The sequence below is a fragment of the Lytechinus variegatus genome, chromosome 9 (genome assembly GCF_018143015.1).
Source record: "Lytechinus variegatus isolate NC3 chromosome 9, Lvar_3.0, whole genome shotgun sequence".
In the NCBI taxonomy this organism is placed as follows: domain Eukaryota; kingdom Metazoa; phylum Echinodermata; class Echinoidea; order Temnopleuroida; family Toxopneustidae; genus Lytechinus; species Lytechinus variegatus.
This window is the reverse complement of record NC_054748.1, coordinates 15981201-16125379: the sequence shown is the minus strand read 5'-3', so window position 1 is coordinate 16125379 and position 144179 is coordinate 15981201. Positions and strand designations below refer to the sequence as shown.

The 144179-nt window shown below is 36.6% G+C and overlaps 5 protein-coding genes across 6 annotated transcripts in view; 2 read left to right on the top strand and 3 right to left on the bottom strand.

Annotated features, from left to right (window-relative positions):
* The window catches only part of LOC121421322 (condensin-2 complex subunit H2-like), a 36009-nt gene extending 216 nt beyond the window's left edge, over positions 1-35793 (top strand). The window contains exons 2-16 of the mRNA XM_041616007.1: positions 8211-8329; positions 13911-14068; positions 18724-18805; positions 19323-19474; positions 21560-21720; positions 23339-23425; positions 23899-23966; positions 25663-25792; positions 27052-27174; positions 28202-28329; positions 29467-29647; positions 30946-31016; positions 31654-31755; positions 33350-33520; positions 35498-35793. Of these exons, the coding sequence (XP_041471941.1) occupies positions 8225-8329; positions 13911-14068; positions 18724-18805; positions 19323-19474; positions 21560-21720; positions 23339-23425; positions 23899-23966; positions 25663-25792; positions 27052-27174; positions 28202-28329; positions 29467-29647; positions 30946-31016; positions 31654-31755; positions 33350-33520; positions 35498-35644 (1866 nt within the window). The 5' untranslated portion in view covers positions 8211-8224 and the 3' untranslated portion in view covers positions 35645-35793. The remainder of the gene's footprint in view (positions 1-8210; positions 8330-13910; positions 14069-18723; positions 18806-19322; positions 19475-21559; positions 21721-23338; positions 23426-23898; positions 23967-25662; positions 25793-27051; positions 27175-28201; positions 28330-29466; positions 29648-30945; positions 31017-31653; positions 31756-33349; positions 33521-35497) is intronic.
* Positions 35794-45692: 9899 nt separating this feature from the next.
* LOC121421379 (transmembrane 7 superfamily member 3-like) lies at positions 45693-68552 on the top strand. Its single transcript, XM_041616076.1, has 10 exons — positions 45693-45887; positions 48618-48941; positions 52459-52745; positions 55678-55852; positions 56279-56365; positions 57560-57640; positions 58263-58415; positions 59888-59985; positions 65560-65722; positions 67210-68552. Exons 1-10 carry the CDS (start codon positions 45803-45805, stop codon positions 67473-67475), a joined length of 1719 nt encoding a protein of 572 aa, XP_041472010.1. The 5' UTR covers positions 45693-45802; the 3' UTR covers positions 67476-68552.
* Positions 68553-79446: 10894 nt separating this feature from the next.
* On the bottom strand, positions 79447-86485 carry LOC121421061 (FGFR1 oncogene partner 2 homolog). 2 transcript variants are annotated; one of them, XM_041615671.1, is made up of 4 exons: positions 86360-86485; positions 81764-81909; positions 80458-80721; positions 79447-80009 (listed from the first exon to the last, which is right to left on the bottom strand). In XM_041615671.1, the coding sequence occupies exons 2-4, from the start codon at positions 81899-81901 to the stop codon at positions 79659-79661; spliced, it is 753 nt and encodes a 250-aa protein (XP_041471605.1). In that variant the 5' UTR covers positions 81902-81909; positions 86360-86485; the 3' UTR covers positions 79447-79658. The 2 variants fall into 2 exon arrangements, with proteins under 2 accessions (XP_041471605.1, XP_041471606.1); XM_041615672.1 differs by having other exon boundaries at positions 86371-86475.
* Positions 86486-92573: 6088 nt separating this feature from the next.
* On the bottom strand, positions 92574-111372 carry LOC121421543 (tetraspanin-9-like). Its single transcript, XM_041616285.1, has 7 exons — positions 111299-111372; positions 107697-107782; positions 99316-99513; positions 95398-95583; positions 94488-94610; positions 93446-93529; positions 92574-92968 (listed from the first exon to the last, which is right to left on the bottom strand). The coding sequence occupies exons 2-7, from the start codon at positions 107757-107759 to the stop codon at positions 92864-92866; spliced, it is 759 nt and encodes a 252-aa protein (XP_041472219.1). The 5' UTR covers positions 107760-107782; positions 111299-111372; the 3' UTR covers positions 92574-92863.
* Positions 111373-116225: 4853 nt separating this feature from the next.
* LOC121422059 lies at positions 116226-139095 on the bottom strand. Its single transcript, XM_041616862.1, has 13 exons — positions 138928-139095; positions 135256-135448; positions 131051-131198; positions 129292-129425; positions 127746-127884; positions 127108-127203; positions 126008-126138; positions 124383-124468; positions 122885-123041; positions 121077-121175; positions 118817-118975; positions 117605-117700; positions 116226-116375 (listed from the first exon to the last, which is right to left on the bottom strand). The coding sequence occupies exons 1-13, from the start codon at positions 139002-139004 to the stop codon at positions 116295-116297; spliced, it is 1596 nt and encodes a 531-aa protein (XP_041472796.1). The 5' UTR covers positions 139005-139095; the 3' UTR covers positions 116226-116294.
* Positions 139096-144179: the final 5084 nt, after the last annotated feature.

Here is a 144179-nt window from a genome sequence, read left to right as displayed (position 1 = left end):
TAAAGCCAGGGGCAGGGCCGTACCGTCGCTGGTGGTAGTTGTACAGCCTTAACCCTGGCCTGGGAGCTCCGGGCCGCTTCTGGCCAGAGCTCCCTGAGCCGGGGTCGATCAGGTGTCCGGACACTTTATATTTTTGAAGCCTTCTGTTTTTGTCTATGCGTTACACTAAGAATATGAATTCAATATTTGTACTTGTAGGCCTAGTCATCTTCTATTTTGTTTATAATATTTCCTAACATTTTGTACTAAAAATTGCTTGTAAATTTTTCCATTTTTTAGGGGCCTAGTAATAGTAGAATAGATCTATGGGTAGGCCTATGACTTTCTAAAAATGTAAAATTGATTCTCCGGACACACAACAACTGGGTATACAGGCTGAGCTAATAGCGATCGCAATGGGTTCGCGTTTAACACATTTCCTATTCTGCCAACAGCCCAACACACAAAATGGGCAAAATTCATTGAGCCAGTGTATCAACATTTCAAATCCTTTTTTCATAAAATGTTACGATCTTTTTCTATTATATCTAAACTTCTTATTTCTAGTCAATTTACTCACATTTGCATCGCCAAAATGTTGTTTTTAAGGCCGTTTTCGAGAGCACCACCTGTCCGTCGTCACACGATGGAAGTCGCCATTTTGGAAAATATGACTCCAGAACCGGGTTAATCTTGCAAGTTACTTTTACTTTTACTTTTTTCATTACAAAAAGGAGTTTTTTGGACACTTAAGGTAAATCATGTTTCTATTTTCTTACTTCAAAGCCGTATAAACAGAAAATTTCCCAGGGAACAGTCAAATATCAGATATAAATTAATTCTTTGAAGTGTATTTGTATCAGAAAATCTAATTTTGATATATAAGAATGTGTCGCATAGCTGCGCAAGAGGCGAATGCAAGCCCATGTTGTGCCGCCTAGAGTGTGATTTTGGTGCCATGGCTGACCGTAAGGAGTGAGTGGGCGTGGGTGTGGTACTTGATGCATGTATGTTATTGTTAAACCCATTGAAATTAGTTGTAGGTGATAAGTTGTGCATTTGATTTCTGCATGAATTATGTGTATTGATGATAAATTAATGATAATTTCAACTTAATATTTCAAGAAAAAAAAACAGGCGGGAATTAAAGCATGTTTAATTCCAGTCTCATTTTTTTTACATGGTGTACAGGCGCAGACCATGCATTGACTGCTGCCTGGTACTGGTATTAAAATTAATTCTGTTGTTTTGTGTCATCATATCAATAAGCTGTCTCATCAATTCACATGATGTACACAATAATGGGTCCCTGTTTTATTATGTTTACTAGGAGGGAGATTATTTTGTAAATGTGATTTTAAATGTAGTAGAAATTCAGATAATGTCAGAGACTTGCTTTTTAACTTTATATATTCCAATATATTTAATGTTAATATATTCTATAATTCTAAGCAGTGGAGTACATTTCTAGCTACTGTTGCAGCTCCAGCTGTCTGATCTCGCATTCCCAGATCTGCAAACAAGTTTGAGACATCATGGTAATTATACAGAATACAGAGTGAACATGGACAAACAGAAAGAAAAAAAAAATTTACTTGCAAAACTTAATTTTCTACTTTTGAATGATATAAATCTTACAGATACCGGGAAGTATAGTGGGACATTCATTTTTTTTTCTGATTAAAGTCTGTTGAGGAATGAGACCCCCAAGAGTTGATTAATTTTTATTAACAACGCAAAGCGTCCCATGCACTTCTCTTGTCTTATTCTAATTTGTTATCTTTCTTCTTGTATACTATATTTTCACAAATAGAAGCTGTTTGAATAAGAAAAATATGAAGGTAACACAGCCATGCTCTACAAGATCACCTCTTGTGTTGCATTTTAGTCAAATTAACTTAGTAACCTACATGAAAAAAAAAGTATGGAAGTTTCTTAGATCTACAAGTACCTGTAGATCTGCCACCCAATGGGTACTTGTCTTGGGTGGCAGAAAAGTTCCGCGTATAGCGTCCCTTTAAGAGGCCATATCTTCAGTTATGGTGCTCCAATTGTAATTTGGTCTTCACCATTGAATTTGTCTTGAAAAAACCTTTCAAGTGATGTATAATTTGTCTGTATTTAAAAAAAAAAATCATGTAATATAGCTAGAGCTAAGCTGAGCCTGAGACGGTACTGAGCATGACGCCATGAGGTAGGCCTAAGCAGTAAGCTGGCCCCCGAAACTTAGGCCCAGGGCCAGGTGTTCTTCTACATCATGTATGTTGGCTGTGACGGCTTGACCTCGGCCTCGGGCTGCTCTGCTTACCCTAGACCAAAAGCTTCAGTCTCTGTATTTTGGTTGTTCCGCTGAACTACGTTGGCTCCACTCACCATACATAGACTGAAGAGGTTGGGGGTCCGTGGCTACAGACAACAAGGTATAGTGAACTAGCGTTTTATAGATCGCGATTTAAAACTGTTTTTTGAGCGAAATTTATACAAATAATTTAAGTAATTGCATACCTTGGACCGGAGTTATTGAAAAAAAATCCACTGGATGATTGAGAAAACGGTTTTTCTTGCAAGTTGCCATCTTGAATGACGTCATTATCGTTAATGTTGGTTGGTTAATATCTCGATATATCGCGATTATAACTATTATCGTTTGTCTTCGTGAGTGTATCGTATCGTGTTTTGCCTTGTAGGTGTGCTGGTGGAATGCAATATCGATATCACATTCGTATATTGTTGACGCCCTCTCAGTTCGTTTGTAAATATTTCATAGTTTGGCTGCCTTAATTGGATCGATTAGCTGTGCATTTCCCAACTAAACATCGGTAAAGTATAATTTTCATGCATTTTCATCTATATCGTTTAAAGTATTTTAAAATTGAATAATTAAATATTTTTAATTTGTAGTTTACATATCCTTAGATTGTAACCTCGATGTGTTATGTAACCCCAAACTTTGGACTCTGGTCGGACAAAAGTGCTGGTGTTATAACGAATGGGAGCCCACACGGACACTTTACCGTCGGTGAATGGGGATTACAGTAAAATGTCAGAAATTGTTGAATAAATCCCCAGAAACGACGGTTATTCCTGTCTATGCTTACTGCTGCCCCGCAAAATTATTTTTTGGCTGTTCCTGTCACATTAGTCAATGACAATGGCAAAATTTTTATTAGACAGGAATAACCATCGTTTCTGGGGATTTATTTAACAATTTCGGAATGAGTTTCATATGCACCCCTACCTCGCGCCTCAGGCGAAGTTCGTGCAGGCTCCACTTCACTACCGCTACACTACACTCCACCTACCTGAACTCCGGGGTGGGGGGTCACACCCGCGTCCAGAAAAAATGTAGAAAAGGGTCCCATTTCAGGCGCTCAGCCGTCGTCAATGTCTTTGGCAAAAAGGGTTGCATTTCTGCACCATTCGCTGGTAAATCTTGTTTAGGGTAGCCTTTTCTCTCTCTCTTCACGCCATTTAGGGTTGCTAATTTGGTTATGAAGATGATGCCATTGAGGGGTGCAAATATGAATAGATCTACGCCGTTTAGGGTTGCAAATTTGAGAAGATTCGGGAGCAGACCTAAGCCATAAACGCCATGAAGGCAGACCTTCATTTTTGAGGAGCGCGATCGCGCCGGTGCTCCTAAAAAAAAATTAGAGCAAAAAATCGCGCTCCTAAAAAAAAACCCCAAAAAACATGATTTTAATTTAAACTCGGTCAATATTGCAGTCCCATGTAGTCCGATATGTAGATTTCCATGGCAACACCATGGAAGTCTACATGTGGGACTACAATATTCACTGAGGTAAGTTCAAATCAGAGTCGGGAAAGAGGTGAATATTCTTCATTTTTCTTATAGTTTTCAACTAAAAGGAATTATGGAAAAAAGAAGGCCATTTAATGGATTTAAAGATGTAAAATGTGAAATTTTAGCAATTTTTTTTTCTTTTTTTTTAGCAGGAGCGCGTACCACATCTTGTAAACGAATTGACGTCACCCAGGCCTAGTTTCACCACAGATTAATTAATAGCTAACAGCGCTATTGCATATATACAATGTTAAGAAAAATCCACAATTTATCATAAATGTATTGTAATGAATTGATTTGAGCTCCTCACGGAGAGCAATTATGAGAAGCTCAATTGAGCTCAAAAAAATAAGGAGAGTGATTTATTGAAATTATAAACGTGAAGGACTGTGAAGGGTGTGACAGAGCTTCCAAGTCTCCCGGATCCTGTGGGAGAATACTGGATTTCGATCCAATCTCCCGTTCTCCCGACCCCATGCCAAAATCTCCCGGATAATCATGATTTTTAGCTGTTAAATTGTAAAATTCATACAAACGACTGTTATACGAGTCTAGCATGTTCAACTCCCTTTACACCCACGTGAAACCTCTGTATCACATTTTCATTTTACCCATTAACTTTTACCAGTTTTTGTATAATCGTACATTGATTTCCGAAATGTAAATGAAGATAATTTTACGGAACGACTGGTGAATTAGTCTACCAAGCAATTTCTTTCTGGTTCTGCAATGTGTGTGATGGAAACACTTCAGCGGCACTGCCTGGACTCCAGCAGACCGCGCCGCGGTAGGAGGCTATGCGAGGAGGGAAGTCCATGAGCACTGCAATGCATTTTTTGGAAACTTGTGCAGGGTTGGCATATTTCCCGCTTCGGAGGCTTACATGTATTTCCCGGACGCCGGGAAATAAGCGGTATTTACTGCTTTTCCGGTATTTACCACTTTTCACCGGGAAATACTGGGAAATATAATTTTCCACTCACTTTCCTACAGGGATTGTAAAATTTTGAACATAAAAACAAAGGTGGCGAGTATGGTTGCTCTGGTGTGTACCATTTGTGTGAGTGTATGTGTGTTTATGTTTGGGTGTTATCTATGTCTGTTAACATGAAATGCTGGAAAAAATGCAATAAAATCATAAAAAGATTCCAAATATACATCTAATTGCATTGACACCTACAGGCAACAATGCTCTGTTGTTGTTGCGTATTCCTGTTCCGTCGTCTTCCACAAAATCCCATTTGTTTAACCCGTGGTTTTTGTTAGCTCTGCCCTTGCTCCGTCCCTCATCCAAATTCATCCAAACTAGACATGTTGTCCAGCATCCCTAGTTGTGCCTGTCGTCTTCCATTTTCCAAATTGCAGTAGGTTGCTCTTATAAAAAGTCTTCTTGCCTTAAATTCAAATCCAAGATAGTCTATGTTCAAAATGTTCATATGTATTAAAATGCAAATTAGGAAAATCGTAAAATGGCCATAACTTTGTTTTTATTCATTTTTGTTTCACTGATGGTACAATGTATCATCCTTCACAATTCAATGAATTTTTACGCATCAGTGACTATAAAATTTACAAGCAGCACCCTCTATTGCAAAGTAAACATGTAAATTTTACCTTAAATAGTGCCCTCTATTTAAAAGTGCAAATAGCAATTATTTCCTTGTTTTCATTCATTTTGGTCTAATATTTTCAGGGTTTGCTAATGGAAACATCTTTCATGATTCACAGGTTTGTTACGCATCAGTGACCATTACCCCTAGAAATAGCGCCCTATATTGAAAAGTTGAAAATAGTAAATGGCCATAACTTCTTTGTTTTCAATCATTTTGGTCTCATATTTTCAGGGTTTGCCTCTAGTATCGTCCCTCATATTTCAAATGGTTCTTACACATCAGTGATCGTTACCTTAATAATAATAAATAAATAGCGCCCTCTATTGAAAAGTCTCAAAATGTAAAATTGTCTTTACTTCCTTGTTTTAATTTATTTTGGTCTTATGTTTTCAGGGTTTGCCAATTGTATCATTCCACATTATCCACCTATGTTTTACGCATCAGTGACAATTCCAACAAATAGCGCCCTCTAATATTTTGAAAATGTATATTATCTATTATAATAGTTTTCTATTTCCTTCTGTTTCTTGCCCTCTATTAAATCACAGGCGTCAATGCATGCACATCGTTCTGAAACGATTGCAGTTCTAGTTTAGATATGATGTTATTCATTGAAGTTATATTAACTATTCATGCGTTACGTTCGCATTATTGCACATCCGTAGGCGTGTTTCGTTCGCATTTTTGCACAACCACACATTTCCCATAGATGTCCCCTGTCCCATTGTTTTTCGAACAATTGCATGCCCCGGAGTGTGCCTAGCTACAATGTATAGCCTGACGCTTTTATATACCGTACAAGTGTACCGATCGATCGCGCGTGCGACATTACTTTAGTGTTCGACGGATTATCCGGGGGATTATCGCAGTTTACAAATTACAGAATCGTTGAGTTTTCCCAAAAAATCAATACATCCTGATCACAGCCAGGAAGTTCGCTGAAAAATGAGAGGATAAAATCAATAAACCCTCCTCACAAACAATACCATGGCCAAGTTTATTGTAAGGAGTCTGTGACTCATGGCACGAATGTGAATGAGACCCTAAAATAATGCAACACACAAGGGGTTTACAGGTGAACGCATGAAGAGTTAAAAGAATTCCAACATTAAAAATGGCATAATATAAGTTGTGTATTTTTTTAGGCTACAAAAAGATCTTTTTCTGTAAGCAATTTCAAAATTCAAAACCAGCAACCACTAGTACACACTGATACATGTACACACTAAAACTCCTTACATACAGTAGAATACTGAGCTGTATTCACACTTAAAAACAAAAATCATATTGTAATGAGATACAATGGCATGTAAAAAGTTAAACCCCGGGAGAAATATATGTTTACATGTTTTAATATAATTATTCAATTTTCAGGAACATAATTTGAGTTTGTGTACGTATGTGTGAACTTAAATCGTATTTGTGTTTGGGTATGTACATGTATGCAGTATGGATTTTATCTGTTTGTGTGTTGCTACTATGAGTTTTGTGATTCTAATTATTTCAGAACACTATTTTCATTTGTTGAGGTTGAAAACAACTAAAATTATTGAAAAAAAAAGAATTAGAAATCATATTTTCCGTTTTTTACATATTTACCGGAGGCCCATCTTATTTACCAGACGGTATTTACATGTACCACCGGTAACTACCGCCACCGGTATTTACCGCCCAACCCTGAGCTGTGTGCGCTGTATTCAAGCTGAAACTATGGATCAACGATGGGTTACTATGATAATTACACCCAGACTTTTAGGACTAATTTTATTGACAATCCTGAAGAACGGAAGCAAAGTGGAGATTTTTTTGCCTACTTTCACTTGGGTTGATCAGATTCGAACATTTTCTCTTCCGTGAGTGAGCTGGCCTGGCGCTAACGCAGCTCCCTGGCCCATCACGGACTGGAACTCCCTGGGTTAGCCTGGCGCTGGCTGGCTGTGCGTGCCTTGCTACAAAAAAGCACAGGAATCCCTCGGCCCTCAGAGACTTTTAACAGACCACATTTAAATCTTTAAAGGTCCAGGTTAGCTCTTCTAAAACTACTGCAGCCCCTTCCCCTCTGGTCAATAAAGGTACTTTCATGTTGAATGCATTCTTTTATGAATCATGTTATGTTCTACTGTATGAAGCTTGAAGTATATTTTAGTCAATGACAATTCATGAAATCTCTCTAATGTGCATTTAAATCTATGTGCCAAAAGTTTTAATGGCTTAGGCAGCTGTCAGATACTATCAAATGTTGTTTCTTAATTTGTTTTGCTACCCGAAACTCCCATCCGTGGGACATTTCGCAGCGCGCTCCCTCACAAAATCATACCTTTGCGAAATCTTCTGGATTCTATCATCCCAATGTTGGCAGCTCTGGTGTGATTTTAAGGGATACAAATTAAACCTCGCACATGCCGGCCAGCGCATCACTTATTAGAGAATACCCACCATTCAGTATAGTCTCTAGTCTTACACCCGGTTCTATACTATAGGCAGCACGCCAAGGGTTTAGGCCTTTAGTCTTAATACCATTTTGTTTGATTCATACCATCAAATTAGTGGAAGGGACATATGGAAGTCTTTCCTTTTTCATATTGTTGTCATTGTATTTTTAATTTGATCACGGAGACATGACCCTGCCTCACGTAGGCTGTGTGTCAAAGATGATAAACAAAGAGCCAAGATCATTTCGCTGAGGAAGACCGCAGTTTTAGCAGCCAGAATTTTTTATTTAGACCTAGGTCTAATTCAGATTTATTCTTTTTATTTAACGAAACCAATAGTTCAACTTTTCCGTGGTATCTCTTGACATTTTTCTATTATAGGATTGCCTGTCAAGATGGAATCTGACGCGAGGTTTGCTCACCTTCTTCAACCCATTAGGGATCTAGCGAAGAACTGGGAGGTTGACATTGCATCACATCTGGAGGATTATGTTGCTGAGGTATGACAAACTGGGGGCTGTTTCATAAAGCTGTTCGTATAAAGTTAAAGGTCAAGTCCACCTCAGAGAAATGTTGATTTGAATCAATAGAGAAAAATCAGACAAGCACAATGCTGAAGATTTCATCAAAATCGGATGTAAAATAAGAAAGTTATGACATTTCAAAGTTTCGCTTATTTTTAACGAAATAGTTATATGAACGAGCCAGTTGCATCCAAATGAGAGAGTTGATGATGTCACTCACTATTTCTTTTGTTTGTATTGTTTGAATTATACAATATTTCAATTTTTACGAATTCGACGATTAGGACCTCCTAGCCTCAAGCACAAAATGTTAAAATAATGGAATTCCACGTGTTCAGGGAGGAATTAAACTTCATTTCACATGACAATGACGAGCAAATCAAAATATTTCATATTTCAAACAAAAAACAAAAGAAATAGTGAGTGAATGACGTCATCGACTCTCATTTGGATGTAGCTGGCTCGTTCATATACATGTAACTGTTTTTGTGGAATGAAGCGAAACTTTGAAATTTCATAACTTTCTTATTTTACAACCGATTTTGATGAAATTTTCAGTGTTATACTTGTTGAAAATTTTCTCTTTTTATTCAAATCAAGTTTTTGTTGGGGTGGACTAGTCCTTTAAGAGCAACTTTAAGAACGACTTGTGATCCTTCCTTGTTGTAAGTGATCTTCACCATCAAATGGTCTTTGGTGATTATTCAGTACGTAAGAAAGGTTTACCAGTTCTTAAAGTCGCTCTTACGAACAACTTTATGAAACCCACCTGGTTTATATTATTTTGAAAGGGTATAGATTGTGGAGTACCGCATTGATGATGTTACAAGAAAAAAGTTGTTGCACTTCAGCATTTCTTATACCATTTCGGTAAGGTTCTAGGAAATTTGCTCCAGCTACAATCGCTCTGCTGTAATGCAAATTTCACACAATAATGAAATGACCGACTTCCACCCTGGATTTAACACTATATCCTAAGCCTAACATATAATGCTATTGCAACCCTCACCCTAATGCTATACATGTATCTTGGACGAAAGAAAGCCCGGAGCAAATGTCATGTCACCTTTGATAGGTACATGTAGAACGTGATGAAATGCCTCTAAAACCCCAAATTGGTGCTAATCGGTCCATGGGTGCCTAAGATATGACCTCATTCACATTATTAGCCCAAATGAAATCAGTGTATTATTTGTCTGGATTTGATTTCACTGAGGTAATATCTGTTGGCTGCCAGGATGGACAAATTCCCACCTAATGTAAATTGAGTTGTAGATATACTGACGTATATATGCATTTCATCATGCTCTACAAAATGATGCCTGTATTTCTGAAAGGCAGCTTGAGCTAAAGCTGTGGTAAAAATGATAAGAACAACGCGCCTCGGAATATAATATTTTTAGATAGATGGTGCTATATAAATGCATATTATTATTGTTATTATTATGTTGATCATTAGTGATAATTTGCTCTATATTTCTTAGTTTACTTATGAAAAAAAGATGTACATTCTCGATTTATATTCATACAGGGTGTTTCTAAAAAGGATAACCAAGGTTCAAAGGTCAACTACATGTATATCAAGACTACATTATATGTTCTTGTGATTTATTTTTTACATGACTGAGTAACTCATCAACTTCCATTTGACACCTTGCTTTAATATTAAAGTCACAATTGTCACGTTTTTTCTAATCGGTTAGAAGGGCAATGCAAGACGGTCAACGTCGAAAGGGGAGCTATTGGGCAATTCCACGATAACACTGTGACATTTTGGAACTCCTATTTACTCATTAAATGTGGAATACCAACAAACTATTTATCTTTTGAAAAAAATTGGATTATGTAACTATGACTCTAATCACAAGTAACCTACAACAACAACAAAAATCTTTAACTTCATGCTAATTAATGAATTATGCATAATTAATTACAACTGTAACACCGTGACTCAAAATGGACATGCATATTCTTGTACTTGATTCATTTAATAAACTCTGGAAGTTACTGAACATTTTAAAAAGAGATTATGTTTTTAAGATACAGTAGAGACTTGACAGTAATAACCAAGTAGTTTATAGAAAAATAATCAATAAACATGACAATGATGATACATATTATAAACAAATGCACTGTAACACCGTGACTGTAACACCGTGACTTCTGAACTGCATGTACAAAACGTATGTAGAATTTTCATATCATTCTTCCTTAACCTAATCTAAAAGGTATCATTGAGCAATCTTTTATCAATAAAATTTATGTCATACATCAGAGTACATGTAATTAATGAGGATGAAAAATCTAGTTAAAAATTTCACTAACAAAAACAACAAAAAATAAAACTATATACACTGTAACACTGTGACGGTTCTTGTAGGCCCCCATGTTTCATTCATAAGATACGGGAAAAGTTTTACTCAAAAAAGTTATGAACTCTCTCTAATGCAGAAAAACTTTTATGTAAATATGCAGATTAAAAGCTTAATAGAAACACTCAGCAAACTGATATATACTTTTAATTGCAACTTTATGGTAATTATGCATGTACATGTACGTATACAAAGATAAGTTGAGCCCATAACAATTACAGGAAGAAAAATTAACACACAGCATCTACAGACTTGCATGTAGATATTCGCTCAATTTCCAAGATGTTATAGAAATTTGTAAGATTTCTTGAAGTCCTTTTTAGTTTGCTTCCTGGATTGGCATTGCAAAGTGGTACCGCTCTCTGTTATCCATAACAGGTGCTGGCAACTTTCTCACTATTTGTTTTTCTTCAACCCAACCATACTTGTCAGTGACATCCTTTGCAACAAAATACTCTTATGATAGTGTATGACATGAAATTCACCGTCTTGGATATCAATCAATTGTGCCACATATTTGAGCGATTTCTGCCGAGCACCTTCATACTGCACCAAGATGCAGTCTCCGATCTTGATTGCATCCTCAGATGGTGGTGCATCAGTCATTCTTGTCGTTGATGTATCCAAACCCCGGGGAGGGGGGGCCACTTCCATTTACGAGTGGATACCATGCGCGACCATGGGGTCTCGAAAAGCACCCTAAACACGTAATTTCCATATTCTGAAAATGCACCCCTTAACAAGTATTGGCGTATGAAACCCTACCCTTAACAAGTATAGGAAACAAATCGATACTCTTGGCAAATATTCCTGAAATGAACCCCTAAACAAGTACAGGAATGTTTTATTGTTACGGGTCCTTCGGTCGTCGGCTTTACCTTATTTGGTTTAGTACGACCCCACCTTTTACACCTCGCGCAAAACGGACTCTAAACACGAAGTGTTGGGGCAAAAAGGACATCCTTTATAAAACATGTTAATTTTGTTTTATCATCCCCGCAAATTCGACCCTTAACACGTAATTTTCCTAGCGAAATAGATACCCTTTTTTCATAATTTTCGTGTTTTTGACACCCTTATCACGTTACGTACGTAACGTGCCCTATCGTGAAAAGGACATCCTTTTTACGTGTTTTTTTGGTCGCGCATGGTATCCACTCGTCAATGTAAGTGCCCCCCCCAATCCAAACCTGCAATAAAAGCATGGGTTTCATCTTCTTGTGGTTTTCTCCATGGTCTCTTACCGTGTTTACACATGACTCGGCTCGAGTGTTGAATCCTCAAGCAGGGTCGAACGCTGCAAAGAGAGCATGCTGTGATCGCGTTTATACGTACATATAAAAAGGCGAGTTCAACACGGCTCGCGGATCTCGAATGGAAGAAGAATTATGACGTCGCAAATTAAAGGCGGGAAATTCACCGCCGGAATCGAATCTTGTCCGTGCGAACAACAACAATGCCAAAAGTGAAAGCGCGCGCAGTGACCTAGGTCAAGAGGGTTTGACACGGCTTTCTGTTTACACACGAAAAAATTGCCGAGTCTGACTCGGCTCGCGGGTTGAAACCTACGATTTTGGCGGATCAAAAAAGCCGTGTTCGACACGGCTCGCGGATCACAGTGATCGCGTTTACACAGCATAAAATTGCCGTGTTCGACACGGCTCGCGTGTCGAACCCCCGAGCCGTGTCCCTGTGTAAACACGGTATGTGTTTATACCTTTCCTGGAAACAGCCAAGCCTCCATCCCAACTGACAGAAATCAGCTGGTCACTTCAACAAACATCATTTGGCAGGAACCTACTATGCTTTCTGTGCAATAGCAATGTAGGTCACGGTGTTATAGTCACGGTGTTACAGTTATTGTAACACCGTGACATGATTTAAGTAACTTTTAATTAATTAACAAACTGACTAATTAACTTGTAAGTACTTGTATATGATAGTTATATGTGAGAATGATTTGGGCACTAAAAGTTTTTTATATTGTTTGTGTAGTTTTCATAAAATTTTAAAAACATCAGTTTTTACTGTAACACCGTGACATTATTTATCATGAGAGTTTAAATGTTCGCTGAAGCATAACGCAAAGAAAATTTTGAACTTTGGTGAACCTGTTATGAAATTCAGCCCTAAAACTCAGAAAAACACATTTAGATTTTTATGAATCTTTCAATGGAACACTTGCTACACATATTTAATTTTAATGCATTTTTCACACATTTAAACAAAAATTAATTATGCTAATTTAATTTGCATATTTGGCATCTTAAGGACCAAATTTTTCGTTATTATGGACAGAATTGAAAAATTCAGTCTTTTAGCTTTAATATGATACCAAACTTGTTCAGGTTTGACCATTTCTAAAATTTGATGGTCATGTCCACTTTATCATGGAATTGCCCTATTGTACATGATGTACTGTGGAAACGTTGGAATATGTTGGTGCAAAAGGTTTGGATGAATAACTGATTCAACAGTGATTGAAGATAGGCAGTTGAAATGCCAATGCCAGTCACTCACAAAGGTGACCAGATGGGATAGCATTTCTCTATGAAGAGGGAAATTCTATGATGAAACCCAAACCCTACAACAAAGTTGGTTTTGTACATGTACATTAAAACTCAAAACTTGGAAAAAGTAGGTTTTTTACCCTTTGCCTTTGATGGACCATAACTCTGTGGCCCATGACAATTGGAACGTGAGCAAGGTGTCAAATAAAAGTTGATGAGTTACTTAATCATGTAAAAAAAAAGAATAAATCATATGGTCCTGATATAGAAAAAACAAAAAAAATCCATATTTTATTGTTCGAAATAGACTTGAAATGAAATACCCTGAAAATTTGCTTTGCCCAATCATGGGCCCGGCAGCCGCTGTGCAGCGCCAGATCGATGAGGCTCTATTCCTTTTAATCGTTGAACGCCAAACAGGTTAGCAGCAACTCCCGTCTTTTAACGTCTTCTGGTCTGACGCGGCCGGGGTTTGAACCCCCGACCTCTCGGATGTGAGACAGACGCTCTACCAACTGAGCCAACACTCCGGTTGGCCCAAATAGTTGACCTTCGAACTTTGGTTACCTGTTTTTAGAAACTTCCTGTATATGCAATGTCATTGTAATGTTTCTTTCTGTTACAATTAAACTAAGCACAAATTCAAATTTGAATCTTTTTGTCACTTTTGTTTAGATGGAAGCGATTGTAATCAGCTTTGATGGCGGTTCTACCACGATGAACTTTGCAGAGGCAGCGCTTCTAATTCAAGGTTCAGCCTGTATCTACAGCAAGAAAGTGGAATATCTCTATGCCCTGGTCTACCAAACATTAGATCTGCTTGCTAGTAAAAAGTAAGTTGATATGCAAGTTTCTACACCCTTAAATTTTAATATCTTACCGTGGCTACATGAATCTGGTCGACTTAAAGTGGGAGTTCACCCTGAAGAAAAGTTTGTTGTAAAAAAGCAGAAAAAAAATTTGGTGAAGCCATGGTTTGAGGAAAATCCATTAAAGATTAATAAAATAATTAGAATTTGAAGTTTTGGATTGGCATGTATGTCCAACAAGCATCCTCTTGGAATCCTGGTGCCTGTTGCATAAAACTTTTTACCTGAGAAAACTCTGGTGATGATAATAAGGGCTAAGGTTAGTCTGATTTCTGCCATCGACTTTAACACAGGGCAAAAACTCCAGTAAAAACAACCAGAGTTTTCTCAGGTAAAAAGTTATATGCAACTGACCCCTGGAGTGTATACCTTTAAAGGAGAAATTCACCCTGACAAAGAGTTTATTGTAAAAAATAGCACAAAAAAATAATAAAAAATACTGCAGAAGGTTTGGAAAAAAAAACCAAAGAATAACAAAAATGATTAGATTTGATACTTGATTTGTGATGTCACATGCGAGCGGCTTTCCTAATGGTAAAAATTCTGTTAAATGTCACTTTCTCTGAAAATTGAAAATGTTTTTTCCTATACCATCAGTATATCAGTAGACAAATCATTTCACACCTATTCCTTAAAAAGAAAAAAAAAATCATCATCAACCATTAAGAAATTGAAATTTAGGCATTTATATTACACAACATATGGCATAGCTGCCCGTTTATAACATCTCAAATCAAAAACTTAAAATTCTAACAACTGGTGCCCTATTCACCAGCGAATGTATGCCTTCAAGAGAAATCCAGTGGAAACATCTTTTTTCCATAATATTTTCTAAACGTTGCTTTGAATTCAGGCAATATTAAATTTTCTTGAAGATTGATCATAACTTACTTACTTACTTACTTACGCCTATCGCCCCTCCTGGGACATAGGCCGTCAACCAAGTTCCTCCAGGCAGAGCGGTCCTGAGCCAGCGTCTCCAGTTCTTTCCATGTGCGGCCCAGCCTCTTAACATCTGCCTCCATGTCTCTGCGCCATGAGTTACGAGGCCTTCCCCTCTTCCTTTTTCCTTGAGGATTCCAAGTCAATGCCTGTCTAGTAATATTAGGCATTGGTTTCCGTAGGGTGTGGCCAATCCACCGCCATCGTCTCTGCAAGAGCTCTGCCTCAATGGGTTGCTGGTGAGCAATCTCCAACAAGTCTTGATTACTAATTACCTCAGGCCAGAAAATTCTGAGGATACGCCTAAGACAAGTATTGATGAAGGTCTGTATTTTCCTAATAATGGCAACAGTAGTTCTCCATGTTTCTGCACCATATAGGAGGACCGGCTTGACAACTGTGTTGAAGATGCATATTTTAATGTTCCTTGGTAGTTTTGTAGATCGCCATATGTTATTTAGCTGATGGAATGCACTCCTTGCTTTCCCTATCCTTATTCTTACATCTGCATCTGTCCCACCTTGTTTATCCACGTTACTTCCCAGATATGTAAAGCTTTCAACCTCTTCCAGTGGTTTATCTTCCAACCTGATGGCAGATTGATTTGAGGAATTGATTCTTAAGATCTTGCTCTTTTTTTGGTTAACATTTAGTCCAAGGTGACCTGACTTATCTCTAATGATGTCAGTTTTATCTTGCATCTGCTTGTGAGTGTGTGAGAGCAAGGCGATGTCATCTGCAAAATCAAGATCATCCAGTTGCTGCCATAGAGTCCACTGGATTCCATTCCTCTTGTGAGTGGTGAGGACTTCATAATCCAGTCAATGGCCAATAAGAAGAGAAAGGGTGAGAGGAGACACCCTTGTCTTACTCCTGTCTTCACATTGAATGCATCTGTTAGCCCCCCTCCATGAATTACCCTGCATGACAATCCCTCGTATGAATTCCTTACAAGATTGGTAATTTTTTGTGGTATCCCATAATGTCTCATAAGCTTCCACAGTGTTGGTCGGTTAACGCTATCAAACGCCTTTTCATAATCAATGAAATTAACATAAAGGGAAGAGTTCCATTCCAGTGACTGCTCCAGGATTATGCGCAGAGTGGCAATTTGATCAGCACATGATCCACCTGATCGAAATCCTGCTGGCTCGTCTCTCAGGTGTGGGTCAACAGCGTCCTTCATCCTGTTGAGAAGTATTCTGTTGAAAACCTTCCCAGGCGTTGACAGTAAAGTTATTCCTCTGTAGTTTGAACACTGACTTAAGTCCCCCTTCTTAGGTAGCTTAACTAGATATCCCTCTTTCCAGTCTGACGGGATGCTTTCCTCCTTCCAAATACTCTCAAATAAAAGATATAGCATGTCCACACTGGCTACCAAGTTGGCCTTCAGTGCTTCCGCTGGAATGTCATCTGGTCCAGCAGATTTTCCATTTTTCAGCTGATTTATGGCCCTTCGAATCTCTCCTTTGGAAGGTACACTACAGTCAATGTCCAAATCATGGTTAGCTGGGTGTATGTCTGGTGGGTCATGTGGATCTGGCCTATTCAGTAGTTCCTTGAAATGTTCTGCCCATCTTTTCTTCTGACCCTCTCCGTCAAGGATAGGTTGTCCGTCCTTGTCTTTAATTGGTCTCTCTGACTTATTAAATTTCCCTGACATTTTTCTGATTAATGAATAAAGTTCTCTTAAGTTTCCTCTTTTAGATGCAGTTTCAGCTTCATCTGCAAGACCTTCAATGAACCTTACTTTGTCTTGTTTTATCCTCTGTCGCACAGACTTGTTAGCCTCCCTATACTCTGTCTGCGCTTTGGATTTTTGAGCTCTTGTGCGGCTATTGTTGATTGCTGCTTTCTTTTCCCTTCTTTCCTCCACTTTTTTCAGAGTATCCTTTGTGATCCACTCCTTGTGGTTTTGTTTTACAGGACCTAATACTTCCTTACACGTCTTTGTGTAGGTCTCTTTGATTCCTTTCCAAGTCCCTTCAACTGATTTCTCCTCTAATGTATCCTGGAGTACTTCAAATCTATTGGAAAGGTTGATCTTGAATTCTTTGAGTTTCACTGCCTCCTCTAACAAAGTAATATTGTATCTTTGGCGTTTTGCATTCTGTCCTGCATAGTCCCTCCTAAGTTTTAACCTTTTTTGTGATACCAGTAGATGATGGTCTGAAGCCACATCTCCTCCCTTCCTTGTTCGAACATCTTGCAAAGAACTACGGAACTTCTTGATTACACATACATGGTCTATTTGATTCTCAGTTGCCAAATCTGGTGAAACCCAAGTAGCTTTGTGTATGCGCTTGTGTTGGAAAAAGCTCCCTCCAATAACAAACTTGTTTGCAGCACAGAAATTTGCAAACCTTTCCCCATTGTCATTCATCTCTCCCAAACCTTGTTTGCCCATGACTTCTTCAAAACCGGTATTGTCACATCCAATCTTGGCATTGAAATCCCCCATCAGGATTGTAATGTTTCTTCTCTTTCTTTTCTGCACTATTGTGTGAAGTTGATTGTAGAAGCTTTGTCTTCATCTGTCCCATCATTCGTAGGAGCATAACATTGGATTACATCCATATTAATCCTCTGCTTATCCGTTCTGAAGGATGCCACAATGATCCTTGGACCATGGGCTTCCCAACCAATAAGTGCTCCCTGGGCTTGTCGCGACAACATTATTGCAACTCCCTGCGTATGTGTGGCTTCATCCTCCATGTGTCCCGAATACAAAAGTAGCTCTCCAGTAGATAATTTAAACTGACCAGCACCTAGCCATCTACATTCGCTTATCCCTAAGATAGACAGGTTGTATCTTCTCATTTCACTTGCAACTTGCAATGATTTCCCTGCTTCATACATGGTTCTTACATTCCATGTCCCTACATTTGTTGTGGTCCTGGTTGATACAACAGTTATCGGCCTTGTAGCTTCCAGAGACTGGCTTTCACTACACGGCGCCATGAACTCTCCAGTCTGAGATCCGTCTTTCCCCAGGTCCATTCTGTTTAAGTTTCTTGTTGACGTTTTCGTAGCATTCACATTTTTTTACAGGGTAGGGTCGCTAACCCGACGCCCAACCCTCCTCCTTTTCCGGGCTTGGGACCGGCATGGTGGTGTGTGCAAACCAAGGCGGAGTTGAAGATTGACTTACATGAACTTTAACCTGTTCCTATGAATCACTTTGAATGTATCAATTCATTATTAAATTTTATGTTTTTATTCTCTTTCTTTTTCTGTAACCCCCATCCCTCTCTCTCTCACATACACTACTGGTACTTATCATTTAATAACAATTTCTTCTTTTTAGTTTCTTCCTTTCCTTTTGCTTTTTAACTCTGTATAATGCTGTATGTTTACTGTCTTTTTAAAAAAATATGCTTTCATAATTCAGGAGCAGATCCAGGATTATCTAAGGAAAAATTTGACAAGCAAAAAAAAAAATGTGTGTTTACCAAAAATTCAGCAATTTCGTCCCACAAAAAACTTAACAAGCAAAAAAAAAGGTCTCCACTTTCAAACGGAGAGGGGGGGGGCAACACTTCTGTTTCAACTGCATTTTTACATTACAAATTTTAATTTTGCTTCTCCAAGGGGGGAAATGGGCCAGCTGTGCCCATCCCCTAGATCCTCCAGTGCTCATACATCCCTTTTCTCCTTCATTTGTTTTCTTTTCCTAGGAAAATGCAGCAGGCGTGTTCAGTTGATGCTGAAGGAAAAGATACAGATGCATCGTTTGCATTTAAAAAGAATGAAATCGAGGTGAGAAATGGGGACATGTGAACAGCCCCTATCGAAAAACTCAAACGAGTTGGTCAGAATGATTTCTGAAATTCATTTTTGATAACAGATCCCACACCTCAAACTGACAAAAAAATGGAATTGAATTTACAACAGCTGGACTCCATGTAGAAGTTACGGAGAGATAAAGAATAAGGTGAAATTGAGGTATGAAGTTTGATGAGCTCTCAAACATGATACATGTACATGTATCTCCATACAACGTACTTTGTTAGACTCTCTCTAACATGATATCTCTATACAACATACTTTGTTAGACTACATGTATCAGTGCTCAAGAAATGTAATTTTGGGGCAATGTTTGTACCTTTATTTTGGTTTTCACCATGCCTTAAATTTCAATATTGTAGGGCAAGTCGACTTATCAATAGAGCACATAATTATTATTATTAGTTGTTATTTTTATTGTGATTAATATTATCATTATTGTTGTGTTGTGGTCATCATCATCATTTTATTATTTTTTTTCAATGTTAAGTTTTTATCATTAGATGATCTTCCGGTAGCAAAGAACATTGACCTAAAGGAAGAAAATGACCGCAATCACAACTTGACTGGACATCTTTTAGCTCAAACACCCCTATCATTGCTCAAAGTGGAAGGAGCTGATCGAGGAATACCATTGACAAAGTAAGTGAGACTGCTGTATACTAATAGGAGTGAGCTGTACATGGGTCAAAAATACTTTTTTGGGGTCATTTTGATATGGCAAAAGTTTTTTTTTTAATGCTTGTAATCTCAACATGAAATGACAATATTCTTTGTCTCGGATCCGAGAAAAAAGTGTGCTGAGCCAAAATCCAAAATGGCCACCAAAACCCCCCAAAATCACAGTTTTGGCCACACTATTTCGTAGGCTTTTTCTCGGGTTTTTGGTGTCAATTCATATGCTTTGGGGGGCAGGCAATTTTTTCCCCCTAAAATTAGTACTTTTTAAACCATTTTTTGTGTAGAGTTAAATAGTGATTTTACCTAAATTTACCTATTTTTAGATCCTTATGTCAGCAAAAAAGGAGGTTTCATCATCTTCTGGTTATTGGATATTAGACTATACGAGTTCAGTTGAACAGTAACAAGCACATATAGATGTTGCTTTTATTCCTCTAATTTGGGGTATACGGATATTTGCGAAATATATCTTATTAAATAAGAAAATTCCATTTATACATGGGGCTTTACAGTATACAATGTATTGTACATACTGCACTGCATACATGAATGTCCATGCAGTGACCTCCATGACATAACAAGGTATGTTTATAAGCTATATACTATACATGAAGGGTCATGGAAGGTTAGATACAATTAGATGCCTCAGAAACTGAAGATATGTTTTGTCTCAGAAAATGAAGACATGTTTTGTCAAATAAATTCAGGGGGTTGGAGAGGGGCAAATGTTATTAATGAATGGATTACAGTCAACCCCACATGATGGCATTTACACTGTAGCTCCATGCATTCTTGGCCCAGTCACATAACAGTTACCATAGTGGTAACTTTGCCATCCATTGGTAACTTGCATGGAATCCTTGATTGTGATTGGCTGTCGATTAGTGTTGCCGTGGTAGGTACGTGCAAGCATAGCCCCTGGTTAGTCACCACAAACAGTTAAAAAAAACCTCCAAATTAAGAAGACTAATGGCTAAAAATGTGACGTACGTACATGATGTGAAGGTTATGTGTCATTTGGGTTACATCATGTACATCAGCTGACAAGCAAACAAATTCACAATTTACAAACTAATTCTAAACCTCAGGAGCTCACTTCAATGACACTATAGTTCACATACAGGCCTTGTTACATGTATGTCGTGGTGGTCAATGCATGGATTTATACAGTGTAGTATGTACAGTACATTGTATACCGTATGGCACATACAGATGAATGGATAAATTACTTTTTAATTTCAATGAGAAATATATCGCAAATATCCGTAAAACCCAATTTAGAGGAGTAAAAACAATATAGCTACATGAAGCTTCTTGCTACTGTTCAACTCGTATTGTCTGATATCCAAGAGCCACAAGACGATTAAACCTATTTTTCGACTGAAAAAGCGGTCTAAAAATTGGTAAATCACCTTTTAACTCTTCAAATAATGGTACTAATTTTAGGAAAAAACAAATTGCCTGCCCCCCAAAACATATGAATAGACACCAAAACTATTGAAAATGACCACCAAATAAAGAAGTTGTGGCTTAAAACCGTGATTTTTTTTTTTTTGGGGGGGGGGGATTGGCAGCCATTTGGACTTTGACCCAGCACACTTTTTTTCTTGGACCTGAGACAAAAATGTCATTTCATGTTATTAAAAAGGGACACAAAAATTTGTTGCCACAGTAAAACCAAAAATCACCCATTTATAGCCAACTCATAATACTGAATGTTAGAAGATGAATTGGCATTAGACCATTTGAAAATGAACCACTTGATCTTTTCATCTTTGCTTGTTGTGGTCTAGTGGTTCTGACTCTCGTCTTTCAAACAGAGGGTCGTGGGTTCAAATCCTAGCCATGGCATGTTATCCTTCAGCAAGAAATATATCCACACTGCTGCACTCGACCAAGGTGAGGTGAATGGGTACCCGGTAAGATTTTTTTCCTTGATGCTTTAGCGCTGATATGGTGGCTCAGCTACAGCAACACATATCAAAGCGCAGTTCAGTATATGCACATAGTAACAGTGCTATATAAATGGACTTATTATTATTTCAGCCGTAAGGGAGAGACCGTAGGCTACAAGGGAGACTTCCGTATCAACAGCTCGATGTTTCACTCATCCAGAGCGCTCCTCATCGACCCGTCCCATCTATCTCTATTAGAACAGTCTATGATGAGACATCCTGCCTCAACCCCAGCTAACTTCATCCTTAATGGTGAGATTCCTTTCATCTTCAAGGGCTACTCTGGGCTGAAAATATATATTTGTTTTAATAATATTTTATTTCCTTCCTCTTTCAAATCAATAAGTTTACAATTTATATAAATAAAGATTCTTTGCATGTATACAATGAATAAACAATAAAAAAATAAATATATCAATGAGATTGCAATTTATTTTTAAATGATTACAAATGATATTAAACTGCTAAATTTCTCTTCTATAACAATATGAAAGCAGAGGGGGGAAACCCATATCAATCGACAAAATCAAAAAAGTAATTTGTAAAAGATGACTTTTTCCATGAATAGAAAAGAAATAATCTCTTTTGCACATATTAATTGCACAAGAAATACAAAAAAGGATAGATTATTTCAAAGGTTAAGTATGGAGGAAGGTTATTATCATAAATTATATCCTATAATTATAATAGAGTGGAATCATTGATCTCCAAGATTGAATTATTGATCTCTAAGATTGAATCATTGATCTCTAAGATTGAATCATTGATCTCTAAGATTGAATTATTGATCTTTAAGATTGAATTATTGATCTCTAAGATTGAATTAAATGATCTCTAAGACTGAATTATTGATTTCTAAGATTAAATTATTGATATCTGTGATTGAATTATTGATCTCTAAGATTGAATTATTGATCTCTAAGATTGAATTATTGATCTCTAAGATTGAATCATTGATCTCTAAGATTGAATTATTGATCTTTAAGATTGAATTATTGATCTCTAAGATTGAATTATTCATATCTAAGATGGAGGTATTGGTTTCAGTTTCCAGCAATATCGCCAACAGGCTGTTAGAGTAATCACCACAAATGGACCAAAACTCAGCAAATCCTAAAAAAAAATCATGTTTCCCCTAAATTATCCTTTCTTAAAACCTGTTTATATGCTTGTGAGGTCATATGAAAGGGGGGGGGGGGAGTGAGGGGGCAGAAAATAGTATGATACATGTAATGTAGACAAGCAGACACTTTTACATTGAAATGGTTTTTTTTCTATAAATGTAGTTCATGACATTCTGTATTTTTTCATGAAATGCTTCAGTTTTGGTGCTAAAAGTTCACAATTGTAAAATAAATGCAATATTGCAAAATTTACGCAATATGGCAAATTTACTTTTGTCAGCAAATGGTATAAAAATATACTGTAGCAGAATCTTCTAAATCAATCTGATTTTGACTTTTTTTTGTGCCTTCTCTTTTTCTTTCTTGTAATATATATACGCACATGAATAAGTCAGCAATTTTTCTTTCTCATTTCCAAGGGGAACCACACTTACAAGCCATGCTTTTAGTGGACCCCCCCCCCCATTTCCATTTATGCTCAAGTTTATACTGTTTTTTTACGAAGTAAAGATGCTTGTCTGTAAAATTGTGTCTGATTTATATTACTTTGTATTATGTATTGAGTGGAAATGGAATAAAGAATTGAATTAAAGTGAATAAAATTTTGAACTTTGGGGACACCACATATATGCGGGGTCATATTGGAACTGTTCGAAAGGCATCTTGCGCATATAATGTGTACTATTGCTCTTACTGACGTGTAATATTGTATACTAATGAACCTTTTCTACCATTTTGCTCCCTAGCTCCATTCAGTCCTGTGAAGAATGATAACGTCATACCTGATATCCCAGATGACATAGCGGATGACATTCCTAAGCATGATATGAGTGGTAGGTCAAAGGTCAAGTTGAATATCCTTGTTTCCATGGCATTCTCTATAGCGACCATTGCTCTGATGGAAAATTTGCAAGTTAAGCCAAACATTAAACCTATTAACCTCCATAACTAAGTTCACCCTAATTCTTATCTTTAAAAAAAAACATGTTTCAAATATTTCAGATAATGATGAAGTAGATTTATCTTTTGAAGGTCTTTTTTTTTTGCAAAAGTGTAATAATACTCTATTCTAGGGAAAAGAGTCCACAGGGTGTCGGGCGATCTAACCCCCTAAGTTCTCAAAAGAGCCCTGGCCATTAAAAAAGGAAAATCTCACTTCACTGCAATGTTTAAGCTTATTCAATTTATCAGATTTTGGTGGAAGGTTATGAAAAGTAGCTCTCGAACATTTAAAAAAAAAAAACTACCTGCCGGCTGCCCTAATCTTAAAAAACAAAACCCATATTTTTCTTTTTTAACATTTCAGCTGATGATGTTGAGATGGGTCTGCCCTTCGATGATCTGATCGATGACGACGATCAACAACCAATGCAGGTTAGATTCTCACATTAATAGTAATAACAATAGTGTGTTTCATTTATCATAATTTGCAAAACCCAAGAAGAGGAGCAAAATTATTGGAAAGAGTAAAATGAAAAGAACAATTAAAATCAAGTTTCATATAAATGGGTTATGAAATATGCAAGTTATGGAAATTTAAAGTCTTGTATTTTCTATGGGGATCCTTAACCCTAATTCTCCGGGGGGGGGGTCCATAATGGCCCCCCCCCCTCGACAATTCGTGATATATCTGCTTCGTGAAATTTTTTTACCTTGCCGCTTACTTACTTTTTACTTTCAAGTCTCGCGCAAATTTTGAGACCAAATTTGTGATGCCCAGATACACGGTTACAACATTACGCAATATTATATAAGTGCATGTCAGACCCAAAATTGCTCATAAACGTGATTTCATGTATAAATCCAATGCAAATTGTGTATTTAGCCAAAATTTATAAATGCATCATTATTTCTACTTTTACTGATTAAACTTAATCAATATTGCCTTGTTTATGATCAGAATTAAGTCTGGAACGATTTCCATCGAGAAAATCAATAAAAAACAAGAAGTAAAAAAACAGACAAATACATAAGAAATTTTTAAAACAATAAAATACATAAGAAATTGATTTCCAAACCGAAGTTTTCTTAATTGTGATTGTTAAGAATACTACAAAGAATATTTTTACCCAAAATTAGCATTCTAGGAGTTTTATTTAGTGAATTAGAGCAAAAAGTATGATTTATGCATAAATTAGCATAATTCATATAAAATAAAATTTCATTAATTTGGAAAATTTTACCATACAGCCTTGTAGATTGCATCGCACACTACCAGCGTGCAAATTTTATCACCCCCCCCCGGAACGACAAGAATCAAAATACCCCGGGAGATTTAGGGTTAAATTGGCAAATGTACTTCAAAATGGCTGATTTCATGGACCACTCTTCATTTGTTTTGTACACAAATTTTCAGATTTTCCTCATTATCTTTCAAATTGCATCTTGCCTGCTTCTGAGCACAACATATGTCATGGGACACATTAATTTACACCATATATGTCAAGGTCAGGGGAAGATATTGTGAAATATGGAAAATAAAGGGGAAAATAAACTAACAGTTTCATGAAAAACTGGCCTAATATAATAATTTTAATAAATAATGCAGTACTTGTATAGCGCATATCACATTATGTCATAACGTCCCTAAGCACTTCCAAAGGACTTGGATGTTATTACCCTGGCTTTATCCTCGCAGCCGTTTACAGTGCGTGGCATTTCAAGGAATAAATTCCTGCCGGGTACCCAACGTGGCTGAGTTTCTTGCTGAAGGAAATTACGCCATGGCTGGGATTCAAACCCATGACCTTCCGTTTCAAAGTCAGAAGACTAATCCACTGGGCCACAACGCTCCACACGTCAGTATGATGTTGGTGATTAGTTCGAAGAAATTGTCAACTAGCTTGGCTAATCCGTTTGTTTTCATAAGTATATTTGAAGTGACATTCGTAATGACAGTTATAAGCTACCAAAATCCTTCAAATCTGATTGGCTGATGGTCAACTTGGTATAGAAATTGAGCATTTGTTAGTGTAACTTGTTTTCATGAAACGGGACCGTGGGCTGTATTGTGTGTACAGTGGCCCGATGAAACCAATACAACCATATATCTTTATTGCATTGTGTACAGGTGGAGGAGAGGAGGGCGTTGAGGGCAAGGGTCGTTGCCCCCATTAAACCAATCAAAGAGTTTGTTGACCCCTGGGAACCACTCGATCCTCATGACACCAAAGGAGCTGTATTAAAACCATTCAAGAAAGGTCAGTTCGTCTTCATCAGAGCTAGCACATTTTCTTACTCATTCTTATGTGGGATTTTTCTTGTTGATGAGCCGCGATGTAGTTGATCCGACTCTCGCCTTGTAATCAGTCCTTTGGTAAGGCGTCAATCAACACTTTGCTAAATGATCATCCTTTCTTTATAGGGGGGATCTACTTTTGCATCCCCCTTCTTCCCCAATACAAAAGATAATCTTCCGCATATACCGTGTTTACACATTGACTCGGCTCGCGTGTTGAATTCAGCGGTTTGCATGTAAACTAGAAAAATCTCCCTCCGTCCTCGGTAAACTATCACGAAAAGATGATTATGCGAAACAGCCTGCGAGCTGATTAAAGTTTTCTACTGTTGAATGAATGAATGAACGAATAAATAAATGAATAATTAATAAGTAAATAAATGAATAAATAAATAAAATATTAATTTAATAAATTAATGAGTGAATAAATAAATAAATAAATGAATGAATGAATGAATGAGTGAGTGAATGAATGAATTGAATGAATGGATGAATGAATAAATAGATAATTAAATAAATAAATAAACAGTACAGTTGGTAGCTCTGCATTCTATATAAAAATTAGATTCTGATATTGTAGGGCGATTCTGTATTAAAAATTAACCTTTTTTGTACATCTGACCCCCCATTTTTCTCAAGGTTTACTTCATAAAGCTGACCAAGTCATGGATATTTGATGGCATTACAGACTGTCAAAAGAACAAGAAATCAGTGACAGAAAATTTAATGAAGGTCCCACATACATGGGGTCAGACGTACATATTTTATGGAATCGGCCAGTTCGTAGTTCCATTCTGCGCATGATCAGAGGAAGGTCATTGGTACTAGGTGACATGGTTTAAAATTTAATGAGATATAAGCACCAACTTTGATGTCCTGATTATTCATATATTCTTGTGAATTGTGTTTTTCATTTATATCCACAAAAAGCAATACGTCCACCCAGACTGGTATTTCACAGTTTGCCTTGTACTTTGTACAGCACAATATAATATGTATTCAAAGTAGAAATGCAACAAATACCTTCATGGAGTATTCAATGGTTTGCTATTCCAGTCACCTGGTCTATTCACTTCATCCTCCTATGTAAGGCAAGCTTACGATATATCTTGCTTTGAAATATGCTTATCATAAGGAAATGAATGAAAGGTTATTTGACTGAAATTGTCTATGAAGTAACTACGAACTGGTCTATTGCCCTGTTTGTAAAAAATTATTTAGGAAAGAGTTTCAAGCTTCCATCAGCGATGTCCAAGAATGCTGGGAAGGGTCGGAAAAGGAAGAAGCAGCCAGTCCAAGAAAAGACAGAACTCTGTCCCCTTGTAGAATTCATCAACAGAGCTTGTAAGTTTCACTCTCTGTAATAATTGAATTGAATATTGATAATAAAGGATATGCCTTGTTTACACGAGGAACCTTAACTTTGAAGTTGAATTAGCAATGAGTGTGTCCGCAGGACATTCTGATTTCGAAGTTACAAGTCCTTGTCATGGATGCATTCACAAAATACCAGAAGCTTTCATGTGAGGGGTCAACATTTAACTATGACTGTTGTGTTTAAGTTAACTTCAGTGCTTGTTCTCACGAGTTGTTGTCTAACCACAAGAAATGTTTCGGTTATCTCTTGGTTTCAAAACTTAAAGCTATGTTGTATTTTGAAATGGCAATATTGTCTACTTTGTAGACATAAAGCTCAAAGTAGCTTTAGTTATTAATTTGACTTCAAAGTGTAGATAATTTGTAAGTTAAAGACCCTCATGGGAACTACTGAGTTGCCCCAAATACATGTATTTTGATCTAAATTCTAGATAATTCCAGACCTCGCACTCTGACGTCAGAGTGAAGGATAGTACTTTTTGTATGACGTCAGATTACAGGATAGGGCATTTTGGATGCAATCGTGCAATTCGCTGAATATCCTGTGATCCAGTTTGGACCAATCAGATTACAGAACATTCTTGGGAGTTGTATAGTTTGATCCAATCAATCTCAAATATATTGTAAATGGAAATCCATCAATGTCATAACTTTTTTCCAAAGGAAATTTGCACAATGTTCTTTTTAAACAAAGAGAAACTCACTAAACCTTCAAGTAAACAGTGAATGTATGAATTTACACAATATATCTCGGAAGTATTGTTCACAATACATGCATTTTAGATGTTCACGTTGCTGGCTTTCCATAGTTTCGGTTGATCAGAACAATCGCAATTCTTTGTAAGGCGGTACCCAGATGTCGCAGGGGAGACTATGCTACATGCTTGGATCAGTGAAACCTTAAGATTTCGTGTAGGAGATCGTTGAAAATTGGTTTTGATTAATTGAATTGAATGTCAATAATTTGTTTGTTTTTTAATTTTTTGTTTAATAGATTTCTCCCATGCATCGAAGCTTCCAAGCAACCCATTGAAGCTACCATACCATGAAGAGTTTGAATACCTCTACTACACTGAATATAAAAAACAACTGGACACGAGTAGGAGAGAGAAAAGAAGGCTGGTGAGTAGAGTTGTGGTCTAGAGGCCACCGCACACCTTACGACCCGAACGGTCGCGGACTGGCTTGCGACTGGGTGATGGGATATGAGTCGCAAGGCAGTCATAAGCATCGACACCGCACACCTTGCGATCCGATCTGCGACTCACGCATGCGCTTTTTGCTTTTTGGCATATCATCTGAGAAATTGCGCTTACTACTGCGTATGCGCGTTATTTATCATAATACGAGTTATGCAACTCTGCTGTCTGATTGGCTGACGGTTGGATTGAGCTTGCGATCCAGTCATTTTCCTTGCGACTTGTCTCTGACCGGTCTGCGACTGTGAAGCTGACAAGCGCTGTGACGTCACACTTCCCTCACCCAGTCGCAAGCCAGTCGGCAACCGGTCGGGTCATAAGGTGTGCGGTGGCCTTAAGACACCAAAACACAAAGGTGTTTGTGAATCACTGCGTAGAATTAGTGATAATTAATATTCCGCATTTATATAGCACTTTACACATCAGAACGACGTCTCTAAGCGCTATACAGATATATTATTACCCCGGTCATCGATCCTTGCATGCCCGCATACATCCTATGCACCTTCTCCACTCCCTGGGGAGCATTCCAACAAGAGTTCCAAGACTCAATTGCTAGGCATACTACATAGGCTTTTGCATCCTACTGGGTGCCCATTTAGCACCGGGGTGGAGAGTGGCAAATTGTGGATTGACGCCTTGTCAAAGGACGCTAGGCCATGGTGGGATTCGAACACACGACCCTCTGATTACAGGTGAGAGTCAGAACTGCTACACCACGGCACTTCCATTAGATGGGCTAACTTTTTTTTAAATTTCTTGGTAAATCAAGTTTTAAACCTAGGTTTAAATGTCAGAAAATCAGAAGTTTCGTTCCTGATGCGCTGTCTATAAGAATTCACAACTTGAAATTTCGACATGGAGAAGAATTACTCTTTCAGAAGAGCTTATATTCTGAATTTTGCCATTTGAAGACCAAATTACTGAAATTCTGGCTATTAATAGAGAGAGCCTTTCATGTTGACTAATAGTTGGTTTTTAGGGTGGTTGATCACATATGGTTGTAACCAGCTTTGTAAAAACACAACTGATTGTGTCTGCTTTTCATTTTTTTTTTCAGGCTCAACAAGGAAAGTTTGAAGAGCTTGCTAAGAGAGAGCAGGAAGAAGCAGAAGAGGATGATGATTACCATGGCAACGATGTAGTCAACGATGATGGAGGAGACAACTTTGGTTTCGATGGACCTGAGGATGTTTTTGAAGAGGACGTTGATCAAGAAGATAGGTTACAGCAACCCCTGGGTGAGTTCACATGACAAAGAGCTTGAGTCCTAAGAAGACGTCCATAGTTTTCCCTGATGTGGAAAACAGAAAAAATGTTATCAAATTTGTGAAGAACGTAGAATTCATAGAATCAAATTTCAGGGAAACATGATTTTCATGCCCAAATTTCTCAGTCTAGAAAAATGCAGTGAAAATCATGAAAATTAAAGGAAAATCCAAAAACACAATGTGCATTTAAGTGGGAATCCTTGAGATCAATCCTGCACTCCTCTTTCTCCATTTCTATGAGTAATGTAAAATACATATGTTATGCCTAACAGTTTTGCATGCTGGCAAGCAAACCACTGGAAGGACAATAAATACATGATTTTATTGTATCCAAAAGGTGACCTTCACGTGTAATTATGTCATGATTTGATTGGGATTTAAGAAACTCAATAATGTTAAAATATAGAGCATTACGGTTATCTGATTTTCGCACAAGAAAGGGTTTCCATTCATAGATACAGTTGTGCAAAACTTGCAAACATCTTTATGATATGGGCCCCCTCTGTACTATTGCACAAAGAAATTCAATTCGTTCAGAAACACAACTCGGAAAATCAAGAACAAGCCCAATACCAGCCTTTCTGTATGACTGATTTCTTGAGCGTTGTGGCCCAGTGGATTAGTCTCTGGACTTTGAAACAGAGGGTCGTGGGTTCAAATCCCAGCCATGGCGCAATTTCCTTCGGCTAGAAAATTATCCACATTGTGCTGCACTCGACCCAGGTAAGGTAAATGGGTACCCGGTAGGATTTATTCCTTGAACGCTTTAGCGCCTATGTAATATATGGCGGCTCAGCTACAGCCGGGGTAATAATATGATACGAAGTATCAAAGCGTAGTTGAGAATATGCACATAGTAACTGCGCTATGGAAATGGACATATCATTGGCATTTGATTGCAACATAACTCTATCTGTAACCGGGCTCCTGCAGTGGGATCATTGGCCCGAATTCACAAAGGTTTTGAAAACCATGGTTGAATCCATGATTTATGCAGATTTCCTGTATGAATTACGCTAAAATTTAGCGCGTATCGGGCGCGTGTATATAACATGTCCTACGCTGATGCGCATTTTTGTTACAGTGCGCCAAATTGCCGCCTGTTGCCATGGTTAGATACGCTATTTTATTCATGAGTCCACAGTTTGAAGAGTGAACTCATGACTAAAATAGCATGGATAACCACGGCAACAGGCGTAAATTTTGACCACTCAGCCACAGCACCTCCTAACCTTTTTCAATACTTTGTCGTTTGTCTTCCTCTATAGACAACGACCAGTTAGCGAGCAGTCAGGATGCGATGATAACCAGCTATGAGGAGCTCGTCAGAAAGCATGTGGTGAGTATGTGGTTAGGCCGAAAAATTGTGCAAATTATGAAGAAAGCATGAAACTTTCACAAGTATTAGTATATGCCATAAGATTTATTTTAAAGATAAATCATATTCTACAACATTTTTTTAATCAAAATTTTACTTTTCTGGGGAAAACCAGGCCGTTGCCATGGCAATGGAGCAATTGGAACTATCTTGGTGATCTTTAATATTTCTAAATTTCATATGTGTTCAATTGGGAGCCTGAAAATTAACTTATTGTTCATCTATATCATGGTTTATTTACCATTTACATGGGAATGTATGTTATTTTTGGAGAAATGAATCTGTTGCCATAGCAATGGCCGAACATGGCATTTATAAATATACCTCCCATCTTTAAAAAAAATTTTACGGCATACTTGTGAAAGTTTCATGCTTTAGTAAAAATTTGCACAATTGTTGTGATTTTTAGAACTTGTCCGCTCTTCTAAGGGTAGTGTTTTGAAAAAAGTTACTTCTGATTAATATCATGCATAGTTATTCCAAATGCGCAACTGTTAGTTCACACGTTTGATGGTCAATGGAATCAAATATCTGTGCTTATTAATACGTACAACCTATGTAATCTTTGACCTCTGACCTGACCTTTGACCCCATACAGGAAGCCTACCTCGCCAGTGCCTCGGAGTATGCCCAGATGACAGAATTATCAAAGAGAGTACAACAATGGGAAGATAGGATAACGCCCGTCTTGGCAAGAGAAGTAAGTTATTGAATACTCGATATTGTATAACGCCTACTTGGCTTGTTGTACGCTTGCAGATGGGAGACTTCATGTCAAACATTCGTACCATTGCAGACACAACGTACCATCCAAAATGCACCGTTGCACGGCTTCTGAAGGTGACGTCACAATACGATTCGGTTCATCGCGAGCACTAAAAAAATGAAGGTGCAATGTGCATGTTGCTTGTTAGCTAGCTGCGCACAACAGCTGCCCAAGATATAATGGGCTGTGCTGCTTCCCGATTTTTCCAAAGTCAATACCCAAATGCCCGCTTTTCATGGACAAGAAACGACTAAAGCCTTACTCTCCTTTCCCCCTTTTCTACTCTTCATGGAATTACAGTTCATAATGAACATTTATAATAAATGTTGAGACTTTGTGATTTATTGTTTTCTTGGCAACATTTTGCTGGTAATAATCCACTATCATTCAGGGTTCCCAGCCCATCAGGGAAAATTATTTTACATTTTTCCAGTCTGGGAAAAATCAGGGAATTTGATAAAAAAATACCTCAAATCAGGGAATAATTCCTCAAATGAGGAAAAAATCAGGGAACTTTGATTGGCTCGAAAGTCGAAAGCACGGTAGTCAGTCAGACTTAATATTTTGTTGCACATCAAAACAACATACATTGAATGACCGGTTGTGGTGGTTTTTTTTTGTGTGTTTACTTATTAGTTTTACATTATTGTTTTTATACTGTAGATACTTGTAATTCACTGCAACAACTATTCAGAAAACATGCCAAACTGGGAATGAGTTTAAATAATTATCAGGGAATTTTTTAACTTCCTCAGGGAAAAATCGAGAATTTTATTTTCTTGAAAAGCTTGGAACCCTGACATTGAAATCAAGCATCGACCAGTATAAGTAGGATTAGACCGTGCAGGATGAGACCAATCGAAAAGTAGATAAAGTGGATAGAGAAGAAGGGGCAATACTATCCTCAACTTCGGTACAGGGCCATGTCTTACAAAAAGTTATGATTGATCCAATCAATCGTAACTGTATGGAAATCCATCAGTGTCATAATTTTTTTTACAGGAAATTTGCAAAATGTCCTCTGTAAACAAAGGAATTCACAAAATTGTCAAGAAATCAATGAATTTATGGTTCTTCATTTATATCTAGAATATTTTTTTGGACAAACATGCATTTTATATGAAAACTTTGCTGGCTTTCCATAGTTGCGATCGATCAGATCAATAGCAACTCATTGTAAGACGGGCCCCAGATTTAATAATAATAATATAGGTATATTTACCCAGGGAAGCCACTTCAGTTCTGAAAACTGTTCTCCCAGCGGGCCCTGCTAGTATTATTACCCCGGCTTTGGCTGCCTAGGCGCTCAAGCATTCAAGGAATTTCTTCCTACTGGGTACCCATTCACCTCACCTGGGTTGAATGCAGCAGAATGGGGATAATTTTTTTGCTGATGGAAATTACGCCATGGCTGGGATTCGAACCCACGACCCTCTGTTTCAAAGTCAGGAGACTTATCCTCTGGGCCACAGCACTCCAATTTGGATTTAGATGTTATATTTTTATTTCTTATTTCTTTATTCCTCAGGAAAAGTTTGCGTACTTTGACATCAACGAATATGGCAAGTTTGTCCTGGAGAGATTAGACAATGTCCAGAAGGCATCGCAGAAGAAAGAAAAGGTCATGACCTTTGCGGAGGTCATGGAAGATCGTCAGATTCACGAAGTCAGCCGATACTTCCTCGCAACGCTTCAGTTGGTGAGTTGACGGAGAAAATGGGAGTCCTTCCCGTAATAGTTTGGGTCATTTAATCGGGTCAGGGCAATTTTGTGACATACCAAAATTAACAAAATTCAAACTCTGGTTTAAAGTTGTGGTTTAATTATGGAAAGCCAATTGTGACATGATTATCTAACAATAGATGTTCAGTGATGTAGGTTATGGGGAGGTAAAAAATGAATTTGAAGATAAATCCAATTGTAACAATATCAGAATGAGTTCATTCAGAATTCAATCAAATGACCACCCGACGAGTTGTCTGGACATGCGAATATATTCTACATGTATGTGCTAGAGGATTCTGGAAAAAAATTGTGAAACTGCAAATAAATTAGCAAAATAAGCAAAATTCATCAAAAAAGTAGCTGGTCGTTTTTCCAGTCTATAATACACTGTCTGACATCTGTATTGCGGTCTTCAGTGTGATCGCTTTTTAGCTTAGTTTTCATGACTTTACCATCTTCAGTGTAACCTTGGGTAGTTTGGGAATTCATATGGCCGGGATCTCGGCTGTTGACCGCACGATCGCACTAAAAATTGGCACGCAGGTTGTCTGGGACATAATCTACAAAATTGTATAGTATTTTTTTTCATGCAAACTGCTATTAAGTAACTATGCTAATTTATGCATAATTAGTATGCAAAATCACATTTTTTCCTCTAACTCCCTAAATAAAACTACAAATGTTCTGATTTTTGGTATAAACGCTTTGTGGTGTTCTTAACAAATTTATGTGAAAAAATTGTGATGTCAGATCGATTTCTCATGTATTATATTGTTGGTTTTTTTTGCAATTTCTCTGTGTATTTCTTAGTTTTTTTTAACCTTTCATTTTCATTGTTTTTTCATTGTTTTTTCAATGACATTTATTGGGGACTCTTTTGAGATCTTAAACAGCATTAACCCTATCTAGGCCGGGGTATTTTGGGAGTTCATATGGCCGGGGGGGGGCCTCCCAGGCCCCCCCCCCCTAAGATCTCGGCCGTCAACCGTGCGATCGCGCCGAAAATTGGCACGCGGCTTGCCTGGGACATAATCTACAAGATTGTATAGTAATTTATTTCATGCGAATCGCTCTTAAGTGATTATGCTAATTTATGCGTAATTAGTATGCAAAATCATACTTTTTCCTCTAACTCCCTAAATAAAGCTCCAAATGTACTAATTTTTGGTATAGAAACTCATTGTGGTGTTCTTAGCAAGTGTACATGAAAAAAATTGCGATACCAAATCATTTTCTTATGTATTTTATTGTTTTTTGCAATTTCTTATGTATTTCTTTGTTTTTTGACCTTTTGTTTTTCATTGTTTTTTCAATGAAATTTGTTAGGGACTCTTCTGTGATCATAAAAAGCATAAAATAAATACATTTAGACCAGCAAAACTAAAAATAATCATACATTTATGAATTTTGGTTGAAAACACAATTTGCATTGACTTTGTACACGAAATCACGTTTTTGAGCAATTTTCGGTCTGACATGCACTTACATAATGTTGCGTAATTTCGGAACCGCGTACCCGGGTGATTCAAAGTTGGTCTCAAAAGTTGCGCAAGACTTGAAAGTAAAAAGTCAGCGAGCGGCGCGGTCAAAAAATTTTGCACGGCGAAAATATTGCGCGATTCGTTGAGGGGGGGCCTCCGAGGCCCCCCCCCCCCCCCCGGCCTAGATAGGGTTAAACAAATCCATTTAGACCACCAGAACTAAAAATAATCATACAATTATGATTTTGGTTGAAAACACAATTTGCATTGACATTGTATATGAATTCACCTATGGATGATGCTAAGGACGTTTTTGCACACGTGCGAAGGTGTGGTGTTATGTCGTTCTTGCATTGACACAGACAATTTAAGCTGTAGGCCTAGTTTGACAATTGAACTTGCAAAGGTGTTTTTGGAAGAGCATGGTGTTTCAATATGAAATTTATTTCAATTTTTTTACTCCATCCCAGGCCAATAACTACAACGTTGAAGTGTCAAGTAAAGGTCCCGGCCAGGAAGGCATGGATACGATGGCCCTCAAACTGCTGAATATGAAGCAACATCACGAGAACATGGCCGAGTATAGGGCGCCCTCTGTAGACGACAACAAGCATTGATCATTGAATGAACATCAAAAGGGGATAGTACTACCAAATTTGTCTATATTGGTTTATCTGTGTGAAAAGCGTTCATCTAGGCCCCGTCTTACAAAGAGTTATGTTTAATCCAATCAACCACAACTATGGAAAGCCAGCAATGTCAACATCTTAAATACACATATGAGCAAAATATTTTCTAGATATGATGTATATTCGTATATTCATGGTTTTCTTGACAATTCAGTGCAGGCCTACTTTTTGTTTTCAAAGGACATTGTGCAAGTTTCCTGAAGAACAAAAACTATCTCATGGATGGATATTCATGTCCTGGAGGTTGATTGGATCAATCATAACTCTTGTAAGACGGGGTCCTGGGGCCCGTCTTACAAAGAGTTACGATTGATCCAATCAATAAACTCTATGGAAATCCATCAGTGTCATAATTTTTTCTACAGGAAATTTGCACAATGACCTTTGAAAACAAAGAGAAGCATACTGAACTGTCAAGAAAGCAGTGAATATATGAATTCAAAAATATATTAGCTCTTACAAAGAGTTACGATCGATCTGATCAATTGTAACTCTATAGAAATCCATCATTGTCATAATTTTTTCTAACAGGAAATTTACACAACGTTCTTTGTAAACAAAGAGAAGCACAGTGAATTTTCAAGAAAAAAACGAATGCATGAATATCCATCATAGAAAATATTTTGAACAAACATGCATAACAGATGTTGATGTTGCTGGCTTTCCATAGTTACGATTGATCGGATCAATTGGTTTATTTTCAATTGGTCTAATGCCAATTCGTCCAATTACCAACTTGGTTTACTATCAGTTCGTCCACTATCCACATGGTCTAATTGCCATTTTGTGTAATTATCATTTCCTCCAATTATCAGTTGGTCCAATAGCCGTCTAGTCCATATATCGTCACACGCACCACGAACCGTCCTCTCTGCGCACTTCAATGCGAAAGTTAATTTTGCAGAAAACGCATTTAAAGAAAAGCTTCTTTAAAACCAGCAATAAGTGCACCTACAAGGAGAGCAAATTATTTACCGGTGTCTTTGTTCGATAGTTCAGGTTCCAAAGTTTCATCCCGTATCTTTACATTTTCTTGAAGTGAATTATTTACGCCACAGTGGGCATCGTAACAGAGAGGACGGTTCGTGGTGAAATCGCGAGGCGCGATAGCGCACTGTATCTGCGCAGAGAGGATGGTTCGTGGTGCGTGCGACGATATGTACCATTTGGTATAATTTGACTAAGTGCTAATTTGGCAAATTGAAAGAAAATCAAATGGATGCGAGACCAACTGGTTATGAGACGAAACACTTATAGATGAATGGTGATTAGACGAAGTGATGATTGGACCAAATGATTGTTAGACGGAATGTTGATGGACGGAATGGTATTAGACTAAATGAGGGTAGACCATGTGGTGAGTGGACGAGTTGGCCATAGACGAATTGGCAGTTTATCGATCAATTCAGGACATGATGTGACTCTTGTGTTTCAGCACAACCAGGGCCCTGTATTACAAAGAGCTGTGATTGATCCAATCAACCTCACGTATATATGGAGATCCATTAATGTCATAATTTTTTTCCTCAGGAAAATTTGCACAATGTCCTTTGTAAACAAGGATAAGCACACTGAGTTTTTAAGAAAAGTATAAATTCATGATTGGACATCATGTCTAGAAAATAATTGAACAAACATGCCGTTTAGATGATGACTTATTGTTTGTCCGATATCGTTCAAACTTTCCCCTATAGAACTTGCCCGATTTTCCTTTTTTTTCTCTAAAAGCAAGTTTTTCTTTTGCTTGGATTCCCCTTTAAACAATTCTCCCTTTCAGCTCACGTTAACTCATAGTGGTACTGTGAAGGGGCACCTTTGTGAGTCTTTACTTTCCTAAACGCTATCAATTACATATGGATTATGAAAAAAAAATAAAACATTCCTATGCATTACCAATTGATGCCTTGTTTTCTGAATAAAATCCATTTAAAGATAAATGCAAGTTGTGGTAATAATCTCAAAATTTCTTTTTACAGAATCCAATATAATGACCACCCAAGTGCCTGTTTGAAGAAAAAATTATGTGCCAAAGGATTCTGGAAGAAATTATGTAATTGCTGATGAATTGGCAAAATAAGCGCGGATTCGGGCACTTCCGTCAGGTCTTTATTCCAGCAATGATAACATACACTGTCCCACGTGTGCTTATCCGTGTTGGCGATCTTCAATGTGATCGTTTTTCAGTTTAGATTTTATGATTTCACAAAGTTCAGTTTATGCAACTGTACCAGATCTAGATCGAGGATGATATAGTAATACTTAACCTTGGTTTTGAAGACTTTCTCATGAAATCAGTGTTTTCCTGCAAGTACTTTCATTTAGCATTAACATGAGCTAATCATTACATGCTCTTAATTGGCAACGCAGTGGAAATATTCATTTTTTGAATAGCTGTATAAAAATGCAAACTGTCAACACTGACTTTGATTTGATTAAAACCAACTTATTGTCAGGATGAACGTCCCTTTAACCATAATAGAGTCGGATTATTTGAACCAATGCCAGAGTCTTATATTAAGTCTTGTCCTTTGACGGCTCGTTTCAATTGGCTTGCGTGCCACCTAATAATTCAAGAATGTACATTGGCTATTTAATGATAAATATTTATTTAATTGTATGCTTTATTTGGAAATCTTGAATATGTCTCTAAATATCATGTACATGTACCAGGAAGTATATAAAACTTGTGCAACTACAAGTATTTTTAAATGAAAGTGTAATGTAAATACACACTTTGTTGTGTTATTGCAGGAAAGGCCGTTATCACCGTACTTTCGCGCATTGCATATGCGCAGAAACCCCCTTAGCGCACATAAACGTATTGCGCAAGGGCATTTCTGCACCGATAGGGTGCGTGGAAGTGTGATGCTAAGGGCGTTCTAGACCAAGAGCTTCGGTCTTTGTTATGTTTGTTGTTCAGCTGAACTCCGTTGGCTTCACTCGCTGAATACAGAGACCGAAGTTCTAGCGCAATCTGTACAGGGGACTCAAAGGCCATATGTTTATGTATTAAGATCGGGTAAAATGGGGAAGTGAATTTGCGCGACAGCCGAGGTAATTAAGTCACTGTTTTTTTGTTCCTTTTAACTTGATTTTTCTCTGTTTTTTGCCAATTAATGTCAAGAGGGAATATTACATATATTGATTAATATATTATTACAAATACATTAATTAATATATTATTACAAATACATTAATTAATATATTAATTTGCATTTTGGACGCGTTAATTTTCAAAATTTTTATTCATTAAATACAAAAATTGAAGATCCCCGACGGGGGGGGGGGATTTTGCATTGCAAGTCCCCTAATGGTGGCTGCACGATAGCGAGCCGTCTGTGTACGAGGAGAACAACAAAAATGTTTAAAAACTCCTCAAAACAGACGGCTGCCAGCTGTCTAAGGGCGTTCCTGCACCTACACAACGATTTGTAGAAAGTAACTCCTTGACTACTTAATTCTGTAATTGCCATAAGCATGGCACTTTAGCCAGTTGAAGGTTCTTTGCCAAACAATAGAATATCCCACATGTGTTAATATCTGTGTAACCAATCTCAGTGTCAGTGTAGAATTCATGATTCCACATACAAATTAATTTTGCTCTAATGGTGCCTTCTTGAACAAAGACTAATAGCTTCATGCTTCTTTTATTTCACATTACTAAATAGCACCTATCGGTGTATATACTCTAAAGGGTAATTACTTTCAGTTTCAAAAGGATGTTATTGTGCTTTGACGAAACAGGGAGTGATAAATGTTTCTTTTATTAGATTGCTTTCTAAACCTCCCTTCTTTGAAGCATTATAAATGTGATACCATTACACTTGAAGAATTTGGTGATTACATTTCAAGTTTTTATTTCTCTTTTGTCATTGATAATGAATGGTGAAAATACTTGTCCTATTTTCATTCCCAAAGTCATAATACTTTTTTTTGTCTAATGTATTATTGCACGAAGAGCCTTGTAGATATCACTAGCAATGAAGTACTTTCTTTATTGAATGTAGATTAATTACAAAGAGAGATTAAAGCCCGGTGGGGTCACTCAATATGACTTGGGGGCCGCATGACCGTTACCAAAATCGCGGGAAAAGGGGTCAATTTCACGGAACGTCCGCGGACAGAACACTCCTCGAAGTAGTGAAAATAGGGGTGCTCACCGTCCTCGATCTGATGGAAATAGGGGTCGGGAAAAAGGGGAGAACAATAGGGAAGTAAAATCCGTCGCCGAGTCACCAGCCGCAGAGAGCGCGCGCATCATGCTCTGTATCTTTAGGCCCTATATGGACAACTCTACATTTATTTTTACAAAGAATTCTACTTTTATTATTTTTCAAGAAAAATAAAGTTCTTTTGGATTATTGTATCAGTATGACATGGCTCTCGGTCATCTTTAAGGACTGAGCACTCTGACGCCTGTGTTGCAATTTCCTCTAATGAGGGAAGGGTGTAAATGCCATGTCCTTGAAATAGGGGTTAATTTGCAAAATGGGCAAAAGTGTCCTTACAATCTTATGATTAGGGGTGTTTCAAGGTACCATTTTACTGCAATTTTGTCCTTGTTTTGCGTGAAAATAGGGGGGTAAATTTCACAAAATGTCCTTGAAATTGACTGCAATAGGGGGTCACTTGCATTTGTGGTAACGGTCATACGTGTCCCCCTCTGCGACTGAGTGACCCCACCGGGCATTGAAGACCAAGGAGAAAATAAGATGTTGGAATAATAATAATATGTAATATTCATATAGTGTTTCTGAGTACTGCATACTATTACCCCGACAATAGCATAGCGACCCTGATCGGATGCTCGAACATTCAAGGAATTTCTTATGGTTACGGGTGGAGAGTGCCAAATATAGATAAAGTCCTTGCTAAATGACGTGAGGCTTGAACCCCAGGTTTTATGGTTCAAAATCCGGGTACTTATCCACTGAGCCACAATAGCTTTGAAATGTGAAAGTCCCTCAAATATGATATCTACATGTATGTACTCAAGGTCGTTGATAATTAACATGTCAGTAGTCCAGAAAAGTGGTCTTACCAATCTGTTTTTTAACCATTATGCACTAAATAAGACTCAAAATTTTGATAGAACAATATAGGGAAGGGTAGAGTTTAATACTCTTAGATAATCTATATGTGTTATGTATTCACTTGATATGTGGGAGAGCCGGGCCCTGTTGTACAAAGAGTTATAATTGATCTGGGGCCTGTTGCATAAAACTTTTTACCTGAGAAAACTCAGGTTGTTTTTACCAGAGTTTTTGCCCTGTGATAAAGCCAATGGCAGAAATCAGACTAACCTTAGTTTTCAGTTTTTATCAGAGTTTTCTCAGGTAAAAGTTTTATGCAATGGGCCCCTGATCAATCGCAACTATGGACGGCCAGCAACGTTAACATCTATTATGCATGTTTGTTCAAAATATTTTCTAGCTGTGATGTATATTCATGCATTCACTGTTTTCTTGAAAATTCACTGCGATTCTCTTTGCATTAAAAGGACATTGTGCAAATTTTTCGTACAAGAAATTATGACACTGATGGATTTCCATAGTTACGATTGATCCGATCAATCGTGACTCTTTGTACAACAGGGCCCTGGTCGTACACCATGTTACAAATTCAAATCTTGAAATATTCACAACTTATTCTTGTTGGCAAGCCAAATTGAATGTGTCCTTCTTGGGGAGTGCAGGGGGTGTTTTACAAAGAATTAATTCTGACTTAATCATTGAAGTGGATCTGTTTTGCCAAGGCACTTACTATTACAGTAAACCTCATTCCAGAGGCCAATGTGCTGTACATTTGTCTTGAATATTATTTTTGATTTAGATATAAAACCAAGATATGATTTCTTTTCGGGGTTTAAAATATGCCTCTTTGATTTCTCTCTTCTACTCAAATGAAAGTCTGACTTTAAGTCATGCGTAATTGCAGATATGCTCTTGTTATATAATGTACAATTCTATTGATCAATGTGCAGTACCGCACTTCCTCTTGGCATGCTTTGAACAACATGGTGGTGCCTTTTATACCGCACGCAAATGGGAATCTTAAGGCCTGTGTATAGCATTGGTAAAGGGTCAATAATGTGATTGATAATCTAATATCATCTAATATGACAGTCTTACTAAAGCGTAGAGACCGTTAGATATTTTTCCAACTGCACTTCTCTGAGAAAATTTCAAATATTCAAATCTTGGATATATAGCGCCCTCTCTCGGCGATGCTTGTTTTAAATTTAAAAAATGGGCATTCAAGCACTTATCTTACAAATTCAGTGATTAGATATCCAAAAGTTACAGACAAAGAACATATCTTAAAAGTTTCAGCCCTTTCCATGATTTGGAATAGGATTTAATTGAAAGACAAAAACACACAGATATTTTAATTTGATCGGGTGACCCGATCAAGTTAAATTTCCATGTAAATCGCAAAATTCATCCTGTAAAACACATTTTCATTTCATATCATCCACATCATAACTGTTATAGGGCATATCCATTCATATTAGCTAGCAATGAATTGGAATAGTGATAGGTGCATTTTGGTGGATTTACCAAAACTATACACAAGCTTTAAGTGCGACTCTGATGGGGCATTGCAAGAAACTTGTGATCAATTGCAAGCCTATTTTCATTCCCGAAATCAAGCATATGCGGTGCGATTAGTTTCAAGTTATCTGCTCCATGAAACAAGGAGTGTAATCTGATTTGATACAGTTAAAAGTAATCAGCTGTGAAATTGCAACAGAATATTTGCAATTGATTGCAAATATTTTCTTGCAACACCCGCTAAGTCACACTATTTGTGAAATCCCCCCTGGGTCTATCATAACAGTGATAACTTAGAAGAGTATTTTTGTAAACATGAAGATAGCATGTTATGTTTTGTATATACTTGTAAATAGATTATATATGATGTGAATAAGTAATGAATATATATGTGCTCAATACACACTGGTGTGGTAATGACAATTGAGTAATTCATTCCTGAAAGTAAAAATCTTTAAATAAAAACAGAGAATTTGAGACAACAGCATATGGAGCAAATTATGATTTAACTCCTATGCAGTCTGGATTGTATGGGCAACGTGTGTTAAAGCAAAATATGTCTCTACAAAGGGTTTATGAAAAGAGAAATAAGTTTAAGTTGGATCTTTCTGCCAGGCTACACAATATGACTCTAAACCTCATTCCATAGGCCAGTAATGTTCTGTACATTATTCTGATGAATATTGTTTTTCATAACCCCACCCCCCCCCCCCCCGATACACTGGTGAATCCAGGGCACATCTGATCCGTGCCACTCCCCCCCCCCCCTTGGAAAATCCTGGATCCACCCCTGCCAAGATATATTGAGTTTTCAGTGTTTAAAATATGCTTGTTTGACTGTTTTCTCTCTCTCATATCATTTTTTGTTGGAGTGGACTTTTCCATTTAAGTCTCATAGCATTCCTGTTTTACGAATATTACATGATTTGATGTGTGTATTCTTCCATTCAATTTTGAATGTCTAGGCCCACTCAGTATAAGCATGTATTTCATATAACATGTATGATCAAGAATAAATATCCATGTACACTGAATGTACTGTTTGTTCCATTTTTTTTTCGTTGGTTTTCCTTTATTGCTTAAAGGAGAATGACAGCTTTGGAACAAGATAGCTAGTGTAAAAACAGAAAAATCAAAGAAACAGATCAACGAAAGTTGAAAAAAAAAATTAGACAAATAATGAGAAAGTGATGAGCATTTGAATATTGCGATCACTAATGCTATGGAGATCCTCCCATTGGCAATGCGACAAAGATGTGTGACGTCACTTAAGAACAACTCTCCACATTACTTTAGTATATATTTCACTTAAACTGCCTATTTTATCACATCTATCTGTAGATCATGTGTTCTTTCTTTCGGAGAGCATGTAATACAGATTTTTAAAGAATACACCATAAGAAAAAGCAAAAAGAGACATTTGGGGGGTATTTCATAGTCACTAAAAGGGAAAGTTGTTCGCATGTGACATCACACACATCCTTGTCGCATTGCCAATGGGAGGATCTCCATAGCATTGGTGATTGCAATATTCAAATGCTCATAACTTTCTCATTATTTGTCTGGTTTTTCTCAAACTTTCGTTATTTTTTATTTTTCTGTTTCGACACTGGCTATAGCCAACTTGTTCCAAAGGTTTCATTTCTCTTTAAAGGGAGTCGAATCTTGGTTAATCAAATAAGTTATTTGAAAGGAGAAATAGAATGTTGCAAGATGAAATAAATCAGACAAGGAGTGGAAATTTAAGGCTGTTTGAAAATGAGATCACAAAATCACATCTCAAACTTACAATTCAGTGAGAAAATTTAGACAACTAAGGGATACATTTTGGCCTGTGTTATTTCATAAGGAATTTGTTGTTTAAAGAGTAAACAAGTTGAGGCAGTGGCAGATTCCGGGGGGCGGGGGTAGCACATCTGACTTGGTTCCACCCCCACCCCTTTGAGAGCGAAAATCAACATTTTTAATGTAAATATTTACTGTTCACACAAAAGTGTCCCCCCCTCTCCCTTTTGAAAGTGACACCAAACATTTTTTTATGGGAGTATGCTGTTCATAAACAAGTAAGAACCTTTAAATTGTTCTCTCTATTTTTTATTGGCTTGTGCAATTTTGGGGTGACGAAATGACCTTCAATTTCGGGTGAAACCCATTTTTCTTGCTTGTCAATATTTTCTCATGGAAAATGTGCCCCCCCCAACCCCTTTGAAAATCCTGGATCCGCCCCTGGGTTGAGGGCATATCAATGGCTTGTCCCCAACCTTAAGAAAATAATTCATTTTTTTGTATGTTTTATTGAAATAAATCGACATAATTACATATTTACAAGATTGGAATGATTCAAAATAAGAACATAATGTACAAGGTATAAGAAAAAAATGGTGTACAAGCTAGGGAGGATGATACATACGGTAACAAAACAATGAAAAGAGGGTACATTCATCACAAACAGTGTTTATACCCCGGGGGGGGGGGCACTTATTGACGAGTGGATACCATGCGCGACCAAAAAAACACGTTAAAGATGTCTTTTTCACGACAGGGCACGTTACGTACGTAACGTGAAAAGGGTGTCAAAAACACAAAAATAATGAAAAAGGGTATCTAATTCGCAAGGAAGATAACGTGTTTAGGGTCGAATTTGCGGGGATGATAAAACAAAATTAAATGTTTTATAAAGGATGTCCTTTTTGCCCCAACACTTCTTGTTTAGAGTCCGATTTGCGCGAGGTGTAGAAGGTGGGGTCGTACTAAACCAAATAAGGTAAAGCCGACGACCGAAGGACCCGTAACAATAAAACATTCCTGTACTTGTTTAGGGGTTCATTTCAGGGAATATTTGCCAAGAGTATCGTTTTGTTTCCAATACTTGTTAAGAGTAGGGTTTCACGCGCCAATACTTGTTAAGGGGTGCACTTTCAGAATATGGAAATTACGTGTTTAGGGTGCTTTTCGAGACCCCATGGTCGCGCATGGTATCCACTCGTGAATGGAAGTGCCCCCCCCCGGGTTTATAATATACCCCATATAATTGTTAGATGTCATACTTAGACGCGCCACAGGCAAGAAAGTTGAAAAAGGGAGAAATAAAGTAGGCCTACATGTTCTTTTCATGCATGCCAACTGCTTATATTTTTATTTATTCATTTTTCAATTCTGTATTCTGTTGCATTCTCCGAAAGTGATGCCCATTGCCTGTTCCCCCCCCCCCTCCCCTTCCATCTTTTCCCTCCCCGAGTCGACACACAAGTAAACTGCGTGTTATCACATCACCATGACTGATAGTGATGCGGGAAAAGGGGTCTTTGATTTTGGGTGGGTTGCATATTTTTTTATTAGGGGAATTCCCGTTCTAGCATAGTCACTTCACGTGACCCGCGCGCTGTGCATGTACTTCCAAAACTAAACACGGAACTCGGAAGAACGAACAGAAAGTTTAAGGGCAAGGGTACACTTTGCATGCGCTATGCATATTTAACGTTTTGAATACCCCCAAAAAACTGCCGTCCTTCTCGAAATATTTTCAGTTAAAATGAAGGCGATTTTGGTCACATTTTGGTTTCTTGCTATTCTTGGACCTGAGCTCTCGCTCCAAGACGACTGTTCGGACGCACAAGGTGAGAACTGACTGAGTGAATTTGAGAATGAGATTGAGAATGAGATGACATGACTGAGTTTTGTGAATGTTGACATTTTTTGTTGACAGCATTGTTGATCAGTGTTGGTATTGAACATGTCTTAGTAACGACTAACGTCGTTGATAGGTTTTTTCGTTAGCCTGCACTAGAATATGTAAATATATACCATATTAATGAAGCAAAGTGGTAATGCAGCATTGTACTTCGTTCCAACTGAGTTTATTTTTAACTTCAAATTTTTGATGTTTTAACATGTACGTCTTCTTCAGGGATCCATACAAGAAAGCTCGTAATGACAAGAACTGAAATAATAACATTCATGATTGTGGTTGTCATGGGACCATGCACAAAACAGCATCACCATCATAATAATATAAGAAAAGCATATTGCAGGCGCAGGCTGTCAAAATTAACATGTGAGAACATCATTGTTATGTAACAATCACTTATTATGACGCCATCACAGTCATGAAAGTGAAAGAATAGAATGGATAAAGGCTTTATATCAAGAAAATAAATCACTCCCAAATCACTCTATCTTGAAATCAACTGTTCATATTATGTATGGAGGAAAGTAGAGCAATAATAATAAACACTACAAGAAAAATCCTGAAATTATTCATAAAAATTGCATTTGTCCAGCCAAGACAGATCCTTGTTTAGGCCATACTGAAAACTTCGGCTTTGAATAATGGCTCGAAGTTCAGCGAGTTTCCTCTCTTCCGCGGATTTATAACCTCCGAAGAGAACTATTTTGAGATCACTTACATGTATACTAGAGTGATTTTCTCTGTTGAAGTGCTCAGCTACCGGGAACCATCGCGGTGTTGTCGGATCAGTAGACCTGTGTTTATTGAATCTTGTCCTAAATTTAGTACTGGTTTCTCCAATGTATACATCTGGGCATTTGCTACAGAGTAAGCAATACAGAATATTGCTTGAATCACAGTTGTGGTTGGGAGGTTTGATTGCATAACCAGTAGGGAGGTGTACTGTGCTGTCGGTTATGATGTGCGGATATATTTGACAATGGGCTTTTCCACAGGGTTGGTTACCCTTTGGTTGAGGGGGTCCCGGTAGCCGACTCTTCACGATCAATCTTTTAAGGCTGGGAGGCTGCCTCTGTGCATGCAACAGGGCCTTTGGCATGTCAGCTGTGATTTCACTCCACTCTTTCTTAAACGTCTGGGCAAGCTTTTTAGTTTGAGGGTGGAATGTGGAAACGAAGGGGATTCTACCTTTATACATGTAAACGATCATTCTCGGGGTCATACATATGCTATATCATGATGTGAAGAAACGTCAGGTATAGAGAGTAAGTTTAGCAGACATTTCTTATAGAGAGTAAGTTTAGCAGACATTTCTTATAGAGAGTAAGTTTAGCAGACATTTCTTATAGAGAGTAACTTTAGCAGACGTTTCTTCAATAAATCATATATAGAGAGTAACTTGACCCTGAGAATGAACGTTAACATGTAAATTATATCACTAAGTCAAGGATCAGGATTTGAATGTCAGTATTGTGATGCATTGACAACTTGACAGACTATCGATCTTTTTTAATTGATTTTTTAGTTTTAGTTTTAACAATAACATTCTGAATCAAGGTTCTACCTGGAAATAGGAATGGTTGTCTTTTCATATAACATCATTTTGGTCTTTTCCTTGTGTGTTTTTTTAATAGGAGGATCATTCAACATTAAGTGATTTTAAGTTAGCATTCAAATTCCAAATTTTTTCTTGTTTGTTCATTGTTCTCAAACAATGCTCATTTGTTCCAAGGGTTTTATTTCCCTGTAACTGCATCATCATGATCTGCATCGTGATTCAGCAAGACATCAAAAAGGGAAGTTATTCATGAAAGGACTTATTAGATGTCCTTCGGCCCTGTTTTCCAAATTAAATGATCTTTGGAAGGATGTTGCAAAGTTTTAAGCACTTTGTCTTTGAAATTGTATTCTGATTCATGAATACATGTGCATGTTCGGTACTGTAATTCCAAGCCGGTTCGTCGGTAATGCGATCACACACCACATGTGCTGCCGTGCTGGTACATTTTACTTTAAATCCACGATGCTGTACATGTAGGCTTGAGTTGAGTGCCTGTCCATCGATCTGCTATCTCCTCTGGTGGTATGGTAACATGGTATTACAGGCATGTAAATATTCTTACACACAACACAAGAAAGGACTGTCAGAAACGTGTATGCTAAAACCGAAGAAAAACAAATACAATATGGACAATACTGTCGACACCGGCTCATAGAGCAAGACGCAGTTCTTTGACCAGACCATGTGTTCTTTCTATAGGAGAGCATGTGATACAGATTTTTAAAGAATACATAAATAATAAATGAAATACATGTAATATAATCCTGATTTGTATAGCGCACTTATCTTGTTAGTGGCTCAAGGCACTCCTATATTACCCCAGCTAAGCTAGTCTACCGATTCTGGTGTGCACAGCTTTGTGAGGAATTACTGCCTGCCGGTACCCATTTACATCTCCACTCGGTCGAGTGCAGCACAGTGTGGATAAATTTCTTGCTGAAGGAAAACATGCCATGGCTAGCATTGATCATGTCAGGAAGACTATCCCACATATATCTTCAGCTCTGTTTAATACTGAAAAGAAAGTACTTCTTAATACCAAGCCGAGAACATTTTTTTATCCAACTGTCATCCTATGACCTCTTGTTTTCAATCCAGATCACTTACAGATCATAGCAGATGAATTCACGCTCTACAACGTGACAACGACGTTACCAAAGTTAACGTGCCTCAATCTCACCTTCCCTCACTTCCCGAACGTCACCTACACTTCAGTGTTGATACAGTACCATGTATGGAACTCTAATGTGACTGGCTCGCTCTACGCCACTCCACGACCTGCGTATGCAGTGATGGGTGATCATCTGGGCTTGGTTTGGCCCGCAAATCGTGTGGGCACCATGCAGAGTTACTTGAGCCTGACCAACGACAACGAGACTGCGACCGAAGCCCTGATTTTATATTCACCGTTCAACAGCTCGGGTAGGCTATAAAAATGTTTCATTCATTTATTCATATATATTCATTCATTTATGCATTCATTCGTTTATTTGTTCATTCGTTTATTAGCTCATCCGGCCCGGAGGGCAAGATGAGCTTGTGCCGTGGCGTGGCGTCCGTCGTCTGATTTCAATTCTGTTTGCTTATAGATGATAGCACTAGGTGGGGGATTCAAAACTTCTACACAGAATTTTGAAATTCATTAAATGTGCTAATTTTTTGCGCATTTTCAAAATTCACAAAAAATGCTTCTTATTAATTTGTTGACCGATTTTGAATTTTTTGCTTCCATCTGGTAGAGCTTCATGAGGTGCACCAAACTTCTACACAGAATTTTGACATTTTGACCAGAACAATTTTTATGCTAATATATGCGAAATTAACTTATGCACATTTTTCAAAATTCACATCTGGTAGAGCTGCATGAGGTTCACCAAACTTGTGCACAAAATTTAGAAATTTTGTCTGGAAAATAATTTATTCTAATTTATGCAAAATTTATTCATAAATCACAAAGAAATGATTTTTCTTCTTCAATTTCAATTGTGTTTGCTTTATATTGATAGCTCGAGGTGGTGATACAAAATTTCAACATAGAATTTTGAAACTCATTAAATGTGCTAATTTATTCATATATTTTGAGAAGTCACAAAAATCACTTATTTATTTGTTGATTGATTTTGAATATTTTTGTTCCATCTGAGAGCTACATTAGGTTCAACAAGGTTCTACAAAGAGTTAAGAAACTTTGACTAGATAATTTTTTATACTTAATTCATATGAAATTTATTCATAGATAGATCACAAAAATGCTTCTATGTCATTTCTTCATTAATTTCAATTCTATATCCTCAATTTATGTCACCAATATAATTCACTACAGTGTCGACTGGGCTGAAATTAAAATTGTGTTAAATTTGTTGCGAGATGCCTGATGAGCTCCACATCATTGATGTGCTAGTTCAGCCACATTCAATAATCATTCATCCATGATATCATTCATTCATTCACATCATCCACCGATTCATTCATCCATCCATTTCGTTCATTTATACATTCATTCATTTAGTTATTCATTCATTCATTTATTCAATCATACATTTTATAATCATTCATCCATGTCAGTCATTCCTTCCTTTATTCATTCCTGCTTTTATAATTCATTATTTCGTTCATTACTAATTCATTTGATCATTCATTCATTCTTTCAATTAGTAATTTTTCATTCATCACAAACGTATTCATTCGATCATTCACATTAAACACTTATTCAATCTTTCATTGTTTCATTCTTTTGTTCATTCATTATGTTATTGATTCAGTCATTCATTCATTCATTCAAATCAGTCATACAGCTGTACATTTATTCATTCATTCACTCATTTATTTGTTCATTCGTTCATTTGTTCATTCATTCAAATACACATTTATTTTCCTGCATCTATTATTTCATTATAAATTAATGTAATCATTTAGTATCCATTATATCACTATTCTCTTCTTTGCATGAATATTTCATAGAATTTAATTCAGTTGAGAAGTTAATGAAAACAGAAAAGGGGATTATTCACAATGAAAGGAATAGGTGTGCACAAGTGCGCACTATACCATAAAGAACTTGCAAATTTAGGATATTACTGCACACAATGAAAATGTTAAAGACAAAAAGGAATCAGTAGGACAGTGAAAAATTGAGAATACCGTACAACGTACTTGTACATGTATATAGGATAGAAGAAGAATCTTCTCATTCCGTGAAACGGTAGTGTGTTGTAGCAATGCATTAAAAATGCATATTTTGGTCTGCGTCAAAATGCCCGTTGAATATCAGAGCATATATTCATAGAAGGACAACAAATATCCCATAGGCTCCTGTACAAAATGTGAGATATGAAACTGTATTCAAGTCTGGTTGGGCATATGCTAATGCATGAAATATACAACACGTACAACAATGAATGTATTGCATGATGTGATGGGCAGCTTGCATGTAAAGCATAGTAATACTCACTGATGTCATAATAAACTCCATGTATTTGATCTTTAATTATGATGTGATGATGCCATATGTGCTATCATAGGTGACATGCCTATAGTCAAATTTCTCCCTCTTTTTGGGGAGTGGGTGGGGGGATAGATAATAAAAAATATATATGATGGCTTTATTTTCATTAAATACCAGAAATATTAAACTTATAAGGGTCAATATTCCACTCATCTGCGATTTTTTAAAATATTTTTCCCAGACTCTTGGAATATACAGTATCTGGTATTCCATTCTGAGCCATCTACATGTAGGCCTATATTTTCTACTTTCAACAACATGCAACATATACATTAGGTAGTGCTTTTACATACATATAGAATGATAATAATGATAATCCGCTATAGCACTTAAATACATCAGAACAATGTCTCTGTAAAGCGCGTCACAGATACATTATTACTCCGGTCCTCGGATCTCGGCATACCAGCACACAATGTATGCACTTCCTCCACTCCATGGGAGCATTCCAACAAGCGTTCCAAGATATTAATAATGCTTCTGAAAGACTGCATATAAAGCAATATTGTTTTAATAGTAATGATAATAATACATAACATTTATATGGTGCCTGCTACTGATGTTTCTAAGCGCATTGTGTTCTGTTTATGGTTTGTACTTGGGATTAAAAGAAAAGAAAGAAAGAAGGAAAAACATGTGGCAGGGGAAAATGACACAGCTAATTATGCAACTACACTAATAATCAAAAGTCAAAACTACCGTAATCTGCACCTCCAATTGACCGACCCACAACTGTGAATCATCTATTAAAACCCCCATTCCACAGAGATCAGGACCGCTGAAAGACCTTTGAAAGACCATGAATTTTGGTTGATCTTTCAGAGGTCTCTCAACGAACCTACAATGGTCTTTGAGGTCTTACACGAGTCCTGACTACATGTAGTCTTTCAGTGGTCTTCGTGGTCTTAATGGGCTCCAAAACTTGTTGAAACGGTTCAAAACAGTCTTACAGGAAAATGGTCTTTCAGTGGTCTTTCAGCGGTCATTCGATGAACTTTCAAAGGTCTTAATAGTCTTTCAATGGTCTTTTGGCAGTCTCTCAAGATTTTTTTGCGGAGATTACTGTAAGACTCATGAGAGATCAGGGAAAGATTATTCAAAGATCACTGAAAGACCAGGCAAATTCCATGGAAAAACCTCTAAAAGACAATTGAAAGATCTCTACAGGACTACTCTAAGACCAGTAAGACAAGAAATGTCTATCAGTCTTTTAGAATTTTTGAAAGGTCTTTCTGAGCCATTCCATAGAGATGACGAATCTTTAGGACTTCACAAATTTTAAGTCTTTCAGTGGTTTTCAACAGTCTCCGTTCTGTGGAATGGGGGCCTAAACAGGTAGGTTTTGACCTGATTCACCGACTTGGCATCTTATTATTTTTTTCCTTTGTTGATTCTGTAGCAGCTTTCGCAATTGTTTTTTTGTTTTCTTTTCAGTGCCTGTCCCCGGTGGATGTAACATGGAAGCTAACCTTCAGATCAATCCAAACCTCAAGATAGCATATCAAGTCGAGAACGTTCTCATCAACGTCACTTTCTCCATGGCGAATGTCGGTTACGACAAAGATCCTCCTGCCTGCGCGGGTTCCAATCCAAGAAAGAGCGTGCTCCGCTATGACTTTTATATCCTGTTCATCGACTGGAACAAGTATTCAAAGAACTCTCTGTTCAGCGACTTGAAGAAGATGATGACTGTTGAAGGCATTCTGAAACATGGTAGAAAGGTGAGCATACAGTCAAGGTTACCACAGTCATGGAAAATCCTGGAAAAGTTTGTGGTCATGGAAAGTCAGGAAATTTGGAAAATTCATGAAAAGTAATGGAAAAGTCATTGCATACATTTTTCTCTTCGCTATGGAGCTTTCCAGTTTGTCGTGTCTGGCAACTCTCATACTCTGTAATCATACTCTGCTATTGTTAATTGGTGTTCATGATTTCCTTTTTTCCCAGTTTTGTGACATCCAAAATTCTACATAACTCCTGGGACATCACGGGAAGTCATGGAAAGCAGCAATTTAGTCATGGAATTCTTCTTTTTTTCAAATTTCTGTGGGAACCCTGTTTAAAAATCGCTATAAGGGAGGGGGGGAGTAATGGGCTTGGGAGAGCAGCGAATGGGAGAGGAGAGGGATAGTGAGAGTTGGGTGGTGGTAAGGTTATGTTGATGAGGACAATGATTAACACTGTATATTTCTGTTTTATGTGCAAATGTATGTGCAATCCCAACCCAGATTACTGTATCATTTACAATATTCATACATGTTTTCCTCCTTCAGTTTCACCTAATAGCTTTATTTTTTTTTCTTTTCTACAAAGCAAGTAATTTCATACAATCCTCTCTTCAATCTACATGTATTGTTATTCATTCAAAATTGGTTAAATATATATTTATGTTAAAATGTGCATTATGTTAAAGGTATATAAATTTAGTCTACTCCTAACCTTTCCCCATTCCTGTATTTGACATTACTTCTCCCTCTCTATACTTTTCCTTTTGTATCCCCTTTCCAGTATTATACATTAGCATACTTTGTTATTTTTTTTACTGTTTCGCTTGTTTGTTTACTAAGATTTTACTATGTACAAATTCATGCAATTTAGCCTTTGGCTGCTATTTGAATTTTTATCACAATAAATACCATTTATCTATCTATCTAAAAGAAAGATAAAGACCTCAGGCACTATTAGTTGTCTTCAATAGAGAATATCATCTAATTCAATATCAGTATCATAATGGCATTGCAGGACTACAATCAATTATGACTTGAAACCAATTTGGCGCTTACTCCAAACTATTTCTTACTATGATATCATACAACAAGTACACACAGTTTGAAGGATGATAATGTTCTAGTCATTCTGTACTAATGTTGTAAGTTAGAGCCATTACGGGATCGGAGTTCGGTTCGGAAGTTTTGCTCCTAAAATCGGAATCGGTTCGGATATCGGATCGGAAGATATTCAAAAACAAAAAAATACATTAAACTTTGTATGTGGCCGGCGCGTCGACAAATGCGGCACGCTATTGTTTTGATCTCCGACAAAAGCGGAGGAAGAAGATGATGAGTTGTTTTGATCTCCGACATAATCGGAGGAAGGAAAATAAGATAATGACGTTCCAGCGCGCGACACTACCGCCGATCAACGATAGGCCTCTTCTCTACAACATCGTGGTGATGGCGGAGTCCGTCATGAACTTTTAGAGGCCGCATTACTTACCGAAAAAGACGCACTATTATCCAAAGTTGTTTACGATGATATTCACCTTCTCTACAATATCGTAGTGATGGCAGAGGTAATCGTAAACTCTTAGAGGTCGCATGACCTCCCGAAAAAGACGCATTATTATCCAAAGTTGTTTACCATGATATTCACCTTCTCTACAACATCGTAGTGATGGCGGAGGTAATCGTAATCTCATAAAGGTCGCATGACCTCCCGAAAAAGACGCATTATTATTAAGAGTTGTTTACCGTGATATTCACCTTCTCTACAACATCGTAGTGATGGCGGAGGTAATCATAAACTCTTAAAGGTCGCATGACCTCCCGAAAAAGACGCATTATTATCCAGAGTTGTTTACCATGATATTCACCTTCTCTACAACATCGTAGTGATGGCGGAGGTAATCGTAATCTCATAAAGGTCGCATGACCTCCCGAAAAAGACGCATTATTGTCCAGAATTGTTTACCATGATATTCACCTTCTCTACAACATCGTAGTGATGGCGGAGGTAATCGTAAACTCTTAAAGGTCGCTTGACCTCCCAAAAAAGACGCATTATTATCCAGAGTTGTTTACCATGATATTCACCTTCTCTACAACATCGTAGTGATAGCGGAGGTAATCGTAAACTCATAAAGGTCGCATGACCTCCCGAAAAAGACGCACTATTATCCAAAGTTGTTAGAGATGATTTTCACCTTCTCTACAACATCGTAGTGATAGCGGAGGTAATCGTAAACTCTTAGAGGACGTATAGTCAGATAGTCGTAAATATTACCGCGCATGTCAGCGTGTTCAACTAAATCTTATTTGCCTCCGCTTAAGATCAAAACATATCGTCTTTTCGTTGTTTTTCTTCCTCCATTTTTGTCGGAGATCAAAACAAATTATCATCATCATCATCGTTTTGTTCTTCCCCGATTATGTCGGAGATCAAAAAAAAATCATAATCTTCTTCTCCGCCTGCCTTTCCGCTAATATCGGAGATAAAAACAAATCATAATTTTCTTCCCCTTTATCTTCTTTTCCTTCCACCGCTTTTGTCTAAGATCAAAACAAACCAGCGCATTTCGACGGCAAACATGTCGCCACGTATTTTTTTGTTGTTGTCTTGTTATGTTTTGGTTTTTCCGATCCGATTTTTGACCAGTGGGGAAAAATCGGAGTTCGGAAAAATGTAGAAAAAAGGGGGAAATCGGATCGGATCGGGAATTGAAATAAAAATCGGTTACAGCACTATTCTGTACCCCGAACATTAAAATATATTTTGTTATATTTTTCTGAAGTAGGCATGATGCAACTGGTCCAGGCTCAGATCGTAGACTAGTCACAAGGTGAGCCGTAGTCTCAGTGCCCATTTAGTCCCACCATGCATACAGTACTGCATGTCTGAATGACACAGGATAAATGTTCTTCTCATTCAATGTAGATCCATACTTTTGGCAAAAATGACAAGCTGGAGCTGAGTTTGGCGATGTTCAACGGACGGGGCGTTATCCTGAATGCGATAGCGAGAGATTCAACGACCAACCAGATGGCACCCTACTCCCCGGCAGTCACCTACGCCTGCGGGAATAACCATGGGAGCCTGTGCTCTGGAAGGGGTAAGACTGGTTGGGATTTAGCCAGGGTTGGCCATTTCCCGCTTTAATAATTTATACATATCCTGCCCTGTCGTATATGAGGGGAAACTTTTGTTGGATAGCATGTGTGCTCTATTCATGACCACTCCCTATCATACAAGCTTTGCTTTTTAGTGGGATCCTCCATTTTTCACAAATTATAAATCACAAATCCTTTACACATGATTATTTTTTATATACATGTAACTCATGTCTTTTTCAAGTTGATTTAATGACCTTCGTATATTTTTTTTATGTTGACTCGTTTTGATTGTATCTATTTGATTTATATTTTGTTGAATGAAAGTGAAACAAATGAAATGAATGAATTCCTATTTTATACAAGGGATTATTAAGCTACAATTTATATAAAACAATTGTTTTTTTTTTCTCTTTCTCTTACTGCAGTTCAACCTTTATACGGTGTAGTGTTTGCTGTAGCAATGATCATTGGAGGGATAATCTGCTTCTCAGGACATCATTTCTTCCATGCAGGTACGTGTACATGTAAACATGTAACCATCTAACTTGATTCCTTCCAAAGTTATTGATCAGGAGTTGGCAATTGGGTATTTAACTTCTTTATCAGCTAGAATGAACAGTGATAGTGACTGTATATATATACTCGGCAAAAAAAGTTCTTTGACACTTTACAAGTTAAAATATTCCATATAGATTCGATTAAAGGCAAATTATTGTATGTCAACATGACCAGACAATATTCGTCTTCCAGTATGACATGACATTTTCATGTGAACAATCATGCATGGGTGGTTAAATGCTTTAAATACATTTGGATAGCTTTCCATCTTGGTATGAAAAAAATATTGGATGATTAAAGAGTATGAATCTTTGCACCACCTAGAAGATTTTCATTGGTGTCATGATCTTGCAGTTGTGCACTATTATGCGTCAAAATATCCCAGACCTTTGAAGGTTAACGCCTGTGATATTGTCTTTTTTTCCTTTTTACAGAGATTGTATTATATTTAAGATATCTTCTGTTTTGTCTCAAAAAGGGTATTGGATGATTAAAAGAGTATGAATGTTCGCACCAACCAGGGGACTATCTTTTGTGTCATGATCGTGAGATTGCACTCCATTGTGCATCAAAATATTCCAGATATATAAATAATGTTCAATGTAAACTTTGCACAATTAGTCTTCGGACTACAGCATTGTATTCTGTTTTATATCTAATAAACCGAATTGAATTGAATAGAATTGAATTGAATATTTTTAGGTTAATGCCCGTGACTTTGATTTTTTTTCTTTATACAGAGATTGTACATTGTGGATAGCTTTCCATTTTTGTATAAAAAATTAATGTACGATTAGGCAAAAGGGATGCTCTTCCAACTTCTTCCCTCGAACTAAAAAAGATTGGAATGAGTTAAACATGGACACAACATTGATAAACTCATTGGACTCTTTCAAATCCACAATCACTCAAAAACCATGTGTGCTGCTTACTTGGCGATCTCACACGCATCAATAAAGTTGGCGGAGTACAGCAAGTCTGCATGTGCCGACTTCACCCAAGACAAGATTAAAATAGTATTAATATTTACACAACGCAGAAGACTGTCTTTGGTGTCATTATCCTGCAATTGTGCACCATTAACTGTGCGTTAAAATATCTCAGAATTTGTAGGTGACATTGATTTTCTTTTTTCCTTCTTTATACAGAGATTGTATTCTTTGGATATCTTCCGTTCTGTCTCTTCTCGATCATGATTCTGTCTGCAAACACCGCCCTCACTCAAGATGGTAAAGCCAATCAATCTTTATCAACTTAGCATTAACGCATTTCATATGTTGTTTGTTTATGATAAGATATTTGCCCAACTTTGCCCACAGTGGTCATAACTCTAAATGATATCCTTTAACCTTCCCCTAAATATGAATTCTTTTTAACACACCTACATGTGTATTGTAATTTATGATAAGACGTGTATACAGAGTATGTGTATGAGCCCCACCTTAATGACCTTGTACATCCTAAATTAAATCCTAAAACCTTACCCTAGCTCTGGACCTTGACCTTTCCAACACAACTATTTCACTACATTTCCGTACATCATTGAATCAAACAGTTACAATGTATAATTTTCTATGATTTTTCATCAGTGCATGTCATTCTTGCATGTATGCTACTGGCTATAAACTCAATGGCCCAAATCCACAAAGGTGGTTTTGAAAACCCACGGTTGAATCCATGGTTTACGCAGATTTCCTGTACATACATAACGCTTAATTTAGCGCGTATCGGGCAGGTGTATAAACATGCGCAATGCTGATGCATGCTTTTGTCACAGTGAGACAGCTATACATGCATATCCCTAATCATTTTTATTACTATGATTAATGTTGTTATTATATTTTATTGCAGTAATCTTGTTGATTTCTCTGACCATGGGTATTCCTGGTGGCTGTATGTGGTTGGCCTTGTGGTGGCGCTTCGGTTACGTCCTTCCCATAATGATGTGGGTGTCGTTGAACCTTGGATTCCTCTTCTCTGCTATCATCTTCTTCACTCCCTTCGGTGAGTCACAGCCTCCTTTCAATAAGTCAAAACGTCTTACGTAATTACTAATTCTACTGGAATGGCGGTACTCTCGATGACTATATAATTTTTCTATATTTGTATGTCAACATTTGGAGCTAATTCACCTAGAAATATTGCTGAAATGAAGGTTACAGAGATAAAATAGCCCCCACCCTATTTTAAGTTTATTTTCTTCAAAGTAACATTTGCGCAAGCATGTCATCCACGTTGCCATTGTTAGATATGCAATATCTGCCAAGGCACTTCTCTGTTGCATATCATACGAAAATTGAAAATTTTCCTGAAAGATAAAATGCCATCTCACATTACTAATTTCAGTGTTGAAGATCAAAGGAAATGTTTGAAAGATAAAATTACCTCAGAATACCATCCCAGGGTATTGTGCCAACTGTTATGAAAGCAAAGGTCTCGTAATACCCCTGAAAGAAAAATATCCTCTAATTAGTAGGTATCTATCCAAATTGCAATCGTAGTCATAGTGTGTTTTAATTGCAGTAATGAAATTTATGATAATTCAAAATAAAATGCTATTACAGTTTGGAGGGGTTTTCCATCTCTCCTTTGATAGGAAATGTTATTGTTTGGTACAAGTCATTAGTATAATGATACGGCTTAATATGTGTGCAGAGATGTAGAGTCATGTTTAGTAAAACTGTTTTGATTTTTTTTCTCTCTCTCTCTCTTTCAGGAAATTTGATTGCTTGGTACAAGTCTTTAATATAATGATATTGCTTTATATATGTGCAGAGCTATTCATGTACATGTAGTTACAACTGTTTTTTCTCTCTTTCTCTCTTTATAGAAAATTTGATTGTTTGGTACAACTCATTAGTATAATGTTATTGCTTTTTTATGTGTTTGGAGATATTCGTGTACATGTAGTTACAACTGTTGCTCTCTCTCTATCTCTCTCTTCAAGTCATTAGTATATTGATGTGGCTTCATGAGATATACTTGTACAAGTAGTTACTGTTGTTTTTATTTTTTAGTCGTTTTTTCTTCTCTCTCTCTCTCTTTATAGGAAATTTGATTGTTTGGTATAACTCATTCGTATAATGTTATTGCTTTTTTTTAAAACATATTTGGAGATATTTGTGTACATGTAGTTACAACTGTTGCTCTCTATCTCTCTCTTCAAATCATTAGTATATTGATGTGGCTTCATGAAATATACTTGTACATGTAGTTACAATTGTTTTTATTTTTTGGTCGTTTTTTTTCTTCTCTCTGTTTATAGGAAATTTGATTGTTTGGTACAACTCATTCGTATAATGTTATTGCTTTTTCTATATGTTTGGAGATATTCGTGTACATGTAGTTACAACTGTCTCTCTCTATCTCTCTCTTCAAGTCATTAGTATATTGATGTGGCTTCATGAGATATACTTGTACATGTACAATTGTTTTTATTTTTTGGTTGTTTTTTTCTTCTCTCTCTCTGTTTATAGGAAATTTGATTGTTTGGTATAAGTCAGTAGCCTATGGTATGGCATACATGTGTGGGGTTATGATCATTCCAGTAATCCTCATCGCATTCTCAAAGTTTGTAAGTATAGACTTTTTTTTAAATTAAAGGGATGGTCAAGGCTGGAGATATTTATATCTCAATAAATAGAGTAAAATTCACAAAGCAAAGTGCTAAAAATTTGATAAAAATCGGATGATAAATAACAAAGTTATTGAATTTTAAAGATTTGCAATATTCCGGTGAAATGGTTCTAGGCATGTTGTTGTAAATATGTATTAGATGGGCTGATGATGTCATATCCCCACTTTTTCTTTTATATTTTATCATATGAAAATTAGGTTTATCTAAAGTTTTTCTACCAAGAACTAAAACAATTGGATTGAAAACTGATTAGGTGCAATTTGGGGGGTTATTTGCATGTACTGCCGCAACTTGATTTAATCATTATGGAGACACATCACTTGCGCATGAATGAAAAAATGAAACATTTATGATTTTATATAAAAAAATAAGAAAAGGGAAAGTGGAGATGTGACATCATCAGCCCACCTAATGGATTTTCATGACAATGTGCATATACATGTAACTATTTTCACAAAATATTGATAAACTTTAACATTCAACAACTTTTTATTTTTTATCCGATTTTGATGAAATTTTCAGCATTTTACTCTGTGAATTTTGCTCTATTTATTTAGATATAGATATTTGCAGCCCGGACCATCCCTTTAAGACTTCGGTCAAATCACTGTACGCTTTGTGAAGTAAAACCTGTATGTATGTAAAATGACTGCCCATGGAAAACATGGAATATTTATATGTCCACCTATACATGTAGGTGGTCATGATGATAAATAGATATATGTACCGTGTACAAGGAAACCGAAATACTGACTCAAATCTTTTGGGGTTTTTTCCTCTCGGATTTATCATGGATTTACACAAAAGAGAGAGTACCAGAAGCGATTCTGGATCTGAGCTTGAAAAGAGGATTCATTTCTTGTTCAGGAATTGGTTCTTTATATGACCATTTCAAATAAATTCATACCAGATGGCGAATATGAAATTATTACTTTTATGCCAAATTTATGACCTATGAGCTTCTGGATTACTATTTACTTTTAAAGGTTGGCAACTCTGTGTATATCTATTTTGCCCTATTCAAGCTATGTACATTATACAGTGCGTCCCAGAATAAACGAAACCGAGATTTAGCGATCATTTATCATAACTTAATCATAAATAGAATAGACAAATGACCTACCAATTTAAAGCTGAGAATCTCCTCTTTCATTTTCAATTATTGAAATTCAAGCCTTATTTTAAATGACCAGAACTTTGTTATTTCTTGACCATTTTCTCTAATTTAGGTATCAAATTAAAGAGGAGATATGGAACTTTTCAAAAATGTGGTTTTCTTTTTGAAACCCAGATACCCCCCGCCAAATGAGTTTTTGGTATCCTTTTTTCAAATTGTTTTTGCTCACTCATGCGTGATTGAGAAATAATCTAAGTAATATCAGATGAAAGAGGAGATTCTAAGCTTTAAATTGGTAGGTCATTTGTCTATTTTATTTATGATTAAGTAATGATAAATGATCGCTAAATCTCGGTTTGGTTTTTTCTGGGACGCACTGTATACATGTACTGTATATAAAGTAAATAATGGTCTGTTTGTCTTGGAAAGACTTCTATTAAAGAAACAAGAGAACTTGTAGGAAACGGCCCAAGATATCCTAGTTTAGACTTCCTGCATACAAGGAACTGTAGAAGTGAAAGTAGTACATCCTGTGTCTGCATCACAAATAGACTTAGATTAAAGGAGTACTTTACAAAAGAAAAATTGTTTCGATAAAAAAAATATATACATGTATATGAGCTTTGAAGAAAGAGCAAAGCTTGTCTCCCCGAAACGTCGAGAAAAGAGTTCTTTTCAGAACTACATGTACAACCAGAAAGATAAATAAACAGTCCTTTTCAGGACTAACCTAGACATAGTGTAACCGCAAAACTCTCTATCAAGAAATGTATATTTAATTTAGTAACATACAAGTGAGGATTTGGACTAAATTCATCCAATAGTATGAACAGAGCTATGCATTTTTATGGTATTGATTTTGTGACATGACATGCGAACATCCCTTTTATATGGTATGTGATAATTCTGTGAATTTCCTGTGTCATGGTATTTGAATATGATTTCATCTCTTTAAGGTAAATGCTAGTTTTGGTAACGAGATCAAAATGAGTTCGTACAGAATCCAATAAAATGACCACCAAAGTGTCTGTTTGTGTAAATAAAATGCATGTGCCAAAGGATTCTGGAAGAAATTGTGTAATTGCTGAGAAATCAGCAAATGAGCACAGGATTCGGGTAGAGTGTCGGGCCCGACGCTCTAAGCAATAATTATACATTGTCCCACGTGCGCTTATCTGTGTTGGGGATCTTCGGTGTGAACATTTTTCAGTGTAGATTTCAAGATCACAAAGTTCAGTTAACGTAACTGTACCAGATCTAGATCCTTGATGATATACTGACAATTAAGCCTTGTTTTGCAGACTTTCTCATGAAATCAGTTTTTACTGCAACTACTGGAATTTCTCTTTAATTGATACATTATTGGCCACATTTCAAACACTCTACAGTAATATACACTCATGTTAAGTAGTCAACAGGAAATACATGATTCTATTTTTAGGACTCGTTTGGTTAAATAAGCCTAGTACATGTAGGTTTGAGACAGAAGGAAACTTGGGGCTGTTTCACAAAGATTTTAGTATGACTTTCTAAAGAGTTGCACTTAAATGTCTAATTGCACGATATATAAAAGGCATGACAGCATTGGTAAGACCATATAAAGAGGACACGCACTACTGTGTATTGATCAATTAGATTGCGCGTTGTATTTCAGATATGCATCGGCATATAAGTGCGACCAAAGTCATAGTACTTAAATCTATGAGAAAGACTTCCCTGATGTAATATTTCATAAGCAAACATTAATGCTACATGTAAACTACACTATCTGCAGTGAGTAATGATTTCAAAATAAAACTTTTTTAATCAAGATTTATCATCTCAATCACTCATCCTTAATCTATATCTAGTAGGTTTTGCATGCTTTATCCAACAAAAGTGAGCACACCCTAATGTACACTGTACATTAAACATTACTGTATATTAACCCTTCACAATTATGAGCTTCACAGAAAATGAAGCACAGACATTGTTTTAGGAACCTTTTCTTAAACACACCTTTAAAAATGGGAGTGAACGGAAAAAGGCTATGTGTCGTTGTGTGTTAAGAAAAGTCTTAGAATATAAAAAAGTGGGATGACTACATGTATTATAATATATTAATCCTTCACAATTCTGAGCTTCACAGAAACTGTAGAACATTCATTGTTATCGGAACGTTTCCATAAACACACCTTCTTTGAAAGTGGGAGTGAACTGAACAAGGATGCATGTGGTCACTTATTGACTGTGTTATACGTGTAAATAACTAGTCTTAGGATATATTCATTTTGAGATACATTTAGCTATCATTGTTAATACAGAGAATAACTATTAGCCTATGATTTTGATTTTATTTGTATATAGAAACTAAAATATTTTGATAGATAGATAGATAGATTGATACTGTAGATAGATAGACACATGTACATGTAGATACTGTAAATAGATCTATAGATAGATAGATAGGTAGATAGATAGATAGATACATGTAGATAGATAGATAGATAGATGGTTTATTAATAAAACTCAAGATGCGGCTAAGGCCAAATTTCGATGCATTACAAGGTAGTAATGACAAAAATATATATTCTAACAGTAACATAGATAATTACAAAATAAATAATACAGATAAAGTATTGCTCCGAAACTAATTGTGTTGTTGAATTTTAGAAAAACCCTAAACCCTGAAGAGGTTTTTCAACAACTTCAGCAGCTATCCCGGGAATGAAAACATTCAGTCTGACTTGCCATGGTGAAGTAATTTGAAGTTTCACTTTAATACATACATTGAGAGGAAATGTACTTAATGATGTGCTATATATGATTATTGCAGCATTAATGCATCATTAAAGACCACTATTCTTGTCTCTCCTTTTGGTGGTCTTTAACGACGGGTCTCACTGTAGTAACCTGGTCATAAAGAATATTCATGTATCCTCTATTTTTTATGGTCTTTTATGACAGGCTTTGCTGTAGTAACCTCTTCATAAAGACCACTTGCTCTTTAAAGACCATTATTCTTGTCTCTCCTTTTGGTAGTCTTTATGTACAGTCCTCACTGCAGTAATGTTATATATTTGTACAGACTATGTGCTCATTAAAGACCACTCTTTTTGTCTTTCATTTTGGTAGTCTCTGTATTTATAGTTCTCACTGCAGTATAAATGTTTGTTTCTTCTTTTGGTGGTCTTTAAGTACCAGAGCTACCAAGTCTCACGCATTATGCGTGAGACTCAAGCATTTTGGACTCTTGTTCATCCCCTCAAATCTATGTCTCATGCAACTATCACAGCCTATCCCAATATACATTGTACACACTGTCTGTGATCTCACTCAGATTTACAGAAAATCTCACGCGTAGCTGGTCTTTGGACTTGGCATCTCTGAAGTACAGTCTCCTGTCTTACAGGAACTTGTTCATAAAGACCACTGACTCTTTAAAGGCCAGTAGTTTTGTTGGTCTTTCAGTGGTCTTTAACAACAGGTCTCACTGTATTACAGTAACCTGTTCACAAAGACCACCGGCTCTTTAAAGACCACTATTAGTATCTTATTTCTGGTTGCCTGTGTACATGGTTTTCATAAATCTGAACATAATCATATCCCACCATTGTATATTAAGGATGCAATGAATTAATGTAGCCATGAAGTTTCGGCCAAATTACTGACACCATTTTGAAGTTGAATGGATGAATACATATGGCTGTTATTATAGACAAAAAGATTAATTGATCCTAGAATTGGAGTTTCAGTTTCGTACTTCCGCAATTTAAATGATTGATGTTGCTATGACATCATAACTGAAAATAGTGTGTCACTCCACCTAATGGTTACATCGAGTTAGCCTAGTCTACAAGCAAAGACTCAACTCAGGCACTATTAAAATATACATTTATAGAAATGAGACTGTATACTCTAACCCCTGATATAATTTCCCAGTTGGGTGTGGTATGAAAGACATCACTGCATTGGTCAGAATCATGCTAAAAGGATGTGCACTACTGCATTTTTTTTATATAATTTGATTTGATTTGAGGGAGAGTGAAATTACTCTTATTTATTTCTTTCAATAATGTATGTCAAAAACATCCAAATATCATACATTATTTTGAACATAAATATACAAATATAATCATGAAACATTAAGATGAGATTTTTTTTTTAATAATGAAAGAAAATGGTATCCCAAAAAGCCTCAAAGGCTTGAAAAAAGGGAAATCAAGAGTAAAACATAGGAATGATTATAGAAAATGATTGACAAATAGAACAGAGTACCGGAATGTGTCCCCACTGTAACATTAATAAGATCATGTGCGTATTGATATTACGCTTACCGTACATGTAACTCGTTGTGAAACCCACCCCCTCCCCCGTCCTGAATAACGTTCTTATTTCTCTTTTGTTTTTTTCAGCTGAGCATGCTTGCGTGTGCAGTGTGGGGGAGCTATCTTGTCGTAGCCGGCATTAGCTACTATGGAGGCGGTGTTCTTCATTACATTGTGCTGAACATTATCCATAGATCTTACATAACAGGGTACAGTGAAGCCCATGTCATTGTACCGATGAACCCTTTAGGTAAGTCTTTAGGTGGTTTTCTTCATTAGATCGTAAATACCAGGGTACAGTGAAGCCTATGTCATTGTACCAATGAACCTTTATGGCCCCCCCCCTCAACAATTTTCGCGATATATCTGCTGCGCGAAATTTTTCACCTCGCAGCTCACTGACTTTTTACATTCAAGTCTCGCACAAATTTTGAGACCAAATTTGTGACGCCAGGGTACGCGGTTACGACATTACGCAACATTATGCAAGTGCATGTCAGAACCAAAATTGCTCATAAACGTGATTTCATGTACAAATCCAATGCAAATTGCGTATTTAGCCAAAATTCATAAATGTATCATTATTTCTACTTTTTCTGATTAAACTTAATTGATTTTGCCTTGTTTATGATCAGAATTACGTCTGGAACAATTTCCATTGAAAAAACAATAAAAACAAAAAGTAAAAAAACAGAGAAATACATAAGAAATTCATAAAACAATAAAATACATAAGAAATTTATTTCCAAACCAAAGTTTTTTTGAATTACGATTGTTAAGAATGCTACAAAGAAAATTTTTACCAACAATTAGCATTCTAGGAGTTTTATTTAGTGAATTAGAGCAAAAAGTATGATTTATGCATAAATTAGCATAATTAATTCATATAAAATAAAATCTCATTATTTTGGAAATTTTACCATACAGCCTTGTAGATTACATCGCACACTACCATCATGCAAATTTTTGCGCCGCTCGCGCGATCGGCGGCCGAGATCTTAAGATCCCCCCCCCCCCCGGGAATGACAAGAATCAAAATACCCCGGGAGATTTAGGGTTAAGTCTTTAGGTGGTGTTCTTCATTCGATCTTACATACCAGGGAACAGTGAAGCCTAGGTTATTTTACAGATGAACGTGGGGGGTGTTTCACAAAGATTGAAGTACGACTTAGTGTCGCACTTAAATACCGAGTTGCTTACGGTATGAAAGTCTTGACCGCATTGGTCAGATCATGTCATGAGGACGTGCACTAATGTGTATGTATCAATTAGATCGTGTGTTGCATATCATGTACGCATCAGCTTTTAAGTGTGACTTAAGTCATACTTAAATCTTTATGAAACACCCTCTAGGTCATGTAGCCTCATAGGAGGCAACTCCCCCCTCCCCACTACCCCCTGACAAAAATTCCAATAGGCGCTATAAAAATGTATTATTATTATTATCGATTGAAACTGAAACCACAGTTACAGAAGACATCAATGATATTGATGAATATGAAGTGTAATTGCGACATGAAGAATGAGGGATAAGAAATACTTCATGCTAATTCCAATTTACACTGTTCAATTTCATGGATACATGGTTTTGAAATTCAGTAGGGTGTGTATGCTGAAGTAAAAGAAATACCAAACTTTTTTAGATTGAATTGAATTGCTTGTATTTTATCGCGCTTGTCACTTGTTTGTCAAAGCAATGATTCAATTATTATGTTTTCTTCTTTTGAACATATCCAGACTATTTCCTGATAGGCTTATGGTTTGTACTGATCGTAGCCGGTGTTCTTGTTCAGCGTCGACTCACTAGAGGGCGACGTGACTTCCCACTCTGTCGTTACAAGGAGAACCTGCTGAAGCGTAACCACGAGAAGGCGATGAGGAATCGTAACCGCTACGAGGATCGAGAGCGCCAAGGCCAGCAACGCGTGTTGGAGGATCCTGCGGGAAACGTGAACGCGGGCGACGTGGGCGATGACGACAGGAATCCACTCATTGTAGATTAGTGAAAAAGAATGCTATGTGAGATAGTTTTATATTATATGGTCTACAACCAGTTGGTCTAATTCTCAGAGAGTCTAATATCAAATGGGCTAGAGCTATTTGGTCTACTTTCAACTCAATGTAAATTAGTGAAAGACCTTGTTATGTGAGGTTGGTAAATATTGTCTTGGTCTACACTATATCTCAGTCTAGTATCTCAAGGGCTAAATTCATTTGGTCTACTTTCAATAGTGAAAGATCTTGCTATGTAAGATTAGTGTATATTCCCTGGGTCTATGAGCAGTTGGTCTACTTCCCAGGTAGTCTAATATCGCATGGGCTAAATCCATTTTGTCTACTACATATCAATTAATTTTAGATTAGTGAAAGACCCAGATTGGTTGATATTGTCTTGATCTAGACTACTTCTCAGTCTAATAACTCATTGACTAATTCCATTTGGTCTACTATCAATAGTGAAAGATCTTGCTATGTGAGATTAGTCTACTAGTATATTCCCTTGTCTATGAGCAGTTGGTCTACTTCCCGGGTAGCCTAATACCACACTCCACCCCACCCCCACCCAAAAAAAAGAGGGAGAAATTTGCAGACCAAAATATGCATTTTTAATTTATTGCTATAACACTCTATGGGTATAGCCTAACTGGAAATTAGGCTTATAGGTTCATGTAACATTGTAACTGGGCTAAATGGAACTAAAGCAAACACTGATTAGACAAATAGGTTAGACCATGTGGGATGATACCAAATGGAAAATAGACAAAGCGGATGTAGACCATTTGGCAATTTACTTTTTACATCGCTGGAATACTTGATGAAAGTATTAGCTCATTTTCCTCAATTTGAGGTAAAACTATCTACACTTTATATGTAGTTCTTTAAACATTCCTTCCATTAATAATCATTTATCATCATTAGATGTTCTGAAAACTTAGGGTATGCCTTTAAAGTATGTCCCAGAAATCCAGAAATTGAGATTCCCATTTTTCTCCAAAATGAGCAAATAATATTTTTACATTTGATTTACAGCTTAATAAAACTCTGTTTATCTTTTATATTGATACCAACTCGGATAACTAATTTATTTTAGCACGCACCACATGTATGTGGTTTGGAGTAATAGTTCATGGATATTCATGTGATTTAGACTAAAATTGCATGAATGCTATCAAATCTACTTTGGAATAATTTATTAATATTCGGGTTACTGGGATTAATATTTTCCTTGAATATTCATGATTTTTTCCATTGGTTTATGAATATTCATGTGATTTAGAGAAGTACTGAATGAATAATTTATTTTTATTTGGACAACTCATGAATATTCATCTGATTTGGCCTAATATTCCATGAATGTTAAAATGTGATTTGAACGAATAGTTCATGAATATGCAAGGATTCTGACTAATAAGACATGAATGTTCATTTGATTAGCCCCAAGTAAAATATCTTCTGACTTGGAATCCTTGTTTAAGAATACAAAATAAATGAATGAATTAACTCTTCCTGAATATTCATCTTCCTATTTTATCTCATGAATGTAACGTGCATCTCAAAAAATATTTTATAATCCATGGAAAAAAATCATTATTAATCCACCTTGATATTGTAAACAATTGTTCATTATGATATTTAGAATGAAAATGAAATTAGTTACAATAAAAAGTATACACTGTACATACATGTACATGTATACACACATAAATATTGTTTTGTTTGTTTGTTTATGGTGTGCACTATAAACAAAAACTGTGATAGTATATAAACTGTATTATAAAACAGGTTCAAGGATGTAGCCAATGGTGAGTGCGTATTCAAGTCACGTGTTCATGCTTTAATTATGCGCAACCTTCCAGTCGTGCATTTTTCGTGCAGCACTGTGCAATTTTTGTGCAGCATTAGTCCCAATAGCATGTAAAAACTGATACGCGTTCAGTAAAAGAGACTGGCTAGGATTTTGATGCGCTTACTTAGGCGCGTAGTAGATACGCCTGTGATGTCATAATTGACAGTCTTGTGATCTCTTCGTCTGTGTGATCGTACACAAGTTGGAGGGATTTGAACAAGATTTCCATGAAAAATTCATTTTGCCGACCCGTTTTATAAAACAATGCACATTTTAAGATTCGTGATGTTAGTGACGATGCGAGCAACTCTCGGGCATTCACAATATTATGCAAAAGCACTCGGCACAAGCGCCTCTTGCTTTCGCATAATTGTAAATACCCTCGAGTGTGCTGCATCGTCATAACACACTCATAAATGTGCATTAATTGTATAGTAAAGAATGAAGTATTTTAATCATTATAATGCAACAATTCTGGTAGGCCCAGCTCTCTTTTCCATTCAGGGTGATGGATTATATGATGATTACACAAGTCATGTATATTATGCCTTATTTGATCAGTGTTTACTCTTCAAATTGGCCACCTTAACATCTAAGTTCTGTATTTGCATTGGGGAAATCATGATTTTTGGATTTATGATGCATTGCCAATCAAAGGATTAAGTGATTACTTGAATTCAAGCATTGCTCAGAATTAAAATGGAATATACTTGTGTAGGGTAAATATGTACACAGTACTTGTAGATTTGTAGAGTAATTTTTCTTTATGTAATTTGTTACATATGGTAATAACAAATTTGCAATAACAGTTTTAACTACTGAAATCCTATGATCTAACTGGTTGATTTGTACATTTGTTTTGGAAATTGTGTATTTGTTATGAAACAATGCTGAAAAGTTCTTGCTCCAAAACGACAGAATATAATGTTTTCACACAGGTTTTTAAGTTGCATTTATAACATGATGAATATCATACTCGTGACTTATCATGCTATATACAGTGTGTCCCAGAAAAAAAGGAAAATGGGATTCCCGTGTCTTTTTAATTCAAAGGCAAATGAATTATGATATTTCATTTTACATAATCATATAATTCAATTATTCCTCTTTATTTTGATATCTGATAAGAGAGAAACACTTCACGCATTAATGAGCCAGACAGATATGACATTTTAACGTCAAAACCAGGTTGCATAGAAAAATTGGACAAGATTGGTTTGTAATACGACGATCGTATGGCCAAATCGAAGATTGGCTAATTAGCATTGCTTTTGTATTCTTTGCTAAGCTTATTTCACTGATCCCTGATATGAGAATGGATTCGGATTCACTCGTAAGTTTCTGCGCAAATCGTTTCTGATATGCCTCAATGTTTTTTTCTAATCTGCCATGCATGAACGATTTGCTGCAAAGCTGTTGTTATTCAAATGAGAGATGAGATTTCACTCTTGCCATGAGCATCAAATATATAGTAAAATCATATTTAGTAATTGTGAAATCTTTCTCTGAAAAAGGGGTTTCCATTTTTGTGGGACGCACTGTACATATACATCGACCACGTTAGAGACTTAGCCAGCATATACATGTACGAGGACTGGATTCTATGAAAAACATTTGTTTTGCAAAATCAGTCAGTCCCAAAAGGCTTAGAACATGAAAATAGTGTAAGATTATAAAATTCCATGTGTATATGCTCTTCTGTGCACCATTAACCTGTATTTCATTGTTATTGTGTATTACAAAAGGCCATCGCGCACCTTACGATTGGTCTGCGGACCGATTTTCGAATAAAACGTAGTAGAATTTGATGCTTATATCAAGACATGGAATATCGTACTGTGAAAAGTTATAAATCATATGAATACTAATACGCAAATCCTTGACTATGCTATTATCCTTATCAGAATGAAAGCAAATTTGATATCTAGTCGTAATGATGTCATAGCAATCGTAGGATCTCTCTATTGGTCTTTACTCGAAAAAAAGCCTCAATGTAAGGTGTGTGGTGGCCTGAATACACATACATGTACATGTAGTGTGCTAACACATATTTTTTCTAATATTTCAAGTAAGAGTTGACAGTTGACAAATACGCATTTTGAAAAATGTGAAAAATGCCAAGTACATGAAAAAAAAGTTTATCACAATGTCATTAATGATGCTGTTCACACAATGCATACATGTGCACTTGCAGATTGTAACTGAAAATTAAGTCTTTGAGAAATAATTTGTGTACTTTTTATAGAAAATGTGCCTTGAATTGATTATCATGTTTATATTGGACCATGTAATTATGTATGATCAGGTTCATGCAATATGCTTTAGTTCTTTTGTACATTGTATTTTAAATGCATACAAGTACTTTACATGTCCCTATTTCATACATAATTACATTTTCATGATATTTTGTGGCTATTGTTACTGTATATGAAGCTTTTCTATGAAAATTGATCATGTGAATTCATTTGGATATTTTAGTGACTTTAACAAAAAGTTTATTGTAAAAATAGCACATAAATAGTGAAAAAATATTGGCGAAAGTTTGAGGAAAATCCATGAAATAAAATTGTTATGATTTAATTTGTGAAGTGTAGATTCCACCGTGTGACAAATCTTACATATTACCTGTTGACCAACGGAAAATTTAAATTATAAAGCAATGTGTATAAATCAAAGATACAACAAGGGGAAGATCGGTGAGTACATAGAGCGTGCAATGAAACGCTCGGGAAGAGCGCCCTACACCGTAGAGTGACGACCTTCTTTGACCTTTGCGTAGTCAGTGTGAGATGGTTGTATACAAAACATAAGAGAGAATTGGTGCATGGGTAAAGGAATCGTCGATTTGTACATTTTAGAATTTTTTTATTCAAATTTGTTTTTCTTAAATAAAAGAGGAATGTATTCTGGGTAACAAAAGCGGGTATATTTCCTTGCGCCACCCTTATGCCCCCTCCCAAATCCCCTCTCATTATCCCCATATGTTTTATACACAGTAGCATGCTGATGTGCGATGGTTTACTTTATACTCAACGCTAGTGGGCGCCCATCCCCATGAGGATTGATTGAGCGTTTCAAAAAGTCGCCGAAGTGTCCGATCTTCCAAAATTAAGCTGTGTTTTCAATTTTTGTGTTACTAACCCCTATGTGTCGGTGCAAATAAACATCTGTTTAGAAGTCAGTTTGATCGTTAATCTTCTTCATAGGTTTATCATTTTTATTTTGTGAATTTGTAAAGTGCAATAGTTGGTTAGTCAGAATATAAACTTCTTTGTTGGCCCTTAAAGTGCATTGAGATTGAAAGCACTATTTTTCCTATTGAATACATTAGGTTTTGACATTTTTCATTATCTAAATGATTTTGTTCGTTTTTTGTTTTGTTTCAGGCCTAAACATTCAGGAAGCCATTTTTTTTTTTATAATTATTACAGTGTAGGGCCTATACATTACTGAAATGACTTGTACATGAATGTTATATTCGAATGAAGGGTTAGATTAATTTGAGATTTAGTACACTGTACGTTCCATGCATTTGTTAAACTTTGTATAAAGATGCACTCAGCTCGCTTCAAAAAGTAAATGCATTGACTGTAAATGTTTCTCCTAGGCAGTACACTAAGTGTATGCAAAATTCTTCCCATGGCATTTTAATTCATTTCTAAAAACTACTTTCATATTAAGGTGCTTCCTAACTCGTGTATTGTGATTGTAATTATGTAATCAAGTATTGTACAACGCCTACTTAGCTTGTTGTACGCGATCAAATGGGAGGCTGAATGTCACACATTCGTACCGTTGCACACTTAAGACGTACCATCCAAAATGTACCGTTGCACGGCTTTAGGAGGTGACGTCACAATGCGATTTCATTGAATAAGATGACAATGCGCGTACAACCCACTGGCTAAATGCGCATTGCTGTCCAAGATCATGTGCGCTTGTGGGCCCGGCTTGTGGGATTTTGCTTTTCGCTTTCAATATTTTTGCTCCTTTTTCATAGATTACTGGAGGGAAAAACTCTTCTTTTTTCATATTTTCGCTAGATTCCGAGGCGTTGTACAACACAAATAGCGAATATTCTTATTCGTGCAATGGTGCGAGATTTCGCATTCGGTGAAAGAAAGAAATGCTCTATTCAACTCGGCTAACGCCTCGTTGAATAGAGCATCTTTCTTTCACCTCATGCGAAATCTCGCACCATTGCACTCATGCCTATTCGCTATTTGTATACTGTACTGTTAAGCCCAGCGCATACTATGCGATGTGATTGCACCAAGATCAGGTAGCAACAATATCGCAGTGTGTGCCAAACAAATGCACTGCAGCTGCGACCCGCTTTGTAGCAGTAGGATCGCAGACCAGATCTTGGACATTTGACATGTCATATCTTTTTGCAGTGTTTCTGCGAATTTGCTTATGTCATGAGATGCGGCGTGCTGCAGGGCTGTTGCAATGTGTGCGCTGTCCTGCAATGCGATTGGCAACTTTAATCCTTGTGCCATTGCATCGCGTTGTGTGCGCTGGGCTTTATTTAAGCATTAAGCCTGTTCTCACCTCACACTATGCGATCCGGTGCGAAGCGATTTTTCAAGAAATCACATTTTACAATTTAATATGAAAGTTCCAAGGAGTAAAATTATTTTATTTAAAGTTTGGCATATTGTCGGGAAAACTAAAATCATAGTTTTACTTTTCTGCAAGCCCTATGGTCAGAGCATGGTAGGTCCATTGTCAGAGTAAAGTCCAAATCTGCTTCAAATAGCAGCCCATAATGACGTCATTACGATGTGGAATTAGATTTTTTATTCACTTAGGAGGGAGGCTCTAACTGGACTGAGTTTTGATATCAGTACTCCTACCACTATTCTTAACTCTGATCCAAAACATTTGATTAGTTGGAATATCCATATCAAATGTTATCACAATTAATTTGAAATTCTGATCGTAACGAATCGCGCAGTGTGAGACCGGCTTTAGATAGTAAGACAGTATATTTCCTTTATCATGCTACATTTATCACTCGATTCTATTAATGAATTTTGCCCCCTTCACTCCCTTATGACACAGTCCATCTCATTTATATTGTTGTGGTATGAAATAAAATAACAGGCCTCACAAGAAGTGAAATTTTTTTTGAGAAAGATATACATGTATTTACTATTATATATTTTGATACACGCGAAAAATAAAATCATTAATAGAAAATATTGTCAGTTTAATAGGTTTTTTTTTGTTCTTTTGTGTGTATTTTGTGAATACGTGATGAACTGCAAAAGTTTTAAGGTCAAGTCTATGATTCTACTGTTGACTTGAAACCGTAGAGATATCATGCCAGAATAAAATGAGAAAATGGGCAATTCCATAAAATATGTAAGTACGTCCAACCCGCTATATGGGAGACCTTCATGAAATTTTCTGTCTCTGATGTCTTGTCGTTTTGAAAGTCTGTAATGTTCTCAAAGGACCATGATTTGTTTAGTTTGGTTAGTGAAGTAAGCCATGAGAAAAATGGTCGTCTGACGTACAAAAGGGTGGATCATTTTATGGAATTACCCCAACATCAGAGAATAAAAGCTGTAATTTTGTTAACGATTTTGAATGTTTGACATCACATGCGAACAAGGAATTTCCATTTTTAACAAGTGGAATGCCTCTGGCCGTCTCACCTGCATCACGCAGTTCAATATAGCAGCAGTGCTGACTTTGAATACTACTCTAACTCACACAAGATGTTCAGTGATACATGGTTACTCTTATGTCCACTTTTTATGAACGAGACCAATAAACTTACAGAGATATGATGGTTATTCAACAAAAAACCCCAACATAGCCAAAGTTCATTGACCTTACATGACCTTTGACCTTGATCATGTGACCTGAAACTCGCACAGGATGTTCAGTGATACTTGATTACTCTTATGTACAAGTTTCATGAATCAGATCCATAAATTTTCAAAGTTACGATGGTAATTCAACAGATACACCCAATTCGGCCAAAGTTCATTGACCTTTGACCTTGGTCATGTGACCTGAAATGCGTACAGGATGTTCAGTGATATTTGATTACTCATATGTCCAAGTTTAATGAACTAGACTAATAAACATTCAAAGTTATGATGGTAATTCAACAGATACCCCCGATTCGGCCAAAGTTCATTGACCCTAAATGACCTTTGACCTTAATCATGAGACCTGAAACTTGCACAAAATATTCAGTGATGCTTGATTACTATTATGTCCAAGTTTCATGAATCAGATCCATAAACTTTCAAAGTTATGATGGGAATTCAACAGATATCCCCAATTCGGCCAAAGTTCATTGACCCTAAATGACCTTTGACCTTGGTCATGTGACGTGAAACTCATGCAGGATGTTCAGTGATACTTGAATAACCTTATGTCCAAGTTTCATGAAATAGGTCTATATATTTTCTAAGTTATGATGACATTTCAAAAACTTAACCTCAGGTTAAGATTTCGATGTTGATTCCTCCAACATGGTCTAAGTTCATTGACCCTAAATGACCTTTGACCTTGGTCATGTGACATGAAACTCTAATAGGATGTTCAGTAATACTTGATTAACCTTATGGCCAAGTTTCATGAACTAGGTCCATATACTTTCTAAGTTATGATGTCATTTCAAAAACTTAACCTCAGGTTAAGATTTGATGTTGACGCCGCCGCCGTCGGAAAAGCGGCGCCTATAGTCTCACTTGCTTCGCAGGTGAGACAAAAACGGAAAACTGAGGACTGTACTTTAACATACTGCACAGTAATTCTTGGAATTTGATTCATCTGAAGCACATGACAAATAACCAAGGAATAGAAAGACTATTTATTTTGCTATTTTCTAAAAAAGTTTTAATGTACAATTCATTATATTCATAGTCTACTTCATTTGTACAGTTGTATACATAAAGATCCAGAAAAAAAGGGTGTGCTTTACATACAAGGTAAATGGACAATAGAAAGATTATGGGACAAGGTACATGTAGATGGGGTTTAATTCCAACATGGACCTATTACGGATGGACATTCAACGAATCCCCTCCTTTGGGCCAAAGACCGTCACCGCTAATCCTTTTATAAACAGAGCGCTGGCAGCTGACGGCCATCAAGCCTTTCGTAAAACACGCTATCACTGATGGACAGTGGAAATCAATCGTGCGCTGCTCCTACCCATTGCGATGTTGTTCGTTCACTTTATCAAAAGCAACGCACGGCAGCGAACGTTAGCGCTATGAAAATGATTGCAGAAACAAGAAAACAGGCGTGAATAAACATATTTTTTCCGTACATCGCAAATTACCGCACATGAAATGCATTGACATCACCTTGCAGATCAGTATATTTACGGCAAAGATGCAGTTGAAATTCGACGGAGAAATGTGCGGAAAATTGTTAAAAATTCATCTATTTCTAGTATTGATGTCGATAGATAGTAGCGCATACCTTCGGTCAGAAGTTGATTTTCATTTGGGCGTAAAATTCCACAGGATTGATGAAATTTAACGGGATTTTCTTATGGTCAGATGACAATCGCACATTATAGACAACCTAAAATCATGTACTGAAAAACTGGATATGAATAGCGCATTGCATTCTCGGTTATGTAGGGACTTTCCCTTTGGCAATCGGGACTAAAACATGACCGTCTTTGGTCAAAAGAGGGCCAGTGATTCGATCGGTGACGATCATTGGCCGAAAGGAGCTTGTGTAAACAATCGCCCCGGGTAGTGGTCGTAAAAACCGTGTAAAGAGAAAGTTAAGGGTAAGACAGCGATTTTGACAGCTGGAAACAGGTGGTGGTCATAAAATGCTCTCGTTGAATGTCCATCCGTAATAGGTCCATGATTCCAAAAAGCCAGTTCACGGTTAGCTCATGATCAACTTTTCTCAAATGACCTTTGCGATTTTTCATTAGGATATTAAGCACTATCATTTTCAAATGTAGATGTTGCGTAATCTTTACCGGTAGAATATTCAAATTCTAAGAACGAAAGGCAGTGTATAGACCAGTCGACTAGAATAGTACATTAGGGATAAAGTTTGGAAATCTGTTTTGTCTTGCCTTTGGCACATTTGACTATTGTTTAGGCTACAGTCAAATACCAGTGATTATGAAGGCTCTATTACTCTTCAGCTTGGATGTGATAAAATGAATAATTTGAAAGGAATACACGAAAAATCATCAAATCACAAATGCCTACGTCAGTGAATTTGAAGGCCACCTTCTTGGTTTATCTCAAAGGACCTTTTTCTGCTCGAGCGCAGTTTACAACCGTGAACAGGCTTATTGGTCTAGTGCCAATTCGTCCAATTACAACATGGTCTGAATGCCATTTTGTTCACTCACGATTTCATATAATAACCAGTTGGTCCAACAGCCATTTTAGTCCATATACCATTCGGTCTAATTGGACTGAGTGTTCATCGCGCAAAATGAATGAAAATAAAAAGGATATTAGACCAACTGGTTATCAGACAAAATGTTTATAGATGAACTGGTGATTCGATGAAATGATGATTGGACCAAATAGTTACTGGACAAAATGGTTGTTAGACGAAATGTTGGACGGAATGGCATTAGACTAAATGGAGTTAGACCATGTGATGAGTCTACGAAATGGCAATAGACGAACTGGCAATTTACTGATGGATGTATAATGAAATGAAGATTAGTCACACAGCTGCCGTTTGATTTTCTGAGGTAAATCATTCCTAAAACAGTTAAATAAGGACCCAATTTTATACTACCTCACTAAAAAATATGTTCTTATAATTTTATCAATGGCAGGGGGTGGAAAGAGACTGGTCAAGCAGCTGTAATTCAAATTTTCTCAGGTAAATCATTTCCACAGGTAAATCATTTCCACAATAGTTTATTACGGACCCTATTTTATACCTAACCCAAAATATTTCCCAATAATTGAAACAATTTTATAAGAGTTGCTTCCTAACAAAAGCTGGCCACCTGGTCCTATTTAATGCTTAGCTCTGCGAAACAACTCAAATTATGAGAGATATTAAACTAGATTAAAATGAAGAAATCTTATGGAAAAGAGTAAAATGAGAGTAACGATTTAAAAAAAAAAATTTCATCAAAATCGGTTATGAAATACATGTAAGCAAGTTCCAATCCAAAATGTCATTCGATATAGCGCCTTTTCCTTTCGGTTACAAAGCGCTGCACACACACTACTCCATATTTGTTTTGGCCACTAAAACAACTGTTCTACACCTCGGAATGATCGGTCTAGTCCATGCAATTAATTGTCCACTTAGCAGAATAGATGGGATTTAATGGCCTTCTTGAATTGTTCAACAGAGGAGGCCATCTTCACTGCAGCTGGTAGGTGATTCCATAGTTTTGCAGCAATCACAGGAAAGGACGTTTCACCCGCACGTCTCTTGGATAGGCGTTGAGTGAGCCAGATTGACGAAGATGAACGAGTAGTACGGACTTGAGAACGACGAATGAGAATGTTATCGATGTACTCCGGGCTTCTGTGGTTGAGCGACTTGAAGACTAGCAGCAAAATTTTGAAGGCTATCCTCTGTCTCACAGGCAACCAATGGAGTTCCAGTCGGAGAGGTTCTGTGCGAGTCCGAAGGGGAGCAGAGAAGACAAGCCTAGCGGCAGAGTTCTGTAGTCTCTGAAGTCGGTCTAAGTCCTTCTGGCTAAGAACGCTGAAGAGACTATTGCAGTAGTCCAGTCTGGAAAGAACAGTTATGGACTTTAAAAAGTCTTGTTGTACTTTCTACGCAGATCCTCAAATTGGCCAACGTGCTTCAAAATGGCTGATTTTGTGGACAACTTTCCATTTGTTTTGTACACAAATTTTCAGATTTTCCCCTATATTTTACATATTACACATTTTCTCCTTGACATATGTGGTGTGAATCATATTTTCCCCATGACATATGTTGTGCTCAGAAGAAGGCAAGATGCAATATGAAAGATAATGAGGAATATATGAACATTTGTGTACAAAACAAATGGAGAGTTGTCCACAAAATCAGCCATTTTGAAGCATGTTTGCCAATTTGAGGATCCCCATAGAAAGTACAAGATTTTTAAAATGTCCATAACTTGCTTATTTCTTAACCGATTTTGATGAAACTTGTTTTGAATTGTTCCTCTCTTTTTACTCTTTCCAATAAGATTGCTTCTTTTCTTGAATTTTGGTTTCCTTTAAGCGCAACCCTGTGTGGGCCACAATACAAATACAGCTATGCAGTTTGTATCCATTCTTGGTCACACACATAGTTCATCCTGGTGCAGTGTTCATCAGAGGGATTATCAACCTAGTTCATGTGAGAGAATCTGCTGACATCATTTCAACGGAACACCATTCTTATCCATTTCTATGACAGTTGTGTCGTGTATGACCGATGTGTCTCTGTCGCTGTCACTCTCGCTCGTATCATTATCCTTCTCCCCGTCCTCTTCGTTGCCCTTTTCCCTCTCTCCCAAGTCCTCGCTGCCCTCCCTGCTGTAGGCGGGTGTGTGCCTCGCCTGGGTCGTCCTGGAGATCTGCAACAGTTCTCGAAGGCCACGGTTCTCCATCTGAAGTCGCGCCAAGGTTTCCTCAACGTCGTAGGAGCTCTGCTCGTCGACGTCGATGGCCCGCTGCATGACGGCAGCCATCTCGATTATCTTTTCGACTGAGGAAGCGGCTGGGTCCTGTTAATCAATAGAGGGGATGTATTTTGTTTAAAGGGAAGAATAAGAATAAACTTGTTTACCATAGAATGGAACATACTACATCATGTCCAGGGTTGAAACCTCCTTAAAAGAATTACAGTATACTGAGGAAACAAAAACAGTATTTCGGGTGTAAAACCATTTAATTCAACTTTTTTCAGCAGTAGCTTATCCTGAAGAGAGTAAGCAGTTGATCTACATGTAAGTTCACGGTTTTGTTACATAAAAACGTTGGCATTGTTGAAACTACCATGGAAACCTTGATTTTTATTTATATTGGCTGCTGAGCCCTGCTACCATGGTATTTGTCAAAACTGCGGTTAGCAGTGGCGCTCATCCTTATTCTATTCCCCCTGTGATGGTCAATTATTTTTCATCATTCTGGTAAAACCAGGATCAGTCCCTGACATTTGAAGCGAAACCATACCTGTTCAAACTCCATCATCTTCTTATTAGCAATCATGTTGTCCCTCTCGGCCTGGTTCGCGTTGACCAGCCTCGAGACCTGGTCCCGGTAGCTGCTCATGATCAGATCTAGGGCCGACTGATGCTCCTCCAGGGCCACCCGCAGCTCCTGGTTCTCCTTCTGCAGCTCCCTGATTTGTCTGTTCTCCTGCTGGATCCCAAGGATCAGGGCGGAGCGGGGCCGGTGGTGTGCGATGTTGTTCATCTCCTCGATCTCCTCTTGGTACTGAAAAAAAACACCATCATCACTCATTTATCTAATATTCCGCATTTATATAGCGCTTAATACATGTACATCGGAACGTCTCTAAGCGCTTTACACACATTTTATTACCCCGGTCATCGGATCCTTGCATGCCTGCATACAGCATATGCACCTTCTCCACTCCCTGGGGAGCATTTCAACAAGAGTTCCAAGACTCGATTGCGAGGCATCATACTAGGCTTTTACATCCTACCGGGTACACCTGGGTGGAGAGTGGCAAAGTGTGGATTAACACCTTGCCAAAGGATGCTAGACTATGGTGGGATTCAAACACATGACCTTCTTATTACAAGGCGAGAGTCAGAACCGCTACAACACGACGCTTCCACTACAGTACATTGCATCTTTAAGTTCAGTAGACTTGGCTCAAGTCAACGTTTCATATTGAAATAATCACAGATATCAAATCAATTTTTAGAACAGAACATGCAAGATGGTAAATAGCATTTTCAAAAAGCATTATTACCCGGCTTCAATCATACATACATGTAAAAAAAGCTATAACAGGAACAATTAAATGACCCTCCAACTAAAAACCCACAATAAAATGACCAAAAAGAATTTTGAGATTTTCAGTAAGTCTAAAACTGCAGATCCTAAGCCTTTAATAATTCATATAACTTTAACTATAGATATCAATTATAATAATAATAACAAAACCAAGTACTTCATTGAATTTAGATGTATTTGGTGAGAGAATCATAAGGAGAGAAAATTTTTGGAAGTTTAGAATCCATTCATGTGTGCATGGTGAATGTGGAAACTCTGTGAAATTACCAATTAGTGTGAAAAAGTCTCAAAGAAACTTTTATAGTATCTCTCTTTGTATTCAAAATGTTACAACTTCAAACTCTGACAATACCGCCCGGTATAAGATGAATGAATACTCTTTATCTTCTAACATGATATTTGAAGATCATATTCACTATCTTAGCTAATTACACTGAGCCCTACACAGCGACTTGTTAGTTTTACAGGTGGAGGGTGAGATATTTAATAATACCTCTTTCATGACTTCAATTTTCTTGTTCAGAGTTGTAGTTTCTTGAATAAGATGATCAGCAGCACTGTCGTGTTCTTTCAACCTTTCGACCAGCCTTCTTGCATCACACAGTACTTGATCAATGGACAATGTCATCATGCTAGGATCTAGAAGGTGACACAAGATAATTTGACGTTAAAATTTGCAAAAATTTAAAATAGCTTTAAGGGCAGGATAATCGTCGTTTGCCTTTGTCATTTAGTCAAGTTAGAGGTATGGGCAGAACAAACTCTAATGAGGGTCACATATCTGAAGACTTAACCCTAAAAGGACTGTTGTGTTCTTTCAACCTTTCTAAAGGCCTTTTTGCACCACACAGTACTTGATCAATGGAGCTGGAGGAAAATACAAGGCAATACGACAATAAATTCACAGTTCAAAAAAACATCATTGTCGTTTTCAGAAGGGTTACATGTACATGCAGATCTACACATCTGGGTCCTGTCTTACAAAGAGTTGCGATTAATCCAATCAACCACATCTATGGAAAGCCATCAACATCTAAAATCTATGTTGGTTAAAAAAAAAACTCTTATAATTAGGATGAATATATACATACATTCATCCTTGTTGATTCAGTGTGCTCTTCCATAAACAACATTGTGAAAGATTCCTATGGAAAATTATGATATTGATGGATTTCCATACAACAGTAGTTGAGGTTTATCTGGGCCCCATCTTACAAAGAGTTAAAGGTCAAGTCCACCTCAGAAAAATGTTGATTTGAATCAATAGAGAAAAATCAGACAAGCACAATGCTGAAAATTTCATCAAAATCGGATGTAAAATCAGAAAGTCATGACATTTCAAAGTTTCGCTTATTTTTAACAAAATAGATATATGAACGAGCCAGTTACATCCAAATGAGAGAGTCAATGATGTCACTCACTCACTTCTTTTGTTTTTTGTTTGAGGTATACAATATTTCAATTTTTACGAATTTGATGATTAGGACCTCCTTGCCTCAAGCACAAAATGTTAAAATAATGTTCAGGGAGGAATGAAACTTCATTTCACATGACAATGACGAGAAAATCAAAATATTTCATATTTCAAACTATAAAAAACAAAAGAACTTGTGAGTGAGTGACATCATCAACTCTCTCATCTGGATGTAACTGGCTCGTTCATATAACTGTTTTGTGAAATGAAGCGAAACTTTCAAATGTCATAACTTTCTTATTTTACATCCTATTTTGATGAAATTTTCAGTGTTATGCTTGTTGAATTGTTCTCTTTTTATTCAAATCAAGTTTTTGTTGGGGTGGACTTGTCCTTTAATGTTGATCTAATCAATCGCGAGTCTATGGAAATCCATCAGTGCCATAATTTTTCCTAGATCTGTAAAATGTCCTTGGTAATGACAGCAAACACATGTATGTGATTGTCAAGAAATCAATGAACTTATGAAAATATATCATATCTAGAAATATTTTTAAACATGTTTTTTTTTTAGATTTGGGCATTGCTGGCTTTCCATAGTTGAGTTTGATCAGATCATTCATAACTCTTTGTAAGTGTGTGTACCTACGCTCTGTACTGTACATGTAGTTTATGGTTTACAGCATTGATCACAAATTTTGACATGAAAACCTAGATCCCTTTATAGATTAACATAGGCCTGACTGTGTAAAATTGAAGTCAGTTTGCTCTTTGGATGAATTTCGATTCGGGAAGTCTCAGGCTGCTGAGTTTGGTAGAGTAATAATAGGATTCACACTTTCAGAATTAGATTTGTCTAATTAATGCTAAATTCCTTTACATGTATGCACTAGTATTCGACCAGGCAGTATTCAACCCATTTGGAGAACTTCCACAAATATTCAAAACTAGGGAACTTATCTTACTTGAGCATGATCGGTTAAGGGTTCGCATACATACCAGAGTGTTAGTTGCATTAACAGTTATTAGTCCATGTTAAGCTGTTTACCGTAGATAGAAACAATAAAAATGTACAAAAATTCTATAAACTACATTTCTATCATGTCCGTCCGTGATATGGCACATTTAGTGGATACCTATGTTTGTAGGTAACCAAGGCAACAAACTTTTTTCATCATTCAGCATACTTTGTCCTACCCTTCACTACAAAACACAAAGGAACCTTGTTCATCTTATTACAAATTTGTTACAAGCCTTGAAAACTTTCAAAATCTATCAAATGTCCGTCCGTGATGAACCGATCACGCTCACTTTCAGATCTTTCAGGAGAGGATAAAGACAGTTTTACTAGTGAAATTTATTTCATCAAAATCATCACTGACGAAATAAATCTCATTGACAATCTCTCTTTTTTTTATCTACTCTTCAAAATGGGAACCAGCTATGAAATTCTCCTGAATTGTTCTGGTTCCCATTTTCACAAGTAGAAGACAGTTTTAGTCAGATTTATTTTACTAGTGAAATTTATTTCATCAAAATCATCATTGACAAAATAAATCTCATTGACAATCTCTCTTTTTAATTTTATCTACTCTTCAAAATGGGAACCAGCTATGAAATTCTCCTGAATTGTTCTGGTTCCCATTTTCACAAGAAGAAGACAGTTTTAGTGAGATTTATTTCGTCAGAGAATCATCACTGACAAAATAAATCTCGCTAGCAATCTGTCTATGTACATTTCAAAAGGGAACCAGCTATGAAATTCTCCTGAATTGTAGCTGGTTCCCATTTTCACAAGTAGATAAAGACAGTTTGTTAGAGAGATTTATTTCGTCATCTGAGAATCATCACTTACAAAATAAATCTCTTTAGCAATCTGTCTTTATATCTACTCTTCAAAATGGGAACCGCCCACCTAAGAAAATTTTCCTGAATTATATTTCATACATGCTGGTTCCCATTTTCAAGAGTAGATAAAGACAATTTACTAAATAATTCATTTCGTCAGAATCATCACTGATCAATCTCATCTACTTTTCAAAATGGGAACCAGCATAATTATATCATGGATTCTCAGATAGCTGATTTGGTGATGTAATCAAAGGGACAAGTTATTGAGTTTTCATAACTTGATCTAGTTGTTTCAGATATCGTTTTGAGTGTTGATCTTGTAATGAGAGATGCATGCGTGTGATGCTGTGATGTTTCATCTCATTTTTAAGTTTGACCATGTTTTGCTTTGGAATTTCATTCATTTCTAAAAATTATAGTTTTCTAACGATTGCTAAAAATAAATATATTTTAAAACACCCAAAATATCATTAAGATTTTTGTTAGATGATCGGATTTTTTGTTTGCTTGAAGTTTGAACTTTTTTCCTCTTTCTTTCATTTTATTTTCTTTTTCCTATCCTTCTTTCATCATCTTTCTATCCTTCCTGCTTACTTTTTTTTTGTTCTTTCTATCTTTCCTATATCTTTCTTTCCTTATCCTTTCTCTCTGTTCTTTTTCTTTCTTCCCTTCTTTCTCTTACCGTACTTTCCTTCTTTATTAAATTTTATTTCCTTCATTATTTCTTTCCTTAAACTTTTGCTTCCTTCTTTCTTCTGATCCTTTTTCTTTTCGTTCTTTCTCTCCTTCCATTATTGTCAATCTTTTTTCATTCTCTCCTCAGGACTTCATTCTTTCCTCCCTCTCTTTCATCCAAGGTTTCACTCTTTATTATTTTCCTTTTCCTTTGAATTCTTTTCCCTTATTGTTTCTTTCCCTTCCTGTTTTTCTTTGTTTCTTTCAAAGAATGAAACATTTTTCTTTCCTTCATTCTTTTTTTCTTCCTCCTTTTTTCTTACTTTCTCTTTTTCCTTTCTCCCTTTTTTTCTTTCACACATTAAATCGTCTTCCCTTCCTTTCTCTGTTATTCATTTCAAAGAATGATGAGAAACTTTTTTCTTTCTTTTAATCTTTCTTTCTTTTACTTTCTTATTTTATTTTCCCCTTCATTTTTTGTTTTCGTTTTTTGGCTCTCAATTCATCTCTTTTCTGTCCTCTTTCCTTTCGTTCATTCTTATGTTAACCCTCCTCCCTTCCTTTTCTTTACAATTTTTTTAGTTTTTTTGTGTAGCCTTCTTTGTTGATTCTTTTATTAACATGACTAATGATCAACCTGGCTCTGTCGAACCGCTCGTGTATCGTGCTTGTCGATTGTCCCATTTGTGAAATCTGCTGTGTCACCCTGGCTGCCGGCTGGGAAGCACTTCCAAGGCAACTGGTTCCCAATTTCAGGAAAAAATAATGCCGTGAAATTCCTCCACTCAGCTCAGTGCTTACTGCACAGAAGTCTTACCATACAAAATTGTGTTAGTACGCAGGAATAGGCCTATATGCGCATCCAGAATAGTGTCCGGTAATAAAATAATAGTTAATAAGTGACTAGTCACTTTACATGCGATGTGCCTCCGCCCCTTCGCCCAATTCCCCTCATTCGATACCGGTGAAAAGGTGTCTCGACCCGCGAGACGCGGCGTCCGCCGGTACTACCGGTACTACTAGCGTAGGCCGTACGTAACCGGCTGTAGCTGTCGTCACCCGATTAGCAATATGTATTACAGATTTGGGAATATACAAGTGAACAAGATGTCAATGAAATTTATTTAGAAAAAAACGAGAGATACTCACAATTCTTTTACCTGCTTTGGGAAAAAGAAAAGAAAGGCATAAAATGCAAACAAATTCTGTCACTTCCGACTTCAGTTTTGGCTAATCTCACTTAGCATGCATTTCACCGGAGATGGCGCTATTCGTGAATTCGCGGTGTTCCTGTCGAGTTGAAGTGAGCTTGTGCGAGTGTCTAGTCTGGGGAGAGAGATGGGGGGGGGGGGGGGGGGGAGATGAGGGGGGGGGGGGGAGGGGTTATGGGGGTCTAAGTGACCAATAAAATAATCTTTTATCTTTTTTTCTTATTCTTGTACAATTATCATGTTCAAAAGAGATTATTTTTATTCTATTCAGGGAAAAAAGTAATCTTTTACAAAGTATGTTTTTTTTGGTCTATTGATATTAGGTTTTCCCCTCTGCTTTGACATTGTTATAGAAGAGAAATTTGGCAGTTTAACTTCATTTGTAATCATTTTAAGAATATTTGTAATCTCATCGATATTGACATATCTATTTGTTTGATTGTTTATTTATTGCATATGTGCAAATAATGTTTATATGAATTGTGATTGTAAACTTATTGATTTGAAAGAGGAAGAAAATAAAATATTATTCAAAGCAAAAAAAGTTCGCTATTCAGGAACACTAATTCGCGGCGCGACATCGACATGGTTCCGTGGCCGAGCTCGTTGCATTCCATCCATCATGAAGTCGGTCCGCCATTCGATACCGAGAAGGGATGCCCGTAGCCAACTTGATTCATTCACATTGCTCTATAAACAGTCAACCAACCAATAAATCCGCAATCAACCAACAAACTGACAAACAAGGAAATCAACCAACTAACCAATCAACCAACTGACAAATAAACAAATCAATCAATCAAATAATCAACCAATCAATATATCAATCAATCAATCAACCAACAAACCAATCAATCCATCCACTCATCTATCAATCAAACAACCAACCAATCAATTAACAATTGATCATTCAATCTATATATCAATCAATCAGTTTTCACTTTTTGGTTAGGAAGCTCATAAAAAACATACTTCTTTCAAACAGTCAACTAAAATCTACTAAAAAGCTTTAATTTGAGATGCATTCCCTTTTCTCTCTAAATAAAGTACCTTGAATACAAAATCCATAAAAAGTGCACTGACCGCAATTCATTATTTTCATGAGCAATATACTACAAGGTAAGAATACTCATTGTAACAACAATCGATAATAATGAAAGTACTAAAAATAGAAATAATAAGAGTAATAATGTTAATGATGATAATTAATGTGATAATTACAGTGTTATATTGATGATAATCATAATAATAATATCAATGACTATCATATCACCATCATCATTTATAATACTAGAAAAGAGAAATAAACAAAACATTCAAAACAGTTTAGAAGTACTCATTCACTATGTATTTCATTTTGTAATTTCTAATTCTTAACTAACTTTAGGTATTTTTTATGTTACTAAAGATTACTTAACGAGTTCAGCTCAAAACAGATCCCTTTTTAATTCAATTTATTACAAATTTAGTTGCCCAGCTTATATACCCCCCCAAAAAAAATCAATTAAATAAAATAAATACAAAATAAGAAAAGGAAAATACACTAAGTACTTAATGCAAGGCTTACAAAATGCACCTTTCTGGCAAGTTAGTAAGAAACATTCTAATATTATGCAAAATAAATAAGACTTAAGAACAGAACTTGAAAAGACGAAACTAGTGCACAAACATGTACTGAAAATAATAAACAGACATCGCAGGCAGAGTTGATAAACACTTAAAAAGTAAAAATATGATACGTTAGCAAATCCAGGGCTCCGTAACACAAAGATTCACGATTACTCTTACTCATGATTTCACGATTCTGTAGTCAATGAAATCAATAGTAAAAAAAATGTTCTATGATGATTGCCAAAGCTTTGTGTTACAGGCCCCAGGAGAGAATAGCATAGGCCTACTTTGTGCCCCAAAAAAAGGAGAAAGATTATCAAAAAAAGAGAGGAAAAAAAAATTAGTGGCAGATACAAGTATATATGTGCAGCATAAATGGATATTGGATAAAAAAAAGGTCAAAGCCTATCTAGAAATTAGTCAAAATTAAATATTGGGCTGTATGGCAAGTAGACCAAGTAGATCAATTAGACCAACTGGTTGTAGACCAACTGAGATTACACCAAGTTGGATCCGACCAAAGGGAAAGTTGGATGGAGCTGGCGTAGACTCAATTGAAAATTACTGTTCTGTCTGCCATATTGGGGAATTTTATCATTATGAACACAAACTGCAGATTTTATGTCCATGATAAGATTGCAATATTTTAGCCTACCATTGACATGGCAACTGAAAAATATCATTCTTTAGCTCCTTATAAAGAAAAAAAAATTAATGCGGTGCAAGAATTACATCTGGTGCAGTCACATTTTGCCTACGATCGATAGCCGTACAACGAGTCGAAAACGGTCATTTTTATAATTTTTCAACCAGCTGCTGGTTCATATAATATAATAATATAATTTTTCAACCAGCTGCTGGTTCATATAGAAATCCGCAAAACAACTGTTTTCTACTCATCACGCAGACATCAGGGGTAATTTGACCGCAGCAGTAATGACCTATAAATAGGACTGCTGTACCATTGTAATCAATGACATGATCAACATATTAAATATCTACAGAATCACATTTCATTGTAAAGAAAAATCAGTACTATATATTATCAGCTTTCCACTACGAAAATACATATAAAAAAATATTTTACCTTCTATATACTGGTACTGCAGATTTAGTACAAATGTTGTCAAATATATACATAATGAGATACCCAGCTTTTAAACTAAGATTTTCTATAAAAACAGATGGAATATATACAGCCCTTTTCTCTGAAGAAGACATACTTTGGAAAGACAATTTTTTTGGAATACATTAAGAGAAATGGAATACATAATTATATATATTTATGCAATGCATTTGCTACAATGCTTACGAATATATCTGGTAAGAAAACAGATTTATTTACAACAAAAATAAGGCATGATTGATCATCAAGTTCCATGGCATTTGCTCTGTGACAATTGCTCCTTCATACATATGTTAGGTTTAAAGGTCAAGTCCACCTCAGAAAAATGTTGATTTGAATCAATAGAGAAAAATCAGACAAGCACAATGCTGAAAATTTCATCATAATCGGATGTAACATAAGAAAGTTATGACATTTCAAAGTTCGCTTATTTTCAAAAAATTCTTTTGTTTTTTATTGTTTGAATTATACAATATTTCCATTTTTACGAATTTGACAATTAGGACCTCCTTGCCTGAAGCACAAAATGTTAAAATAATGGAATACCACGTGTTCAGAAGGAATGAAACTTCATTTCACATGACAATGACGAGAAAATAAAAACATTTCATATCACAAAATACAAAAGAAATAGTGAGTGAGTGATGTCATCAACTCTCTCATTTGAACGTAACTGGCTCGTTCATGTAACTATTTTGTTGAAAATAAGCGAAAATTTGAAATGCCATAACTTTCTTATTTTACATCCGATTATGATGAAATTTTCAGTGTTATGCTTGTTGAATTTTCTCTTTTTATTCAAATCAAGTTTTTGTTGGGGTGGACTTGTCCTTTAAAGTTTGTTTCTCTGGACTCTCCAAACATTGGAGCATCGTTGCCTATGATCACCCTCAGCATGAAGGAGTGTATTTTGTGGTGGGGTTCACTACAACTGTAAGTCCACAGTTATTTCAAATGCAAATTCTGCATTCTTTGGTAGTTTAAAACTCAATTTTTGTGTCCTTCAGCATTATGTACAATAAATACATTACAAAGGCACTTGTAAAATGTGAAAACTTTACAAACACTGATTTTTCCATAATACATTAGTTCGAACACTGCAGTATGACGATAAAGCTTCTGAACGCAAGCCAATTGCCACTGCAAATGGGATTGATCAGTAGTTTTTCCACCGATTCATGGTTATGTTTTCTTGGATTTGCTTTCATTTCATTATTTTTACAGTATTTCATCAGATTTCAACGCCATTAGTCTGAATTCTCATCCACATTTTCCACAAAAAATTGTCACGGCATTTAAATTGAATTCTAATTGCATAGATTATCTTCCTTGCTACCGTCATAAAAGAAAAATCAGAATCAAAACTACATTTATCTCTAGAAGAAAGCAATATTTTTTACAATGACACCTCCCATATGATTTTGTTCAAATTCCCCTCATACCTGATTCAGAGTTTATGCATAAAATCGTGATTTGTGTAATATATACATGTTATGTGTGCAAATAAAAATGATGTCATGATTGAGAATCAAAACAAATTATAGTTGGGTGCCACAATCTGGCAAAAAAAAACATACATTAATTTGTATGCTTTAGTAATTGCTGCATAATAGGCATATCCTATTTTACAATTAAAAAAGTTCTTATTTCGTGAAAGTTTAGTCATTTTGTAGGGTCAAACCATTGAAGAAACCACTTTTGTCAATCTATTTAGAGTTTATTGAGATAATTTGTTATAAGAGCACCCAGTATCTCTGTGTGCAGGGGAAGCTGTAATGAGAAGTGGGGGTCGTTTCATAAAGCTGGTCGTAAGAGTGACTTCGACAACGACTGGTGATCCTTTGGATGTTGTTTGAAGGTTCGCATGGTGGCATGTACAATTGCTGATGTGGTTTACGGTACACCCTGTGCAGTGTTATAGAAACAGTGGATCGAAGAAGACGGACAGTCAACCTGTCCGAAACGTCAAGTCTCTCTACTACTCATCATCTCTACTCGCCGACTCAAGCCAGCATCTCCTCATCAGCTCTACTACTCAAGCTGTTCTCACTCATCAATTCTTTCGGGTTTACAGTCCTTTTCAGCACTACTTTCAAGAAAGAATACTCTACTCTCAAATCTCCACTTTGTCGCCTATCCATTTCTTCTCTTCTTCTATCCACTGTTTCTATAACACTCCACATGGTGTACCGGAAACCACATCAGCAATTGGTGATCCTTTCTTGTGGTAAATGATATTTACCATTGAATATTCATTGTTGATTATTTAACGAGTAAGAAAGGTTCACCAGTCGTTCTTGAAGATGTTCATAACTTACAAACAGTTTTATTAAAGACCTACCTGGGGCCCATCTTACAAAGGGTTATGATAGATTCAAATCTGAAGTTAGAAGAATTTTTTTTACAAATAAAATTGATGTGACAAACATTTGATAATTGCACTGTATACCTGCTCATGTTTGGATATCAAGCACAATAAAAACTTAAAAAGTGCTTGAAATATTTTATGTCGATGAGCCATATCACAGCCATGGCACTATTAGACATTGCATACACTATTACATTTGCTATACTACACATATGTAGTTAATAACTAGCTGGCCCTAATTAAGTCCTTCCCCACCAAGGTGCTACATAACTTTTTAGAAGCACTTTCCCAGTTGGGCAAGTAAAGTTTTAAATAGTTGGAATATACTTGCCAAAAAAATTATTTCACTTGCCCGAAAAAAATCCTTGAAAAAATAGTTTTACCTATTCAAAACAATTGTGGTTTTATAAACCATTGAACTTCTTTTCTTCTCTTCATTTTCTCTCTTTTGACATGAACTGATGTACCTTGTTATTACATGTCTTTTTTCTAAAGTGATTTTATCTTGCCCACCATGACCAAAATTAGGGTAGATATCATATAAAAAATATCAACCCTAATTTTGGTTATAATACTGTGAGAATTTTGCTTGCCCTTTTTGGGCAGGTAGTTTGGTCTTTCCTTCAAAACACTTGCCTGACTCTAACTTTTACTTGCCCTGGGCTATCAGGCAAGTGCTTATGTAGCACCCTGCCCACCTAGATTTATCATGTGTGCATACTGAATATCATTATTTATCAAGATTATTTTATCTAAAATTCTAAAACTTTCATGTGCTAGTAAGTACTGATAGAATTGGAATGCCCTCTGAAGACGCAATGAACTCCAGCAATCATAAGAATATGGGTCATGTTTATTCTTGAAGGAAGACTAGGCCTACACTTATTGAGTATTATTTGTGGAGCATTGTAGCCCAGTGGATTAGTCTTCTGACTTTGAAACAGAGGGTCATGGGTTCGAATCCCAGCCATGGTGTAATTTTCTTCAGCAAGAAATTTATCCACATTGTGCTACACTCAACCCAGGTGAGATGAATGGGTACCCGGCATGATCAATTCCTTGAATGCATGAGCGCTGAAAGGCAGCTCGAGCTAAATCCAGAGTAATAATAATAATATCGAGCCTTGGAATAGAATACTTCTAGATATGATAGATGGCGCTATATAAATGCCCATTATTATTATTAATTGGTTCTGTACTGAATTTTGAGTTGATTGAGTTTGTACAATCTTCCTGCATAATACATGTAAGCCATGGTCAAAATCAGCTATCATAAAGGAATAAGGGCCACACTGGTTCATGAAGGAAGACTAATTAATATGCTCTTTGGAAGAAGACTAATCATGTTCCTTGACGGAAGAGTAGACGCCACACCCACAGCAGTATTTACTTCCTCTGTGAAGCTTGAAGAACAGGATCAATATGAACCAGACCAGCAGGATCTACAGGGACAAATAGAAAGAACTATGATGAATCATACAACAAATGATGCACAGCTGAGCATGTGCTACTGGCATGCAGCAAACCTGAGGGTATTTCTGTATGAGTGGATAGATTAAAGTGTTTTTGCACATCATTAAGCATACATGTACACGCAATGCCTACATTTCCACTAAAATCATTGACTTCACTAGTGCATTATTTGTTTTATACAATAATTTGGGGTATGAATCCTTATTGAAAATTGTTGGGTCACACATCAGTGAACAAGAAGTAGAATTTTTTATTCAGTACACAAAATGAATGGCAAATCCATTTTTGGTTATCGCCGCTAGCAAGAATTATCGAAACCATTATTTCGATTGGCAGCTGAGCACTGCCATAACGGCAAAGTTACTGTTGTAAGTCCATTGTGAAAATGACCCCAGACCCTTTATTGGTCGTTCATAGTGTTTATAACTAGAAAGAGTTTCACAAACCTGTATGATGACAAAGACGATACAGACCACTCCAATCAAAAGCAACCAATCCTCTAGCGTCATCAGTATGTACTCCTGGCAACCCTGTAGAAGAGTACATCAAAATATGAAAACTATTGGGTGATTTCAAGTCCGGTGTTGGCCTTGGTGTTGGTGTTAGTGTTGATATTTGGTTTCCTTCCCCTAGCTCCAAAACCAATTAAGATTTGGTCAAACTGATCCAGATCACATGATTGACATCTCAACAACCAGTGAGTGACTTTTCCGGACCATCTTCATGTTATTTTTGGTGTTATAATCGTGTAAAAATTGACCTAACACCAACACCAAAAAGTCAACACTGAACTTGAAATCACCCAATTTACATAAAACCTCCATTTGTCAAATGTTGTTTTTCATTCAATATTCTGACTGTCCATATACCATAGAGTACCGAAGTGATGATGTAAAAAAAAAATTATTTTTATATGCTATTCTGGTATAGAGCATGATGAAAAACCCCACTTCCAAAATTTGGTGAGAATCGGTCCATGGGGGCCTTAGATACATGTACAATATAACCTCATGAACTCAGTTTTAAAGGGTTAAAGGTATTGTTTAACTTTGTGAGCAGCCGATTTAAAAAATTCTCAAACCAAGATGAAACATGTGTACAAGTGCATTTATTAGAACTAGTAAACCCTGAAAACAACCATTATTGAGAATGAAAAGCTAAAACTACAAGGCAAACCCCGATTATGTAAATAGGTGTCTTATAGATGCCTAAATAGTACACATAAGTGTATGGGATGAAATTAAGATGGTGTTTCCGGTCACTTTATATTTCAATTTTTGAAGCACTAAATAATGATTTTCGAACTAAATATTTTCTGGGTTCTATTTTTGTAACATCACAGACACAGGTGACAAGTGTGACCTTCTAGCTCAGATTTTTTAAAAGTCAAACCAATGTTAACCAATCACTTTAACATCAATCCTTTCAAAATGAAAACACAAGTAAATTTTATCTGTAATCGATGATGCTATGAGATTGCTTTCATACCTCCATGTAGTAGCTAGTACAAGCGCCATCAGGACCGTTACAGCACGATTCGGGCACCTCACCCGGCGGGAATCCCCCGGTAATCTCCCAGTCGGTAGGTGCGTTCACACCGCAGCATTCAACCTGTTCAGGAATTATGAAAGAAACATGACTTTCAACAATCAGCATCTACCCTGCATGTATTAGCAACCTTTAAAATGTCCACGGTGTATTTGTTAGCAGCTACCCCACTCAGCACCTTTCAAAGAAAGGGAATTCTCAGAAAATCTTCTTTTTGATAATTTTATACGGCTGGATTCATTTGAAACATATATTTCTAGTACATACAAATACTGAAGTGGACATTTTATTTCATGAAAACTTATCTCTTATTGCAGACTTGCCCATGCAGTTTTCATGATTTTTATCTTCATAGTAAAAGAGCCTGTTTCATACTCCAGCCACATACATGTAACTGTGATTAATCGGATCAATCGCAATTCTTTCTAAACTTACCTCTTGTTGCAAACTGTCCCATGCAGTTTTCATCCCAGAATGATTCTGGGCCCCATCTTACAAAAAGTTACGATTGGTCCAATCAATCGTATCTCTATGGAAATCCATCAGTGTCATGTTTTTTCTACAGGAAATTTGCAAAATGTCCTTTGTTACAAAAGAAGAACACACCAAATTGTCAAGAAATCAATGAATTTATGGATATACATTCATACCTAGAATTATTTTTTGAACAAACATGCATTTTATATCTTGACTTTGCAGGCTTTCCATAGTTGCGATTGATCAGATCAATCACAACTCTTTAAAGACGGGGCCCAGATCTTGACAATAAAATAGCCCTTGTTCCATGCTCCCAGCCACATACTTGTAGCTTTGATCAATCGTATCAATCGCAATTTCTTTGTTAACTTACCTCTTGTTGCAGACTGTCCCATGCAGCTTTCATCTCCGAATGATTCTCGTCTTGATAGTAAAATAGCCCTCGTTTCATACTCGCAGTCACATAGCTTGTCATGTCATCGTGCATATGAAGCCCGGCAAAGGCGATGATGATAGCAGACACCTCCAAACAGATCACCACCACAACCATGAAGTAAAACTGAAAAAAAAAATAGATAAAAATGACAAGTCTTTTATTAGGGACATTGAATAAGCTTGTCTGTTTAATATGTTCTATGTTTCTGTCCTTTTTTCATACTTTTTTACTGTTGCTTTTAACTGCTGTTGTTTTGTCCTACCAGTCAACTGATTTGGTTTGATTTTGAGATATTTGTTTTCAATCTCAAAAGTTGATTGAAACAGAGCTGCCAACCAGAAAAGGAACATTTCAGTATTTTTTAAGCTGAAAATCAGTATTTCGGTGAGGAAATCAGTATTTTCAAAAAATACCATAAGACCACACATACAACTGAAACTTTAGAAATCAGTATTTTACATGAAACTATCAGTATTCTTCTCACTTTTCAGTACTAAATACTGAAAATCAGTACTACTTGGCAGCTCTGTTTCAGAAAGATACTGTTTTGTTTTATTATCAGTAATGAATATAAAACGGGAGTAGCCTAGATAGGCCAATGGCTTTTTGTTATTCCCTCACATCCAATTCGTTGCTATATGTTTTTTTTTTTTGCTATTTTGGGGTCTAAATTGTACAACTGTCATTGTTGTTTTTACTCTATTGCATTAACTCACTATGCATTACCTTGTTATTATAAGAGATATGAAAATGAATTTGAATTTGAATGTTTCTATTATTGACCCACTTTGGAAAAAAAATTGATCAGTTCTCATTCTTTAATTCATCATCATTGTTGTCATTATCACCGTCATTATCATCATCAATTATTCTCATCTTCATCATCATCATCATCAATTTTCATTATCATTTTATTATCATTATGATTATTAAGGTTATTACTAACGCACATTGAGACTTTTGTAAGGTGTAATGCACTATATAAAAACTGTTCTATCATTATCATTATTCCCCTTTTTATCACTCTCGATTCACAATGTCTTGCATCATTATCAAATTAATTTTTCTGGTAATTACTGAAGTGCTGCGGATCATTCACATATTGGACACTATTGAAAAAAGGGACATTTCTACAATTCAATTAATACAGATTTTGCTTGAAAAATGGACAACTGATGAATAATGAAGGGGGGGGGGAGGAGGCTTGCCACCCCAACCCCCTTTTCTTGCTCGGTAGAACATTAGCGTACAACACTGGCCCCCTGAGCAACTTCCCTTGCTACATGTACATGTAGTCTGTGTAATGTCTCTATAGCTTATATGGATACTAAGTACTGAGACAAGAAAAAAAAGAGAGAAAAAGTCACTAATTCAACAGATTACTTCAAGGACAGAAAAGTTCTACAAACAGTAGAACCATCCAAGCATACTTTCAAACTTATACATATGAATGTAGACTTGTTCACAGCACAAACAGAGGAGTCAATGCACTGTACAGTGAGTCAAAATATTTCATGGTCTTTGATGCTTAATACCCTGAATGATGGCTCAGATTTTGTACAGTTTGGAAATCAAATATCACCTTTTCTTTTAATAGAAAACACACATGAACAGTATTTTCATGAACTTACATGCACGAACATCAACGACTCAAGCCTACTTCTAGTTTTGGTACCCCCCCCCCAAAAAAAAGGGTTCTGTTGCTACATGTATATACCTTAAAATGTTACAAAGTGAAGGATATATTAAGCTAAATGTATCGAATAGGGAAAGTCATGAAAGTCCATTTTCAAAAAATGGTTACTTTCGTATCAGAAAACCTGCAATTCTATTTCAACCTTGATCTGGAATGAAAATTCCATTTTGCCATAGAAAATATAAAAATCAAAAACATGAATTTTGTTTTGCAAATGAAATTTTGGTTCCTGTAATTGTATTTCAACCTTGATCTGGAATGAAAATTCCATTTTGCCATAGAAAATATAACAAGTGGAATGCCTCTGGCCGTCTCACCTGCATCACGCAGTTCAATATAGCAGCAGTGCTGACTTTGAAAACTACTCTAACTCGCACAAGATGTTTAGTGATACATTGTCACTCTCATGTCCACTTTTTATGAACTAGACCAATAAACTTACAGAGATATGATGGTTATTCAACAAAAAAACCCAACATGGCCAAAGTTCATTGACCTTACATGACCTTTGACCTTGATCATGTGACCTGAAACTCGCACAGGATGTTCAGTGATACTTGATTACTCTTATGCACAAGTTTCATGAATCAGATCCATAAACTTTCAAAGTTATGATGGTAATTCAACAGATAACCCAATTTGGCCAAAGTTCATTGACCTTTGACCTTGGTCATGTGACCTGAAACGCGCATAGGATGTTCAGTGATACTTGATTACTTTAATGTCCAAGTTTAATGAACTAGATCAATAAACTTTCAAAGTTATGATGGTAATTCAACAGATACCCCCGATTCGGCCAAAGTTCATTGACCCTAAATGACCTTTGACCTTAATCATGAGACCTGAAACTTGCACAAAATGTTCAGTGATGCTTGGTTACTATTATGTCCAAGTTTCATGAATCAGATCCATAAACTTTCAAAGTTATGATGGGAATTCAACAGATATCCCCAATTCGGCCAAAGTTCATTGACCCTAAATGACCTTTGACCTTGGTCATGTGACGTGAAACTCATGCAGGATGTTCAGTGATACTTTATTAACCTTATGTCCAAGTTTCATGAACTAGGTCCATATATTTTCTAAGTTATGATGACATTTCAAAAACTTAACCTCAGGTTAAGATTTCGATGTTGATTCCTCCAACATGGTCTAAGTTCATTGACCCTAAATGACCTTTGACCTTGGTCATGTGACATGAAATTCTGATAGGATGTTCAGTAATACTTGCTTAACCTTATGACCAAGTTTCATGAACTAGGTCCATATACTTTCTAAGTTATGATGTCATTTCAAAAACCTAACCTCAGGTTAAGATTTGATGTTGACGCCGCCGCCGCCGTCGGAAAAGCGGCGCCTATAGTCTCACTCTGCTATGCAGGTGAGACAAAAATCAAAAACATGAATTTTGTTTTGCAAATGAAATTTTGGTTCCATGACATTTGCTCTGGACAGCGACAATTGCTTCGCTGTAGATTCCCCACAACAGCGGAATTACCAACTTAAGCCCTTGATTTAACACTACACCCTATCCTACATGTAAACCTACATGTACTATAAAACCCGTTTGCAACACTAATCTTAATCTTACATCATAGATGAAATAAAGCCTGGAGCAAATGTATACCGTGTTTACACACGGCTCGCGTGTCGAACCCCCGAGCCGTGCTCAACACGGCAATTTTATGCTGTGTAAACGCGATCAGTGTGATCCGCGAGCCGTGTCGAACACGGCTTTTTTGATCCGCCAAAATCGTAGGTTTCAACCCGCGAGCCGAGTCAGACTCGGCAATTTTTTCGTGTGTAAACAGAAAGCCGTGTCGAACTCTCTTGACCAGGTCACTGCGCGCGCTTTCACTTTTGGCATTGTTGTTGTTCGCACGGACAAGATTCGATTCCGGCGGTGAATTTCCCGCGTCATAATTCTTCTTCCGTTCGAGATCCGCGAGCCGTGTTGAACTCGCCTTTTTATATGTACGTATAAACGCGATCTCTGATCCCTTCTTCGCAGTGTTCAACCCGGCTCGCGGATTCAACACCCGAGCCGAGTCAATGTGTAAACACGGTAGTAGTGTCACCAAGATTTAACATTGGAAGAACCAAAACAGATTTTCCGATTTGATTTTACGAGTGACTAAAAATCTAAACCTTGCGCTTACCGTAAGGAGACAGCAGACTCCCTCCCTCACAGCTGCAATACATCCGATGATAGCCACCACCACGATGAATATACCGAGAATTATGAGGACGTACGCTGCATGCATGTACGAGATGCTCGGTAGAAGGGACGCGTACGTCCCTGACGTCACTCCAACCAGCACATGTATGCCGGTGATGAATAATCCGATACCTGAAAGCTGCAGAAGAACAAACATCATAGTTTTTGTGTAAATACAAGAAAAAGACAAATCATTTTCATTTTTCATTTATTAATTATATTTATTCAAATGAAAATGACAATGATAACTTATAGTAATGCTTAAAATAATGGATAAAGATTTGCAGCTCATGAACATGCTACACTGTTTCCCCGGGCACTGTTTATAGACATTTTCATATTTTCTATAGCATCACTTTAATAGGATGGAAGGATGGGATGGATGGACGGAAGGATGGATGGGTGGATAGGGGGTGGATGGATGGGTGGGTGGATGGTTGGATGGATAGGTGAATGGATGGATGGATGGGTGGATGGATGGGTGGATGGATGGGTGGGTTGATGGATGGATGGATAGGTGAATGGATGGATGGACGGAAGGATGGATGGGTGGATAGGGGGTGGATGGATGGGTGGGTGGATGGATGGATAGGTGAATGGATGGATGGATGGGTGGATGGATGGGGTGGGTGGGTGAATGGATGGATGGATGGGTGGATGGATGGGGTGGGTGGGTGGATGGATGGGGGTGGGTGGGTGGATGGATGGGGGTGGGTGGGTGGATGGGTGGGTTGATGGATGGATGGATAGGTGAATGGATGGATGGACGGAAGGATGGATGGGTGGATAGGGGGTGGATGGATGGGTGGGTGGATGGATGGATAGGTGAATGGATGGATGGATGGGTGGATGGATGGGGGTGGGTGGGTGGATGGATGGGTGGATGGATGGGTGGATGGATGGGTGGATGGATTGATTGATGGATGGATGGGTGGGTGGATGGGGGTGGATGGATGGGTGAATGGATGGATGGGTGGTGGATGGATGGGGGTGGGTGGTGGATGGATGGGGGTGGGTGGGTGGATGGAGGGGGTGGGTGGGTGGATGGGGTGGGTGGGTGGGTGGATGGATGGGGTGGGTGGATGGAAGGATGGATGGATGGATTGATGGATGGGTGGGTGGATGGGGGTGGATGGATGGGTGAATGGATGGATGGGTGGTTGATGGATGGATATCACTTTCAATTTGTTTCTCTGGGCTTGCTGTGCATTAGTTTTGCTGTCTACATTCAACACTCAGCATGAAGGAGTGCATTTTTTGGTACAGGTAAATTTGGAGCATAACTGCACATGTTGGAATTTGGGAAAATCAAACTCAAGTTCTGCAAATTTCATTGTGAAGTCTAGTGATAAAATATTATATTCAATATTTTTTTTCTCTGGGCTCGCCGAACACTGCATTAGTTTTGCTGTCTACATTCAACACTAAATATGAAAAATTTCCTTTAAGGTACAGTAAATTTTGAGCATAAATGCACAAGTGCATACTATTACCAGAATTTGGGAAAATAAAAAGGTTTAAATTGAAACATCATTGATGGATTCCAGTATGATATTGACCTTGACTGTGAAAAGTGACAAAGGACAATGAAAGAAAACTTGACACATCTTTTCTTCAATGTTTTTTCAATGTTTACACAGTTACGATTCAAAAGCCTGCCACAATTCTCACACCCCCTTTACTCATTTTATCATTTCTTTTCAATTTCTTTTGAGAACGGCATATTTTCATTGAGCGTTGTGGTTTCTGTTTCAACACTTACATGTATAGGCCAAGATGAATAATTTGATAAGGTCGCAATTTAGCCCTACAGTATAAAGTGGGTTTAGGAATATTTTCGAAATACTCTTTTAAATCTATCATTACTATTATCATTGTACATGTAATTATTATCTGAATTACTTTTTATTTTTTGTTGTTGATTATTCGCTTTATTTTGGTATTTTCTTATTTTAAGCTTGTTTTCTGTCCGTCTCTTGTAGTGGGCAAGTCCAAGAAAAGGTCACCCTAGAAGGCCAAATTTCATCTTTAATTTAAGAAGTTATCTTTGGTGGGGTAAGAAAGCCCAAATGTTGAATTTCAAAATTTCATTAAGAAAAATTTGATATGCATATTTATTCTAATTTGCATAATTGGTAAAATGGGCGTTATGTATGGGACAATTATAAAAACTCATAGAAAATAAAAAGAAAACTTGTGAGATTTAGTCATAGGTGGGACATGGACCCCCTAACATCTTATTACTTTTGGGGGAAAAAAAGTGGTGTCATCTAATTAATTATGCAAATTAGGTCTTGTCCAAGGATGGAATGTCCCATACGTAACATTTTGAGGATGTTTTTTTAAGTTATTTCTCATAATACAATACTTGTATTGTTGCTTCTCTGGGAGGTTCTAATTTATAAAGTATGAAAATGTTATACCCCAAAAAGTTTCAAAAATAGAGTTTACTTTTTAATTAAAAGTTAATTAAAAAATTGTTACGTATGGGACAACATGTTACGTATGGGACATTTACACACTAAGTCAATGGGGAGATTTGTGTACAAAGTGAATGGAGAAAAACAAATGTCAACAGTGCTCTAAAAAGTGATTATTTACCTTTTCTTTAGTTTTTAAAGACTGATTTGTTATGAATACTGATTAATGAAAACAATTGAAGCAAAAAAATTGTGAAAATGGAAAAATACGAAAACAATAGAAATACATAAGAAATTCATGAAACCATGAAAAACAAGAAAAAAAATATTGAAATGACTAATTTCCTCTTCAGTCATATCAAATATGTCTCAATAGAACATTTTAAAAGAAAGAAACTCTTTTGTTATTTCCATAATTTAAATTATTTCAATTCTTTTAATTATGGGGAAAATTGTGTACGTTCTCTATGGGGACAAAATGTCCCATACGTAACTGTCCCATATGTAACATGTCATTAATTTGTTTAATTAGAATCTGTAATTAGAGGGATTTGGCTTATGACATGAAACTTGCCTTAGATATACTAGAGTATTGTGACTTCTATCACACTAAGTTACAAGTTGTCAAATGAAATACTTTCAGAGAATTCTCAACTTGAAAAAAATGTTTCAAAAGTTGTCTTTTTTCTGCGTCCCATACGTAACAGCCCATCTTTTCTCTCTAAAAGGTCAAGGTCATATGTCACCATTTTTTGCATGATTATTCTTCTCCTAGATGTCTACCATCATGAGGGTATTCAATCTAATCAAAGTCATTTAACACTATTTTTCAGGTCATTAAAGCCTCTGAAATGTCCCATACGTAACACGCGCGAATTCTTGGACTTGCCCTAGATATACATGTAGTTTATGTTAATCAGTATTGAAAATTTTAAGTTAAGGGACTTGCCTTTTATGCTTTCCTTTAAATAGCAAGTCCCTACGTTCAATTAAGAAATGTCATTGAAATAATATTATTTTGAACATGTACTTCAAATTTTATATATCATTTTGTTGAACAGAATAAATAAATCTAATCTAATCTACTCATTAAATATATGGGAAGAAAACCATGGGCAATCATTAAAAAAGAATGGACTCCCTATCAACACCAACTTTGACACTATGAATTTGAGTGAAATATCAATCAAAATGTAAATTGAAAAAAAAGAAGTGAGAATGAAAAAATTTGATAGCACTTGACATTGTACAAAGTATGTATGCATATCCTTTGATCTCATGTGCATTTTAAGAATAACCTGGGGCCCGTTTAATAACGAGTTGCAACTGTTGTAACTTTGCCATTATGGCAACAACCATGTGGCAACTTAGATTTTGATTGGCTGCTGAGCCCTGTTGCCATGGTAATTGCAATTATGGCAAAGTTGTCCTTTATGAAACGGGCTCCTAATCATCATTTACTCAAACACTTTTACGTCTAAATATTTTGCTCTTGTATTGACTCTATTTCTTTGCCTATCTAGCTAAAAATTATTTTTTTAAAATTTGAAAACCATTTCATACTGAAATGTACACAGAAGTGACCACAATCTTGTCCTCCCCCCCAAAAAAAAATGATACAGATGCAGAGGCCTACACATATAAACATCAGAAGAGGGAGAGAGAAAATGTTCCCACTTTGACTCTAATATGGGGGGTAGATAATGAATGAAAATAATCAAAAAGATCATTAAGCTGGCAATGAGTTGGGAACCGTCAAATCCCTGTTTTAAAATAACAAACAAATTTTCACACAGTCTTGGAAAAAAAGGGGGGCTGAATCCACAGCCCCCCCCCCCCCCCCCCCCCGCTTCCACGGCCCCTGTAATGTCTTTAAAAATCAGCAACTTTTAATGTGGGCTGAAATAAAAAAAAAGGTGAACTGAAGGAATTGTTAAAACTGTACTATCAAACCACATTGATCTTTTGAGAAATGTCCTTGAAAACTATCGCACTTGACAATTATTAAACAAGAACCACAATTCTGGCAAGTCTCCATGGAAACACCTGCACTAAAAGCAATTAGCTTTTTCAACTAGTAGTTTCACAACCAAAGCAGTCTTCAATGTTAGACTCAAGGATTTTTTTTTACAGCTATTATTTACAGGGGAAACGGTCGACTTGTTTTCTTAGGCAGAGGTTGGAATTTCTTTCAGTGCTTCCAATGAAGCAGAATGAATGGTTACTATTAAAATTCTACATGTATAGAGCATTGGTATTGCATTCTCTACATGTACATAGACCCAACCAACCTTCATGCAATAAGCCAGTTCGTAGTTCCTTTCTGCGCATGATCAAAACATTATATGCATGATCAAAGGAAGGTCATTTGTACTAAAGTGACATGGTGGTTTAAAATCTAATGAGATAAGCACCAACTTTGATGTCTTGATTATTCATATATTCTTTTGAATAGTGGTATTCATTTACATCCACAAGAAAGCAACAATTCGTCCACGAACGACTGGTATTTCACTGTTTGCCAAGTACATTGTGCAACATGCTATGATATGCATTCATACCTTCATAAAGTGTTCATTGGTGTGGGTGTGCTATTCTAGTCACCTGGTCTATTCAATTTCTTCATCCTGCTATGTAAGGCAAGCTTATGTAATATCTTGTTTTGAAATCTGCCTTGCCAAGTACATTGTGCAACATGCTATGATATGCATTCATACCTTCATAAAGTGTTCATTGGTGTGGGTGTGCTATTCTAGTCACCTGGTCTATTCAATTTCTTCATCCTGCTATGTAAGGCAAGCTTATGTAATATCTTGTTTTGAAATCTGCCTATCATAATGAAAGAAATGAAAGGTCATTTGACCAAAATTGTCCATTAAGTAACTACGAACTGGTCTGTACATCCACCACAACTTTACCTGGGTCATTCTTTGCTTTAAATTGTAGGTAGTTTGTAATATCAATTAATATTTTTTAAGGGCCATTCAGTTTAATCCTAATCAGGCCGGGCTTCTAAGGTGGGGGGTGGTTAAATCACCCCCCTTTGAAATTGCCAATCATGCAAATGCCATGAAAATTGACATAATAATAGTGTGGGATGTAATCTACAAGGATGTATGGTAAATTTTTCCAATGCTAATTTTATAAGCGTACCCCCGGTTATGCTGTAATTCACAAAAAAAGCTCCTTGAATGTTAATTTTTGGTGCAAATATTTGTATACAAATTGCTAACAATTACGAATTAAAAAATCCTGGTTTGAAAATAAATTTCTTATAAATTTATGCATATTGTTTTATGAATTTCTTAAGTATTTTTTTTTCTTTCTTTTTTCGGGGGGGGGGGTCAATTCATAATAGAGTTTTCTTGAAAAAAAATTATGCCCAAAATCAATTAATTTCAGCTGATGATAGTATACAATGTAAATACATGTAATCATATCTTTATATGTATACAAGAAAACTCAATTTACATTGACTTTGTACACAAAATCATGTTATGGAGCAATTTTGAGAGAGAGAGAAATCTTGGTGAAGGTTTGACAAAAATCCATTAAAGAACTTAAGACAAGATTCCTTTCAAATTATTTCGAATTTGTGATGCTGTAGTACTGTAAATTACAAGTTGCTGTTGGTCTAAAGGCCTGTAAAAAAAATCCATAAATTTCCATTTTTTAATGGATTACTGAAATATTTTACGTATAGCTATGCATATATAGCAAGTGGATCATGTGGTTGATTAAATATTACATGTACAGTGTACATGTATGAATGCCCTTGTATTGAAGTAAAACAATTTTCAATTTTCTGAAAAGAATGGCATTTTATGGACTTAATACACTTTTTTCATTCCTGCATATTTTCAAAATTGTAAATTTTTTATGACATTTAGTTGTTCCCTGCTTTTTAACTGCCTAGAAATATTAGATTGACAGTCATATTACATATTACATTAAGTTTAATCAATTAAGTTTAATTAATATTCTATCATTCACCGCATCCACCGGCTCCACCACCCCTATTCCTTCACACTTAATGTGCTATAGTTTTTGTTCCTGATATTGTATTGATTATTCTAATTTATAGTATAATATTTAGCCTAAAGAATAGTTCTTACTACAAAATGAGATCTTACTCAATAAATTTGGTCAAGATTCTGTGATGTAGTGTGGAAAATTGTTCATCCGCCACCCTTTTTGCATACCCAACTTATAAAGTGCGACCATGAGGGAGCTGCTTGCATCACAAGATAAAAAAATGAAAAACTCTATAAATCCGTTTTTTTATATAATCTTCATCTGGGGATATTTTGATGGATTTTTGCTAAATCTTTAACACCGATATTTTGTTTTTCTGCTTTTAAAACCAATTTTCAGTCCAGGTGAACTTCTCCTTTTCAAAAACACAAAGTTTCGGTTTGAAACTGAAAAAGTAATTTTGGAAAATATTGACAGTTTACAGACTGGCTAACAATTGATGCAAGATTTTTGGGTCGTCAAAATGATGAGAAAGTATGCCCTATCTCTATTCTTCTGTGAATCACGAAGAACGAGACTAAAGACAAATGTTTGGCCATAAAAATTGATATAAGATTTCAGTCATAATAGCATATTGGGAGGAGGGGGTTATTTCAAGTTTAAGGTAAATTCAAAGGGAATTATGAGTCGTAATTTCACTGTTTTCACATAATGATATGTTCTCAAACTTGAAGCGGTGCGTTCAACTTGTGCAAGACACTACATAATGTATGAAAAACACCTCTTTTTAAGAATTAAAAAGCAGTGCTCTGGAAAAAGAATGTACGGGGGCTTGGGGCAATTTACAGCGTAGCCCCCATATGCTCAAGGGTCCTTGAAACTCAGAAAGAACCCCCTGGAAAATCCCCAATCATTGCAATGTTAAAGCTTGTCCAATATTGCAGGGGCCGATTGCACGAAAGGGTCTTTGCAAGGACCGTCTTTCGTGTCGCCCATCTTTTATGATGCGCCATGTGAAACGCATTTTAAATAAATCTGCAAACATATTTCATTCGTCCGTTAAAATAAACAAAATATTTGTTTATAAAATTATGTAATATATCATGAAATTGTATAAAATTTGATTTAAAAGCAAGCTAACGAATCTTATTCTTTATCATAAATTTCAGAAACACCCCGCTTATAGCGTATCATAAAAGATGGGCGACACCAAAGACGGTCCTTGGAAAGACCCTTTCGTGCAATCGGCCCCAGATTTACACAGAGAGTTGTGAAAAGTAGCTCCTGAAAATATATATTTTTTCCTGGTAGGTAGCTCCAATTGGTTGGTATTAGTGTCAGATAGGTTAAACTTGCCACGCCTTGATTCCAAGGCAAGATGGTCCAGGTGCACTGGCGGATCCAGGGAGGGGGGCAAATCCAGCCCGTAACCCCCCCCCCCTTTGAAAGGCACAATTAAACTTTGTAATGTAAAAATCCCCCCCCCCCCCCTTGAAAGAGAAGACCTTTTTTTGTGCGTGTGTTTTTTTCGCTTGTCACACTTTTTCGTACACGATTTATCCTGAATTTTTTTGTAAAAACCGTCTGTTTTTTGTATTGTTTTTTGCTTGACAAATATTTCTTTAGGAAAATGTACCCCCTTCCCCTTTTGGAAAATCCTGGATCCGCCACTGTTTGTATACATGTGCCTCTTACTCTTAGTATCTCACAACACGTTTAGTATACCCCCACAAAAATATTACAATAATAATAATAATAATGATAAATTATTTTTAAAAATTCAAACAAGAAAAATAACAATATCAAATACCGGTAAATAAAAACAAATAGGATGAATACAAAGTAATATACAAATAAAGACATTTTCAAAAATAGAATACGAACAATAAAGCTCTTAATTTGTCTGGAAATGTTGTTTTTTACTTACCAAAAACAGGATATCTAGGAAGTACAGGAAGCACTTGACACAGGCAATGGCACAACAACACATGATGACAGTTGACCAATCACAATCTAGAATAGGAAATAATAGAAACATATAGGATGACAGTTGACCAATCACAATCTAGAATAGGAAATAATATAAACATATAGGATGACAGTTGACCAATCACAATCTAGAATAGGAAATAATATAAACATATATGATGACAGTTGACCAATCACAATCTAGAATAGGAAATAATATAAACATATAGGATGTAAGTTGACCAATCACAATCTAGAATAGGAAATAATATAAACATATATGATGTAAGTTGACCAATCACAATCTAGAATAGGAAATAATATAAACATACATGTACAGTCGTCCTCAAAATTATTCATACCCTTGTTGATATTTGTGATTTTTCATGTTTGTGATGAAATGAATGCATTTTATCAAGTTTCTCTATGATTTATGTGTGACCTACTAGTGAAAGAATAACAACAATGCACAATTCAAGAAATTTCTCTTTTCAGGGGTATTTTATTCATAGATATTCAAACAATGTCATGTTCAAAATTATTCATACCCTAGGTTTTCTGAGTCCAATGTCTTTCATTAATAGTCAATAGCATAGCCTTTGTTCTTTACGACTGCTTCTAGACGATTCCTGTAAGTGTCCACAAGCTTCCTGCACGTCTCCTGCGGGATGTTGGCCCATTCTTCCTTGGCGTAGGCCTCAAGCTGGGTCATGCAGGTTGGTCGGGTTCCTAGCCATCACTCTGACTTTCAGGTCTCGCCACAAGTTCTCGATCGGATTCAGGTCAGGACTCTGACTTGGCCATTCTAGGACGTTGACATCATGGTCCTTGAACCATTTCTTCACCAGCTTGGCGGTATGCTTTGGGTCATTGTCTTGTTGGTACTTCCAGTTGGGGTCAAGCTGGAGTTTTTCGGCAGATTCCTTCAAGTTCTCATCAAGGATCTGGATGTAATCCTCCTTTTTCATGATTCCTTTGACTCTAACGAGGTTCCCTGTGCCACTGGAAGAGAAACATCCCCATAGCATTATGTGCCCACCACCATGCTTGACGGTTGGCACAGTGTTCTTTGGATTGTATGCTTCCCCTTTCTTCCTCCAGACGTATTCAACATCCATATGGCCAAATAACTCCAACTTCGTCTCATCTGACCACAGGATGGTTGACCAAAAGCTTGGATTTTGCTTCAGATGACCTCTAGCAAAGGCCAGTCGAGCCTTCAGGTGTTTCTTCCTGAGCAATGGTGTCTTCCGAGGCCTGCGTCCATGGAGGCCTCCTTTGTGCAAGACTCGCTCGATGGTGGACCGGGACACCTTCGTCCCTGACCGGTCAAGCGTTTCAAGTAGGGCCTTGGTTGTGGTCCGGGGGTTGTTGTTGACCTCTCTGCAGATTTTCCTGGCAAGTTTAGGGGACACCTTGCACTTCCTGCCACGCCCACTAAGGTTCTTCACAGTGTTGTACCTCTTGTGCTTCTTGATTACGCTCTGGACTGTTGCCACAGGGACGTCATACTGCTTTGAAATGGCCTTGTAACCTTTTCCCTCAATGTGGGCATTCACAAGACGTTGCCGTAGGTCCTCACTGAGCTCCTTCTTCTTGGCCATGATTATCAGAGTCTGAGAATAACCAGAATGCTTTCCTCTATTTATACCCTTTTAGAAAGATGCTATTTTTCATCATTGTTTAATGGCTTGTTTAACAACTTTGGTATTTAATTCATTGGAACATCTTGAAATAACTATAGAACAAAGAATAGCACATTCCCAGACAGTGAAAATAATGCGCATTGTCATAAAAGGACATTTTTGTTGAGGTATTGGCAAGGGTATGAATAATTCTGAACAAGTGCAAAAAATAACTTTTGACCCTATCTATTATTATGCTAATGAAGACTTGCCAGCTCATATGTCAAATCATGCATAGCAACAAGCAGACAAAAGATACAAAGAAAGTTACATCACAATAGCTTTTACAAGTAAAGAATCTACCAAAGAATGTTTTTCCACAAGGGGTATGAATAATTTTGAGGACAACTGTATATGATGGCAGTTGACCAATCACAATCTAGAATAGGAAATAATATAAACATATATGATGACAGTTGACCAATCACAATCTAGAATAGGAAATAATATAAACATATATGATGACAGTTGACCAATCACAATCTAGAATAGGACATATATGACAGTTGACCAATCACAATCTAGAATAGGAAATAATATAAACATATATGATGACAGTTGACCAATCACAATCTAGAATAGGAAACTAAAGTATTTACAGGCTGAATTATAATTGTCAGGGAGATTGTTTTGGCATATTAGTTATGTACATTTATAGTTTTGGATTATGCAATGTGATACTGCGAGTTAAAAAAATAAAACTTACAAAATTGCAAGGATCTTTTCACATCATGAATACATCTAGTACATTTTTAATCTAATTGGTTGCTACTTAAAATGCCATTGTCTTCTTCAATGACCAAGTTCACTCCAAATGGAATGAAATCAGATAAAGATCTAGAAAAATCACTGAAAATTTTATCAAAATCAGGTATGAAAAAAATAACCTTTGAACAATTATCATAACTTATTTGTTCATTGAATAAGTGCCCTCTGCCTACATTGCACATTTGATTTCCACTCATGCAAATGAGGAGCCAGTACGATTGATGTGTGTGTGTGTCAGATGTGTATCAATCAGATATGATTATTTACGTCTGAGACCAATCTTTAACGTCACCATCCAAAAGACATGACCAAGTGAATAATAACGTTAGACTTAATTCAAGGCTCCACACTTACTCTTTTTCTTGGTGGCCTAAGCGCCAATCGATCCACCAAAATCATGAATTTCAATCATATTTTTGGACTTGGAGCCTTTGTTGGAGGCCTGTAAAGCAAATTTAGTGGCCCTAGTAAAACAATATAAAACAGAATTTATCAAGAAGTTCTTTGGGAGCCCAACCGAGCCACCAAGTGTTGGCTTTTAAAGAATTTGTGTGGCCTGACTCTCATTTTTGGTTGCCCCGGGCCATCGGGCCACTATTATTAATAACGAGCCCTGCTTAATTGCTTGAGCCCAAGGACGGTATTACATTTTACAAAAATTGGTATCACTGACACACACACAAGAGAGGTGACTAATTTCACAATAAGGCCACTTACTTATATATTAGTACTTATATATAAACATTTACGATTAAAGTTAAGGGACAATGGCCAGGAGCCATTTACATAATAGATGTACATGTAGTTTGTAATATTTTAGTGAAACTCGTGCATGTACATACATGTACCCCCGTCCGCTCTCGATGTCTGTCGAAAATCCAACGGTCTGTCAGCGGAGGCGGAGTGGCGCAACGGATGGTGCTTGCTCTGCAATGCAACAGGTCCGGAAAAGCGGGCCACAGGTGCATGCAAAATTAAACAACTCGAGCACTCAATACTCCCGAAATGTCAATTAACACGATCAATCAAATCTAGAGTAACACACAATGAACATCAGGATATTGAAAAATATCATATCAGAAGCAAAAAGAATGTGACGAAAACTTACATTTCGCTGTTTGTGAAGTCCAAATTAATCTCCCCTACTCACACTGTCACAGCTCGGTCTTTGCACAAGCTTACCTTACAACACTCTACACCGGGAGCAGGAGCGCCAGCTAGGTGAACAACTCTGTTATTGTTCCGCATCCGGGAATCGCAATCTCCGACAATCAATCAAAACTTTTCTTTTTTTCTGGAGAAGCTAAATCAAAGCGTTATTGAGTTTTGTCCCAGTGCATGCTCTAACATAGCAGCTCAAAATCGAAATTGAATGATTCGATTTCGAAATTCTCTGTGTCTTCACTGAATGCAATGGAAATTTGCGTGTATCCGTCGAGTCCAAAGAGACTGCAATACCAGACACACCCATAGGAGTCCGATTCTTGAGGAGCCGGCCCGGTGCAAAGTGACTCGTATTACCCCCCCCCCCTTCGGCGATCCCTATCTATAATGTTGACCAAAATAAACTTGATCAACACAAATAAAAATCTATCAGGTGCAAAACTTGTTTTTTATTTTACAGATAACAACCATTTTGTTCTGCCATTTAAAATTTTGCCTATATATTTATATTCAACATGTTTTGAAAAAAGTTGATTGGTCCTCTTTTTTAAATTGAAATAGGCCTAGATATAGTTTGAAGAATTAGTGTCTACATGCATGCCCCATATATCCACTGCCAGCGGTTTGGAGATAAAGCAATCTTTCAAATGTCAATATCCATGATTACGAAACCATAACATTTAACAGGCCCTATTTAATTTTATTTTATAATTGCTCTTTGAAATACCAATATTCCCCTCGGAGAACAGTAAATTTGAGGTGATAAATATAAACTAGTCAGTTGTATCATTGTCTTCAATAGCTTTTTTTTCTATAAAAAAGTCGGCCAACATGGCCAATAATTATCTTGATTCTCTTCTTTAATTCACCTTCATCGTCATCATTATCATATCATCATCATTATCGTTATATAATCATTAAAATTATTGATCATCTTCATTTTTATATTCATTATTTGCAACTTCTTCTTCGTCGTCATCATCTTCATCAGCACCATCTTCATCATCATCATCACCATCATTGATCATTATCCCCATCATCTTCATCAACATCATCATCTTATCATCATCATCATCATCCCATCGACGTCATCACAATAATCATTGTCATCATCATATCATTATCCTCCTCATCATCATCTTCTTATCATCATCATCATCGTCATCCCATCGACGTCATCATCACTCCATCGTCATCTTCTTCTTCAATATAATTTCCATGACTGTTTTCACCATCTCCATCTTTATTACCATGCATCATCATCTTAATCATCACAATCATTTTCAAGCTTGTCATCTCCATCATTATCATCTTCTTCTACTTTTCTCTTCTTCTCATTGTTATTCTTCTTCTTCTTCTTCTTGCTCCTTCTTCTTCTCTTCCTCCTCATCTTCTTCTCCTTCTTCTCTTAATCCTCTTCATCTTCTTCTTTTACCTCATAAAAGTGACGTTCTTATACATTTACAGGATTTGCATTAATTCACACTAAATAAAGTTGTTGAAACAAATCTTCTGTTTAATATTTTGTGATGTTTACCACTTTTATTACTCATACATAAGTACAATTATTAAAAAAAAATCATTGTGACTGTGTACTTTTCATCATCTTTCAACCAGTTGGTACCTCAATACATAAATCATTATAACACTTATCATGGACCTATATAGGTCCATGCACTTATATACACGCCAGACAGTATATTGTTATAATAGCAAGGCCCGCTGAGAGAACAGTTTTCGGAACTGAAGTGGCTAATTATACCCTGGGTAAATAAACCGTTATTATTATTTTTATTATTATTATTACTATTATTCAAACACGGTTATACTTAATAATTATAGTAGAAAATACAAAGTTTAGATACCATTAACCTTATAGATCTTAAAATCTGGACAATCATGGTTCATATTTGAATATACTAGTGTTTATCAAAAGAATAAACACACGGTTAATTCAAGCATAAGCATTGTCACTTTGGTCGCAGGTTTGCACCTAGGGTGTAAGTGAAAAGGACACACCTTATATACAACCATGCACACCCTTTTTAGGGTATGAAAAAAAATGTAGTTTAGTGGAATCATAATACTGCAATAATCATGGTGCACCCCAAAAGGACCCCCCCCCCCCATTACATTCGAAGGGAGCAAAATTGGCGTTTTTATTAAAGGACAAGTCCACCCCAACAAAAAGATGATTTGGATAAAAAGAGAAAAATCAAACAAGCATAACATTGAAAATTTCATCAAAATCGGATGTAAAATAAGAAAGTTATGATGTTTTAAAGTTCGCTTGATTTCACAAAACAGTTATATGCACATCTCGGTCGGTATGCAAATGAGGAAACCGATGAGCTAGGTCATCCACTCACTATTTCTTTTGTGTTTTATTATTTGAAATAGTATAATTTTCTCCACATCGTCACGTCAAACAATGATTAATTCCTGGCTGAACATGTGGAATTAGCATTACTTAATACTAAATGTTTCAGTAAACTTGGTCCTTATTGTCAAATCTGTAAAAAAATAAATATTGTATAATTCAAACAATAAAAAACAAAAGAAATATAGTGATGGACATCATCAACTGACTCATTTTCATGACACTGCATTGTGCATTCCACTGTTTTGTGAAATTGAATTGAATTGAAAAATATAAGCGAAACTTTAAAATGTCATAACTTTCTTAAATCACATCGGCTTTTGATGAAATTTTCAGTGTAATGCTAGCTTGATTTTTCTCTATTATTCCCCAGAGGGGCCACTTCCATTGACGAGTGGATACCATGCGCGACCATGGGGTCTCGAAAAGCACCCTAAACACGTATTTTCCATATTCTGAAAATGCACCCCTTAACAAGTATTGGCGTGTGAAACCCTATATACCCTTAACAAGTATTCGAAACAAAACGATACTTTTGGCAAGTATTCCCTAAATTGAATCCCTAAACAAGTACAGCGATATTTCTATTGTTAAGTCACAGACGTCGGTCGTCAGTTTTACCTTTACCTACATGATCATTGGGTTTAGTACAGCCCCACCTCCCACTCCTCGCGCAAATCGTACTCTAAACACGTAGTGTTGACTCTTGGGGCAAATATTACTTCCGTTATAAAACAAAATAGTTATTAATTTTTTTTATACCCTCGCAAATTTGACCCTAAACACGTAGCCTTCCTTGCGAAAATAGACACCTTCTTTCATTATTTTAGTGCTTTTGACACCCTTATTACGTTACGTACGTAGCGTGCCCTATCTTGAAAAAGACACCCTTTTAACGTTTGTTTTTTCTGGTCGCGCATGGTATCCAATCGTCAATGTAAGTGCCCCCCCGTCAAAATTTTCAGGGGTGGAGTTGACCTTCAAGTGTGTGGGTAGGCGCAAACTAATCATGAAAATAATGGTAACTAAGCATACACCTACGTACTGAACAGCCTATTCATATCTCGACATTGCCTCCATAATTATAACAAAACATGCTCAATTTCTTTTTATTTGTTTACATCAAGAGTTTATTTTCGGTCACCGCACAAAAAGTTGCAATGTTCTTCAAACTTGCTACAAGACCAGAAACGCGATATAATTTGCGATATGTCAATGTAGGAATATAACAAAGTACAATTCAGGTCTTGGCTAAATTGAGTCAAACATGGAATGTTTTTCTGTTTGACATCTCATCCATTTTCATGTAGAATATACAAATCAATAATATCATGAATATAGTACAAAAACAATGAATATAAAATACAGTATGTCAATTATGTATATGGAAGAAGGCATAAAAACCCAGAAAGCTGGGGCCGTTTCATAAAGCTGTTCGTAAGATAAGAACGACTTGTGGTTACCATTCAATATTCATTCGTGATTATATAGCACACAAGAAGGGTTCTCCAGTTGTTCTTATAAGTCATTTTTAACTTACGAACAGTTTACGAACACGTACTTGGTAGGCAATGGTAGGGGTATACGCCTGTAAAACTATTAGAATGGACAATACTACTGTTGTGTAATTCATGTCCCAGAATTCCAACCATCAGTGCCCGAGACGAATGAAAAACTAACTGAAATCACCATTGGACACAAACACGCACACACACATATACACACACCCTCACATACTAAAAAGAATATTTAGTTTTCCTTGATTTATTCGAAATGCAGATACCTTCTAGCCTGCCTTTTTTCAATATCATAGAATAACATTAGGGAAGAAGTGAAGCGAGGGAGCGAATAACACGCTTGCTTTTCTGAATTGATTTCATGATTGTACAATAAAAGTAATGACGATGGCAATGAATATAACTATAAGTTTAAATCATATATATCATGAAATCTTTTTATATACTTTTTTTACATTGAAAACACCATCGCCAAAGTGTCTACGCCCCTATGTTAATACCATCAATAAAAAAAACGTCAATATAGTTTCAGTTGGCTTTTCTTGGTAGCATTTTCATGAAAAGGACTTGTCGGACGTATTATCCGACATGCAGTTGCCACAGTAACAATGCCTCTCAGCCAATAAGAATAAAGGAAAGTTGTCATATTTGACAACTTGTCACACAAAAAGTTAATGAAATGCGGAACAGCTTATACAATGTAATATATGATATTTCAGTTTCAAGTTCGTATTTTTTTTGTCTCTCTTCCCACTGCTCTCTCTCTCTCTCCCCCTCTCTCTCTTGTATCCGACAAAAAAACATTATACAAAATTTAACTTTAAGAGCATCATGAAAATAAACAATTAATGTAGGATATACACGCGATATATAACAATAATAATGTGAAAATATACGCCTATACAGAACAAAATATCCATTTAGCTGCTCCCTCGCCAGCTAGCATTTTCGATATTCCGAATGATTTGTTTACACCGTGGAATATTGAAACCATTATTTAAAAAAACACATGAAACTCAGATGTGAATGATATATGTCGCCCTCTACGATGAACACGTTTGATTATCCGATGACATTTTGTTAGCTTGGTACTTGAGAAACTGCAGAAATCCACGTCTCCCTTGCTGTAAGTACAGAGGAAAAAGATAAATTACCATTCAAAATCTATTTTTATTCAAAGATCCTTTTCAAGTCCAAATTTCTTGAACAATTAACCTTTTCATCATGAGTTACATTACGTGCTTGATCATGGTAACCCCTTTTGTATATTATTTCACAGCAAAAACTGTGGTGTTAACCGGTGTACATAGAGGACCACACCAGCTATTTTACACCGGTGTTAGATTAACAGTGTCAGTTTAACACATATAGGTGTTATTAAAACACCTTTGGATGTTACATGTACACTCTTTGGTGTTGTGTTCAATCTCTAGGGTGTAACTTTAACACCTCAGGGTGTGGTCCTCTATTAACACCAACTGGTGTCAGTTTTAACACCACAGTTTTTACAGCGTTGTATTTGCTGTTTGTGTTAATACACACTGCTTTAGCCCGGCCTATCATGGCTAATTAAGCAACTGGTAACTGTACCATAGCGCTGTACATGGAAAGATTGCATTCAATAGATAACATTATCATGATTATAAAACCATGAAGAAAAAAAAAATCATGCAAAATAAAGGGGACTTCAATCCGCAGATGATTCTTAAAAGTGACGGCAATGATGATTTTAGGAATACTTTTCGGTATTTTCTTATCATTGCGTGCTTTTATTCCAAAGCGTTTGGCTCAGAGTATAGTGTGAAGTATAGTAAGTATCTAGGGTTGATTATCATCTGACGATCGAAGTGTCGAGAACTGAAATGAGCTGAATAGAAATGGACTGAACTTGTCAGCCAAAAAGAGAAATAAATTGCCAAACTTCCTGCATATTCGATGCATTTCTAAGGTTTTTTATTATTTATTTCCCATATATTTTTAGTTACTTTGTGCATTCTAATGCTTTATCTCCCTTGTCAAAGACTTATTACGCAACTTTCGATAGTTGAAATTCCAGTCATAATATTTCACCTGCTATTGTTGTACATGTACGGTTATACATTCACTATGCTTTCATTGTTCTTTATTGTTATGTATTCTTCCTAAAAGAAATTGGCCTATTACTTCGATTTTGTATATATTTCTGCTTCTTGTTTATTCTTTTTTGATGTAACTTTTTTATTTTTTGCTAATCAGACAAATTGTTTGTAAATTTTGTGATTTGATATTGATTTCCTAATAAAACATATAATTATAAAAAAAAGAAATGGACTGAACTGGTCTTGAATTTAAGTGAATTAAATGAGTTGCTTACCTCTACCAGAAAATCCACATCCTCTTGTTCTGGATTGAAGTGGAACGATTTAAAGTAGACTGTGTTGATCAGGACTGTTCGTTCAATATCACAACCCTATATATAGAGAAAAAAAAACAAGTTTAATTGGTTGATTGATTGGTTTGTTGCCGGTTTGTTGGTTGGTTGGTTAGTTGGTTGGTTGGTTGGTTGGTTGGTTGATTGATTGATTGATTGAGTGAGTGATTGATTGATTGAGTAATTGAGTGGGTGAGTGAGTGATTGATTGATTGATTAATTGATTGAATTTCAAGATATTTTCTCTCATGTAAGGCGAGCTCGCTCAAAATATGCCCTCGCTTTCGACTCGAATATTTTGAAAAAATATTCACCAATATTTATTCGAGCAGGTTGACAAAAGTGATGGCAATCACTGTCGACTAATCTGACTTTGACTATAATTATGGAAGACTGACCCCAATCTCTTTGCAGGTCTGAATTCTTTATTTCTGCGGTGTCTAATATGACTTGAACTGACTCTCTTCCGAGTCAAATCATGATGACTCACTTTCCTGGTAATTTTGACTCGGAATTTAGTGATCTGTACCTATCAATGGCACCACAATCCGAGTCGAGTCAATTTGGAAGATGAGTCACTTTGACTCGGAATTGAGTTGAATCCAATTCCGAGTCGATTTTGACTCTGTATAAAAAAAGTTTTTACGGTATTGCCAAATCAAAGCAGAACAATACCATCAAACGCCATTCAAATTGGAAATATAAAAATTTACATTATTTTCATGGTGTATTTGCCAATCGCTTGCTCATGCCGACTATGAAAAAGTTATGGGTGAGTTATTCTTTGATGGAATTTTCTTTCAACCTCCAATTGATGATGACTAACTATGATGTTGGTAATGTGATGATGATGGTGACGATGATGATGATAATGACGATGATGATGATGATGATTGTGATAATGATGATGATGATGACAATGATGATAACGATAATAACGATGATGATAATGATGATCATGATGATGTTGATGATAATGACGATGATGATAACGATGATGACGATAATTATAACGATGATGATAATGATGAAGATGATGATGGTGATGATGACGATGATGACGATGATGATAAAGATGATAATGCTGACAATGAGATAATGCCATTAACAGTAATCACTGTTTCTATGGATATTCCAAATAAAACAAATAATCACCTCTAGGAAAGCGCGTTTGACATTCAGGAGTAACATGGTGAAGATACCAGTGATAAAGTCGGCCGGTTTGAAGATGTCTTGCCTGCCGGATCCAATATGTTGTGTTTGAAGACCAACTCCTTCCCTCTCAGCTAATACCATCAGCTCATGGAAGTCAATCTACAAAAGATAAAATGAAAAGATGGCTATACGCTGACGGAAGTGTCATAACCTTGCTGAAAAAAAACCCCGCAGCATCACTCAGTGTGATCACAGTGTTTTCACAAAGTGGAATATGTGAAAACATTCACACTGGTTAAAATACTCAAATTCAATGGCGTGAATATATACAGTTTTACACTGCTGGTGGACACCTGGACAGTGTGACTGTTCACAGCGTGGTCACATGAATTGTGATTCACGCTGTTGAACTGCTCAAATTTAACAGTGTGAAGGTGGTTCCAAATTGTGTTCAACACTGTGGCACGCATTTTAGGACACAGTGTAATTTCCAGTAGTGACAATGAATTCATATGGTGATCACATAGCAGATTATATAAAGATGTGATACACACTATGGATACCTCTATAGTGTGAATGTCCACTTCACAGTGCGTTCGCATAGTCAACAATGTAAAGACGTGATTCACACTATAGACACATCTACAGTGATTATTGTTCAGGGTGTGTTCAGATAGTCTAAAATCAGGTCTTAGTCCACTATGTGAACACTCACACTGAAGGACTATCCAGTGTATATCACATATTTACATAACACATATAGTCCACTATGTGAACACACCGTGCTAGCCCACTTAGCTTAACCCCGGGAAATAAAAAAAAACAGAAAAGCAAGTATTTCAATATTCCGAAACTCATATTAACATACTTATTGGTTCACCATATAGTGTCCACAGTGTGAACGTTATCACAACATTGTTCAATTTGAGAATTTCAACTATGTGGGAATATGATTAACACTGTAAAAATGTTTTAATATATCCATGTGACGACTTTGACACTGTGGTATACTGTGTACCCAGTGTGGTACATTCACAATATGAAAATCAAGCATGTTAACATTTGTGAAACTCATATTATTATACAGTGTAGTTTACTCTGTGAACACACTATTATTGCTGACATTCTAGAGGTGTCCACAGTGTGAAAGTTATACATTATTCAACTTGAGTATTTTAACTGATGTGAGAACATGATCCACAGTCTGTTGAAATAATCAAGTATATCAATGGCGACCTCAAACATAGTGTGGGATAATATGTCCCACAGTATGTCCAGAGGGTGTGGAGTATATTAATTTTGAATCATCTCCACGCAGTGAAGACCAAGCAATTTAATATTGTTTCACTCATGTAGTCTACGATGTGAAAATACAATAGACCCTCACAATGTAGAATTGTCCACAGTGTAAACATTATCTTAACAATGTTCAATTTAGCACTTTAACTATGTGAAAATTTAAAATGATCAATTCAACGACTGCACACTGTGAAATGCACACCTTTAAACATTGCGAAACTCATTTAAACATAGTTCACCATACACAAACTATGAACTCTGGCACTATTAAATTGTTCACAGTGTGAATGCTATCATAACATTGTTCAATTTGAGAATTTCAACTATGTGAGAATACGAATAACACTGCAAAATGAACTAATTAATATATCAATGTGACAACCACACGCAGTACGTATTACACAGTGTGGTATACTGTTTCCTGAGTGTGATACATATTAATTATGAATCATCTTCACAATTTGAAAATCAAGCACTTTAAAATTGTTAAAGCTCATATTACAATACAGTTCATTCCACTTTGTGAACACACTATGGATACTCGCATTGCTGAGATGTCCACAGTGTGAAAGTTATACATTGTTCAATTTGAGCATTTCGACCGATGTGAGAATTCGTTCACACTGCAAAAATGCTCAAATATAGCAGTGCGACGACTTCACCACTGTGTTACACACTGTGATATACTGTGTCCCACAGTATGTTCACAGTGTGGGCACACACAGACACAGTGTGGACGTCATATTATCATTGTGTAGTGCATGGATTTTTAACTATGTGAACATAATTCACACTCTTTGTAAAGTACCCCCCCCAAAAAAAAAAAATGAATAGATTAATAAATTAATAAATAAATAAATAAGAAAAACAAATAAATAAATAAGTAAATAAATAAAAAAATAAGAAAATAAATAAATAGTGTTAAAAGCAATAATTATCGCTAAAATGAATAATTTCCTACCTGCTCATCTTTGTTAACATCAAGAGACTCGAAGATTTTATCAGATGTTAAACCCTTGCCGAAGAGGGTTTCAATGTCTTCATCAGTGAACTCATTAGTCTAAAGAGAGGGAGAGCGAGAAAGAGAAAGACAGATACAGGAAGAGACAGAGGGGGAGAGACAAAGAGAGTGAAAGTAGGATCGTACACAGCAAAAACTGTGGTGTTAACCGGTGTACATAGAGGACCACACCAGTTATTGTACACCGGTGTTAAATTAGTGGTGTTAGTTTTACACCTATAGGTGTTATTACAACACCTATTGTTAAATTTACACTCTTTGGTGTTATGTTCAATCTCTAGGGTGTTATTTTAACACCTCAGGGTGTGGTCCTCTATTAACACCAATTTGTGTCAGTTTTAACACCACAGTTTTTACAGTGTAATGGGAATATGCACACATGTATCTGTTATAAACAAAATCATAAACTAATTCTGGAAAATTTTATAGACAATTAAATTCTAGAAATTAACACTTCAAGAATCGTTTATGCACTTTATTGCGATTTTAAAGGATGCGTTTTGGAGAAGATTTCGACCACTTTGTACTGGTAAGGAAATTATTTTCTACCATTCATGAGGAGGGTTAGCGTGAAATTTCAGGATATATTATGTAACTATGATGTTACACTGCAATTTCGAATCACATTTTCTCTCGAGAATAATTTTAGTTCCCTCTTCTTGCTCTTGACTTTCGTATAATAGAATTGACTATCGATCAATATTTAACTGACCTTAATGCATGTGACTTTATAACTTTGAAGCGCCCTCACTCAGAGGATATAGGAATACACATAGAAGGAATCGTCAGTGATGCCTCAGCCGCAAGTCATTGTACTCACCTCTAAGACCCGAATTTTTGAAGGTTGGCTAACTATTAGCACGGGTTAAAATTGGCCCATGATCAAAATAAACCCCAAATCTTTGGGCTAATTTAGGCCCACCGAGCATTTCACAAAGGTTATACGTAACCCATGGGCCAGAATAGCCAACCTTCGAGAACTCCGTCGAGCCTACACTCTAAAAAATGAAGTGCTAATTCAGCTCTTAAAGAGCGTGTATAGTGACTGCACTTCGGAGTGCTGATTTGTCTAGTTCAAATTTGAACGAGAATAAGGTGCATGGCGATGTGATGAAGTCAATTTGGGAGATTTAGCAAGCGCGACGCAGAGTGAATTCAAGAATGCAGTAAAATTAATGGAATATGCCCATTAAATGACAATAAACAGCCGGGAGGTTTTTGTCGATAATTGATTAACTGTGACAGCAGTTTTGTCCTAATCAAGTTTCGGAACCGACGATAAAATTCGAAATGTGCTTCAGGACGAAACTGTTGTCTTGATTCACCAATTTTCAACAAAGGCTACACTGCAAAAACGGTGGTGTTAACAGTTGTACATAGAGGACCACACCAGTTATTTTACACCGGTGTTAAATTGGTGGTGTTAGTTTTACACCTGTAGATGTAATTACAACACCTATGGTTGTTACATTTACACTCTTTGGTGTTCTGTTCAATCTCTATAGGGTGTTATTTCAACACATTAGGGTGTGGTCCTCTAAACACCAATTGGTGTCAGTTTTAACACCACAGTTTTTACAGTGTACTTGGTTGCTCCTAGCCCTAATATTGTCATGAAGGGCAATTGACAACAGATTTTATATGTTTTTCAATGCGTTCAGCGTCTAAGTGTGAAAGCCCCTCACATCCATATTATAAAATACACCTACAGTATATAAATCAAATCTTTTTAAGCGCGCCAAACATACGTCTTTGAAGACTCTGCTAAACTCTTCGCGACTTATGGTTGCGTTGCCATCCAGATTGTTCACATTGAGAACGCTTAAGAAGTGTGTCATTGCTTCTGTGACCTTGGCGTGTTGCTCCATGTCCCTGTCTCGTTTCTTCTTCATCTTTTCATGCGCTCTGGGAAATCAGAATTTTAGCCAAAAAAAATCGGGAAAGTGGAAAGAACGAAGAAAAATAATAGATGAATAAACAAAAGATCGTAAAAAAGGCAACTCATATGACGAAAATGTTTAACCTAAAGTAAAAATTCAAGAAATTTTACAAGTTCAAAACGATATTGTAAAAAAAATATATGGGCCTATTATAAAATAAGTAAACTGGGGCCAAACTTACAAAGACTTGCGATCGATCCGATCAATCGCAACTATGGGAAGCCAGCAAAATAAACATAGAAAATGTTTGCTTTATTTTAGATAAGAATGTGTATCCATAGATTTATTGATTTCTTGACTGTTTGGTGTGTTCTCCTTTGTTTACAAAGGACATTTTGCACATTTCCTGTGGGAAAAAAATAGGACACTGATGGATGTCCATAGAGTTACGATTGATTGGATCAATCGTAACACTATGTAAGACAGCTCGGGCCCAGGACCATTGTCAAATATTCAATTTGAGCTTTACCATCTCTATCAAAATATTTGATGAAACGATGAAAATCAAGATAGCGATGATGATGGTTAGTGTTTTGCTTAAAACAGATAATATTACTATTGTTATAATCATTTTTTTCCTTTCTTCAAATAATTTCAATCACGTGTATATATATGTTACCATTTTTATTTGTTTTATTCCTAAACATTGGAGATTTGTTTATATATTGTGTATTATATGTTATGTATTGACTTTTAATAAGTACATAAATTGAAAAAAAATAAAACGGTTAATATATATTTTTTTGCAGCTGTATGGGGCTGACCATTACTATTACTACTACTACTACTACTAATACTACTACTACTACTACTACTACTACTACTATTATTATTATCATTACTACTACTACTACTTCTACTACTACTACTACTACTACTACTATTATTATCATTACTATTACTACTACTTCTACTACTACTACTACTACTACTACTACTACTACTACTACTACTACTACTACTACTACTACTACTACTACTACTACTACTACTACTACTATTATTATCATTACTATTACTACTACTTCTACTACTACTACTACTACTACTACTACTACTACTACTACTACTACTACTACTGCAACTACTACTACTACTACTATTATTATTATAATTATCATTATTATTATCATCATCATCATCATATAGTCATCATCATATAGTCATCATCATTCTGATTATTATAATAATCATTATGAAAATTTTTATTAATATCACCATTGTAATTATCATTAATATTATTATCAGTTATTATTATCGTTATCATTATTATTGTTAATAATGTTATTATTTTACTAGATCTTACCTAGCTAGTATGGTGTCAGGTATGGGGGCTATCGGCGCTTCTAAATCCGTGTTCGTCGCCAACACGTGAGAATCGTAATCGCTATACTGTTACCAAATATAATGATGTATACTGATTGTTAAGAGTGGAAAACTGGCTCAAAATTAGATAGAAGCCACGTACGCAGCCTGAGTTAGATAGGCAGATAGAGATAGATAACGCTACAGAAGGGGGGGGGGGGTAGCGAAATAAAGTCAAATGAATAACGTTACCTATAACCTGACAATTTCGCATTGATATAGAAATAACACGTATACCTCAAGGACTGAACCGATGAAATAGATATGTATTAAAATTAATTATTCATGAATAATTCTCAAAAACTGATTCCAATGAAAACAGTAGTATATAATTATTTAAAGTCAAGTCCATCTCAGAAAAACGTTGATTTGAATCAATAGAGAAAAATCAGAAAAGCAAAATGCTGAAAATTTCATCAAAATCGGATGTAAAATAAGAAAGTTGTGACATTTCAAAGTTTCGCTTATTTTTAACAAAATAGTTATATGAACGAGCCAGTTACATCCAAATGAGAGAGTCGATGATGTCACTCACTCACTATTTCTTTTGTTTTTATTGTTTGAATTATACAATATTTCATTTTTTACAAATTTGACGATTAGGACCTCCTTGCCTAAAGCACAAAATGTTAAATTAATGGAATGGCACATGTTCAGGGAGGAATGAAACTTCATTTTACATGACAAAGACAAGAAAATCAAAATATTTCATATAATAAAATACAAAAGAAATAGTGAGTGAGTGATGTCATCACTTCCCTCATTTGCATACCGACCGAGATGTGCATATAACTGTTTTGTGAAATGAAGCGAAACTTTAAAATGCCATAACTTTCTTATTTTACATCCGATTTTGATGAAATTTTCAGTGTAATGCTAGTTGAATTTTTCTCTTTTTATTCAAATCAAGTTTTTGTTGGGGTGGACTTGTCCTTTAATCAAACTCCCATTAGAGTAGACATAGCTATTCAGCCCGTGTATTTTTTTCGTATTTTATATAACGTAGATCTTGTTGATCATTTTACTCAAAACAACCATTTTCATATAAACTGACTTCCCTGTTTCAAAACAACTATGGAAACTTAAAAGTGCCATCGAGATGTTGAGATAATTATCTCGTCATGTCTACACCTCATGGGGGGGATGAGATTACAAGATCTCGGATCTCGTCACGCCTAGATCCGGTAGAAGAGATGATCGTACGAAATCTTGTCATCTGATCGTCACTCCCACAGGATGTAGACACAGGGGGCACGTGCCCCCCCCCCCCCTTGAGAAGAAAAATTAAAATTTGTAATGTAAAATTGTCATCGAAACCGAGGTGTGCCCCTCTTGAAATTGATAACCTTTCTTATTTTTTATTTTTTTGCTTGTCAATATTTTAAGGGTACGAAATATCTTGGGGGGGGGGGGCTTGTCAAAATTTTCCTCCGAAAAATTGCCCCCCCCCCCTTTTGGAAATCCTCCCCTGCTCCCACTGGATGTTGGATGTAGACATGAACAAGATGGTTATCTGAACATTTGAGTGGCGCATTTAAGCTTCCATATTTTAACAGGTGAACTTACAATGATCATTCCAAAAGTCTTGTCGTTAAACATCCCAAACCTTTCCTTCTTGGTGAGTAGTTTAGCTCCGTCCTCCAGAGGGCGCATTCTCCTCAAGAAAGAATCTTCGGGCTTCATTGACAACCACCATCCTACATGGGGGAAAAACGTTTATACATGTATATATAGGGGGCGGCGTCAGTGAATTCAGACAAGAAACCACGAGGGAAAGACAACGTTTTATATATATTATTATATATATTATTATTCTCAATTAAGGTAAGGGTGGTGGTGATTTTTTTTAACCTGATTGCTAAGAAAGCATGAATGCTTGTAAACAAGCAACCAGAGGACCGACGGCTTAAAGTCCCCTCCGACTTACAGGAATAATATTAAGATACATGGCTTACCCTCCTACAAAGAACACAGTGTGATCACAGTTTACTCACAGAGTGGACGATGTGAAAAATAATTATTGACACGATTAAAATGCTCATTCAACAGTGTGACCCTTCAGAGCGTGTTCACACGGTTGAAATGCTCAAATTCAACAGTATGAAGGTGATTTTACATTGTGTGCCACAGTGTGAACACACTGTGGCACATTGCAACCGCGTCCGGACTCCCGATCCAATCATTTTAAATATCTGGTTTTGGTGAAAGGATGAAATCCTCTTTCCAATTTATGTCTATGGAATGATACGTTTTTATGAATTATTAGCAAACAAAAATCATTCATTTAATCAATAAGCCATCAAGCAAACAAACCTGACAATCAATATATTGATCGATCCATCCATCCATAACTAAATCAATCAACAAATCGATGAATCAACCAATCAATCAATCAACCAACCAACCAATCAGTCATTCAATTATTCAATAGACCAATCAATCAATTAGTTTTATCATTCAACCAACCAACCGACCGAGCAATCAACCAATCAACCGACCAACCAACCAACCAACCAACCAATCAATCAACCAACCAACCAACCAACCAACCAATCAATCAATCAATCAACCAACCAACCAACCAACCAATTAATCAATCAATCAATAAACCAACCAACCAATCAATCAATCAATCAAACAAACAATCGTTACGTATATGTACATACCATCATAGCAATGGACAGGATAATTGCAGAGAACACCTCCGTCAATGTACAAGTCCGTTCTGTCCATGTAACGTCGCTTGACTGGAAAGAAAACACCTGATATGAAAGAAAATCATTAAGAAAAACTTAAATTTAACAATCCGGAAAAAATGCCATATTACAGCCAGTGGATCAAGTGGTCTTAATTTGGGGGAAATTCCAAATGAGGCCGACCCAAAAGTTTTCATGAGCTAATATTGTGGAGCCTCGTGGCCCAGTGGATTATTTTTTTCGGATTTTGAAACAGAGGGTCGTGGGATATGGAATCCCAGCCATGGCGTAATTTCCTTCGGCAAGAAATTTATCCACATTGTGTTACACTCAACCCAGGTGAGGTAAATGGGTACCTGGCAGGAATTTATTCCTTGAAATGCCACCACGCTGTAAAAGGCTGCATTTGATATGCGCTATATACATGTTAACATGTTGGTATTATTGTTGTTGTTATTATTATTATTATCATTATTATTAAACAAGACTAGTGATTGATTTCCCATTCTACGAGATAAAAATCTTAATTTATGTGTGGTCTCTAATTACACTCCAAAGAGTGATGGCGTCGATGACTATGGATATGTTGTCACGTCAACGCATCATACCTGGAATGGAAGTTGACATCCTAATGGCCGCCCTCAGTGGCATATTGGGGGTCGTTTTCACATGGCAATATTCTTCCATCATCGTACTCAGGTTCGTAACCACCACACAGAGTTCTCGACCCGTCTTGTCATACAGATCCTGGATGAAAATAAAATAACATTTTGCACACACGAAAATGTGGCCGTAAACTGGTCTAACTCGAAGATAGACCATTTTACCATCTGACAGCGATGATTAAAAATCTGAAATAAGAAGGTTCAAAGGCCTATGTAAAAGATAGCTCGTTTTACCTCCAAACCCTATTACTGACAATGGGCTAACTCAAAGATAGACCATATTACCATCAAATCTGAAGGAAAAAATACAAAAAAGTACCAAGATAGCGGAAATTATTTCTAAATCAAGACATGGAGGGATTTTCTCGATAGCACCATTGGAAAGAGCGCCCTCACGTTACCAGGAAAGTAACATTCAAGATAATAGAGATGTTATAAAAAAATGAATAAAGAAAAAGAAAGGTGAAGAGGAGGAGAAGTAGAATAAGTAGGGGAAGAATATGAAGAGAAAGAAAAGAAGAAAAATATGTAGTATATAGTATATAGTAAAAGTAAAAGAAGAAAACGAAAAAAAGAATAAGAACAGGGGCGGATCCAGGATTTTGAAATAGGGGGGGCGCCAGCGGCGAGGGAGCGAAGCGACCGAGCGGGGGGAGGGTGTGGGAGGGGGGATACCCCCCTCCCACGGCAAGGACTTTTTCAAAAAATCATGTCCAAAAGTCGTATTTTGAGAGCACCTTTAGAAGAAAAATGCACACTTAAATCACTGTAACTTCATGAATAAAAGAACATACAATTTTGCTCCTTGATAAATCGTTGGAATAATTGCTTCGGCGAAACTTAGTTGGGGCGCCCTGGATAATATGCCTCTGAATCTACCAGAAAGTGTAAAAGTTAGTTTACATTAAATGCAAATATGTCTGACCTATACATTTCAGTGAAAACGTACATGACCAAGGCAGAATGATAATGCTGCGCACGTGGCGCCCGATATAGGGCTTCATTTTTGAGTGAAGAATAATCTCGGGGATAGACATTATCATTCGCATCGTTGACACTTTCTCTCGCGATCTGTTACTTACAATTTACATGTATTTGCCATAAAGACGGACAAACGCATGTTACAAAAAACACAAAATTTCGGGAAAAAATGATATCCAATCCAACATCTTCACACTGGTCACTGCACTGCAACTCCCGATTACAAGTGGTGCAACTTTCCAACCAATCGACTTGCGCGCCCTGGAATTCCGGAATTTACATATTGCAATACAGTATGACAGAGGTGCATTTGTGCGAACACAAAGGTCATGAGCGTAAGTTAAAATATAGTTTTGACTAGATCTAGCCCTTGAAATTGACTACATTGTACCAATCCAGTAAATATAACCATCAAAAAAAAAAAAAAAAAAATCCGGCGAAAATAGGGGGGGGGGGGCGCGCCCGGGGCACCCCCTCTGGATCCGCCACTGAAGAAGAAAGAAAATACCTTGAATGTTGCGTCCGGGTCGTCTAGTTTCTCTGCTATGGCATCTCCAATGAACTGATAGATAGCGCGGCCAGGATGCCATCCAAGATGTCTTAGGAAATTCGGTACCATGCTACAACCACCAAGTGAAGCATCTGAAGCAAAATCATGATAATAATGATAATGATAATAATAATAATGCCATCATAGTAATGATTATTAAGTTGATAATAATGATGCCATCATAGTAATAATGATCATGATAAAACAATGACAACAATAAGAAGACGAATAATGATAATAATAATAATAATAACAATAATAATAATCACGATAATGATAATAAAATGACAATATGCAATATTTTCAAAGCGCTTAGAACGATGTCTCTAAGCGCTGGGTGCTATTACCCCGGTTTTAGCACGGCTTCCCTGATCGAGAATCCAAGGAATTACTTCCTACTGGTTACACATTTACTAAATGACTACAACATGACGTCAGAAGGGTCATTGGCGGCGGAAGCAAAAACAAAATATTATGGAGGTCTACCTGAAATTTTGGAATGGACACAGGTAAAAAAAATGATAAGCAAACACAAAATTAGGGGGGTCCACCTGAAATTCTAGGATGGACAGAGGTAAATAAATTGACAAGCAAAAAAAAAAGGTTATCAACAAAAAAATTACCACCCCCACCCCAAATTTAGAGGGGGACAGGTCCCCCGTCCCCCCCCCCCCGCTTCCTATTTTCCTTCCCTCCGCTTCCTGCCTATGAGAAGGGCTGCGGTGGGATTCGACCGTGTGGTTCAACTGAGCCGCCATCCGTAGATAACCACTCTACGCGGGCCAATCAAAATAATTGATAAGAATATTACATAAACACAATAGCAATATCAAACCATCGATATTGCGAACTTTCAAAATTATAAACGCAATGAACATTTCTGAATCAAATACGCAATACATAATTGCAAATTATGATGTATATTACAATATATAATGAAAGGGACATTCGTAAATTCGTAAAAATTAAATTCACTGTGTAATCTGTAAGTTAACAGTAATTAAACATTCCTAATTATTTGAAGCATGCCAAACAAGGCAATCATACTGTTAAACTCTTTTACATATCCCATTAAAGGTCAAGTCCACCTCAGGAAAATGTTGATCTGAATCAATAGAGAAAAATCAGACAAGCACAATGCTGAAAATTTCATCAAAATCGGATGTAAAATAAGAAAGTTATGACATTTCAAAGTTTCGCTTATTTTTAACAAAATAGTTATATGAACGAGCCAGTTACATCCAAATGAGAGAGTCGATGATGTCACTCACTCACTATTTCTTTTGTTTTTTATTGTTTGAATTATACAATATTTCAATTTTTACGAATTTTACAATTAGGACCTCCTCACCTGAAGCACAAAATGTTAAAATAATGGAATTCCACTTGTTCAGGGAGGAATGAAACTTCATTTCACATGACAATGACGAGAAAATAAAAATATTTCATATAATAAAATACAAAAGAAATAGTGAGTGGGTGATGTCATCAGTTCCTCATTTGCATACCGACCGAGATGTGCATATAACTGTTTTGTGAAATGAAGCGAAACTTTAAAATGCCATAACTTTCTTATTTTACATCCGATTTTGGTGAAACTTTCAGTGTTATGCTTGTTGAATTTTTATCTTTTTATTCAAATAAAGTTTTTGTTGGGGTGGGCTTGTCCTTCAAGCATTATAAACATTATTTTGAATCAATTTTCGAGTCCGCATACCTAGGAGATCATTAATCTGAGGCCCCTTGAGTATAGAAAGGAATTTCTCGGAACCATGTCCCACTGCCAAGCAGCAAGCCGTGAATGCACCGATGCTAGCACCACCGAAACGACGAAGCTTGCTTAGATACCCCAGCCTCTCCATCTCCTGTTCGATGAGAAATACAAAATGATGATAGTAATAGCAGTTTTATGCCTTTCTTTGTTAAAGGAGAAGTCCACCTCAACAAAAAGCTGATTTTAACAAATATAAAAATGTCCAAGAAGCATATAAGACTGAAAATCTCATCAAAATCGGACGTAAAGTTTTGCCAGAATTCACAAAACAGTTATATGCACATCCTGGTCGGTATGCAAATGAGGGAACTGATGACGTCACTCACTATTTCTTTTGTAATATATTAAATGAAATATTTTAAGTTTGTCCTCATCGGAAGGTGAAATACGTTTTCTTCTTCGATGAACATGGGAATTTACAATTGCTCTATCATTTTATGGTTCAGTAAAGCTGGTCCTTATTGTCAAATCTGTAAAAAAAAATAATGAAATATTGTATAATAAAAAACAAACAATAGAAATAGTGAGTGAGAGACACCATCGACCGTCTCATTTGCATGTCACTGAGTTGTGCGTATAACTGTTTTGTGAAAAATAAGCGAAACTTTAAAATGTTATAACCATGATAACATTCCAGTTCAAGGACAAAATGAAGGGGGAAAAGAATTTTAAAGCTGAGATACGTTATTGTCTTGTTAATAGCATCACAAAACCAAATCACTTTTGTTTAAAGGGGAAGTTCACCCTGACAAAAAGTTTATTGTAAAAATAGCAGAAAAAATAATAAAAAATATTGCCGAAGGTTTGAGAAAAATTCATCAAATAATTAAAAAGTTATTAGAATTTCAATTATTTGATTTGTGACGTCATATGCGAGCAGCATTCCTACATAGCGAATGGTAAAATATCAATGAAATGTCATTTTCTCAGAAAATTGAAAATGGTTTTCACTGTAACTTTTGTATATCAATAGACAAATCATTTCATACCCGATCATGAAAAAAAAAATTAAGTCATCAGGAACCATACAAAATTTGAAATTCATACATTTTATATTACATAACACATGGGGCAGCTGCTCGTTTATGACGTCACAAATCCAAAATTTTGAACTCTAATAACTTTCTTACTCTTTAACGGATTATCCTCAAACCTTCACCAATATTTTTTACTGTTTTATCTGCTATTTTCACAACAAAGTTTTCTTCAGGGTGAACTTCCCCTTTAAATATCAATTTTGCCCCATCTTCCATACCGTGCCCCTTTAAACTTTAAAAATATTTCGGCTCAATATAAGCCATTAAAAGCTCATTCTCCAATGAAGCCCGCACTGACCCATGCAAAGTAAAAGCTTCGTGAAAAAGAAAAGAAAAAGAGAAACCTCATCTCACTGCGCATGACCGAATTAATGAATCTGGAAGACAACGGTATACATGGTCGAATGGGTCCGGTTAAGGGACACTGATCATTCAGTCGGGAAAAGTTATATAATCAGCTTGGCATTCATTAACTTAAAGGACAAGTCCACCCCAACAAAAAGTTGATTTGAATAAATGAAAAAAATCCAAAAAGCAGAACACTGAAAATTTCATCAAAATCAGAGGTATAATAAGAAAGTTAGGATATTTTAAAGCTTGTGTATAGTTTTGGTAAATCCACCAAAATGCACCTATCACTATTCAAATTCATTGCTAGCTAATATGAATGGATATGCCCTATAACAGTTATGATGTGGAGGATATGAAATGAAAATGTGTTTTACAGGATAAATTTTGCGATTTTACATTGAAATTTAACTTGATCGGGTCACCCGATCAAATTAAAATATCTGTGTGTTTTTGTCTTTCAATTAAATCCTATTCCAAATCATGGAATGGGCTGAAACTTTCAAGATATGTTCTTTGTCTGTAACTTTTGGATATCTAATCATTAAATTTATAAGATATATGTGCTTGAATGCCCATTTTTTTTTAGACAAGCATCGCCGAGAGAGGGCGCTAAATGTCCAAGATTTGAATATTTGAAATTTTCTCAGAGAAGTGCAGTTGGAAAAATATCTAACGGTCTCTACGCTTCAGTAAGACTGTCATATTAGATGACATTCGATTATCAATCACATTATTGACCCTTTACCAAAGCTATACACAGGCTTTAACGTTTTGCTTAATTTCACAAAACCTCTTGGTGGGTATGCAAATGAGGAGGCTGACTTTATCCTCTCACTGTTTTCCTTGTATTTCATCATATGAAATAGAAAATTTTATATTTTCTCCTAATTGTCAAGTGAAACAACGATTAAATTTCTCCCTGAACATGTAGAATGAGCATATTGTTTAATACTGTATGAATCAGTCAAGTTGGTCCTTATTGTCAAATCTATGAAAAATGAAATATTGTATCATTCAAACAATAAGAAACAAAATGAATAGTGAGTGAGGGACACCATCGACTGTTTCAGAGTTGTGCATAATTATAACTGTTATGTGAAAAATAAGCAAAACATTAATATGTCATAACTTTCTTATTTTACATCCGATTTTGATGAAATTTTCAGCGTTTTACTACTTTGATTTTCTATATTTATTCAAATCAACATTTGCTGGGATGGACTTGACCTTTAAGGCAATGGTTTGTAAACATGTGAGCTGGAAGGTCGTATTTGCTTCCTAGGTCTATAATATGTTACAAAAATGAAGCCATGACAAAGGGCAAAATTTCATGTACAACACACATCAAATTTCGGTATTTTTTTTATTTAAACGATGTCTTTAACATAGCAAACAAGAGGATTATTCAGAGTGAACATGTCTAGTGACAACGATATCCCTCAGTTGACACAATTAGGTAAGATTTAAGCCTTACTGCCCAAAACTGGGGAAATTGCATTACCTGGCGTTTTCAAAATTACTGAGTTTAGTCATGCAGGTCTAGCCTATGTTTTATATGAATAATCAAACAAAACACATGATAATTTCAAAAACTATATTACTTCATGCTGGATGCAGGTGAATTTTCAACCGTTTCTTAAAGGACAAGTCCACCCCAACAAAAACTTGATTTGAATAAAAAGAGAAAAATTCAACAAGCATAACACTGAAAATTTCATCAAAATCGGATGTAAAATAAGAAAGTTATGGCATTTAATAGTTTTGCTTCATTTCACAAAACAGTTATATGCACATCTCGGTCGGTATGCGATGAGGAACTGATGACATCCCTCACTCACTATTTCTTTTGTATTTTATTATATTACGAGATATGAAATATTTTTATTTTCTCGTCATTGTCATGTGAAATGAAGTTTCATTCCTCCCTGAACATGTGGAATTCCATTATTTTAACATTTTGTGCTTCAGGCTAGGAGGTCCTAATCATCAAAGTTGTAAAAATTGGAATATTGTATAATTCAAACAATAAAAAGCAAAAGAAATAGTGAGTGACATCATCGACTCTCTCATTTGGACATATCTGGCTCGTTCATATAACTATTTTGTTAAAAATAAGCGAAACTTTGAAATGTCATAACTTTCTTATTTTACATCCGATTTTGATGAAATTTTCAGCATAGTGCTTGTCTGATTTTTCTCGATTGATTCAAATCAACAATTTTCTGAAGTAGACTTAACCTTTAAATCTTTCATTGAAGGTATACTGTACACGAAAATGTTAGACAGACTAAAAGAGAAATACGTACACAAATAGCACCGATATAAGCATTTCCCTGTGCGCCGCCTCCTTATAGAAAAAGTTGTTTAAAGGGGAAATCAAAGTCTTTAAGCCTGGCGTTTTCAAAATAACTGAGTTTAAACATGTAGCTCATGTTTTTTATGAATAATTAAACAAAACACGATAAATTCAAAACTATAGGCCTATCTATGCTGCATCCGGGTGTCTTTTCAACCGTTTCTTATATCTTCCATTGAAGGTATATACACGAAAATGATGGACAGACTATTTTTAACAGGGTAGCCCTTTCCGTTACAATAACTGCTCGACCAAGGGGCCCTGTATCAACAGATTTTAAAAAACATATCGCCAACAAAATGAACATAATAATCAATGAGAAAGAAAAATGTAAAATATTAGTAAAGTAAAAAAAATCGAAATTACTAATAAACTTTCTATATGACTACAAGAGAAATACGTACACAAATAGCACCAATATAAGCATTTCCCTGTGCGCCGCCTCCTTCCAGTATAAGATTTTCAAAGGGGAAATCGAAGTCTTTCAACTCGTCGTCGATATTTGCGAGAACATCGTCTTCGTGGTCTTGGATAACCTTTGCAGACTTGGTGGGTTGGCTTGTGGTGGCAACGGCATCCTCTTCGTCTTTATCGAAACTAAGAATTAGATAGAAATATGTAGAAGAAGTAGGAAAAAGAGTGAGCAAAAAGTAATAATGAAGTATTTTGAAATCTTGGTAATTACACGGCTGCAATGGAGATCAGTCTTGTAAGTTTTTTTAAATAAAATCTATCTATCTATCTATCGTCTGTCTGTCTGTCTGTCTGTCTGTCTGTCTGTCTGTCTGTCCGTCTGTCTGTCTGTCTGTCTGTCTGTCTGTCTATCTATCTATCTATCTATCTATCGATCGATCTATCTATCTATCTGTTTGTTTATCTATTTATCTATCCAGGGGCAGATCCAGGATTTTCTAAAAGAAGGGGGGCACATTTTTCCGAGGAAAAATTGAAGGCAAAAAAGGGGCTTCGGATTCAAAGGGGGAGGGGCGGGTGGCACGGGCCGGCTGAGCCCCCCCTGGATCTGTCTGTCTGTTTGTCTGCCTACCTATCTATCCCCCCTCTCTCTCTCTATCAATCTAACTAATCTATTTTTTTTCGGAAAAGGGGTGCTCGTCATGAATACTGCAAATATTAAAAAAATGACACCTGTATCAAACGCTTTGTGAATGCATGTTATTATTTACATTATCCTCATCATTAATATTTTAGAATGTTAATAGCTATGCTACTTAATCAATTTGAAACAATTAAATATATGTTTTACAATGAGGGGTAAAAATGTCAATCACAAAAAAGGTCTGCGTTGCTCCCTTCGCAAACAGTTTCAATTCTTCATACGAGAGGGAGCTTAGCAAACGAGCACGATTTTTTTAAGAGTAAAGCATTACATTTTCTGAGAATGTTGAACATATTATACATATAATACTATAATATGGTATTGCTATGAACATAGGTTTTATCGCTGATACTACCCCCTCCCTTCCCTTGCGTGCGTCACAAGGGTTTTCGATCAAATACGCTGCAGATCTTACGAGTTGTAATCTGGGGCCCGTTTCACGGAGCTTAACAGCATCCATCATATAAAATTGATTTACGATTGATTGCAATTGACTACAATGTATATAACTCGTGAAAACCAAGTGTACAATTGATCGTTAACCTTTGTGTTAAGGAACCCTAGACGTATATCTATTCTCAAATCCAAGTTCATTTTACACGCTTATTATGAGTGTGCGTAAATGCCTCAGCATGTCATATTTCTAGTTTTATAATGCATTTCTTTTCAGCTGGATTTCTGAATAGTCCGTGCAAAGGATTAAGCCTTTTTTGGCAAATGAATCCCTTTCAAATCTATACAATGCCGTATTGAGGTGCAGAATATCGTAATAAGAGGCCTCGAAGGTCTTTTAATTCATTTTTTCCCGAATAATATTATGATATGATCGAATTGACTTGTCTAGCTATAGGCCTAATCCATCATGTCCATGATATCAAAATAATAAGAACGTCTAATATTGTAGAGCTATTGCTGCGAACGTATATATCTTAACAATGAAACCAGAAACGACTGAAAACACGAATTTTGTTGATACGAACGAGAAAACAAATCTGATATGAGGGCAGCTTATAAAAATTGTCCTTCACTGGACATGGCCGATGGCTCAGTGGCAGAGCGCCCGTCTCATGAACGGGAGATCGTGGGTTCGATCCCTGGCCGAGCCATACCAAGGACTTTAAAAGATGGGGCCTTAACAATAATATCAATAACAATAACAATGTGTTAACATCACAGCACAAACGTAACTATTCTAGTATACAGATGTAATTGCTAACATTATAAAGGATAAAATGAGAATACGAACGATAAATCTGAATACATAAAATGTGACGTGCATGTATAAACCGAAAACAAATGTTTTAACAATTTTTAAGATCCTAGTCACAGTTTCCAATATTGATAATTGAACAAAAAGATACGTATATGGTTGAATGTTGTTGTTAAGAAGGAACCAGAAGGTAGCACAAGTGCTAGTCGAGACTGATTCCTTCAAATCTTTGATATTTTTACATAGAAGAAATACATGTGAACAGTGAATAATGCTATAAATGTTGTTTGAAAAATCACCACGTTATATAAAACATATAATTAGAATGAAAAATTTATATAGAATACTCTTTATTCTATTGAAATATTTTCTATTCTCTTGTCAGAATTAAATAATTGTCAGGCGTTCGATATATTAGAAAGGAGAAGGGTATTAATGGTGCCATGCAGGGCCCGCTGAAACAACAGTTCATCAGAACTGAAGTGGCTCAAGGGCGTTGGTTTGAGCAAGGAGAGGTGCTCATGACAGCCATGGCGTAATTTCCTTCAGCAAGAAATTTATCCACACTGTGCTGCACTCAACCCAGGTGAGATGAATGGGTACCCGGTAGGAAGAAATTCCTTGAATGCTTTGAGCGCCTAGGCAGCCCAGCTAAAGCCGGGGTAATAATAATAGCAGGGCCCGCTGGGAGAACAGTTTTCGGAACTGAAGCGGCTACCCTGGGTAAATATACCTATATTATTATTATCATTATTATTATCCTGGGCAGCCGTGGGTGTAAATGGTATGGGGATGCACATCTCGGGGAGGTGGAACTAAAGTTTAGAAAATCAGCTCTTGAATGCAGGAGAATGGGTACACAATTCGTTTTGCTTGTGGCCAGTGTTGGAACTCCTCTGCCTCAGCAGGAGGGTGCACGGGCATCCAATGCACCCGCCCCAGCCTACGACCTTGTGGCTACCCTGGGTAAACGTTTATTACCGTACTATATTCAGTATAAGAATAATATATGATCATTCCTTGGTTCTTTTTAAAATTAAAAATGGGTTTTATGTTTTCATGGCTTATTTAAACGATTTTTGTAATTAACCACAAATATATGTATATATTTTTAACCATTAACCCCCAGTAAAAACATGAATAAAATGGGGGGGGGGAATGGCAGTCATGGCGTATGGGAATGAATTTCTTATAAGCTTCGAGGGAGCGAAGCGAGTAAGCCAACAATATGAGATGTTCAATTAAAAAATCGAATTTTAGACGGGTTTCGACATAATATTCAGAACTTCCTTTACCCTGTTTTCATAGTAGAGAACATTTGTGGATCCATGACCCCTAAGGAGCCCCCCCCCCCCCTCCATCATGTCCAGTATCAACAAAACTGTAAAAAAGAGGAGATACTGCGACTGAATGATGTCACAGCCTTGCTATCACAACATCTAATGATTGGTAAACATATATGTAGAGTATGAAAGAAAAAACATAGCCTTTGTTTTGCCCCTCAAAATGATTATGAATCACAACAACGACCTACAAAAATTAAGGAGAGTCAGTAGTTGGAGTCAAAATTAGAATCAAAAGATCAACATCGAGCTTGAACTCAATTGAAACCAATTTAGCTGTCCAGCCACCGACAAACCATTGCAACTCAGTATAGCAATAGCTGGTCCCACATAGTCCGCTGACATGATACGACATTGTGTGCTGAAAATTAAACTTTCATCCTGTTCATGAAGATCGAGCACTAACCTTCCACAGTGATCATCAATAAGAATATAATGTTGGTTCCTTTGGCGACCTTGAGGGGATGAGGTGCTCGATCCCATTTTTCGATGATGTTAGATGTCTCCAATTATCAGATATGAGTCTCTACCACTTTGTATATAACTATCCCCTTTCCTGTCATCTAGGCGAACAATATTGTCTACCAAGCTTTTGTTAAATGAGTTTACCGAACTGTGTATAATGCTTTGCTAGCTCTCTTGAAATCGAGACGTAAATTCAGTCATGCGCAGTGATTTCGAGAACGTTGTGTTTCCGGGAGATGCGGGGGCGGGTCGCAAGATGATGATCCACAGGTCTCTCCTCCCGATAACTGGTTGGGGAATGCAGGTGGACCAGTACACCGGAGTCCCCCCCCCCCCACTCTTCTTCGAAATAGTGCAGTGGGTTCTTAACGTGCAAAGGTGGTGATTCTCCTCTACACGGGGCCTCCATTTAACGTCCTATTCGAGGGACGGAGTGTTTTCCACTGTGACATAGCCTGCATCTATGAAACAGGGGAGAGAGGTTTACACACAACACACTGGCTTCAGTCATCCGCCCGGGGTGGACTCGAGCCCACGATCTTTGGTTCGACGGGCAGACGCTTTACCGAATGAGCCAACTTCGCTAGAAGACGTCTCATTCTTTCAAGTTTCAAGTTTATTTTTAAGGATTACAATCAAAATAAAATTCACATTTCTTACAACGCGTGGTCCTTATTTTTTATTTAAATTTCATTTGTTCTCTCTCAACTTTTCTCCATCCCAAACCCTATCTATTCTGCGAGGATTTCAATGAGAAAGGCTGCATGGTATCGAACAAAAGTTACAATAACAAATTGACATTTCCAACAATAAACATAGTCACAAATTAAACAAAACGAAAACAAAAGGAAAAACAACAAAACAAATCAAATGCAGAAAAAACAACTTGACTATATGTCAATTAACAGGGCATAATATTTCTTATCAAAACAATAATCATCAGGTACTAATAAGTCGTTCTAATTTATCAACTGCAAAATTATCACGTAATTTGTGAAATATTTGTTATTGCTTTAATTTGAGGCCTTCTCTCATGAGCAACTGTACAGACTTTGAAACTTGAGGGGAGGGGGGGGGGCGGGCTCCATGATTATCGCACCGACTTCTCTTAGATGAGAAAAAAGGGGGGCAAACGGAAAGGAGGTTTGATCAACAAAATGTCAAACATCTAAAGTGGCGCGATATTAGCAACATCCCCGATAAAAGTCCGTGGGATGCCGAAAATGATGTGAATAATGCGCTTATAATCCACCTTTTTTCTGTAGATTCGTCATCACCCAGCTGTTAGTGTAAATCTGTAGCAATGTTTGATTAAGAAATCAACAATACAAATTGATACCTGGGCTCCGTTACACAGAGAGTAGCGATCAATCGCTAAATGAACTGACCAATCAATATTAATGTTACACGCGCATTGGGTTTAAAATACTGACCAGGGACCAATCAGTGCGGTTCTTTCATATTTGCGATTCATCGCAAACCTTTGTGTTACGGAGCCCTGGATGATTCCTTTCGATTTTGGTGATGTCTTTTGAATTTCACATCAACACATTATGTTTCTTCTTCCTCGCCCAATTTCTCTTTCTCCTCCCTCTCCTTTCTACTCTGTACTTTAGCTCCACTCATTTTTTCATCATGTTCATCTCTTCTGACCCCCCCCCCCCACTTCCTGTTCATCTTCATCCCTAATTTCCTCTTATTTCTTGCCCCTCCCGGGTAAAATGAAAAGCATCATATCCTCTCCCTTTCTCGAATTTAGCAACCCGCGAAAATGTCAGGATCCCCGCATAGGCGGCGGAAGCGAGGGACAGCCCCCCCCCCAAAAATTTGAGGTGGGGGAACGGTCCCCCTCTAAATTTTTAGATAACCTTTTTTTCCCCTTTTTTGTCAATTTTTTTACCTGTGTCTATCACAAAATTTCAGGTGGACCCCCCCCCCCCAAATTTTTTGGCCAATGGATCCTCTCGATTCGCGAAAGATTCTGTACGCGAAAATATAAATTCTAGCTATCTGTTTGAATCACTATACCTTGGTCACATTTGTTCTACGGCAGCCGTACGGCGAGACGAATACAGCCGTTTTAACATTTTGTTTGTACCAGCTACATATACGTGGTTTAAGTAAAAATGAATAAAACGGCTGTTTTCGACTCGCCGTACGGCCGCCGTAGAGCAAATGTGACCATGCATGGTATAACTGTACATTCTAAACCTTATTTTTTGTAAATATAGAGGTGCATATCTCATTTTCTTTTTCACTACACATGATATTTTCAATAGCAAAGCTTTGCTGTTGGGGATATATATTGGCACTGACAATTAAAATGTGTCAATAAATTCCCGTGTTGTTATTATCCTTTTCCACACTGTCGTCTGTATCTTCTCACTCTGTCCATTTTCGTCCCTCTTCTCCACGATTGCCTGCCACAATCCCCTTTCATTATTTTTCGTATGATTAATTTCTATGCTGTGCAATATTGTATTTCATGTAACTCATTGTATGTATTCACTCTAAAAACATTGAGTAAAGTTCTTCTCAATATTGGGTAGAAAGGGGATCATGCGTGTTTGCTGGGTTTTTTTTTCTTTTTTGCACTCCATTTTAGGCTATTTCAACGCAAAATCTACAATTTTTTACCAAACCAACATGCATGTTCACATTTTACCCAATGTTGGGTAAACCCTTTTTTGGAGTTGTATTACTCTGTATTATGATTGTATCGTTTAATTTGTAAATTCCGCATGGTGGCTCAGTGGTAGAGCACCCGCCTCATGAACGGGAGGTCGTGGGTTCGATCCCTAGCCGAGTCATACCAAAGACTTATAAAAATGGGTCCTCCTGCTTTCTTGCTAGGCGCTCAGCATTAGATTGGAGGAGAGTAATGATAACATATGTTATGCAGGGCTCGCTGGTAGAGCAGTTTCCTAACTGAAGTGGCTACCCTGGGTAAATAACACGTTAGTATTATTATTATTGTTATTATTATTATAAGTATTATTATTATTATTATTACGGGCTGCAATGATCAAACTCTAGGTAAATAATACCATATTATTACCTGAATGAGGCATTTTGGAGACATGATATAAACGCGTATTTTGTCTGTCTAACTGATTAACTCAACATAAACTACGTCACAATGGCTCGGTCAGCGATCAGCTGAATGACGAGTGACCATAATATTCGTACACCCCTCCTCCCCGAAAAGAGTAATTTTCCTACTGCACCTACGTACAATAATTAGCGGTCCATAATATCCATATTCCGAGCTCATCAATCCCCAGCGCATTTTTGGATGCGTATAAAGAGATACGCTTCATAAGGATCCGCGCACTAACAATATACGTCATAATAAAGACAACGCTGGATCCGAGCGCTTGTAAGTACGTCATAATGGTAAAGTGCAGAATCGACACTAGAGGCTTGACCAAGGTAAGTCCAACAATTTAGTTATATAATCTATCAATATGTTAATTTAATGTACCAGAAAGTGTTGAACAGGTAATAATAATAATATTGACTGGCGTTACTTTCGGGAGATACCAAAAATATTTCCCTCACTAGACCCATATTGCCCTCGTCTTCGACTCGGGGCAATATGAGACTAGTTTGGGAAATATATTTGGTATCTCCCTCAAGGCCAGTCAATGTTATATAATTACTACATCAGCACATCATCACCACTGCCACAGTCACATCGCCGAAACCACGACTCCAGACCGATCAAAGCTATTACGTTATTCCCAATTACATAAAATCAACTGATTTGATTTGGTTTCAGTGGTGTAGCTATACTTACATTGACGAGTGGATTCCATGCGCCCCCCCCCCCCCGAAAAAACACGTAAAAAGGATGTCTTTTTCAAGATAGGGCCCGTTACGTACGTAACGTGATAAGGGTGTCAAAACACCGTAAAGGGTATCTATTTCACGAGGAAAAGTACGTGTCAAGGGTCACATTTGCGAGGGTAAAAAAGACTAAAATGCACTATAAAGGATGTACTTTTTGCCCCAACAGTCAACACTACGTGTTTAGAGTCCGATTTGCGCGAGGCGTGGAAGGTGGGGCCGTACTCAATGATGTAGGTAAATTAAAGGTAAAACCGACGTCCATGACATATAACAATTAAAATATCGCTGTACTTGTTTAGGGGTTCAATTAAGGGAATACTTGCCAAGGGTATCGTTTGTTCCCAATACGTGTTAAGGGTAGGGTTTCACACGCAAATATTTGTTATGGGGTGCATTTTCAGAACATGGAAAATACTTGTTTAGGGTGCTTTTCGAGACCCCATGGCCGCGCATGCAGGTAACAACTCGTCAATGGAAGTGCCCCCGGGCTTTGACTGCTTACTCATTCTTGTTGGACTCCCTCCTACTTTTAACACCTGGCTAAATCTTGTCACTCTAGTTTCTTTTTTTGTCAAATAGACAATTTCGTAGTTACTTCATGGGCAATTTTGTTCAAATGACCTTATATTTCTTTCATTATGATATGCAGATTTCAAAGCATAATATTATGTAAGCATGCCTTACACCGTACAATGAAGCAATTGAATAGACCAGGTGGCTATAGAATTGCGCACCAATGAACACTCTATGAAGGTAATTGTAGTACGACCTTGCCTTAGCATGTTGTTATATATAACTATGTACATTGCCTATTCACTTTTTAAATTTTAACGATTCTAGTACACCATGTATGTACACATTTCACCCTCCAGTTAGCTGCGAAGTGCGATATATGAATAAAACCCTTTCAATTTCAAAAGGATCTTTGGCAAGAGATGCAGGTCATGCAGTTGAGAGTCAAATGGACAATCAAATAACAAAGCTTGAACTGACTAGTTAAAGTGAACGAGTGAACAATGAACATGACTAAGGAAACCAAATTAAAAATATAGCTAATATGCTACACCATATTGATATCATAATACATATTGTTAGATTCCAGAAGAGCTTAGCGGGAATAGAGGGATAGAATGTGAGGTGTTTAAACTATATAGTTCCTGGGTTTTATATAAAAAAAAATGCTTCGTGGGGGACGAGGCGACACTAGGTAAACACTACACAATGAAATAAAAAGTGGATACCAAACTCCGGGGGGGGGGGGGACTTACATTGACGAGTGGATCCCATGCGCGACCAAAAAACACGTAAAAAGGATGTCTTTTTCAAGAGAGGGCACGTTAC

Excerpts from the sequence above, each read along its gene's own strand:
- LOC121421379 (XM_041616076.1), top strand. The coding sequence starts at position 45,803 with ATGAAGGCGATTTTGGTCACATTTTGGTTTCTTGCTATTCTTGGACCT. Across the intron at positions 48,942-52,458 it reads TTCACCGTTCAACAGCTCGG|TGCCTGTCCCCGGTGGATGT; the intron begins GTAGGCTATAAA and ends TTTTCTTTTCAG. Across the intron at positions 57,641-58,262 it reads CACCGCCCTCACTCAAGATG|TAATCTTGTTGATTTCTCTG; the intron begins GTAAAGCCAATC and ends ATTTTATTGCAG.
- LOC121421061 (XM_041615671.1), bottom strand. The coding sequence starts at position 81,901 with ATGATGACATTGTCCATTGATCAAGTACTGTGTGATGCAAGAAGGCTG. Across the intron at positions 80,722-81,763 it reads AAATTGAAGTCATGAAAGAG|TACCAAGAGGAGATCGAGGA; the intron begins GTATTATTAAAT and ends GTTTTTTTTCAG. Across the intron at positions 80,010-80,457 it reads AGATGATGGAGTTTGAACAG|GACCCAGCCGCTTCCTCAGT; the intron begins GTATGGTTTCGC and ends ATTGATTAACAG.
- LOC121421543 (XM_041616285.1), bottom strand. The coding sequence starts at position 107,759 with ATGTGTTGTTGTGCCATTGCCTGTGTCAAGTGCTTCCTGTACTTCCTA. Across the intron at positions 99,514-107,696 it reads TCCTAGATATCCTGTTTTTG|CTTTCAGGTATCGGATTATT; the intron begins GTAAGTAAAAAA and ends GTTCTTCTGCAG. Across the intron at positions 94,611-95,397 it reads GGGACAGTCTGCAACAAGAG|GTTGAATGCTGCGGTGTGAA; the intron begins GTAAGTTAACAA and ends ATTCCTGAACAG.
- LOC121422059 (XM_041616862.1), bottom strand. The coding sequence starts at position 139,004 with ATGGGATCGAGCACCTCATCCCCTCAAGGTCGCCAAAGGAACCAACAT. Across the intron at positions 126,139-127,107 it reads TCCTGTCCATTGCTATGATG|GATGGTGGTTGTCAATGAAG; the intron begins GTATGTACATAT and ends TCCCCCATGTAG. Across the intron at positions 124,469-126,007 it reads AGACTTTTGGAATGATCATT|TATAGCGATTACGATTCTCA; the intron begins GTAAGTTCACCT and ends ATTTGGTAACAG.